This window comes from Hoplias malabaricus, chromosome 18, assembly GCF_029633855.1.
Source record: "Hoplias malabaricus isolate fHopMal1 chromosome 18, fHopMal1.hap1, whole genome shotgun sequence".
NCBI lineage: Eukaryota > Metazoa > Chordata > Actinopteri > Characiformes > Erythrinidae > Hoplias > Hoplias malabaricus.
This window is the reverse complement of record NC_089817.1, coordinates 32167896-32312074: the sequence shown is the minus strand read 5'-3', so window position 1 is coordinate 32312074 and position 144179 is coordinate 32167896. Positions and strand designations below refer to the sequence as shown.

The 144179-nt window shown below is 38.2% G+C and overlaps 12 protein-coding genes and 1 long non-coding RNA gene across 13 annotated transcripts; all 13 read right to left on the bottom strand.

Moving 5' to 3' along the window:
- Positions 1-196: 196 nt before the first annotated feature.
- Positions 197-1219, bottom strand: LOC136674265 (trace amine-associated receptor 13c-like). Its single transcript, XM_066650170.1, has one exon. It carries the CDS (start codon positions 1217-1219, stop codon positions 197-199), a length of 1023 nt encoding a protein of 340 aa, XP_066506267.1.
- Positions 1220-4445: 3226 nt separating this feature from the next.
- LOC136674276 (trace amine-associated receptor 13c-like) lies at positions 4446-5462 on the bottom strand. Its single transcript, XM_066650192.1, has one exon. It carries the CDS (start codon positions 5460-5462, stop codon positions 4446-4448), a length of 1017 nt encoding a protein of 338 aa, XP_066506289.1.
- Positions 5463-25426: 19964 nt separating this feature from the next.
- Positions 25427-26437, bottom strand: LOC136675203 (trace amine-associated receptor 13c-like). The gene has a single exon (XM_066651637.1). It carries the CDS (start codon positions 26435-26437, stop codon positions 25427-25429), a length of 1011 nt encoding a protein of 336 aa, XP_066507734.1.
- A 3449-nt stretch (positions 26438-29886) lies between these two features.
- Positions 29887-30909, bottom strand: LOC136674273 (trace amine-associated receptor 13c-like). The gene has a single exon (XM_066650188.1). It carries the CDS (start codon positions 30907-30909, stop codon positions 29887-29889), a length of 1023 nt encoding a protein of 340 aa, XP_066506285.1.
- Positions 30910-33152: 2243 nt separating this feature from the next.
- Positions 33153-34175, bottom strand: LOC136674466 (trace amine-associated receptor 13c-like). Its single transcript, XM_066650473.1, has one exon. It carries the CDS (start codon positions 34173-34175, stop codon positions 33153-33155), a length of 1023 nt encoding a protein of 340 aa, XP_066506570.1.
- An 11748-nt stretch (positions 34176-45923) lies between these two features.
- Positions 45924-46943, bottom strand: LOC136674311 (trace amine-associated receptor 13c-like). Its single transcript, XM_066650232.1, has one exon. It carries the CDS (start codon positions 46941-46943, stop codon positions 45924-45926), a length of 1020 nt encoding a protein of 339 aa, XP_066506329.1.
- Positions 46944-69650: 22707 nt separating this feature from the next.
- On the bottom strand, positions 69651-80487 carry LOC136674465 (trace amine-associated receptor 13c-like). Its single transcript, XM_066650472.1, has 4 exons — positions 80347-80487; positions 79354-79596; positions 75559-75696; positions 69651-70670 (listed from the first exon to the last, which is right to left on the bottom strand). Exons 1-4 carry the CDS (start codon positions 80485-80487, stop codon positions 69651-69653), a joined length of 1542 nt encoding a protein of 513 aa, XP_066506569.1.
- Positions 80488-83301: 2814 nt separating this feature from the next.
- On the bottom strand, positions 83302-84321 carry LOC136674464 (trace amine-associated receptor 6-like). Its single transcript, XM_066650471.1, has one exon. The coding sequence runs from the start codon at positions 84319-84321 to the stop codon at positions 83302-83304; it is 1020 nt and encodes a 339-aa protein (XP_066506568.1).
- Positions 84322-89398: 5077 nt separating this feature from the next.
- On the bottom strand, positions 89399-90400 carry LOC136674463 (trace amine-associated receptor 13c-like). The gene has a single exon (XM_066650470.1). It carries the CDS (start codon positions 90398-90400, stop codon positions 89399-89401), a length of 1002 nt encoding a protein of 333 aa, XP_066506567.1.
- A 7014-nt stretch (positions 90401-97414) lies between these two features.
- On the bottom strand, positions 97415-98434 carry LOC136674337 (trace amine-associated receptor 13c-like). Its single transcript, XM_066650297.1, has one exon. It carries the CDS (start codon positions 98432-98434, stop codon positions 97415-97417), a length of 1020 nt encoding a protein of 339 aa, XP_066506394.1.
- Positions 98435-100044: 1610 nt separating this feature from the next.
- Positions 100045-101070, bottom strand: LOC136674462 (trace amine-associated receptor 6-like). Its single transcript, XM_066650468.1, has one exon. The coding sequence runs from the start codon at positions 101068-101070 to the stop codon at positions 100045-100047; it is 1026 nt and encodes a 341-aa protein (XP_066506565.1).
- A 1147-nt stretch (positions 101071-102217) lies between these two features.
- LOC136674461 (trace amine-associated receptor 13c-like) lies at positions 102218-110014 on the bottom strand. The gene is made up of 4 exons (XM_066650467.1): positions 109994-110014; positions 102803-103196; positions 102312-102619; positions 102218-102223 (listed from the first exon to the last, which is right to left on the bottom strand). The coding sequence occupies exons 1-4, from the start codon at positions 110012-110014 to the stop codon at positions 102218-102220; spliced, it is 729 nt and encodes a 242-aa protein (XP_066506564.1).
- An 11901-nt stretch (positions 110015-121915) lies between these two features.
- LOC136674300 (uncharacterized) lies at positions 121916-125164 on the bottom strand. The gene is made up of 3 exons (XR_010796035.1): positions 125097-125164; positions 123699-123831; positions 121916-122451 (listed from the first exon to the last, which is right to left on the bottom strand). It is a non-coding gene; the product is annotated as an uncharacterized lncRNA (long non-coding RNA).
- Between the last annotated feature and the right edge of the window lie 19015 nt (positions 125165-144179).

The following is a 144179-nucleotide window of genomic DNA, read 5'->3' as shown; positions in this document are numbered from 1 at the left end:
ATGTTAGTGACTGAGTTGTATTCAGAAATGAGTAAGGAATAATAAACCTGTGTTCGAACAACGGTATATTTTAATGAAATTATTACACCAAAAGACATCAAATGACTTAAAAAAAACAACAAAAAAAAACAACAACTATTTAACCTTGTTTTTCACAGGCCATAAATTTGTGAACATGGGAAATATCTGTTTATGTTTAAAAATTGTCTGGTAATAATTTAGTCCAAGAAGACGAAGATTCTAATATTCTACAGGTTAAGATATACTTAACTGATGCTCTGAACCATGAATAACAAATGGCATAAATGAGGGGGTTCATAGTGGAGTTCATAAGCGTTAACCAGCCAAACACAGTCCACACCATTGACACAGATGTGAGACTTTCTGGTGATACTGAACATAAATAAAATAGTATCCAGCAAGTCATGTACACAAAAATGACAATGCCCAATTTTTTTGCTGCTTTATTTTGAGATGAGTTTGAAACATTTGCTCCATGTTTCTGTGAGGCAGTATTCTTCACAGCCTTGACAGCTCTGGCTTGACGTGTTGCCACCTTAAATATTAGTGAATACAACACAAGTATTATAGAACAAGGGGTTATAAATGAAATTACCAGATCAACAATTTGTAAGGATTGTTTGAAAACTACTACACACTCTCCATAGCAACTAGGGGAGATCTGAGATTGAAGGAGATGGTCATTGAAGTATAAATAAACAGTGACATAAAACAGACATACAGACCAGCCTATAATTATGAACACAGAGGTTTTACAAATTGTGACTCTAGTGGAGTAAAGCAGAGGGTCAGACACAGCAATGTACTGATCAATGGAGATGAAAACCAGGCTACAGAGAGATGCAGACATTGAGAAAAAAGCAACCAGTGGATAAAGGGAACACATAATTTTTCCAAGATACCAGCATGAGTCTAATAGTTCCATTATTTTCACAGGCATAACAATCAGTCCCACGAGAAGATCAGCCACAGCCAGAGAGAGGATGAGCAGGTTGGTTGGAGTGTGGAGCTGCTTGAAGTGAGAGATGGAGATGATCACCAGCAAGTTCAGAAACACAGTGCAGACAGATATACATGAGAGAACAATGAAAATAAATAAATAAGCAGGGTCTGTTCGGACCTCCTTTCTGCAAGATGAGTTGTTGTCAGGAAAGCAATATTGAATTGACATTTTCTGCCAGTGATCAGTGTTATTCATCTGAATTAAATGGTCCAGTGTTTTTCAGAAATGACACACTGACTGGGTGGTCTCTTTGCTGTGTTTATTTATAATAATGTCTGAATCCTCCCACTCTCCTCTGAGTGACTTGATTTTTCTCTGACATCAGTTTCTCATCCAATAATCAAACAAGGCTCATGAATAGTAAATGTAACATCTCTGTGATTTTGCATTAATTGCTTAAAGAACTAAAAATATATATTAAAACAATATGGTTCACTGTTATTAAAATCAAATGTATTGTCTGATATTTAACTGATAGAGGTGATATAAGGTTTATAATGTTATACCAGTGGTCCAATTTACATTTAATTCAGTGATGTTTAAAATCTGTGTGTGTCATTCTACACTGGCATGAAGTAACATAATTATAAAAGTATGCCTGCATTTCTTAATAAGGTCTTAGCATGTCCTTAGCACAGACATGTTTCTCAGTCAGAATCAGTTCCAAAATAAAACTGTAATTTTTCATTTATTCATTCATTCATTATCTGTAACCTATCCAATTCAGGGTTGTGGTGGGTCCAGAGCCTACCTGGAATCATTGGGCACAAGGCAGGAACACACCTGGAGGGGGTGGCAGTCCTTCACAGGGCAACACAGACACACACATTCACACCTATGGACACTTTTGAGTCGCCAATCCATCTACCAAGGTGTGTTTTTGGACTGTGGGAGGAAACCGGAGCACCCGGATGAAACCCACGCGGACACGGGGAGAACACACCACACTCCTCACAGACAGTCGCCTGGAGTGGGAATCGAACCCACAACCTCCAGGCCCCTGGAGCTGCCGCCGTGCCACCCACTGTAATTTTTCTCTCACCCAAATTACAAAATTACATACCGTATTTTCCGCACTATAAGGCGCACCTTCATTGAATGACCTATTTTAAAACTTTGTCCATATATAAGGCGCACCGGATTATAAGGCGCATACAATAGACGCTACAGTAGAGGCTCGGGGTTACGTTATGCATCAATTAGATGGAGATGCGCTAAAGGGAATGTCAACAAAACAGTCAGATAGGTCAGTTCAACTTTATTAATAGATTACAACCCAGTGTAGTTTAAGGTAAAACATGTAGTGCAATCTTAATATACCCCACATAGTGGGGGGGGGGGACTTTTCCTCGATTCAATAATAATAACAATCACAGTATAGTAACACTCGAAATAGTGCAAAGCGATAACAATATATCAATAACTCAATGTTGCTCAAACGTTAAAATCACACAACACACAAAATAAACACGTAAAGCTCACTTTACTAAGTTATTCCTCTATTCCCGTGTTCTTCTGCGTGACTGATCGCCTTGAGTTTAAACTCTGCGTCATATGCGTGTCTCTTAATAGGAGCCATTTTGGGGTCTTTACATAAAAAACAAATGGAAATGAAATATATATACCGGTATATATCCAGCATGCACCGCGCGCGGAAGAAAATGAAGTAGGCGGCTGCTTACCGTAGTTGCGAGACCTGTTGTGGCTCAATATTGGTCCAGATATAAGGCACACCGGTTTATAAGGCGCACTGTCGGCTTTTGAGATAATTTGAGTTTTTTAGGTGCGCCTTATAGTGCGGAAAATACGGTAAACTGGACATGTAATATCCAAAATTCCAAGTACAATTGGCCCTGGCCTACTTTGTCCAAATACTATGCCATTACATAGTCAATAGACCATACACAGGATAAAACACACTATAAATGCCTTACCCAATTAACAAACACCATTTCAAGAAAAGTTAAACTTTTTGTACTCTACATTTACAGTAAGAATTCAGGGTATTTAACTGAATATTTTCTTTTTCTCAACATTTGCACTGCCAAACTCAGTTTATTTTTTCTAAATATGTATACATATGAAACCTGCAAGATATCAATAACTAGGGACAGAATATTTAAATATGCTGCCCTATTAATTACACCTTTTTGAGCAGTGGAAAACAACAAGTATTAACAGTTGTTGTTTAGCAGATGCAATTACTTCCATTTTTGCTGATACAAGTGATCAGTTACTCAACATGATTCCTTGCACGCAGGACAAATGCATATAATAATTGTTGATGATGTCCTGGTTTTGTAGAATGTGCAGAATGGGGACAAACTGCTTAAATAAAGTCCTGCTTAAATAACCATGGACTTCTCAAGAAAAAGCACTGCCTTGATGGCAGCTTGGCTCTCTAAAACCCAAGCATATGCAGTGCATGTCTATGAGTGGGGTGGAGAAATTGTTTGCAACTGAGGAGAGGTATCTGCATATTCAATGAAAAGACAAAATTGGATGCTAAATATGCATTTCCAAATGTTCTCAAAGGTTGTTGCAGGCTTTAAATTATAAATAAGCTTATATTTGCAAAGACAAATCAATTTAATAAGTGAGAACACTGGAAATGTTGTCTTTGATTTTTTTGTCTTTTTAATAAAGAGGTTCAAAAGAACGAATAAATCACCTATTTTTGATTTTATATATATATATATCACACACACACACACAGGTAGCAAAAATTGCTCTAAAATGTATTTTCAGTTATTATAGTGTATAATATGTCATGGAACATGTTTTTTTTTTTTTTTTTTGGGAGATGTGACTGGATAGGATGTCAGTAGTACACTATTGTAAAAATCAATCACACAATATATAAATAAAAATTATAATCTTATGTAACATTTTAATATTGACATTTATAATAAAAAATAAGCAAGTAAAGCATAAATTGATGTGCTTATGCATGACTAAGAGATTAGTGGGTTTTTTCTTCAGAGGACAAATGATCCTTAAAACATTTTGCAAGTCAAATTTCTGTTTATAAATCACTGCTACAGAGCAGATTTAACAAAACATATTTCAGAAAGAACATGACATTTAATGTCCATTGACTGTATCCCATAAGATATAATGCAGAAGTGTTTCTATTCAGTCCTGAGTGACAACTTTCTTTAGTTTAAAAGCTGACAACTGCATATACCCTCACCTGGTCATAAAATGAAGGCACATAGATGTAGCACAGAAATCTTATAAAAACTTTCTCACTACACAAGCACAGGTGAGTGTATTTCTCTTACTCTCTCTTGGCTAACCCCCCACCCACACACACACACACACACACACCATCACCTCATTAATATGCATAAAATAAAACAAGGGTCACATTGGAAATTGTCTTAGTGTGGTGGGCTGAATCAAGTAAACAAGTCTGAAATTAAAAATGTTTTGGAAACAAATACATCTTTGAAGATGATGGAAGATAAATCCTACAAGTTACAATATACCTAATAGATTTCCTAAACCATGGATAAAAGATGGCATATATCAATGGGTTCACAGAGGAACTAAAAAGAACTAACCATTGAAACAACATCAGAACCACAGATAAAGTAACTGTAACTGTCAGAGAACCTAAATAATAAGGTATCCAGCAAGCCAGATAAATGAAAATGATTGTGCTAAGTTTCTTTGCTGCTTTTGTTTCAGACGAGCCTGAAACTTTGGCTCCTTGTTTGTTTGAGGAGCCCTTCTTTGTAGCTCTGACAGCTTTAGACTGACGTCTAGCTACATTAAATATAACTGAATACAAGATCAGAATAACACAACAAGGGGCTAGAAGGGATATCACAATGTCAGTGATAACCCAGGAGTATTTCACAGTCATTACACACTCTCCATAGCATCTAGAGGATACTTGAGTTGGAAGGAAATGATCATTAAAATAACTACATGAGATGATATAAAATACAACAAAAGACCAACACAGAAGTATCACCAAAGAGGTGTTACATATTGTGACTCTAACTGGGTAAAGCAGAGGGTAACACACTGCCAGGTATTGATCCACTGCAATCAAAACAAGACTACAGAGGGAAGCAGACATTAAGATGGAATCAGTCACTAGAAAGAAACAGCATGCTAGCTCTCCAAGATACCAACAAGAATCCATCATTTGCAGTATGGTCACAGGCATAACAATCAGTCCCACGAGAAGATCAGCCACAGCCAGAGAGAGGATGATCAGGTTGGTTGGAGTGTGGAGCTGCTTGAAGTGAGAGATGGAGATGATCACCAGCAGGTTCAGAAACACAGTGCACATAGATATACTTGACAGAAAAATGTACATAATTATATAAGCAGGGCCTTTTCGAACCTCCTTTGTGCAAGATGTGTTCTTTTCAGGAAAGCAGTATAGGGCTGACATGTTTTGCTGGTGATCTATGTTATTCATCTGAATAAGAAGGTAAAAAAGCTTCAGTGTTGTTCAGAAATGATGAGCTCCTCACATTGTCTCTTAGCTGTGCCTGTTTATAATAAGACATGTAGCCTCCCACTTTCTTATGATTGGCTTGTTTAGTCCCTGAAATTATTTACTTGTTTAACATTAAAAAAAAGGCTCATGAATGTTAAAAATTCCCAAGTCAAGGTCTGGGTGTTTATAATAAAAAAAATAAAATAAATAATAATAAAAAAAAAATAAATAAATAAATAAATAATAATAATAATAATAATAATAATAATAATAATAATAATAATAATAGGCGGCACGGTGGAGCAGCAGGTAGGTGCCGCAGTCACACAGCTCCAGGGACCTGGAGGTTGTGGGTTCGATTCCCGCTCCAGGTGGCTGTCTGTGAGGAGTGTAGTGTGTTCTCCATGTGTCTGCGTGGGTTTCCTCCGGGTGCTCCGGTTTCCTCCAACAGTCAAAAAACACACATTGGTAGGTTGATTGGTGACTCAAACGTGACCGTAGGTGTGAGTGAATGTGTGAGTGTGTGTATTGCCCTGTGAAGGACTGGAGTCCCCTCCAGGGTGTATTCCCGCCATGCGCCCAATGATTCCAGGTAGGCTCTGGACCCACCGTGACCCTGAATTGGATAAGCGGTTACAGATAATGGATGGATGGATAATAATAATAATAATAATAATAATAATAATAATAAACATCTCTGTGATTTTCACCAAATTACAAGGTTCAGTGCTTGAATATAATTTAATTAACACACATTCATTTTTTTGCTATGAAAACAAAGTTGGTTCTAAAACAATTGAGCCTTTTTTCACTTTCATTCATAGCTGATATTACTGATTTTATTCATACAAGTCCTGTATAGAACAGAGTGGTCTATTACCTGTAACATGGCATACAAGATGTGCTTGGCCTTGCTCCATTACCAGATGATTGTGTCTCATATATCAGAAGGAGAATAAGCTTTATGACAACTATTTCTTCCCATTTATCATGTAATGCTATAATTTGATTTAATCACATTTGACCACATTTATACAAAGAATGAAAAAGGTTTTTTATCAGTTGTCAGGTTTAATAGTTAAGGCTATTTAACTATTGAAACACTCCCTTCATAAGGAAGAAGTGCAGAAACTACTGCCACTCCAATGTTTATGGAGAACAGAATGAATATTTTTTTTCTGGATCAGTTGCTTCACTATTGTGTCCTTCCACTGAATTCTGCAAAGTAAAAATAGAATTGACATTGTAAAGACAAATAAATTGTTGCATATGCTGGTTCATTCATTTATTATCTGTAACCACTTATCTAGTTCAGGGTCACGGTGGGTCCTGAGCCTACTTGGAATCATTGGGTGCACGGCAGGAATACAGCCTGGAGGGGGCGCCAGTCCTTCACAATGCAACACACATACACACTTTTGAGTCGCCAATCCACCTACCAACATGTGTTTTCAGACAGTGGGAGGAAACCGGAGCACCCGGAGGAAACCCACACGGACACAGGGAGGAAACACCACACTCCTCACAGACAGTCATCCAGAGCAGGACTTGAACCTACAACCTCCAGATCCCTGGAGCTGTGTGACTGCAACAATGCCTGCTGTGCCACTGTGCCACATGTTGTACTAAAATAATTCTGTATTTTTTAATCTTCATCCATAGCTGATATTACTGACTATATATTTTTTTCTTGTGGTCTTATAATTGTGGTTTGACCACATTTATATGAATAAAGAAAAAAATACACTTTTGTCAATTACCAGTCAAGTTTAAGCACACTGACAGTGGAAAACGTGACATATTCGGCTATGGTTTGAACTGTATTTGGATGGCTCATTCTCATTAAGAAGAATTGTATGCATTCATATCTCCCTCTCTTAAGGCAATTTGTTTTTCTATTTGCAGAAATGTTTCATGTCTCTGCTGGAACTTGATTATCACTGGCAAGAATTGTGATTGACCTTTCAGGGATACATATGTTCTCCATATAACTGGTATTTGAAGCTTTGTTGGGGCTGGGGTTACCTTGGCATAAATATAATCATATTATGATTGGATATACCTAGTGGGACCTTTGCAACATTATGGAAGGAATTATGCAGTAACATGAATCATTTTATCATACCTTCTGACAAAACGTGTCTGCTGTGTAAATCATCTTAGATTAATAAAATGCATAAAATCCCAGAGAACAATTATTACTGAGTCAGAACAAGCTGATTTCCTTGTTGCACTTTTGGCTTTCGCTGGAAATTATTGTCAGCCATTGGCCCAAGGAGCATATAAAACACCTTGAGGTAAAGTTATGAGCTGCTGATAACAATAAATGTGAAATCTGATTTTATAAATGTGAAGGAGATTTTACAAGCAACATATGCGCTCAATTTGAATGAGCTCTGCATTTCTTGGTGATTACAATGGACATAGAGAGTGCTAATGGTTTAAAACTTTATATGATAAATGGTCAAATTTTGTTGCATAGGGACGGACCCTGTGTATAGACACAGGTCTCTTGATATCTGGCGTATTGATTTGTAATGCAACATATTTTCAAATGTTTGAGCAAATGAGACAAATGGCATGAGATACACAAAACAATTTTATGAAAATGTGCCAAATCCTGATCACAAACATATTAGTATCTGTTACTCTGACATCACCAGAAGGAGGGAACCAGAAACAGGGGCACTTTGGTTTTCTGGGATTTTATTATCACTCAACATCACCAACTTAAATACCAAACACTTCAGTCCTATTTCATTCTCTCTCTCCTCAGCTCTTCCTCAGAATGTATCTTTGCCAATTGATTTTCAACTAGCTAGTTGGTGCACAATCAGAAAATAAAGTATGGTTAACATGCATTATTGGTCACTAAAGTTACAAACAGTGTAATGCACCTTTAAAGGTACCTCAGTGGTGTTAAAGTCCAGTGGTGTTCCCTAAAGGTGCATAACATTCTCTTCTCCAGAAGGAGAGGGGATATTTGTAATATTTTATTATAGAACTGTGTTAAATAATACGACATTTTATGTGTGCTGGAGATGAAATGGGGCATATGAAATCAACAAAATATTAACATCAACCATTGTAATAGTATAAGGTACAATTATGTTCCCTAATTAAACATAATGAAATGAAGCCTTAGGAGTACCACCACAGAGACTGACTGCGTTTTTAGGGAGGAAACTGCAGGTGGCCTTTGTCTATAATGCTCAGTATATGTTTCTGACCTGTGCCTCCTGGGTCAAAACTCTGGCTTCTTCCATTTTTCTCAACCTTGCTGGGGAAGTGGATCATGGTCAGCAATGAGGCTTAATCATCACTCCATTTAGTCTACATTAACTCAGCCCACAGTTTAATTATTACAGCTGGTCGCATGAAATTGCTTAGCCTTTACAAGAATAGCCTAGTAAAATATAATTTATAGTATTAATATAGTTTCATATTTTTATATTTAAATTATGTTGCATCAGTGAAAGACCACCGAGTTCGTTTTAACAGGGTTTAGAGATTTGTGCACACATTTACATAAAAAAATATATGTAAGAGCAGTACAATATGAAGTGACTCCTGGTCTGTCAGATGAAATCAGTCTGAGGTTAATGTTCAGGAAACAAATTCAGTCTTGAAGATGATGATATAAATATTCTACATGTTACAATATACTTTGCAGATGTTCTGAACCATGAATAGAAAATGGCATACATCAGTGGGTTCATAAAGGAGTTCATGTCTAATATCCAGATCAAAACATTCCACACAGTTGGAGCGGTGTAAACTGACACAGGCATGATATAATTTGGTATCCAGCAAACAAGGTAAACAAAAGTTACTGTCCCTAATTTCTTGGCTGCTTTTATTTCAGAACCAATCAATGTTTTAGCTCCATGGTTGTTTGAGGCACCATTTTTCACAGCTCTGATAGCTTTAGCTTGATGTATTGCCACTTTAAAAATAACTGAGTACAAGATTAATATTAAACTGCATGGGGCTAGAAATGCAGCTACAAATTCAATGAAGGACCAATATGTATATTCATACACAATACATTCACCATAACATAGGGAGTAGGCATTAGGATCGGTATAAGCATCATTAAAGTATAAAAGCACAATAACATAACACAGCCAAAAACACCAGCCAAGGATTATAGAAAGCAAGGTTTTATGAAGCGTGATTTGACTGGAATACTGCAGAGGGTTAGTGATAGCAATGTACCTATCAGCTGCTATGAGCATCATGCTGTGCAGAGATCCATACTTTGAGAAACAACTAATTGTTTGATAAATGTAGCATGCTGATGGACCAAGATACCAACATGAGTCCATCTGGGCACTTAGAATCACAGGCATATTAACCAGTCCCACAAGAAGATCAGCCGCAGCCAGAGAGAGGATGATCAGGTTAGTTGGAGTGTGGAGCTGCTTGAAGTGAGAGATGGAGATAATCACCAGCAGGTTCAGAAACACAGTGCACACAACTATACATGAGAGAATGAAGCACAGTAAAAAATATCCAGGGCCATATACGAACTGTCTTATACAAGACTGATTATTGTCAGGAATGCAATATTGAACTGTGATGTTGCCCCTGTAGTGTTGGTCGTCCATCTAAAATAGAGACACAGCTGAAGAATCTGAAATGATCCAGAAGGTTAACTTCTCTGTTTTATACATGAGCATGAATCCTCCCACTAGTGGATAGTGTAACCCTAACATCATCATGACGTACAGTGTTGGGTCAGCTGACACTAGTTCAGAGTGTTAGAACTGTGAAAGAGTTTTATAATGTCATACTTACAAATTTTACCCAGGGAGCAAAACAGTATTGTGTACAGTGTTATTGTGTACATAAGAGAATGCCATAGGTTCAGTTTTGTTCTGTGCCCTCATAGAATAGAACCGTTTTATGGTGTGTTCCCAATGTATGGAAATTTAACAAGAAATTGAAAATATATGAACAGTCTGAAAAGTTGGAATATATAGATGAATAAATATAAATCCTCTTCTGGAATGCAGTTGATTTCACCATATTTTCAACTGAAAACAGCATAAAGAAAATACTTATGATGAAACCATGACATTTTACACTATTTGGAAACATAAAATGTGTCCAGCCATGTGAAAAACTGGTGCACCCTCCAGGGTGTGTTCCTGCCTTGTGCACAATGATTCCTGGTAGGCTCTGGACCCACCATGACCCTGAACTGGATAAGCAGTTACATACAATGAATGAATGAAAGAATGAAAAACTTTTATCATGCAGACAGTAGCTTCAGATTTTAAGTTTGTAGCAGTGTGATCACAGGAGTTTGAGCATTAAAAATATCCAAATCTGTACACTAGTGCACGGATTTGTAGACCGTAGAGCAGTGGTATGCTATCATTGAGAGATTAACTGGGCTTTGAAGTGGGCCCTCAAAAATACAGAATAAGACTTCATTCTCTCTTTATTGCCTCAACCCCAGTGTCTAGGCTGACTCTAAATCCACCAACAAGGCATACCAACCAAGCTACTGGAGCTCGCTAATGTTCTTCAATATCCTGAAACATCGTAGATATGCTCATTTCACAACCAGTATTGTGGACAAAGGAGACATGTGGAGGATGGAGGCGAGGGAGCCAAAACAAGAATGGCCAGCACCTCATGATGAAGACAGCCATGAGACATCAAAAAAGAGATTTAAAACATGTCATGTCAATCAGTGAGAATGGGAAAATCCAGGGTCTGTCAAGAAACTAACCATTGTCTTTGTGTATTTCAGACCCACAATCACAGGTATGACTGGACATATCAATAAGACATGCCCCTCACGCCCCCTGCTATCACATGTTCTACTCTTCTTGGTAGGCTCTACTCTGGACTTGAGCATTTATGTACAAATTTATTAGCATTCACCAACATAACTACTGAGGATTCTGTAGAGCAAACCCTTGTCCAAGTCGTCTTACTGGTATTGGATGAAGCTCGGTAACCCAAAGTTGGGAGGCTTTATACATTTACAGGCCTTTTTATTGGCACTGAGTATGGTGGCTATGGAGTCATGTAAAACTACTTCAGAGCAATTAATTTAATTATCTCATTACTTGTTTTTCTCTGGAGATTAACCAAACTGTGTGTGTCAAACTGGAATGCTGAAAAGTGGCACTTTAATTACAGTGATCACAGAGTAAAGGGCACAAGTACTTTTGGTTGAAATCTTCATGATGAATTGTAAATGTTTGTTGCTTAGGGACAGGCACGGTGTATAGACACAGGTTTTTGTGTTTGTCTTATTGATTTGTAACGTTGGGGATCATCAAATTGTAGTGTACATTTTGAGCAAATAAGATAAAGGGCATGAGATACACAAAACAATTGAAAATAGACAAAATACTGATCACATGTATCATATTAGTATCTGTTACTCTGATTGAACTCACCAGGAGGAGGGAACCAGAAACAGGAGCAGTTTGGCTTTCTGATATTTTATTATCACTAACCATCACCACATTAAATTACTTGGTTGGTTGGTTGGTTGGAGTGTGGAGCTGTTTGAAGTGAGAGATTGAGATGATCACCAGCAGGTTCAGAAACACAGTGCACAAAGATATACATGCGAGAATGAAGCACAGAAAAAAATATCCAGTGTCATGTGTGGCCTGTCTTATACAAGACTGATTATTGTCAGGAAGGCAATATTGAACTGTGATATTTTGGCTGTGGTGTTGGACGTCCATCTGAATAAAAAATACAGTGCTGAAGAATATGAAATGATTCAGATGATAAACTTCTCTGTTTTATACATGATCATGAATCCTCCCACTAGTGGATAGTGTAACCCTAACATCATCATGACATGCAGTGTTGGGTCAGCTGAGACCAGTTCAGAGTGGGAGAACTGTGAAAGAATTTTAAAATAATGTCATAATTACAGATTTTACACAGGGAGCAAAGCAGTAGGGAAGGCCAGCATTTGTCATGTGCATTAGAGACTGCCATGGGTTCAGATGATATTACTGGATTTTTATGCCTTGGATCCAGTGGCGGATGCTGGTCTTTCAATGAGGGGAAGCTCAATTTCGGCCTACATCATAAAATGTGTCAGTTAATTTATACGTAAATTCACGTCTCCAAACACAAGCAGCTACAAAATACTCACTAGAAATAGAAGATTGATTTGTCGCTAGTCGTTTTTAAAAAAAGAAAATGCCGCTAAGAGGATTAAGATAGTTCAACGCAGAACAGAATGAAAATGTAATGCTCCCTCGGATCTTTACACCAAAGGGTCGCTGATTCGCTAATTTCGCTGTCAATCAAAAAGGGATTCAGCCTCAGACAGATCATCCAATCATCATGCAGAAGCTGAGCGTCCGGGCCAGCCGAGGCCAGCCCACTGCCCCATAGACCCCCAGAGATGCTGAGCGTCCGATGGGCGGGACAAAGCCCAGCATTTATCCAATCACTCGTCTTGTTTCACTGCACTTCGCTGCTTCTCCATTGAACTCTGTGGACGCTCAGCGTCCTCACTGTTTATAGCACTGTGAATCTGCGCAAATGATTGAGAGGAAAGCCGCGTCTTTACCAGTGATAAGAAGCTGATTCTGAACAAAAGTTGAGCGCGTTGTAGTGCATATTTATTCAATGACATGTACACACAACAGAATAGAATTGATCACTTATTTTTTGACATTTTAGGGGAAGCTGAGCTTCCCTTGCAGTCTTAGAGCAATCGCCACTGCTTGTATCATACTAAATGAACCCAGAAGATGTGTGATGCTTTCATGACACTCATAGAAATATATAAACAACCTAAGAATTTTCAACACTGGGCCACAAAAAAATAATTAAAAAGTCTTAGCAGCCAATAAGTGACATCACTGGGTTTAAAAAGTGCACGTCAGAGAGCTTTTCAAAATTAAAAGTGGAGGGTTCCATAATATGCACTGGAATTTAATGCAACAATTCACGGAAAATGATTTAATTTCAGTCTTGCATAGCTGATATTAAAGTAGAACAGACAATTCTAATAGGCTGGTAAATTAAGCCAAGATTAGACTAATTACTATTTGACCTGAAAAGAAGCAATTACATTTATGGTGGAAAGATAAAAAATATGAATTTTTGGTTATGGCAGCTAGGCATAGTTAAAACCACACATTATATCTTTGATCCTGCAATAGTCTAAGTTAAAAGCAATATTAATTATATAATTATATTAATAGTTTAATTACATGAGCAGACTGAAATCTTTAATATCTGTATTTTCTTGTAATTTATGTTAGGTCATGGCTTTTCAAATAAACAATTTGCTATTACAGACCACGCTCGTAAAAGCTGAAATGGGGAGGTGAACTCAGAAATGTTGGAGAGGAGTTCAGGGTGGCTTATGAATACGTTTGAAGTTATACTCCAAAAATGACAGGAATACTAGTCATTAATACTACAGATTGGGAAGGCTGAGGCATAAATCTAAAAAAGTAGTGTATTTCAACTCATAGCTTCATAAATAATACAAGACATAAGAATTATTTATTAATTCATCCATTTTAAACTCTGAAGTACATTGCAGTAGTGGCCTCATTTACAATATAGCCATGCCATAATAAATATATTTATTTATTTGTTTAATGTTAATCTTATATAGCGCCTTTCTCTGTTTGAGATTAGCCCAGTGATACACATATTATTACTCCAAGCTTAACTCATGCATCTATTTGTTGAAGCGTGTATTTATTTTGTTACTTATTTCATAACCATATTTATTAATTTGAACAACTCTAACAACAACAGAGCTTAGCATTATTAAAGCTCAATGTTTTCTCATTCTGTATCTGGATAGTGCCTGCCTGTAGCACCAACAGGCTGCACCAGAGACTGAAGATATAAAGAGCTGAAATAGCTCCACACATGACTCCGTTTAAGCTCTGCCATTGTGTCTCTCTTCAGACTGAGTGACTGACTATCGCTGCCTTTATGCCTTATGCACTTACACAGGTGGAAGAAACAGTAGTTCCTACCAACCATGTATCACTTAGACAAGATCTCAATAGTTTAGTTACTTCCACTGTATTCATGTTAATTATATACATTACCTCAAATGACTGAAGTATCAAAATATCAGTATTTTGATTTGAGAATCGATTTTACAACAAAAAGATCTGGTATTGGAGGTATTAATATTTCAGTATTAATCCACATCACTGTGAAAGGAGAACAGAGTGTGCAGGAAAAGGTGAGTTTAAAAGCCTTTAGCAGTGGGAAGAGTAGGGAAGCTGACATGACAATGGCTGATCACGTCCCCTGAATAAAAGGCAGTCCTATAGATTAGGGTTAACAGACGTCCACTTTTCCCCAAACAATCCTCTTTTTGGGAAAGTGTGCAATAATTATTAAAAAAAAAAATTAGACAGGTACATGAATTTGAGCACCCTTGTCGTTTTATTAATTTGAATAACTTTACCACTAATTATAGGAACACAATTTGTTTTGTAACCTCATTGACTTTTGACCTACATACACAGGTGAATCCAATTATGAGAAAGGGTTAAGGAGATCAATAGCAAGTTTTTCTCCTCTTTGCATCCTCTCTGAAGAGTGGCAACTTGGGAGCCTCAAAACAACTCTCAAATGACCTGAAAACCAAGATTGTCCAGCATGGGTTAGGGAAAGGATACAAAAAAACTACATCAGAGATTTCAGCTGTCAGTTTCCGCTGTGAGGAACTTAGTGAGGAAGTGGAAGACCACAGGCATAGTTCTAGTTAAGGCCTGAAGTGAAAGGCAAAGAAAAATCTCAGATAAGCCGAGGGGAAGGATGGTGAGAACAGTCATAGTCAACCCACAGACCAGCTCCAAAACCTACAACATCATCTTGCTGCAGATGGTGTCACTGTATATCGATTCAAGCATACCAAGACAAACACTAGCTACCCACAATGAAATTTGGTGGCAGTTCCATCATGCTATGTGGCCAAAACAGGTATTGGGAATCTTGTTAAAGTTGAGGGTTGCATGGATTCCAATCAATATCAGCAGATTCTTGAGAACAATGTTCAATAATCAGTGACAAATTTTAAGTTGCACCAGGGCTGGATACTTCAAGAAAGCGGCCCTTAAACACGGCTCAATCTATTAAGGCATTCATGCAGAGTAATAGTTTTGTAAAGAAGAATGGTCCAAACTCTCATTGGAAGCTATAAGACGTGTTTAGACGTGTTTGTTATATCTGCGAAAGGAGGATCTACGTAATAATGATGTCATTTTTCTGCAGGGGTGCCCAGATTTATGCACCTTCCTAATTTTGTTTAACCATTGTCTGTGTGTATTTCAGACCCCCAATCACAGGTATGACTGGACATATCAATAGGACATGCCCCTCACCCCCAATGCTATCACAGGTTCTACTCTTCTAGGTAGGCTCTACTCTAGACTTGAGCATTTATATACAGATTTATTGGCACCAACATAATTACTGAGGTCTATTCCTGATGTGGGATTATTAGTTCTGGAGAGCAAACCCTTTTCCAATTAGTCTTACTGGTATTGAATGTCACAGTCACACAGCTCCAGGCCCCCTGAGGTTGTGGGTTTGATTCCCGCTCCGGATGACTGTCTGTGAGGAGTTGGTGTGTTCTCCCTGTGTCCACGTGGGTTTCCTCCGGGTGCTCCGGTTTCCTCCCACAGTCCAAAAACACACATTGGTAGGTGGATTGGTGACTCAAAAGTGAGTGTGTGTGTCGACCACAGGGTGTATTCCTGCCTCGCGCCCAATTATTCCAGGTAGGCTCTGGACCCACTGTGACCCTGAACTTGATAAGCGGTTACAGATAATGAACTAATGAATGGGTATGGTGACTATGGAGTCATGTAAAACTGCTTCAGAGCAATTGATTTAATTATCTAATTACTTCTTTTTTCTCTGGAGATGAACTGAACTGTGTGTCAAACTGCAATGTTGAAAAGTGGCGCCTTAAGTTAATTACAAAGATCACAGAGTAAAGGGCACAAGTACTTTTGGTTGAAATCTTCATGATGAATTGTAAATGTTTGTTGCTTAGGGACAGGCACGGTGAATAGACACAGGTCACTTTGTGTTTGTCTTATTGATTTGTAACATTGGGGATTATCAAAGTTTTGTGTACATTTTGAGCAAATAAGATAAAGGGCATGAGATATACAAAACAATTGAAAATAGACAAAATACTGATCACATGTATCATATTAGTATCTGTTACTCTGATTGACCTCACCAGGAGGGAACCAGAGACAGGAGCAGTTTGGCTTACTGATATTTTATTATCACTAACCATCACCACATTAAATTACTTAGCTTTAACAAATATAGTTTATTCAATTAGAATTTATAATATTTATATAGCTTAGTTTTTTATATTTACATTATGATGCATCAGTGATCACCATGTTCTTTTTAAAAATGTTTATGGATTTGTGCACACATTTGTGGGAAAAAAAAAAAAAAAAAAAAAAAAAAAAAAAAAATATATATATATATATATATATATATATATATATATATATTAAAGCAGTACAGTATGAAGTGTTTTCTGTCAGATGAAATCAGTCTGAGGTTAATGTTCAGGAAACAAATTCTGTCTTGAAGATGATGATTTAAATATTCTACATGTTACAATATACTCTGAAGATGCTCTGAACCATGGATAAAAAATGGCATACATCAGTGGATTCACAAAGGAGTTAATATCTATTAACCAGATCAAAACATTCCACACTGTCAAAGGCACATCAACTGACACAGAATTGATAAAATATGGTATCCAGCAAACAAGGTAAACAAATATCACTGTCCCTAATTTCTTGGCTGCTTTGATTTCAGAAGCCCTTGGTGTTTTAGCTCCATGGTTGTTTGAGGCACCATTTTTCACAGCTTCGATAGCTTTAGCTTGATGTATTGCCACTTTAAAAATAACTGAGTACAAGAGTAATATTAAACTGCATGGGGCTAGAAATGCAGCTACAAATTCAATGAAGGCCCAATATATATATAGATACACAACACACTCTCCATAACATTGGGAAAAAGCATTAGGATCTGTATAACCATCATTAAAGTATAAAAACATCATGACATAACACAGACAAATCAACCAGCCAAGAATTAAGGCCAGCAAGGTTTTATGAAGTGTGATTTGACTGGAATACTCCAGAGGGTTAGTGATAGCAATATACCTATCAACTGCTATGAGTATCACACTGTACAGAGAGCCATACTTTGAGACCAAACAAATTGTTTGAGAAATGTAGCATGTTGTTGGTCCAAAATACCAACAGGAATCCATAAAGTCGTATATATCCAAAGGCATATTAAACAGCCCCACAAGAAAATCTGCCACAGCCAGAGAGAGGATGATCAGGTTGGTTGGAGTGTGGAGCTGCTTGAAGTGAGAGATGGAAATAATCACCAGCAGGTTCAGAACCACAGTGCACAAAGATATACATGACAGAATGAAGCACAGAAAAAAATATCCATTGCCATGCATGGCCTGTCTTATACAAGACTCATTATTGTCAGGAAGGCAGTATTGAACTGTGATATTTTGGCTGTGGTGTTGGACGTCCATCTGAAATAGAGACAGTGCTGAACAATATGAAATGATTCAGAAGGTAAACTTCTCTGTTTTATACATGAGCATGAATCCTCCCACAGGTGGATAGTGTAACCCTAACATCATCATGACGTACAGTGTTGGGTCAGCTGAGACTAGTTCAGAGTGGGAGAACTGTGAAAGAATTTTACGATAATATCATAATTACCAATTTTACACAGAGAGCAAAGCAGTAGGGAAGGCCAGCATTTATTGTGTACATTAGAGACTGCCATGGGTTCAGATGATATAACTGTATCTACTAAATGAAGCCAGAATCTGTGTGATGCTCTTATGACACTAATAGAAATATATAAACAACCTGAGTATTTGCAACACTGGGCCATTAAAAAATAAATAAATAAATAAAAAATCTTAGCAGCCAATAGGTGACATCACTGGGTTTAATAAGTGCACATCAGAGAGCTGTTCAAAATTAAAAATGTGGAGGGATACACAGGCATTTAATGCAACAATTCAAGAAAAATAACTCAGTCTCATCTTGCATAGCTGATTTTAAAGTTGAATAGACAATTCCAATAGGCTGGTAAATTAAGCCAATATTACCCTCATAAACAGACCTGTTTAAGGTGGAAATTATGGGACTCAGAAAATTATGAATAAGAAGCAAATTACATTTAAGGTGGAAAGATAAAAGATTTTTTTTTGGTATGGCATCTAGGCATAGTTAAAACCACACATGATATCTTCGATCCTGAAATTGTCTAAGTTAAAAGCAATATTAATTATATTAATAGTTTAATTACATGGTCTTTAATATCTGTATTTTATAGTAATTTGTGTTAGGCTGTGGTGTTTTAAATAAACAATTTGCTAGTACAGACCATGCTCATAATGGCTGAATGGGGAGGTAGCAGCCTCATTTACAATATAGTCGTGCCATAATAACTATATTTATTTATTTGTTTAATGTTACACTTATAGCACCTTTCTCTGTTTGAGATTATCCCCAGTCATACACATTTTACTCCAAGCTGAACTCATGCAGCTATTTTTTGAAGCATGTATTTATTTTGTTACTTATTTCATTCTGTACCAGGATAGTGCCTACCTGCAGCACCAAAAGACTCGACCAGAGATTGAAGAGAGATAGAGCTGAAATAGCTCCACACATGACTTTACACTCTGCCATTGTGTCTGTCTTCAGACTGAGTGATTGACTGTCACTGCCCTTATGCCTTATGCACTTACACAGGTGGAAGTAACAGTATTTTTGACCAACCGCGTTTCACTTAGACAAAATCTCAATAGTTTAGTTATTTTCCGCTGCATTCATGTTAATGACATACATTACCTCAAATGACTGAAGTATTGAAATATAGATATTTTGATTTGAGAATCAATTATACAGCATAAAGGTCTGGTATTGAAGGTATTAATATTTCGGTATCAATCCATATCACTGTGAAAGGAGAACGGTGAGAGCTGTAGGGAAGCCGGCATGGCAATGGCTTATTACATCCCCAGAACACAAGGCAGTCCTATAGATTAGGGTTAACAGAAATCCACTTTTCCCCAAACAATCCTCTTTTTGGGACCTAAAAATGCATCCAGCCATTTTGAAATCATCAAATATGCAGACACCCATATTAATATGTTGAACAGGATGGGGCTAGATATTAATCTGGCTCTTTCCAAATCCCAGTACCTGGGCTATCCTATAGGACAAGGATTGATTAAACCAGAGGAAAGGAGGTGAGGGCAAGCACATCTACACACGCAAGAACTGACACAGGAGCACTGAAACAAAGGGACTATATATACAGAGAGCATTGACAAGGAATACCTGGGACTGATAACAAGAGGGCAGGACTACAAAGGAGACACAGACGAGAGGGTAGAACTGAGGCGGGACTACACCGGAGACAGGAAGGACAGAGCCATGTGCTAAATGAGCACATGGTGAGGATAACAAACACAGGACGTGACAGATGCCCACTCCAAAACGCACAACTCCCATGGTGTGTAAACCTAGAACACACAGGAGCTGGCGCAGGAGAGGAGCAAGGAAAACAAGTCAAGAAACCAACAGGAGACAGGACTCAGGACAAGACAAGAACAGACACAGGAAATGGAGCTGGGGACTTGACAGGACCACAAACAAGAGACTGGATTCTAGACAGAACAGGAGACTGACAAAGGGGAGCATTAAGAGACAAAACTTGACAGGGGAATAGACAAGAAACAAGACACGCAACTAGAACAGAGACTGGACTCAGGACAGGACAGGAGCAGAAAAAGGAGACACCATAATGGAACAAGGACAGGAAGGGAGATTGAACTGAGGACAAGAGACTAGACGGAGATGGGACAAGACAGAGGACAGAAACATAGACTGGACTGGAGACTGAAACAGAGACAAGACAGAACTAGAGACAGGTGACAAAGCACTGGACTGAAGAGGGGAACGAACAAGACTAGAAACAAGAGGCACATGTGACTGGGCGGAGGACAAAACAGGGTGCTGGACATTGGACGGAACACTGGACGGAAATGGAGACAGGACAGGAGCAGAGACATGTGACGAGACAGGGGACAAGACACTGGACTGGAGAAGAACTGAAACATTAAACTGGACTTGGGATAAGGTAGGAGACATGAGAATGGACAGGGGACTTGGCTTGAGACAAAACAAGAGACTGGACTGGACTTGGCAGGGACACTGGGACCAGGACACTCACAGGGACAGACACAAACACAGTGACAGGGACTGGGACAGAGACAAAAGCAGACAAAGGCACAGGGATGTGAACAGAGACAGGGACTACAATTGGGACAGAGAGGAACCACCATTACAGGGAAGTGCCCAGGACTGGCTAAAGTCTGATCTAATGTCTGAGAGGCCAGCCTGGGCACGGTTCTAGGGATATGCCTTGAAGTCCTTGGGGCCACAGATGCAGAAGCGGCTGGGGCCACAGTCACAGGTATTGAAGCGGATGGGGCCACAGTCACAGGTGCTGAAGCGGCTGGGGCCACAGTCACAGGTGCTGAAGCGGCTGGGGCCACAGTCACAGGAGCAGGAAGAGGAGCGGCTGAGGAGGCTGCCATCATAGAAACAGGAGTGGCGGTTGCTGCCAACATGGGGACAGGTGCGGCTGAAGAAGCGGCCATCGCAGGAACAGGTGTGACTGAGGAAGCCGCCATTGCAGGAACAGGTGCGGCTGAGGAAGACGCCATCGCAGCAACAGGTGCGGCGGTTTCCGTCAACACAGGGACCGGAGCGGCTGTTGAAGCTGCCTTCCCAGGAACAGGAGTGGCTGAGGAAGCCGCCTGCACAGGAGCAGAAGCGACAGGGGGACACCGCTGGCACGGGAACAGAGGCAGTGGGTGCCGCCTTCACGAGGACAGGAGCAGCCTGGTTGGCCACCTTCATGGGGGGAAGAGCGGCCTGGTTGGCCGCCTTCATGGGAATAGGAGTGGCCTGGTTGGCTGCCTTCACAGGGAGAGGAGCGGCTGTGGAAGCCGCCTTCTCGGCGACAGGAGCGGCTGTGGAAGCCACCTACTTGGGGACAGGAGCAGCGGTGGAAGCTGCCTTCACTGGATCAGAAGTGGCTGGAGGCGCCGCTGACACTGGAGCAGCAGCAGTAAGCAGTCCTGCAATGACGTCCACGGAGGCAGGGGTTTGGGCTTCTCAAAGGGCACATACTGCTCAAGGGGCAGGTGCTGGAGTTGTTGAGGGTTTGAAAGGTCCAATGGGCGCATTCATGAGGAAGTCAATGAAATCCTTTGACCAAGGATCCTCATGAAATACACCCCTGTTAGCCTCACCTCTTCTGCCCTGAGGTTCAATGCTAACAGCACCAACCCTCAATGCCCCCCCAAAATCTTCCCCAGATTTGAAGGGGCAGTCCTCCGGCAAGGGGGAAACTCCAGCACGCTGTTTACGGGGTGTGGGGGACTCCTTAGCCTCCACAACATAACCGGCTCAGCACTGCCAACAGCAGCAGGGTGTCATGCTTTTACACTGTCTTGTGTGTTCCTGCCCTGTCTGTGTCTCCCTTGCTTGCCATGAGCTAGTAGCCCATGGCTCTGTTTTTGTTTTGTTCCTGTCTCCTTCCTTGTCTCTGCCTTGGCCCTAGCTTAGTTATCAGTGACTCCGCATTGTGGCCCTGCCTTGTCATTATCCTTCACAGGTGTTTCTTGTCTGTGTTCTTGTTTATTTCTTCCCTGTCTTGTTTGTTTGTTAAATTGTGTTTCTTTGCGTTTGGTGAGTCTTCCTACCATCCACCCACTGTTACACATGGACAGTTATTTTACAAAGTCAGAAAAATTGTCACTGGTACTTTTGTTTTGGAGAAAATAATTGTACATTCTACATTAATTGTGTTCATGTACAGGACTTTTTATTAATATGTTCTTGTTCTGTTATATGCTATTTTATACTTCTACAGTGGTATGAAAATGTTTGGGCACCCCTGAAAATGATGGTTTTTTTTTTATAAATCACTGGTGGTTCAGATCAGCAATTTCAGTTAAATATATCATATAATTGACGAACACAGTGATATTTGAGAAGACAAACACTTGGTGGTTTCATCATGCTCTAGGGCTGTGTGCCCAAAGCAGTTACTGGGAATCGTGTTAATGTTGAGGGTGATGTGGATTCCAGTCAATATCAGCAGATTCTTGAGAACAATGTTCAAGAATCAGTGACAAAGTTGAAGTTGCACCAGAGCTGGATACTTCAACACTTTACCTTCAACACACCATTAAACGCTGCTCAATCTACTTAGGCATGCAGATGAATAGTTTTGTGGAGAAGAATGGTTCAAAAATCCATCAGTCTCATTGGAAGCTATAGGAACCATTTAGAGGCTGTTATGTCTGTGAAAGGATGATCTACAATATATTGATATAATTTTTCTGTTGGGGTGCCCAAATTTATGCACCTTCCTAATTTTGTTTAAATAATTATTGCACACTTTCTGTAAATCCTATAAACTTCATTTCACTTCTCAAATATTGCTGTGCTTGTCTGCTATACAATATATTTAACTGAAATTGCTGATTTATAAAGAAAATCTTGATAATTATCAGGGGTGCCCAAACTTTTTCATACTACTGTACATTCTCTTCTCCAGGAGGTGAGGGGATATTTGTAACATTTGATTATAAAACAATGCTAAATAAAAGTATGTAATTCCTGGGGGTGAAATGGGGCATATGAAATCAACACAATTTTAATTGTAAAACTATAGGTGCTGGTCATAAAATTAAAATATCATGAAAAAGATTATTTATTTCAATAATTCCATTCAAAAAGTGAAACTTGTATATTATACTCATTCATTACACACAGACTGATTTATTTTAAGTCTTTATTTCTTTTAATTTGATGATTATAACTGACAGCTAATGGAAACCCCAAATTCAGTTCATTCATTATCTGTAACCGCTTATCCAATTCAGGGTCGCGGTGGGTCCAGAGCCTACCTGGAATCATTGGGCGCAAGGCAGGAACACACCCTGAAGGGAGCGCCAGTCCTTCACAGGGCAACACAGACACACACACACATTCACCTACAGACACTTTTGAGTCACCAATCCACCTTCCAACGTGTGTTTTTGACTGTGGGAGGAAACCGGAGCACCCGGAGGAAACCCACGCGGACACGGGGAGAACACACCAACTCCTCACAGACAGTCACCCGGAGCAGGAATCGAAACCACAACCTCCAGGCCCCTGGAGCTGTGTGACTGCGACACTACCTGCTGCGCCACTGTGCCGCCCTCCAAATTCAGTATCTCAAAAAATTTAAATATTACTTAAGACCAAGAAAAAAAAAAGGATTTTTAGAAATGCTGGACAACTGAAAAGTAAGAACATGAAAAGTATGAGCATGTACAGCACTCAATGCTTAGTTGGGGCTCCTTTTGCCTGAATTACAAAAGCAATGTGGTGTGGCATAGAGTCGATCAGTCTGTGGCACTGCTGAGAGCCCAGGTTGCTCTGATAGTGGCATATTGCATCTTCCTCTTCACAAAACCCCAACAATTTTCACACATGGCCATGTAGGTTTGGAATATTCTCCCTTAATAATAAAAACCTTCATTTAAAAACTGCATTTTGTGTTTACTTTTGTTGTCTTTGACTAATTGTTACGTGCAGGTATAGCACATGTTTTTTTTTTTTTTTTTCTTTGTCTCTCTCTCTCTGCTACCATCCTTCACTATACGTGCTGGCTGTACCAATCAGGAGGTGCCATAATCTGCACTACACCAATCCGGAGTGACTGCTGTGTATGAGGAGGCGGGTCTTGGAGCATAAAAAGGCCAATTGGGAAGGAGCTCGGTGTGGAGGAGCACTATAGTTTGATCGAGACTTTGTATGCCGGTTGTGATTAATTGGAACTGTGTTTTCATATGTTTTTTTTTTTCCTGTGATGTTTTCTCGGTGTGCTCCCCACCAATGCCTGCCTGCATGCCTAAACCTAAACCAAAACTAAACCTAACATAAATACACAGGTGGCACCCACCCCTTACCTATTGAACCTAAACATTATATACGTATATAAATATATCCCCAGAGCTTGCCTGTCCACTTTTCACATGGCTGTGTAAATACCTGTGTATTTATGTTAGGTTTAGTTTTGGGCCAGGTAGATTACTTGTTTTGTTATTTTCTTTTCTTTGGCACCATCCAATGTCCACCTTTGCTGTTAAAGTTTTTCAACAACTGTGTTTACCAATATAAGCTGTTCACACATATATCCAATGCTATTATCTTGTTTTGTCTTTTATTTCTCTCTATATGTTTTTGGATCATACTTCTATCTTCCTGTAACTAAGTAAACTGGTGTTTTCTTTATACTCATTTATTGCTGCGGTGTTTTTCCTCGCGCTCGCCATACACGGGTTGCAATATAAGTGTTGCCTCCTCAATATCCCTAGTTATTTCACATTGAGGAGCGTAACACTAATATTTAAATTTATTTGATGATCTGAAATTGTAAGAAACTTGCAAAAAAATTATAAATCATGAATGAAACACTTTTTCAAACGAATTTATGTTAAACATGTGATATTAAATTTAGCTTCCAGGACTAATGGGGAACCCTCACTAGTATTATTATTTATTTTTCTGATATTATGACAGAAGCAAATTTTAAATGACCTTAAAAAATCCTTTGAAATCAACACAAATTTAAAATCTACAGTTATAATAGAATAAGATACAGTTCTGTTCCCAAATTAAAGGAACCAAATACATACCTTTTGATGGTAACATGCTGACATATATTACATTGTCCATTCATTGAGCAAATACAGATATAGACAATATGATTTTTTTTTGCATAGGATATATCTGGCTTTATGATTAAAAACTGTCTGGTAATAATTTAGCCCAAGAAGATGATGATTCAAATATTCTACAAGTTAAAATATACTTTGCTGATGCCCTGAACCATGAATAGAAAATGGCATATATGAGTGGATTCACAGTGGAGTTCATAAGCGTTAGCCAGCCAAACACAGTCCACACCACTGACACAGATGTGAGACTTTCGGGTGATAATGAGCATAAAAAAAATGGTATCCAGCAAGCAAGGAAAACACAAACTACAATGCCTATTTTTTTGGCTGCTTTGGTTTGAGAAGAGTTTAAAACCTTTGCTTCATGTTTGTGTGAGTCACCATTCTTCACAGCCCTGACAGCTTTGGCCTGATGTCTTGCCACGATAAAAATGAGTGAGTACAAAACAATTATAATACAACAAGGGGTTATAAATGAAATTACCAGATCAACAATTTGCAAGGATTGTTTGAAAAATACTACACATTCTCCATAGCAACTAGGGGAGATCTGAGATTGAAGGAGATGGTCATTGAAGTATAAATAAACACTGATGTAAAACAGACATAACGACCAGCCTAGAATTAAGAACACAGAGGTTTTACAAACCGTGACTCTAGTGGAGTAAAGCAGAGGGTCAGACACAGCAATGTACTGATCAATGGAGATAAAAACCAGGCTACAAAGAGATGCAGCCATTGAGGAAAAAGCAATCAGTGGATAAAGAGAACACATAACTTTTCCAAAATACCAACATGAGTCTATCAGTTGTATTATATTCATAGGCATAACAAACATCCCCACGAGAAGATCAGCCACAGCCAGAGAGAGGATGATCAGGTTGGTTGGAGTGTGGAGCTGCTTGAAGTGAGAGATGGAGATGATCACCAGCAGGTTCAGAAACACAGTGCACACAGATATACATGAGAGAACAATGAAGAGAAGTATATATGAAGAGCCTGTTCGGACCTCCTTTCTGCAGGATGAGTTGTTGTCAGGAAAGCAGTACTGAACCACTATATCTGTGTTATTCATTGATGTAAGATATTGATTGACTATTTGAAATAACCTACTGTTGTTCTGGAATAATAGACTGAGCACTCCATCCCTTAACTGTGCCTATTTATAATATTCTGTAAATCCTCCTACTCTCCTATGAGTGGCTGTTTAATACCAGACATCAGTCACTCATCTAATATTCAAATTAATATGAATGATGACATTTCCAAGTGCGTGGTGAGAATGTGTGTGTGTACATACATATTTTGAATAATGACCCAGTATTTGCTGTGTGCTGTTTTTCATGAGGGTGACAAGTGGTGTACTAGGTAGTGTCATAGTCACACAGCTCTAGGGACCTGGACATTGTGGGTTCAAGTCCCAATCTGGGTGACTTTCTGGGAGAACACGTGTCCATGTGGGTTTCCTCCAGGTGCTCCGGTTTCCTCCCACGGTCCAAAAACACACATTGGTAGGTGGATTGGTGACTCAAGGTGTGTGTGTGTGTGTGTGTGCGCATGTTTGTGTACGTGTGTCTGTGTGTGTCACCCTGTGAGGGACTGGACCTCCAGGGTGTGTTCCTGCTTTGTGACCAGTGTTTCCAGGTAGGCTCCGGACCCACTGCGACCCTGAACTGGAAAAGCTGTTACAGATAATGAATGAATGAATGAATATATGCTTCAGTTTAATGCACTTTTTGGATGTTTTTTCATTTACACTGCATATTATTATTGCTTCAGTTTGTACATTTTTTAGTGCTATCAAGTAAACAGCTGGCCTTCCAAAAGGCTAAAAATAGGTTGACTTGCTTAAACATAATTAAAATATATGAATTATTAAAATATATGAAATATAATGCATTTCCATGTTCCAGGGCTTGTTCCAGTAGGTTCTCTAGGGCAGTGCCATTTGAAGCCGTCTTTTTTGGACAGTCGTAATTGATCTTCATTTACAGTGGAATTATTGATTACAACTGCAGGTTATTTTGTGTAAAGATGCTTGTGGTTCAATGCTCATGGACATATTGTGAAATCCTCAGTAGAGAAAACTGATATCTTGAAACAAACAATCAAATAACTTTTCCAAAATACCAACCTGAGTCTATAAGTTGCATTATATTCAGAGGCATAACAATCAGTCCGACAATAAGACCAGCCACAGCCAGAGAGAGGATGAACAGGTTGGTTGGAGTGTGGAGCTGCTTGAAGTGAGAGACTGAGGTAAGCACCAACAGGTCCAGAAACACAGTGTACACAGATAAACATGAGAGAACAATGAAGAGAATCATATAAGCAAAAGCTGTCTGGACCTTTTTTGTGCAAGATGAGCTTTGGTCAGGAAAGCAATACTGAACTGCCATGTCTTGCCTATGATCCGTGTTATTCATCTGCATAGGATTTTGACCTGATAGTTGAAATAAATCTAGTGTTGTTCAGAAATTATTAACTGAGCATCACTTAGATGTGCCTGTTTAAAATATGATGTGAATTGTCCAAATCTCATATGAGTGGCTCATTTCATCCCTGATGTCAGTCACACATTTTATTTTTAAACAATTCTTATGAATGCTGAAATTTCCAAGGTGGGTGCTGAGAGTGTATACATTTGACCTACGAGTAAAGACTCAGTGAGTTTTTTGCAAAAGCAATATTAATAATAATATAATTTAACCAGTTTTGATATGCATTTTGCTAGTACAGACCACACCCATAGAGGCTGAAATGAGGGGTGAGACTCAACCCCACGGGGTGGAGGTGTGAGCAAGTTTTTTAAAACAGGAGGCTCAGTGGATTTAATAATGGCCGAACACAGCTCTGAATATGGGGATCAGCAGGAATGACCCAGTGCAGAGGAGCGAGCCGATGTAGTAAAGCAGTTGAATCGAGATCCGTCTCCTGAACTAAATGAAGCAAGTTTGTCTGATGCGGAAATTACGTGAATTTATGGGATATATATAGGGCTGAGAGGAGGAGTTTGGGCGTGGTCCTACTCCCAAAATTGTGTTATTACATATCTTCAATATGTGAAAAATGATGAAAGATCCACTTAATATTGCTGAAATACACAGCACAGGAGTTTTGGCTTACTCCTACATGTGTTGGGGTTATGCTAGTCTTCAAAAAAATAACACTGATCCTGAGCAAGAAACATGGAAATGTGTTTATGGTGAGGGTTGATTCAAAGGCTCAGAGTTTTCAGATTTGCATGCTGACCCAAATGGGATTTGAAAACAAATATAGCTAAGCAAATGAAAACATTAAAAGGGATCATTTTTAATGTTTGGCTGGTACCAAATAATGTAAAATATTGAAATACCTCCCCCTTATTTTACCAATGATGCTAAAATTGGCTAGAGATTAGCAAAAATACTAGCCAGCAGGTTTAAAATTTTTTGGCAAAACTAGCTGGGACATTCCCCTCAGTTGGTCATGAATTAGTGATGGGGCTGGTGGGGTGAATTTAAAAGCTAAATTCTAAATTATAGTATTTCTTTATTAAGTGACCTGACAATTTAAAATGAGTCCTGTAGTGTCCAGAAATAACAAGCTGTGTCTGTCTTTCTTGTGTTTACTTATAAGAACATCTGGTTCCTCACACTCTGATATGAGTGGCTTGATTAATTGCTAACATCAGTTTCTTATCTAACTTACTAACTGTGTTTATTCATGTAAAAAAAAAACCTTACAATTTGTGGTGGTAATAGGGCGTGCAATATTTTAATAAATAACCCAACATTTCTGAATAAAGCTGTAATCCTAAAATGACTGTGTCATATGTTTCAGCCCAATCTTTGGCTGATATAGCTGCTTTTTTTCATGTATCACATTTAAGAGATTTGGTATTAATGTATGAATATTCTTTCATCAATAGCATGATGGCCCTTGCCTTGTGCTTGCAATTTTTAATTTTTCCAGTGAATACCTGAAATAAAATGCAGTTACTATTCCAATGTGAGTATAAATCTGCATTTACAAGACTTTATGACTTTGCGAAGTCCAAAGGGAACTCTTTCAATAACACACTACCTTCCAGCACCTGATACAATATGCTCAGTTGAACTGTGTTATTGAATCCATGCTCACTAATTCATGTGTTTTGTGAATCATCATTGGTAACCGGTGTCCATTTAACAACAGGATAGTCAATTATGGGTCCCAGATATTTTGTTTAAAGATGCTTATGATGTTACGATTTACTGCTTATGGACTAATTCTAAAACCCTCAACATGGGCAAATTGATCATGAAACTAAGCCACACAAATTGAAAGCAAATCAAAATGAACTTATGAGATAGTGGTGAATCTGCATAGTTCGCTTAGCATCTACAAGCATAATAATTAAAGATAGTGGACAAAGAAAAAAATCTGGCGCATCACAGTATAATTATCAGATAGAAAACAGAAAATGCAAATCAAGAACATGTAAACTGAAAAGTGTCCACTTATTTGTTTTGACATAATCCTATCCTTCAATGTCAGCTTTGCTTAAAAATGTTCTGGTAATAATTTAACCCATGAAGAGGAGTTTTGAAATATTCTACATGTCACAATATACTTAGACGATGCTCTGAACCATGAGTAGAAAATGGCATAAATGAGTGGATTCACAGAAGAGTTAACAAGTGTTATCCAGCCAAACACAATCCACAACATTGACATGGTGGTTACGCTTTCAAGCGATAATGAAGTTAAATAAAATGGTATCCAGCAAGAGAGATAAACAAAAATGACAAAGCTTAATTTTTTAGCTGCTTTAGTTTGAGAGGAATTGAAAATTTTGGATCTTGGTTTATGTGGGGCACCATCTTTAACGGCTCGGACGGCTTTGGCTTGTCGTGTTGCCACCTGAAAAATTAATGAATACAGCACTAGTATAACAGAACAAGGGGTTATAAATGATAATACCATGTCAACAATCATCCACAGTTTTTGTAAAACCACTACACACTCTCCATAGCAGGTAGTGGAAATCTGAGATTGAAAGAGATGGTCATTAAAATATAAATAAATGGTGATATATAACAGACATAAAGACCAGCCTAGAATTATGAACACTGAGGTTTTACAAACTGTGACTCTAGTGGAATAAAGCAGAGGGTCACACACAGCAATGTACTGATCAATGGAGATGAAAACCAGGCTACAGAGAGAAGCTGATGCTGAGACAAATTCAATCAGAGAATAAATAGAACACATAAGTTTTCCAAGATACCAACAGGAGTCTATCAGTTTCATTATATTCAGAGGCATGACAATCAGTCCCACAAGAAAATCAGCCACAGCTAGAGAGAGGATGATCAGGTTGGTTGGAGTGTGGAGTTGCTTGAAGTGAGAGATGGAGATGATCACCAGGAGATTCAGAAACACAGTGCACACAGATATACATGAGAGAACAATGAACAGAAATATATAAGCAGGGCCTGTTCGGACCTCCTTTCTGCAAGAGGCGGTGTTGTCAGGAAAGCAGTACTGAATTGTGCTGTTTTGTGTAAAGTCTCTGTTATCCATCTGAAATAAATGTTAATTTCCAAACTAAAACTGATTCAGGAGATGTTTAAGCATGTCTCTTTATACCAAAGAGTAAATGCTCTCACAGGCATGTGTAGAGTTTACCTGTACCACAAAGTCATTTAATATTTAAAAGTTCATCATTAGTTGATGTGTCAGTGGACAGTGGAGATTGGCCCAGCATTGTTCAGAAATGATGAACTGACAAGTCAGTCTTTATGCTGTATTCATTTATAATAACTTATGAAACCTCCCACTCTCATATGAATGGCTTGTTTAATCCCTGACATCACTCACACATCTAACATTCAAACTGCTTATTAAATGATAAATGTTTTCAAATTGAGTTGATAAGTGTTGACAATAATACTACACATATTATCTCAATAATATTCTATTAATATTTTATTAACAATGGTACATGGCTTCCAGAAAGAATTAAACATGGTTATTTGTAAATGAAATAATTGTTATTATTATCATTTAGCTGATTTTCTTTAAAATATCACAAACAATTCCTTTAATATGGTTTAAGAATAATTCATCTACAGTCCTCATTTTCACACATGTTGGGAGACTGTGCAAAATGCAAACATAAACAGAATGCAATGATGTGAAAACAAGTATTATTAGACAAGATTTCCAATTTTGAAAATGAATTTTTATTTTTTTTTGAAAACCACATGCCTGTTTTGAATTTGATGCCAGCAAAATATTTGGCCAAGCAAGCACTGACCTGGAGACCCCAAGGCACAAGAAACAGAAGATGGCCCAGAAACTCATAGCTCAGAAAGATGGAAAAAAAAAGATGGAAACCAGCTGGGGGACAAGCCCAGGATCAGGATGCCTGGAGATCTGTTGTTGGTGGCCTATGAAGGTTAAAAAGAGGCTTTGATTATGAACATAGGTGGGGCAGCAGCATTTTTTCCAGTGTGCTGCATTACCTCTTCTTTCAGCAACACTGTTTAATATTTGGGGACAGAGGAGACCAGTGGGTGTATAATACACACAAATGCCAAATAGTTTTAAAGGATCTGAACTAGTTTAGCATTTCTCTTTCACTCTGGGGCAGCTGAATAATTTTGGGATTCTGTTTATATATGGTTTCTTCTTTGAATGATAGAATTTTAATATGCATTTGTGGATGCAGTGACAACCTGTGCTCACAAAGAAAGTCTGAACCCATGATTTTTACTACAGAATCATGTCTGTTTTTAATGTAAAGCTACTTAAGGGACTGTGGATCAACACTAGCCAGTAGTGTTTTTTGTTATTTTCCCTTGCAGTAGCAGTTTCTAAGGATTCTCTGTAAAGGATTAATGGTATATTTCATGTATATGCAGAAATCCCCAGGTCCTTGGCTCTTTAACATTAAAAGTTTGATTATTGAATTGTTTCACAATTTGCCCATGTAGTCTTTCACAGAAGTGGACCACACCCTATCTTCTATCTAATTCTGAAATCTCCAACTCTCTGAGATCTGAGATGTTTTTTTTTTAAACCCAAACATAACCGACCTGTTGATTAGTAACTAATATTATTCTTTTGCAGCATTACACAAATTTACCAGTCAGGTTTCCCCCTATCCTCAATTTTTTTTGTCAGCTTTTATGGTTTTAAATATAGTGTTTAAATGATTCGCATATTACTGAATTCTGTTTTTATTTCAATTTTCTAGAGCGTCCCAGGAAAATCCTGTTTGTAATGGAATCCTGGGTTTGAATGTAATAGCAAACATGATGTGAATGTGCATTGCTTAGCACAGTGCTTTTCAAGGTGGGGGAAACAACAAAAGCAAACGAATGAGGCCAATCAGTCAAAATGAACTCTCCGTCTGTGAATTAGTCCCCACAGACATAGTCTCCTTCCTAGATGCTCTGCATTACTAAGAGACTGAGGTAGAGTGTAAGACACACAAAATGCTTGATGTACTTCTATGATTATATTTAATACACATTATTGAGAACAGGTATTCAGTTAACAGTATAGTTCTGGCATATGGATGTAAGTGGTATTCTGTATAATGCATGTGGTATAGTCATTTTGGGCTTAAATAAAATAAAATCCACACTACAGATAATGTCAATATAAAACAACCATATATTCCCTATATCCTCTATTCTATCCCCAGGAAAAAAACTGCTTTATTAAAAAGAATTTAATAACAACACATCCTCCATCTATAAAGCATTTATAGTGACTGACACTAAGATTGAATGAACATGGGAAAACGCTGTTTCAGCTTAACAATTCTCTGGTAATATTTTAGCCCATGAAGAGGAGGTTTCAAATATTCTACATGTCAAAATATACTTAGAAGATGCCCTGAACCATGAATAGAAAATGGCATAAATCAGTGGGTTCACAGAAGAGTTTAAAAATGTTAGCCAACCAAGCACAGTCCACACCATTGACACAGATGTTAGGTTTTCAAGTGATAAAGAACTTAAATAAAATGGTATCCAGCAAGCTAGATAAACAAAAATGATGAAGCCTAATTTTTTGGCTGCTTTGGTTTGAGAGGAGCTTGTAAATATGACCCGTTTTTTGTGTAACACATTGTTCTTTACAGCTCTGACAGCTTTGGCTTGTCGCCTTGCCACCTGGAAAATGATTGAATACAACACTAATATAATAGAGCAAGGGGTTATAAATGAAAATACTAGGTCAACTATTATCCAAGGTTTTTTTAAAACCACTAAACACTCTCCATAGCATGTAGTGGAGATCTGCGATTGAAGGAGATGGTCGTTAAAGTAGAAATAAATTATGACATATAACAGACATAAAGACCAGCCTAGAATTATGAGCACAGAGGTTCTACAAACTGTGACTCTGGTAGAATAAAGCAAAGGGTCACACACAGCGATGTACTGATCAATGGCAATTGAAATCATGCTACAGAGAGATGCAGACATCAACACAAATTCAATCAAAGGATAAAGAGAACACATAAGTTTTCCAAGATACCAACATGAGTCAACCAGTTGCATTATATTCCCAGGCATGATAACCAATCCTACGAGAAGATCAGCCACAGCCAGAGAGAGGATGAGCAGGTTTGTTGGAGTGTGGAGCTGCTTGAAGTGAGAGATGGAGATGATCACCAGCAGGTTCAGAAACACAGTGCACACAGATATACAAGAGAGAACAATGAACAGAAATATATAAGCAGGTCCTGTTCGGACCTCCTTTCTGCAGGATGAGTTGCTGTCAGGAAAGCAGTATTGGACTGTAAAATTTAGTCTATCATCTGGGTTATCCATTTGAAATAGAGGTTAATCTTAAAACTGAAAATTATCCAGATTTGCCCACTTTATACTACAGTATAAATCCTCACCCTGATATGAGTGGTTAGTTTACCTCTGACATCACTAATATATTGAATATTCAAGATTTATTCATTACTTACATTGCAGGCCAGCTAAAAATAACTTACTGGTGACAAACAGAGATTTCATCCATGATGGAGTCAAGGGAAATGTAAAGCTCATAATTGGTCAGAAATTTAAAAACTAGCTCAAACGCTTTAATGATGCATTGGTGTTTCCTAAAGCATTGGGCAGCACAAGATCATGCACAGTCTGCTGCAGCACTAAATTACCACATATGTGAATAAATGAGCATGCAGATATTAGCAGTATTTTTACATTATGGTTCACAGGCAGTTTAAAATCACTAACTTCTTGGCCACTGTTGGTGCGGTTTTGCCAAGTCAGTGCAAATCTGTTTCTCTGTTGAGGGAAGAAAAAAACAAACAGTGCTGTAATCTGTTGTGGGAGAAGATGCAATCCTACTGCTTCATCCTTTAGGCTGTGGGTTTGGGTGAGGGTTATAGTTAGTGTTAGGGTTTGTGGCACCATTGATCCATGCAGAGTTGATTTGTTACACTGAGATCAAAGGCAAGGTGAAAGGGTGGCACTGCAAGTAGTGACACTCTCACACATGTCCATAGTCCTGGGGTTGTGGATTTGAGCCTCACTCTGTGTGACTGTCTATGAAGTGTTTGGTGTGTTCTTCCCATGTGCATGTGGGTTTTCCTCTGGGTGCTCCATTTTCGTCCTTTGGATCAAAAACACACATTGGTAGGATGATTGGCTACTCAAAATAGTCCATAGGTGTGTGTGTGAGAGTGAATGTGTAAAGCTGTGTCACCCTGTGAAAAACTGGTGCTTTCTCCAGGGTGTGTTCAAGACAATCTGAGTTTTACAACTTTGCTATCTGCAGGGGTCCGGAGGACCATAAAGGCAGTATAGGGTAAGTGCATGACTTCAAGTTATGGGGAACCACTTGTGAATGATGAATAATCGATTTGATGGAGAAAACAGACCACTACCTACAAATATGACATATGAAACAAGACTCTGAGAAACTATGTATGCTGGAAAGTGACATTTACATAGTGAGAGTAAGCCGATGTGCATTTGCAGCTCTCCCACTGATGAGATCTGCAGAAAAAAGGTCTATTCTCATTCCTAAGGCCATTGATTTCTGGTGATGGTCATATTTGATTTTTTTATTTTGGTAACCAACTTAATACAGCACCACTACAGAAATATAATTAGGTTGGCCATCATACAGCAAAATGTGAGTCAATTTGTTCAGCTGTGCTTTTTATATAAATATATGAACAGTTGGTCCCACCTGTAGCTCTAAAACGACCAACATGCTTGTGTGTCTGCAGTGGAAACCTCTCTTGTGGTTACAACTGGTATAACACACAATTGTTTAGCTCCTACCTCCTCTGAACAAATTTTCCCTTGTTCCCGTCAGGATAAATAAAAAACTAAAATGATAAATCTGCTGCTCCCTGCTGGTCAAAATTTTTGTAAAAGGTGTTAGCCAAGTATTGTTTTTGTATATGTTACCTTTCTTGCTTAACTCATTAGTAGACAAAATAAACAGGTAAATAAATAAACAGTTTTAATGTGTTATAATAGCACAACATATATACTTATATTAGAAATGAATTAATAATGATAATAATGAACTAAATGTGATAAAATAGAAATAAAATAGTGTTTTAACAAAAATTGGTTTTAAGATTTGTTAACATGCATGTTCAAGTGGCTTTCAAAAGCAAGTCAGGATGGCAGCAAATAATAAGGTGGACACAAGCAGCTGTTTTTCAAAGAGTAATGAGTAAGTCATTTAAAGTCAAGTTCACTAATTAAATGAGTCCATCATTTGCACTATGGCTGAAGTAAACTGTTAAAGTCAAAAGTTTTTTTATTTTGTGATTCATTAACTTAACATTAATTTAGCATTATATTTCATGAATTAAATAATGGATTGTTATTCAGAATAGTTTAAAAGCATGTAGAAAAGCATATATAGTATATCAGTCCTTAATAGTTTTGTCATGGAGCAGTGAGAAACAAAAAATAGACAAATTGGTGTGGGGTGGGGGTCAATGTCAAGAGCAAATCTATGCCCTTGCTCTTATAACAGTCCTTCTGAAGAGTATTAATAGGAAGATTCTGCCACCATTCCCCACACCCTTTGCTGCAGTAACAGCTTGAACTCATCTGGGAATGCACTGATTTGCAGTTTCTCTGAACAGAATTTCTGAAATTCACCAATATAATCTAGCTGGATTTACTCATTACAAAGTTCATACATTAAAGTATAGAATGAATTTAAAATTTTCTTGGTGAATTGAACAGGTTTATTGCTTAGGGACATTCATTGTATACACAGGTCTCTTAAAACAGCACTACATTGGATTAGGTGTTTTTACTCCTAGGTCCCCCTAAAGTTACAAAATGTAATTCATTTTTACAGCACTGTCCTGAAATCAGGATAAAGTGGGTTGGAGTGGTTTCCTACCCTCCTCCCAAAGACACACAGCGCAGTTTCTACTCTGGTGACCTAAGAGTAACAAAAACAGGGGCCATATTATCCCTATTAGAGCTCAGTGAAGCATCACAATGATTACAAACCTGTAATTTTAGGGTAAATATATTTCCTTGTGTTGCTTTAATACTGTACATTTTATGCAATCTTGTAGATTTTCAACATTTTAATGTCAATTTTGAATAAATAAACATGATTAGCTACATAAAACAATACTGAATGAACTAAATGACGATCACATGAGACAGAAAAGTTTAGTCCGTCTGTAGTCTATTTAAAACACTCCTATAAAAGGACAATGAAAGCAGTAGCAGTTTGACTTTCAGGCAGTTTATTAAGAACCAATGTAAGCATCTGTTGCACCAAACAAATAGTCTCTCATTCCTCATGTTCTCCTTAGCTTTCTCTTAGCCACTTATATGTATATGCAACTTTGCTGGTGTTTCTCATTGAGCTCACACCAGTAAATAAGTGTGAGAAGAGAGCAAGGAAAATTATGTGGCCTCAGTACGCACTGCTCAGGGCATGGTTCTGAAGACTGTATCTCTGGTTGAAACAATGGCATCTTCAGTGGCTTGTTATCTTGCTGAAGAAGTGGTGCATAATAATTTGGCAGGTTTCCTTTAGTCCCTCTCTGGGAACTCGGGCCACATTTTAAATTTTAAAAATGGATTACATGAGAAATAAGTATTATTTACTAAAATATGTGTTTTAACTGCAGCATGGTAAATGCTGTACTGTTAAGATTTAGCTGTGTAATGTCACCAAATTTTATGTTAACAGATAATTAAATGAAATTAAATTAAATCAGCGTGTGGTCACTCATCTGTCTGATGAAATCATTCTGAGGCTAGTGTTCAAGAAATAAATTAATCCTTGAAGATGAGGTTTCAAATATCTTGCATGTCACGATATACTTTACAGATGCTCTGAACCATGAATAGAAAATGGCATAAATCAGTGGGTTCACGGAGGAGTTACAGTTTAGTAGCCAATAAAACACTGTCCACACCATGGAAGAAGATGTCAAGTTATCAACTGACACAGAGCTTAAATAAAATGGTATCCAACAAGCGAGGTAAAAAAAAACTAGAGTACCTAACTTTTTGGCTGCTTTGATTTCAGAAGACCTTAGCATTTTAGCTCTCTGAATGTTTGAATTATTGTTATTTACAGCTCTTACAGCTTTGGCATGATGTCTTACAACTTTAAAAATGATTGAATACAAAACTAATATGACACAGCAAGGGGCTATAAATGCAACTACAAGATCAATGATGGCCCAATAATATTTTACAACCACAACACACTCACCATAACAGTGCGTTGTGATCTGAGATTGTAAGAAATAGTCATTAAAGTATAAATACATGATGGTATAGCAAAGAGAAATACACCAGCCAAAAATTAAAGACAGCAACGTTTTACAAACTGTGATCCGACTAGAATACTTCAGGGGGTCAGTTATAGCAATGTACCTATCCACTGCTATAAGTGTCAGGCTGTAAAGAGATCCATACACTGCAACAAAACTGATTATTGGAGAAATGTAGCATGCTATTGTCCCCAGATACCAACAGGAGTCCATCAGTTGCATTATACTAACAGGCATATAAAACATTCCCACGAGAAAATCAGCCACAGCCAGAGAGAGGATGATCAGGTTGGTTGGAGTGTGGAGCTGCTTGAAGTGAGAGATGGAGATGATCACCAGCAGGTTCAGAAACACAGTGCACACAGATATACATGAGAGAATGAAGCAGAGAAAAATATATCCCAGACCTTCTTTAACCTCTTTTATACAAGATGCATTATTGTCAGGAAAGCAATATTGAATTGTGATGTTGTTCCTGTAATGTTGGTCGTCCATCTGAAATAAAGACAGAGTTGAAGTAGCTGAAATGATTCAGAGAGTTAACTTCTCTGTTTTATACATGAGCCCAAATCCTCCCACTAGTGGATAGTGTAACCCTAACATCATCATGACGTACAGTGGTTGGTCAGCTGAGATTATTTCAGAGTGGTAGAAGTGTATACACAATATTCAGCAGCTAATTCAATTTTAATTTTACAAAGTAAGCAAAACACCAGTAAATTCAGGATGTCATGTGAAATTTAGGGGTGGCCATAAATGACATAAAGGTTAACAGGATTACTATGACTTTTTATTTTTTATTTTTATTTTTTTAAGAATAAATAGGGATCAGACTGAACTCCATTGCATTGGATTATTTATTTTAAGGCCAGATGATTTGTGAGCCACACTAATATAATAGGGTATTGTTACCTTTGCTCAATTTTACAGCCTTCAAATTAGATTATATAAATGGAGAAGCGAAAAAGAAAATGTAGGTATGTATGTAATTGTGCAACTATGACAGTTACCTGCAAATACATATCGATGACTGATACTGGGACACAGACAAAATATCCAGACATCAATATAGCAACAAGCAGAGTGAACCACTATAATCTCTGGTATGTTGTATATAGTGCAGTATAATAGGGCTGAACTGCGATAAGAAAGGGTAGCTTATAGTCCACTTATAAACTGCAAGGAGGAGGGTTTAGTCCCCAGCTTCTGAAAATTTCAGCCTTTCTAGTGTTTTTTTTTTCTCTTTTGTTTAGGGGAGACTCATGGTGGGCTGATTCATGACAGCTAATGCCCTGTGGATGAAACAATCTCTTACATCTATATATACACTATGTATAACTAACTAACTAAATATAAACTTGCTTTTTGGAGAACATATGCTTACAATAATGTTTATTATAATGTATATTTTTTTATGTACATCCCATTTATATGTATTGTATAGTTACATTTGTATATTCTACAACTTGTGAGATTTGTTCCCCCTGCCCTTTTAAACATTTAAAACTTTGTCATTAGCAGACCCTATCATTTCCACAAGAATGCTATATTCTAGTTAGACTATTTTACACATTGAAAAACCCTTATGAATCCTGAAAGCAAATATAATAAAACATCAAACATCAACATTGTTCACTGGGCATAAGGTGGTAAGAGTGTACATCACCCAATACACAATTCATTAATCTCTGAAAAGTGGCAGGTGCATTTTGGAGTCCAAAGGCCATGACTGTGTATTGCATAAAAGTATCTGGAGTGACGAAGGCAGAGATCTCTGAAGCACGAGAGGTAAGTGGCACTTGCCAATAACCTTTTAGTAAATCAAGTTTTCTTACAAACTTTGCAGAATCAACTTGATCAACACAATCCTCCATGCGGGGCAGAGGAAAAGAATCAGGCTTAGTGACTGCACTAACCTTTCTGAAGTCAGTACAGAAACAGTAAGTACCATCTGGCTTAGGTACCAACAAACAAGGGGAGGACCAAGGGCTAGAGCTAGGTATGGCAAGACCATTTTTAAGCAGATACTGTGTTTCTTGTTTTAAGATAGCACGCTTAGCTGGATTCACACGATAGGGGTGTTGTTTACTGGGACCATGATCGCCAATATCAATGTCATGTTCAATTACAGAGGTACATGAGGAACATCAGAAAACAAAGAAGGATATTTGTAAATAAGGGCCTTAAGATCTGCCTGGATATCAGAAGGTAAATGAGCTAATTTATCATCTAACTGTAGAAGTGCTTCTGAATTGGGCAAACAGGCACATGGGAGACTATAGCGGCCTGTGTAGTTCATCAGATTTGGGAGAATACTCAGTGGGAGACATTTGCCACAGAGGCAACTACGGAGGAAGAAGACAGATGAGGAGCACGAGAGAGGTAAGGCTTTAAAAGGTTAATGTGGCAAACACAAGTTTTCCTGTTTCTATCCGGAGTCATAATTACATAATTTGTGTCACTTAATTTTTCTTTCACTTCATAGAGACCAGCAAAACGAGTGTGTAGGGAGGAGCCTACCACAGGCAGCAAAACTAAAACCTGGTCACCCACCTGAAAAGAACGCTGCACTGCATCTCTGTCATTGCACTCTTTCATTTTATTTTGGGAGGACTCTAAAGCACATCTGGCAACATCATGAGCTAACCTCATGCGCTCTCTAAGGGAACGAACATACTCTAGAACAGGCTTGGAATGTGTATGCGAACTGGGGGACAACCACTGCTCTTGCAAGGCCTTTAATGGACCTTTTATCACATGGTCAAACACTAGTTCAGCAGGACTAAACCCAGTTGACTCCTGCACAGCGTCTCTAAATGCATATAAAAGGAGTGGAACCCCCTCATCCCAATCCTTACCTACCTCAAGACAGAAAGTCCTTAACATGTTTTTAAGAGTTTGGTGGAAACGTTCAAGTGCGCCCTGTGACTCTGTGTGATATGCACTAGACACCTGATGTTTAATGTTAAGCTCTTTCATTACCTGAGAAAATAGCTGAGACATAAAATTGGAACCCTGGTCAGACTGTATCACCTTAGGTAAACCAAACGTAGTACAAAACTTAATCAAAGCCTTAACAATAACTTTTGAATGTAAAGTTCAGATGGGAACAGCCTCTGGAAATTTAGTAACAGCACACATTAAAGTAAGTAAATAACTGTTCCCTGAGCGAGATTTTGGCAAAGGGCCCACACAGTCAATCAGCAGACGTTCGAACGGTTCACACGTTATCTGTATGGGCTGAAGTGGGGCAGGCTGAATAATCTGGTTAGGTTTCCCCATGAGCTGACATGTATGGCAAGTGCGACAGAACTGAGTAACATCAGACTTAACTGTGGGCCAAAAGAAATACCTAAGACCACGCTGATACGTTTTACGAATGCCGAGATGTCCAGAACAGGGATGGTCATGAGCTAGAGACTAAACTTGAGATCTAAAGGGCTGGGGAACAACTATTTGACACACATCAGCACAACCATCCAACGAAGAAGGGGGAGACCATTTTCTCATTAAGACATCATTGTCAACATAATAGGGACTAAAGGGTTTATCAGGACAAACATCAAGGGCAGAATCAAAACAGCGTTTAATTGTGGGACCTGACTTCTGAAGAGCAGCAAGCTCCGTACGTGTAATTCGCGTATCTGTGTAATTAATGTTACAAATATCTGTCCCTTTATCACCACTAGCAGGAACAGAAGCATCACAAAATGGGTCACCTTTACTTAAAAATGAGTCTGATTACCCTACTACATCCCCAAACTTTCTCTTTTGAGCCCGAGTTCTCTACAGCAGAGAGGGGTTCAGAAACCACCTCAGGTAGTGTAAACAATGTATCACCAGCTAGGTCATTACCTAAAATAAACGATACTCCATTTACTGGAAGTTGTGAACGAACTGCAACTTTAACTACACCTGAAAACTCAGGCGTTACCAGATAAAATCTATGGAGCGGCACACGGACAACTCCTAACTCAATCCCTTGGATTAAAATGTCACTACCACAATAACTAGAGCCAGAAAACGGTAAAACGCTGTCTAAAATAAGAGACTGTGCAGCACCAGTGTCTCTTAAAATCTGAATAGACTGTTTATCTCCCGTATTACCAAGAGAAACAAACCCAGAAAAAGTAAACGGTTTAAACAGTGCTTCTACCGATGGTTGTTCAAACGAACTGTCACTATCAGGGGTCTAATGCAACGAACCAACAGCGTTAACTTTCTTTGGAGCTAAAGTGCGGGCTTCTTTACGTTTTAAAACGGGACAAGCAGCAATTAAATGACCAACAGCATGGCAATAGAAACATTCTCTATTTTCAGAAACATTAGACTGAGAGGAACTAACGGCAGGTTGTGAAGTGGGGGTGCGGCGAGACATGTCACGCTGAGAACTCGGGACAAAGTTTGTTTTATGTGTGAGAATGAATTCATCAGATGAAGTAGCTGCAACAGACAGATTGGTGACTTTTTGTTCATTGAGGTAAATTACAATTCTATCCGGAAGATTGTTTTTAAAATCCTCCAGGAGCACCAACTCCTTCAGCTGCTCGAATGTCGTGACATTACTAGCCGCACACCATCGATCAAACAACAGAGACTTTTCTCTGGCAAATTCTACATAGGTCTGGTTGGGGGTTTTGTAAGATGTCTGAAATTCTGCCGATAGGCTTCTGGAACTAACTCATACGCCCGAAGAATTGTACTATTCACGACGTCATAATCCAAGCTCTGCTCCAGCGACAGAGACGAACAAACCTCCTGAGCCTTGCCCACTAACTTACACTGGAGCAGCAGAGACACAGGCCTTTAGGCCAACTAAGAGTGGTAATGATCCGCTCAAAAATCGGAAAATAAGCGTCCACCTCATTTTCCCTGAAAGCAGGAACCAGACCGATCTGCCGACTCACATCAAAATCCCGCGCTGTATTTACGGCCAGCGAGCGAGCTGGAGAGCGGGGCTTGGGAACCGGTGGCGTGGCCGGTGCCTGAACGTTATCAGGAGCAGGAGAGTGCGCCGTGAGAGAGGCCGCACTGCGAGGGAGAGGGACAGGCTTATAATCCCCCAGACTCATTCGTTTTAATGCAAGCTCCTGCTCAGCTTCAACTTGCACTGCCTTAAACCGGAGTAACTCTGCCTCACGCTCCTGAATCTTTATTTCCAGCTCTAGCTGTTTAAATCGAATGGCCAAGCGCGGATCTAACCCAGGAGAGAGGGAAACACCGGGATCTATGCGCGGCAGAAACCCAGAGACGTCCACGGCCTCCGCCGCATCCGTACTCCGAGCTGGACTTAAAGCAACACCCGCAGAACCCCTCTTCTCAGGCAAATATTCCCCTACTAACTAACTGGGCCTCCAAGGCCTCCTTAATCTCCTGTTTTGGAGCAGAGCGAGGGACACTAACAGAAAAGAAATCCGCTATCAAAAGCAGATCGACAACACGACACGAATCAAACACCTCCAAAGTGGGGCAAAGAGCAAACGCGGACAAATCAAAACTAGCCATCTCTACCAAAATCTTACCATACTCCCTGTCTATACACAAAAACACACACAAAACCCACTCCCAAAACAAACGGCAGCCAACCCTACTCTGGGGAAATATATATATATATATATACAGTGTTTACAATACTTTACAAAAGATCTAACGTCAGTAATAAAAAAAAGGGCAAAAACAAACTCGTAGTCGGAGTGGGACTGTAACAAAGTCAAAACCAGGCAAACAAAATTCAATTTACACAACACAAATCACAGAGCACAAAACAAGGCTACGTAAAAAAGCAGCGTACACACGGACGTATTAATGATTCCCGCCGAGATGACGTAGACGAAACGGTGACAGACAACACATGGACTGGATGATGGACCGGACTCAGGACGACGAACAAATACACGAACTGGAATCTGGAATGAACTCTAGACGGGTGAACAAACATGGACTGGAACAGATTGCAGAACCTATACATTTACATAGATAGTGTGAGAGAGAGAAAACACACACATACACAGCGCACCGTAACACTAACCCTGGATGGGGTGCAGGCTCAGAAACACAGTGCACACAGATATACATGGGTCATGGGAGATCAATGAACAGAAATATATAAGCAGGGCGTCCTCAGTCCACCATTCTGCAGGATGTGTTGTTGTCAGGAAATTAGTAATGGGCGGTAATGTAATATATATTCTTGGTTATCGCATTTGAAATAAAGGTTGATATTAAAACTGTAATCTATACAGGAGATTTGCTCACTTTATACAAAAGTTTAAATCATCCATTGATATGAGTGGTTAGTTTACCTCTAACATTACTAAAGCATCGAATATTCAAGATTATTTATTACTGGCCACTGGTGGTGCTTTGTGGAATCAGTGCAAATAAACTTTGAAAGTAGGAAAATCCCTAAGAAAATCAAATCAAGCATCTATTGTGAGAGAACGCTATACAGGAAACCCCTCACACTGCATCATCCTTTTGGAGCATAGATTTAGGCTGTGGATTAAGGTGAGGGTTATAATTAGTGTAAGGAATTGTGGCACCCTTGATTCATATATGGTGATCAATGCCATCATGAGAATAGTGTTTTAGGGTAGACTTTTTTTCAATTTGTCTCACCTGTGGCTGTCAAATGGCCAACATGCTTGTGTTTCTTTAGTGGCAGTTACATAATTGCACTGCTCCCTTTTGGTCACAGCTGGTACAGCACACAACAAACATTTCCCTTGCTCCCCTGTAGCCTGGAAGCTGTAATACTATAATAATAATAATAATAATAATAATAATAAATATAATAATAATAAATATAATAACAATCAATACATTAAAAATCTGCTCAGGTACTTGTGTAGGATAATTAGTTCTGGATCTCAAACACTGTTCCAACTCATTTTAGGCATTGGATACAGATACATGACTTCAGTTTACACAGTCTCCTTTCTGCTCAGACAAATGTTGGGATGCTTTGCAAGTGTCCAATTCATACCTGACATTGGTGACATTAGACTTTAGAATCATTCTTAAGTGTAAGTCATTTTTATAAGTGCTTAAGTGTAAGGGGCATGGTGAGACGTTAAAGTCTATAATACATTTTGGTTTAACCCTTCATGATCAGTTGCACAGGTTTGTTGCTTAAGAACAGTCACAGTTTACAGATAGCTGGCTTATTTTATGTAATTATGTAGATTTTAAACTGTTTATTAAGTTTAAATTTTGAATTTAGAAAGGACATGAACAAAGCAGAACATTTTGGCCTTCAGTTTATTAAGAAGCACCATCACCATCTTAAACACTAAACAAAAACAGTCTCTCATTTATCATGCTCTCCTCAGATTTCTCTCAGCTACTCATATTTATAAGCAGATTTGCCTGTTGTTTCTAATTGATCTCACACCAGTAGGTACTCTAGAGTTACAATAGAGTGATGAAAGTTATGAGGCCTCAGTCTGTACAGCTCAGGGCTTGGCTCTGATATTGGCGTCCTTGGTTGAAGCACTTTTGTTGAAACAATGGCCTGTGAAAAGTATTTAGCAGACAGCTTTTATTCAGTCTCTGGGAACTCATTTTAAATAATTAAAAAAATGAATGTGTTTCATTGAAATTTCTGTTTTTATCACAGAATGGTAAACTCTGTAAACGTATGATTCATCTGTGTAAGAGCACAATGTTTTAATTATGACTGAACTGAAGAGATTTATGCAAACAGGTTATTACATGAAATTAAATTACAACAGCATAAAAGATCAGCTGACTTCTTGATCTGTCGGATGAAATCAGTCCGATTTCAGTTTTCAGGAAACAAATTAATCCTTGAAGATGAGGTTTCAAATATCCTACATGTTAATATATACTTTACAGATGCTCTAAACCATGAATAGAAAATGGCATAAATCAGTGGATTCATGGAGGAGTTACAGTTTAGTAGCCAATAAAACACTGTCCACACCATGGAAGAAGATGTCAAGTTATCAACTGACACAGAACTTAAATAAAACGGTATCCAACAAGCGAGGTAAACAAAAATCACAGTGCCTAACTTTTTGGCTGCTTTGATTTCAGAAGACCTTAATATTTTAGCTCTCTGATTGTTTGTATTACTGTTATTCACAGCTATGACAGCTTTGGCTTGATGCCTTACAACATTAAAAATGATTGAATATAAAACTAATATGACAGAGCAGGGGGCTACAAATCCAAGTATAAGATCAATGATGGCCCAATAATATTTTACGACCACAACACACTCACCATAACAGTGGGTTGAGGTCTGAGATTGAAAGAAGTAGTCATTAATGTATAAGTACATTATGGAATAACAAAGACAAATACACCAGCCAAAAATTATAAATAGCAACGTTTTACAAACTGTGATTCTGCTAGAATACTTCAGTGGGTCAGAAATAGCAATGTACCTATCCACTGCTATAAGCGTCAGGCTGTAGACAGATCCATTTACTGCGACAAAACCTATTATTGGAGAAAGGTAGCATGCTATTGTCCCAAGATACCAACAGGAGTCCATCAGTTGCATTATACTAACAGGCATATTAAACAGTCCCACAAGAAGATCAGCCACAGCCAGAGAGAGGATGAGCAGGTTGGTTGGAGTGTGGAGCTGCTTGAAGTGAGAGATGGAGATGATCACCAACAGGTTCAGAAACACAGTACAGACAGATATACATGAGAGAACAATGAACAGAAATATATAAGCAGGGCCTTCTTTGACCTCTTTTATACAAGATGCATTATTGTCAGGAAAACAATATTGAAGTGTGATGTTTTGCCTGTAGTGTTGGTTGTCCATCTGAAACAGAGAGGGCTGAACAATCTAAAATGATTCAGAAGGTTAACATCTCTGTTTTATACATGAGCATGAATCCTCCCACTAGTGGGTAGTGTAACTGACTAATTATAATGACGTACAGTGGTTGGTCAGCTGAGATTATTTCAGAGTGGCAGAAGTGTATACAAAAAATTCAGCAGATAATTCCATATTGAAGGACTGGCGCCCCTTTCAGGGTGTGTTCTCACCTTGCACCCAGTGATTCTGGGTGGGCTTCAGACCCACCATGACCTTGAACTGGATAAGCAGTTTCAGACAATGTATGAATGAATGAATAATTTCATATTCAAATTTTACAAAGTAAGCAAAACACCAGCAAAACCAGGATTTCATGTGAACTTTACAGATGGCCATAAATGTCATAAAGGTTAACAGGATTAATATGACATCCCACAGATATTGGGATACAAACAAAATATCCAGACAGTAAAATAGAAAAAAGCAGAGTAAACACTTACGCCGCTTCTTAGCTGTTGTGTGCTATAGTGCAGTAATGTGTGCATGTGAAAACTTATTTATGGCAGACAATATCCTGGTGGTCAGTTTAAGGGGTGACACATTGTGGGAGGTTTCATAGCATTTAATTCCTTGTGGATGAGCCAATCTCTTACCAGATTAACAAATCATTCAATCCACAAAGCAATAATTGCTTTGAATCAGACCGCCACAATTCATAAATCTGTAAACTAAATAAATATCTATATTGTTTGTTAGTTAGTTTAGGGATTACATCTACTCTCTTGCCGAATATATGTGTAATATATCCAAAATTCAGCTGCATGGCTTGTCTGTCAGAACAGTGGATTCTCTTATGGTCTTTAAACGCAGACTGAAGACCTATCTCTTTGTAACCCACTTCAGTGATCACTAATCTAAGTGCTCAACATAACACTGTTTTTTTCACTTATACTATGCTGAAGCCCTTTCTTTCCAGGTATAAGTATTGAATAGTTTTCCTTTCTAGGTTTGAGCAGTGACTAGATGCTGTGGATTGCACTTACTATGTTTTGTTCTTTCTAGGTATCAGCACTGGGCCTTGTCCTGGCAAGTGTCTGAGCTCAAAGGGGATATGGACTCTAACCTATTTGTACTAGCTAGGATACACATTCTGTCTGAACACTAAGCACTTTTTGGGTTGCTCTGGATAAGAGTATCTGCTAAATGATATAAATATAAATGCAATATATAAATATGTGTTGTTGTTTTTTTTTTCTTGAGGAGGTAGGCATTCTGTACCAACCCAATAGACTACCACTGCAGAGACATGAGTAAGTTAGACATGATACAGCAAAAATGTGAGACAACTTGTTCATCTGTAGTTTTTTATTCCTTTTTTCCCCAATTTGCCTCATCTGTGGCTGTTTAATGGCCAACATGCTTTTTCTCTCTGCAATGGCAGTTAACTGAGTTGGAACCCTTCAAGTCTTCCTTAAAATGTGATTAGAAATTTAATAAATGAATAAATAATTAACTATATATGATCACAAGACATGTGATAATAGCTTAGTTTGTAAGGTTTATTAAGTTGTTTGAACCTGCTCTTATTACAGTCCTTCTGAACTGAAGAGTATGAGTAGGAAGATTCACCCACCCTTCTCTACTCCCTTTGCTGCAGTAACAGCCTGAACTCTAATCGGAAGGAGCTACACAAGGCTGTGCAGCATTTCTGAACAGAATTTATGGAATCCAACAAAATCTTTAGTGTGCTCAAGTACAGGTGTGTTAGAATTAGTTCTGGATCTCAAATACTGTTCCAAATCATTGGCATTGGGTGAAGATACATGACAGTTTACACAGTCTCACTGCTGCCTGGCCAAATGTAGGAAAGCTTTATAAGTGTCCAGCTCATACCTGACATTGGAGGTATTAGGCTTTATAAACATGCTCAAGTGTATATCATTTCATTTCATTGCATGTTTTCCTGGAGAAGTGTGTGTACCCGAATGCTGAATGGTGGTGCATTAAAGTAGCTGGATTTACTCATTACAATGCTTATGTTTTAAAGTGTAGAATTCATTTTGGTTTAACTCTTCATGATAAATTATAAATATGTTTTGCTTAGAAACAGTCACAGTTTACAGATACAGGTCTCTCAATACCTGGCTTATTTTATACAATTATGTATCTTTTCAATTGTTTATTTAGTGCCAGTTTTGAAAAAAAACAAAAAAAAAACAAATTAGCTTCACAAAACATTACTGAATTAACTAAATACTGACCCCATGAGACAGATACATTTAATCTGTTTAACACTCCTATAAAAAGGACACTGAAATCAGTTTGGCCGTCAGACAGTTTATTAAGAAACACCGCCACCATTTTAAACACTAAACTAAAACAGTCACTCATTCTAAATGTTTTCCTCAGCTTTCTCTCAGCCACTTATATGTATAAGCAAACTTTGCCTGGTGTTTCTCATTGAGCTCACATCTGCAGGTACTCTATAGTGACAATGGAGCGAGGAAAGCCCTGGTCTTATTTTGACTTGTTATCTTGTTGAAGTGGTGGTGCATGGACAGTGAAATGGATTTAACAAGTTTCTTTTATTCAGTCTCTGGGTACTCTGACTGCATATCAGATTTTGATAACTGGATAAGTGTTTTTACTGAAATATTTGTTCTTTGTCACATAATGGTACAGTTTGTAAAAATATGATGCATCTGTGTAAAAAATAAGTGATGTATGCAAACAGGCAATTACATAAAATGAAATTACAGCAGCATAATACATCAGGTGGCATCTGCTGTGTCAGATATAATTAGTCTGAAGTCAGTGTTCAGGATGCAAATTAATCCTTGAAGATGATGTTTCAAACATCTTACATGTTAATATATACTTTACAGATGCTCTGAACCATGAATAGAAACTGGCATAAATCAGTGGGTTCATGGTGGAGTTACAGTTTAGTAGCCAATAAAACACTGTCCACACCATGGAAGAAGTTGTCAAGTTATCAACTGACACAGAGCTTAAATAAAATGGTATCCAACAAGCGAAGTAGACAAAAACCACAGTGCCTAACTTTTTGGCTGCTTTGATTTCAGAAGACCTTACCATTCTAGCTCTCTGATTGTTTGAATTGTCGTTATGTACAGCTCTTACAGCTTTGGCTTGATGTCTTACAACATTGAAAATGATTGAATACAAAACTAATATGACACAGAAAGGGATGATAAACGCAACTACAAGATCAATGATGGCCCAATGATATTTTACGACCACAACACACTCACCATAGCAGTGGGTTGTGTTCTGAGATTGATTGAAAAAGTCATTAAAGTATAAATACATGATGACATACCAAACACAAACACACCAGCCAAAAATTAAAGACAGCAACGTTTTACAAATTGTGATTCGACAAGTATAATTCAGAGGGTCAGTTATAGCAATGTACCTATCCACTGCTATAAGTATCAGGCTATAAAGAGATCCATACATTGGGACAAAACTGATTATTGGAGAAAGGTAGCATGCTATTGTCCCAAGATACCAACAAGAGTCCATCAGTTGCATTATACTAACAGGCATATAATACAGTCCCACGAGAAAATCAGCCACAGCCAGAGAGAGGATGATCAGGTTTGTTGGAGTGTGGAGCTGCTTGAAGTGAGAGATGGAAATAATCACCAGCAGGTTCATAAACACGGTGAACACAGTTATACATGAGAGAAAGAAGCATAGAAATATATATCCAGGTCCTTCTTTGACCTCTTTTATACAAGATGCATTATTGTCAGGAAAGCAATATTGAAGTGTAATATTTTGCCTGTAGTGTTGGTTGTCCATCTGAAATAGAGACAGGACTGAAATATGTGAAATGATTCAGAAGGATAAACTCTGTTTTATACACGAGAAATGAATCCTCCCACTAGTGGGTAGTCTATCTCTAACATCATCATGACGTACAGTGGTTGGTCAGCTGAGATTATTTCAGAGTGGCAGAAGTGTATACAAATAATTCAGCAGCTAATTCCATATTCAAATTTTACAAAGTAAGCAAAACACCAACAAAGCCAGGATTTCATGGGATGTTTACAGATGGCCATAAATGACATAAAGGTAAACAGGATTAATATGGCTATTAGGATATATAGTAGGCGGCACGGTGGCGCAGCAGGTAGTGTCGCAGTCACACAGCTCCAGGGGCCTGGAGGTTGTGGGTTCGATTCCTGCTCCGGGTGACTGTGTGTGAGGAGTTGGTGTGTTCTCCCCGTGTCCGCGTGGGTTTCCTCCGGGTGCTCCGGTTTCCTCCCACAGTCCAAAAACACACGTTGCAGGTGGATTGGTGACTCGAAAGTGTCCGTAGGTGTGAATGTGTGTGTGTCTGTGTTGCCCTGTGAAGGACTGGCGTCCCCTCCAGGGTGTATTCCCGCCTTGCGCCCAATGATTCCAGGTAGGCTCTGGATCCCCCGCGACCCTAAATTGGATAAGCGGTTACAGATAATGGATGGATGGATGGATGGATATATAGTGATCTAACTGACCTCAATTGAATTGGATCATACATTTTGAGATCAGATGATTTGTAGGTCACAATCATAGAACAAAGCAGAGTGAACACCTATGCAAACTCTTAGTTGTTATGTGCTATAGTGCAGTAGTGTGTGCATGTGAAAAACCTAATTTATGGCAGAAAATATCATGGTGGTCAGTTTAAGGGGCATGTGGATGAATCAATCTCTTACTCCTAAAGACTAACAAATCATTTAATCCACAGAGCAAAAACTGATTTGAATCCAACTGCCAGAATTCATAAATTCAAAAATAGTATTTTTTTTCATTTGAATAACTAAAGGGCAGGGCATAGAACCTCACACAAGACCAACTTGCTAATGGAAGGCTGTGTTAAAATTGAAGTTATGTAAAAATAAAATTTGAGCGTAGGACCTTGCCCGATCTCTTCACCCCTGCACTATAAAACCTGCAAAGTCACTTCATTTCCATGTCGGACAAACTCGTGTCCACCTCCACCCTGTCAATGAGGGGTTTGGCTTTTCACACATTCTGAAGCCGACCTGATCTTTAGACCAAAATTTATATCTGAGTTTGCCTCCCCATTTCAGCTTTCATGGGTGTGGTCTGTACTAGCAAACTCACAAATAAAAGCAGATATTTCAATCAAAATTAGGAATAAAAAAAAATTGTTAACCTGCCAAACACATTCTGCACCAGTGACCCAGACATAACTGTAAGAATACAGTCCAGGATGTCAGATAAACTAGAATTTAAAAGCTTAATAATTTGATGCTTTGGTTTGGTAGGATCCCAGGATGTTTTTGTGTTTATGGCTGTTTTTAATTTGTTCTGGATCAGAAACACCATTCTAAAGGCACTAGATAAAACAGCATCACCCCAGGTAACACATATTCACTGCTTTATGGTCATATGTTGGGATATATTTTCTTAATACTATTCCAGGCCACACCTAACATAATTGGCATTAGGCTTTTGAAAAACTGCTTCAGAACAATTGCCATAGACAGAGAGAGGATGAGCAGGTTGGTTGGAGTTGGGAGTTGCTTGAAGTAAGTGATGGAGAGGATCACCAGCATGCTCAGAAACATATTGCACACAGATTTACGTGAGAGAACAATGAACAGAAATATATAAGCAGGGCATGCTCAGATCTTCTTTCTGTATGATGAGTTGTCAAGGAAGCAGCAATGGACTCTAAAATGTATTCAATCATCTGGGCTATACTTTTGAAATTGAGGTTAATATTAGAACTGGAATCTGCCCAGGGGGTTTGCACACTTTATACAAAAGATTAAATCCTCCCCCTGATATAGATAATTAGTTCACTTCTAACATCATTAAGGTATTGAATATCTAAGATCTATTAATTCATTTCATTGCAGACTGGCTACAAAATGTACTGGTGACAAAAAAAGGGTTTAATCCATAGTGCAGTCAGAGAAAATGTAATGCTCATGATTGGTCAGGGTTTTAAACCTGGAGAAAGGCAGTTATTTAATTATCAGAGCTTTACTGATGCACTGGTGCTCATTAAAGGACTGGGCAGAGCAACAAGATCAGGGTCTGTTGCAACAGTACAGATTAGATATGTGTAAAATATATGTATACATATATGTGTAAAAAAAAAAAAAAAATAAAAAAAAAAAAAAAACAAGCCTGCAGATATTAGCAATATTGTATGTTATGCAATCGGCACGGTGGTGCTGCAGGTAGTGTCGCAGTTACACAGCTCAAGGGACCTGGAGGTTATGGGTCCAGGTGACTGTCTGTGAGGAGTTTGGTGTGTTCTCCCCATGTCCGCATGGGTTTCCTCGGGGTGATCTGGTTTCCTCACGTGCTCCAAAAACACATTTAGGTGGTAGGTGGACTGGTGACTCAAAAGTGTCTGTAGGTGTGAGTTGTGAGCTGTGAGGAGTGTGTTGCCCTGCAAAGGATTGGCGCCCCCAAAAAAAAAGGTTTTTTTTGCCTTGCGCCCAGTGATTCTGGGTAGGGTCTGGACCCACTGCGACCCTCAATTGGACAAACGGTTACAGATAATGAATGAATGTATATTATGGTCCACTCGCCGTTTGCAGCCACTAACTTCTTGCCAACTGGTGGTGCTGTCAGTATAGCTCAGTACAGATAATCTGTTGAGGAAAGAAAAAACAAACCATGCTGTAATCTGTTGTGAGAGAATGGTATAGAGGGCACACTCCTGTTGCTTCAACCATTAGAAGCATAGAGTTGTGTAGTGAGTTTGGGTGGGGGTTATATTGTTAGCAACTGTATCATCATTGATTCATGCACAGTTGATTTGTCAGTCACTAAAGAAGCTATCATGAGAATATCGTTTTGGGGCAGGCATGGTGTACTACATGATGAGCACAACTCTGTGACTGGTTTTATTTTTGCAGATAACATTTTTACTTTCATACTGCTCTGAGAGCTGCGTTCCTGGATGAAGCCCTGGCATCTTCAGTGGCTTGTTATCTTGCTGGAGACGTGGTGCATGGCCAGTGTCAATGATTGATTTAATTGAGAAGTGGTTAAAATTGATTACATGAGAAATACATATAATTTACTAATATATCTGTGTTTACCACAGAATGGTGAACTTTGTAAAAATTTATGTTTTACTTGTGACTGAACTAAGAAATTTATGCAAACAGGTATTTAAGTAAAATTAAATTAAAGCCGCAAAATGATCAGTTAGCCTCTGCTCTGTCAGATGAAATCATTCTGTGGCTAGTGTTCAGGAAACAAATTAATCCTTGAAGAAGAGGTTTCAAATATCTTGCATGTTAATATATACTTTACAGATGCTCTGAACCATGAATAGAAAATAGCATAAATCAGTGGGTTCACGGAGGAGTTACAGTTTAGTAGCCAATAAAATACTTCCAACACCATGGAAGTAGATGTCAGGTTATCAACTGACACAAAGCTTAAATAAAATGGTATCCAACAAACGAGGTAAAAAAAAACTACAGTGCCTAACTTTTTGGCTGCTTTGATTTCAGAAGTCCTTAAAATTTTAGCTCTCTGATTGTTTGAATTATCATTATTCACAGCCCTCACAGCTTTGGCATGATGTCTTGCAACTTTAAAAATTATTGAATACAGAAATAATATGACACAGCAAGGGATTATAAATGCAACTACAAGATCAATAATGGCCCAATAATATTTTATGACCAAAACACACTCACCATAGCAGTGGGTTGTGGTCTGAGATTGAAAAAAATGGTCATTAAAGTATAAATACATGATGGTATAGCAAAGACAAATACACCAGCCAAAAATTATAGACAGCAAAGTTTTATAAACTGTAATTCGACTAAAATAGTTCAGTGGGTCAGTTATAGCAATGTACCTATCCACAGCTATGAGTATCAAGCTATAGAGAGATCCATACATTGCTACAATACTAATTATTGGAGAAATGTAGCATGCTATTGTCCCAAGATACCAACAGGAATCCATCAGTTGCATTATACTAACAGGCATATAAAACATTCCCACAAGAAAATCAGCCACAGCCAGAGAGAGGATGATCAGGTTTGTTGGAGTGTGGAGCTGCTTGAAGTGAGAGATGGAGATAATCACCAGCAGGTTCAGAAACACAGTGCACACAGGTATACATGAGAGAAAGAGGCACAGAAAAATATATCCAAGGCCTTCTTTGACCTCTTTTATACAAGACACATTATTGTCAGGAAAGCAATATTGGACTATAACGTTTTGCCTGTAGTGTTGGTCGTCCATCTGAAACACAGACAGGGCTGAAGTAGCTGAAATGACTCAGAAGGTTGCCTTCTCTGTTTTATACATGAGCACAAATCCTCCCACTAGTGGATAGTGTAACACTAACATCATCATGACGTACTATGGTTGGTCAGCTGAGATTATTTCAGAGTGGTAGAAGTGTATACAAAACACTCAACAGCTAAAACAAATCAAATCAAATGTATTTATATAGCAATTTTCACAACTGATGTCACAAAGCAGCTTCACAGAATTCCAATAAGACAAAGATTTGACATGAAATGTAAAAAAAAAATTAAAAACCCTCAAATGAGCAAGCCAGGGGCGACAGTGGCAAGGAAAAACTCCCCCAGCTGAGGACGAAACCTTGGGAGGAACCAAGGCTCACAAGGGGTGACCCATCCTCCTCTGGTCAATCATGGTAAAAAAATGGTAAATCATTTTTAGAATTTACAAAATTTGCAAAACCCCAGGGAAGCAAGCATTAAATGTTAATATTAACAAGATAATCGTTTGCAGGATTAATATGGCTTTTTAGGATAGATATTGATATATCAGGCCTATGCTGCATTAGGTCATACATTTTAATGCCAGATTATTTGTCAGCCACACTCATTGGATAGTATATTGTTGACACTGTACAAGTTTGCAGCCTTGATTACATAATTGTGGAACTATGACAGTCAGCTGCAAAATGTTGATAACCAATATTGAGATGCAAATAAAATATCCAAATAGCAATATAAAAAGAATGTGATCTCCTTGCAAAGTCTTATGTAGTATATTCAATCTTTTTTGGAAACTATATTTTTATAAAAATAATGTCTGTTTTTATGTACATTTCATAATATCTATTCATAGTACATTGTATATTCAGCACTGAAATTTGGGCAAATCTGGGGACTCAGAGAGGAGGTCCTGGCCTCCCCCTGTTTGATGTTTTGGGAGTTTATATCATTAGTTTGTATTATGAGGGTGGAGGATGTTTTTTGCATGTTTGTGTGTGTGTGTGTGTGTTTGTATGCCTCACCTGTGATGATGATATGGGCAGAGCTGTATAAAATTTCTTCGAGACTGCCACTCATTATCACAGGTACTGCCTTTTCCACATGTTCCCTATTTCCTTAGACAGGCAAAAATATCACTTACTGGAAGAATATTCTTATTCCAGTATATGTCTCATTGTGTATGATGATGAGTAACAGAGCCTTATCTACCAGTCTCCCAGAGGGTGCATAATGCTTAGTGTTAGGGATTGTGGCAGTTTTATTTGTCAGTGATCAAAGCCGTTATATGAATATTGCCTTAGGGCAGGCCTGGGGTACAGTATGAGCACAACTTTGTTACTTGTTTTATGTTTGCAGATGACATTGCCATTTTTGTTGACATGGGTGGGGGACAAGAAAATATGATTTTCTTTCTTAGGAGGTAAGTGTTTTATACCAGCTGTGACCAAATGGGATAAGTCCAACTCAATGGACTACCACTGCAGACACATGAACATTTTGGCCATCATGTAGCAAAATGTGAGACAAATAATTAAGCTTTGCTTTTTTATATAAATATATGAACAATTTTCTCACCTATGGCTGTATAATAGCTAACATGCTTGTGTCTCTGCAATGGCAGTTTACTAAGATGGAGTGCTCTGTGGTCACAGCCAGTAGAACACAATTTTTTAGCACTACCTCCTCAAGCAAGATTACACTTGTTCTCACTGAAGCCTGTAAAATAGGTCAAATAAACAAATAAATAAAAATCCCCTCTACCCTACTGGTCAAACCTGGTGTAAAATGTTAAGTTTTAGCCCATTATTCTTTTTTTTTTTGCATATCTTTATAACTTTCTACCTTCCTGGCTAACCTCATTAGTCAAAAAATAAATAAATAAATAAATAAATAAATAAAAATTATATATATATATATATATATATATATATATATATATATATATATTTTTTTTTTTTTTTTTTTTTTTTTTTTCTAATCTTAGCCTTCAGGTTTTTTAAGATGAGATTAGCTATGAAAACTATTTATAAATAAATAATGAACTAAATGTGACCCCTACATGTGATTATAGCTTAGTAAAACTGTTCTCTAACTAAAAAATTTGTAAGCTTTGTTAAGTTATTTGCACCTGCTCTTATTACAGTCCTTTGGAAATGACGAGTATTACTAAGAAGATTCTTGCACCCTTCCCCACTCCCTTTTATGCAGTAACAGCCTCAATTCTTTTCAGAAGGATCTACACAAGGCACATTCTACCCATATATGAACAGAACTTATAGAATCCATCAAAATATTCTTTACTGCAGTCAGGTACTGGTGTAAGATAATTAATTGTAGATTTCAAACTCAGTTCCAACTCATTCTAAAGGCATTGGACAAAGATACATGACTTCAGTTTACACAGTCTCACTGCTGCTCAGCCAAATGAAGGGAAGTTTTATAAGTGTCCAGTCCATACCTGACCTTAGGCTTTATAAACCTACTTATTTGTAAGTCATTTGATTTCATTGCATGTTTACCTGGAGAGGTCATATGTGTGAACCTTAATGTTTAGCAGTGCTGCATTAAAGTAGCTGGATTTACTCATTACCAACTTACACTTCAAAGTGTAGAATTAATCTTGGTTACATGTTTCTTAATACATGGCTTATTTTATGTAATTATGCAGATTTTCAGCAGTTAATTCAGTGTAAATTTTAAATAAATAAATATTAGCTACACAAAACAATTCTGAATTAACTGAATACTGATCATATGAGACAGATAAGTTTATATGGTAGTCTGTTTAACATTTCTATAAGGATGATATTGAAATCAGGAGCAGTTTGGCCTTCAGGCAGTTTATTAAGAAATACCATCACAATCTTAAACACCGAACAAAAACAGTCTTTCATTCCACATGTTCTCCTCAGATTTCCCTCAGCCACTTATATGTATTAACATATTTTGCATGACTTTTCTCATTGAGTTCACACCAGTAGATACTCAACAGTTACAACATATCGAGGAAAGCTATATGGCCTCAGTTTGTACTGCTTAGGGCTTGGATCTGAGATTTGCATCCTTTGTTGAAGCCCTGTCTTCTTTGTTGTGCTTGTTGTCTTGCTGAAGAAATGGTGCATGGCTAATGGCAATGACATAGCAGGCTGCCTGTATTCATTTCCTGGGCATTCTGGCCACTTTTAAACAAAAAAATGGACTATAATGAGAAATTAGTATAATTTATTAAAATATCTGTTTTAACCACAGCATGGTAAAATTGGTAAAATTATGATTAATTTGTGTAAATTTGTTATGTTTTACTTATAAATGAACTTGAAGAGATTTATGCAAACAGGTAATTTAATAAAATATAATTGCAGCTGTAAAAAATATATATAATGTGGCCTCTACTCTGTCTGATAAATTAATTCTGAGGCTAGTGTTCAGGAAACAAATTAATCCTTGAAGATGAGGTTTCAAATATCTTGCATGTCACTATATACTTTACAGATGCTCTGAACCACGAATAGAAAATGGCATAAATCAGTGGGTTCATGGAGGAGTTACTGTTTATTAGCCAACAAAACACTGTCCACACCATGGAAGAAGATGTCAAGTTATCAACTGACACAGAGCTTAAATAATATGGTATGTAGAGAACAAGGTAAACAAAAATCACAGTGCCTAACTTTTTGGCTGCTTTGATTTCAGAAGAACTTAATATTTTAGCCCTATGGTTGTTTAAATTACTGTTATTCACAGCTCTCACAGCATTGGCTTGATGTCTTACAACTTTAAAAATTATTGAATACAGAAATAATATGACACAGCAAGGGGCTATAAATGCAACTACAAGATCAATAATGGCCCAATAATATTTTACGACCACAACACACTCACCATAGCAGTGGGTTGAGGTCTGATATTGAAAAAAATAGTCATTAAAGTATAAATACATGATGGCATAGCAAAGACAAATACACCAGCCAAAAATTATTGACAGCAACGTTTTACAAACTGTGATCCGACTAGAATACTTCAAAGGGTCTGTTATAGCAATGTACCTATCCACTGCTATGAGTATCAGGTTATAGAGAGATGCATACACTGCAACATAACTAATTATTGGAGAAAGGTAACATGCTATTGTTCCAAGATACCAACAGGTGTCCATCAGTTGCATTATACTAACAGGCATATAAAACAGTCCCACGAGAAAATCAGCCACAGCCAGAGAGAGGATGAGCAGGTTGGTTGGAGTGTGGAGCTGGTTGAAGTGAGAGATAGAGATAATCACCAGCAGGTTCAAAACCACAGTGCACACAGATAAACATGTGAGAATGATGCACAAAAAAATGTATCCCAGGCCTTCTTTGACCTCTTTTATACAAGATGCATTATTGTCAGGAAAGCAGTATTGAACTGTGATGTTTTGCCTGTAGTCTTGGTCGTCCATTTGTAATAGAGGCATAGCTGAAATAGCTGAAATGATTCAGAAAGTTAACATGTCTGTTTTATACACGATCATGAATCCTCCCACTAGTGGATAGTGTAACACTAACATCATCATGACGTACAGTGGTTGGTCAGCTGAGATTATTTGTTTTGTAGAAGTGTATACTACAAAATACTCAGCAGCTAATTTCATTTTCAGATTTTACAAAGCAAGAAAAATATTAGGGAACCCTTACAAGTGACCATAAATGACCAAGAGGCAAACAAGATTAATTAGTTTTTTGCAGAATCAAAGTGATCTAACTGATCATTTACTGAGTAAGATCATACTCTTTAAGGCCACATGATTTGTTGATCACACATAAAAGAGAATATCATTGTCACTGAATTTTACAGCCTCAAACTAGATTATTGTACAACTATAAAAAAAAAGCACATTGAACACCTTTTCAACCTCTGCTTTTATTCGGTATAGTGCAGTAATGTGTGCATCTGAAAAAGTCAGAATTGTGGTGTTCGGTTCATTGTGGGCTGATTCACAGCAGTAATTGTGTTTATTTCAATAAACTGTGAAATGTAGATAACCTCCAAGACTGCAAGCTGTATCCCAGTGTATTTTATGAGCTGTAGACCATGCCCTGAAGAGTTTTCCAAAGGAGATGAAGTATGCTAAAGTGTTCTGTTGGGTTAGTTCAGCTTTCTTCAGTGTAAGGAAATATAACCATTGCTATGCTTTCTTCTGTGTTGAGTTCACCCAATAATGTGAAACTGGACAGGGTTTAGAGGTGAGCTTACTGACAATGAAATTATTGCATTGAAGCTGAAGTCTATGAATAGCATTCTCATGTATGTGCCATGTCTTTTTGTGAATCATGACAGTGTGTCATGACAGAGTCAGTGAGATGGCATCCACTGTTGAGCTATTATTTCCAAAGGCATTTTTTATGAGTCCAGAAAGCCAGAGATGGTAGCTTTAATGTGGTGAAAGCTGAATTCTGCATCCTGAGTTGAAGCTCTTGGTTCCTCTGCAGTTTGTTACCTTGCTGGGTTGGTAGTGAACATCCAGCGGAGAGACTTTCGCAAGATTCCTCCTTGCAGTCTCTTTGTGCTCAAGCCACTAATACTAAGAAAATATTGGTAAAATTTGGGAATTTATGATGCATTTGTCAAAAAATTAGCAGATTTTCCCTAAAAGTAAACTTAATTCAGATAGGCAGTTAAATAAAATAAAATAAGAGTAATGATCAAGATCATTGTTGCTCTTGTATGTGATATGATCAAATCATTGTTATGATGATAAAAATGTGATGATAAAATGTTCAGAAAAATATATTCAGCATAGATATTCTACACATTACAATATAATAAACAGATGCTCTGAAAGAGAAAATTGCATAAATGCCTGGGTTCATGGCCAAACTCTGGATATTTGCCAGCCAGACCCAATCCAAAATTAGACCTGTTTGTCCCTTTGAATTAGACAATGGACAGAACTATCTGAAAATATTCTGAGGGTAAGTTCCTATTTTTTTATGCCTGAACCAGGCCAAACACTAAATGTTATTCATGATGTTAGGGCTATCCCAGTAAACAATTAGCCGTTGATTCAACGTTGAAATAACGTAATGACTGCCGTCTAATCAACGTTCTCTTAAGGTTGAAAATGAAAGTTGAAAAGACGTCCAAACACAGACATTGAAAAGACGACTATTAGACGTATTTTGAATGTCCACTGACGTTATTAATTGGTCCCGAAACAAATTACTTGTATAAAACGCATTTTGGACATCCACTGACGTTATCGATTGGTCACCACTTAACTAACTTACTAAGATGGATTTTGGACGTCCATTGACGTTTAAAATATGTCCTTGAGGGACAGACTACTTTTAGACCTATTTTGAACGTACAGGGACGTTCCTTGTTTACTGGGTATACTATCTATTGTTAAAATAATGTTTTTTTGTTTTGTTTGTTTTTTTTTTGTTTTGTTTTTTTTTTAAGATTACAAACATTATGAAAGCATTCTATAAACTTTAGACTAAAATGTTTTTGTGAACCTTCATTAGAAATTTGGTGTAACATTAGCCAAAATTGTGATGTCATTCCTTGCTAGTTGGGGAGCCTTTGAGATTCATACAGACATGAGTAAAGTTCACATAGCCCTTTCATCCTTTCATAATTAAATAATACTAAATTAATACCTTTGTTCTAAAAGAAAAATAATTCTAAGGCAGTCTCTTTGGTCTATCCAATATCTACAAGCATAGAAACTAAGGGTTGTGAACTTGAGATTATTCTCACTTAACAGAATGTAGAAAGAAGGTTAGAAAAGCTTCAGGGCCTGATTCAGTCACGACATCCACCTGCTACATTCATTCATGGCCCAAACTGCAACATTCATTCATTCATTCATTCATTCATTCGTTCGTTCGTTCGTTCATTCATTGTCTATAACTGCTTATCCAGTTAAGGGTTGCTGTGGGTCCAAAGCATACCTGGAATCACTAGGTGCAAGGTGGGAACACAACCTGGAGGGGGTGCAAGTCCTTTGCAGGGTGACACACACTCACACATTCACTCACACACTCAGAACTATTGACACTTGAGAAGCCAATCTAATGTGTGTTTTTGACCATGGGAGGAAACCTGAGCACCCAGAGGAAACCTACACAGACACAGGAAGGACACACCAAACTCCTCACAGACAGTCACCCAAATCAGGGTTTAAACGTACAACCCCAGGACACTGGAGCTGTGTGACAACTACCTGTCGTGCCCAACCTGTTCCAGTTTTCACCAAAAAAATCTTTAACAAATCACTGAAGCTTTGCTGTTTTCCCACATTTCTAAACATCTGCCTTTGTTCCCCAAAACAAATCAAACAATAATGGACAAAATGATTAAAGACCATTAGCCCTTACCTCTTTAGTCATGAAGGACTTCAAACATCTGATCCTTGCACATATAAAGACCATCAAAATCCCTCTGATGAATCGCCTGATGTTCACAAACAGAGTGCTAAACCTCATGCTGCAATTTACTCTACAGCATCTCAGCAGCCCTGGGACACATGCTAGACCTCAGTCAGTGGACTTCAGCTCTGCTTTCAACATCATATTATCAGAGCTATGGCAGGACACACTGTACCAAATATCTGGGTCTGATCCCACCTGCCTTTGGATCACACATTTCCTGACAACAGGGGACAGCAGATGTGTCTAGGAAAACACGTCTGATCAGACATGCCAACAGCTTTTTCCCCAGAGCTCTAATATTAACAGTGCACACCTTGCACTTTAAACTTTAAATTTTAACCTATGAGCCTACAAATAAAAACCTCCTTACAGTATTTTAATAACTAACATAATGCATAGTTGCACAAACGTACAACATTAAAATTTTATACTTGTTCTATAATATATAATTCTTTAAAATCTTACAAAAATCATCTAAATAGTTAAACATAGTTATAAAAATAATATAATAGTTTACATAGCACAATTTATTTGCAAATTGCACAGACTGACATGTACATATTTATCTGTATATGTGCTAATATCACTCATCCACTCATTTTAGCTCATTTGCACTTTTTTGCTCATTATTTGTTATCCATTTTGTGTATATATGACATACAGTTTAAATTATTTTATACTTGTCTCTATGCTTGTTTGGTCTGTTTACTATGCATGTAAACATTTATATATTTTTTGAACAAGAACTTAGGGCAGTGTATGAAACATCATTAATGAAGAACTTAGCTAATGGAGATTTGTGCTAAATTGAAGTTGTAATAATGTAATAATAACATTTTGGGAGTAGGACCACACCAGTATATATTTCCTCAGCCTTCCAGCTTGGTGGTGGTGGGAGGTGCTTTGGCTTTATACACATTCTGAAGCCGCCCTGAAATCCTGCCCAATATATATATATATATATATATATATATATATATATATATATATATCCGAGTTTACCACCTGGTTTTAGCTTTCATGGGCATAGTCTATGCTAGAAAAATGACAAATAATCAGACATTTTAATTGAAATTTGATATTTTTTAATTTGACATATTCCTGTAAAGTCAGTATTAAAATGTTCTGGTAATATATTAACCCCTGAAGAATTGCAAAATATATGGATGCTCAGGACCATGAATAAAAATTGTGAAATCCAGTGGGTTCACTGAGTATATAAATGTTAACCAGCCAAACAGAGTATACACCTTTGACACAGATGTGACTAAGAATTACAATCCAAAATGTGAGAAAAACAAGAATTATAACGGCTATTTTTTTGCCTTGTTTTTGATAGGAGTTTGGAACTCTGGTTCTCTCGGTGTTTATGACTGTTGATAATTACTTCTGGATCCCAAACACATTCTAAAGACCCTGTATGAAGCTATATCAATCTAGCTAAAACACATACACTGCTGTATGGCCAATTGTTGGGATGTGTTATAACAGTCCAGGACAAACCTAATAGTGGTGACCTTGTATTTGTTAAACTGCTTCATGCTTTCCCGGAGAAGCAGTGTGTGAAAATGTGGTGAATGGTGGTGATTTAAAGTAGCTGTTTTAACTCAGGCCAATCAGTAAAATATAAAATGAGTTTTGATTTAACTCTTGAGGATGAAATTAAAAGGTTTGTTTTCATTTTGGGAGAGACCCTGCTTATAGTCTCTTAATACCTGGTTTTATCTTGTCATTCTGAAGTCCTTCAATGGTTTATTTTGTGTTCATTTTAAGCAAATGAAAAAAAAAAACACTTTATGAATATTACGAATAATGTATCAAATACTGATAACATTAGACAGATGAATGTATATGGTATTCTGTGTAACATCCCTGTAAGGAAACACAAAAAGCAGGTGTAGTTTTACCTGTAGTTAGTTTATTAACACACACTATCACCATCTTAAACACTAAACAATAACAGTCTCTAATTCCTCTGGATTTTCTCAGCTGTCCACAGCCATTTAGCAACTTTGAATGATGTTTCACATTGAAACCACACCGATAGTGAGAAGACAGTTATATGGCCTCTGTCTGTACTGCTCAGGGCTTGCTCAGAGATCTGCATTCCTGGTCTAAGCTGTAGCTTAAATGTCTCACTATGTTACTGGTAAATTAGTTCATTGCCAGGTACAATGATTTAGCAGGTCAACTCATTCAAGTCTGTGGGAACTTTGGCCACAGTTTAACTTTTAAGATTAAACTTTATTTTAGTTTAATTTAACAAAATATTCTTTTTACAGAAAAAAATATGCATTTCTAAAATAGTTACTAATTTTTCTTATGATTGAAAAAAATAATTATGAAAACAGGTACTTAAATTTAACTAGAGCAATATAAAATATAAAATGGTCTCTGTCAGATGAAATCAATCTAAGGTTAATGTTCAGGAAACAAATTCAACCTTGAAGATGAAGATTCAAATATTCTACATGTTACAATATACTTTAAAGATGTTCTGAACCATGAATACAAAATGGCATAAATCAGTGGGTTTACAGAAGAGTTAACATTTATTAGCCAGACAAAGACTGTCCACACCATTGAATAAGATGTCAAGCTGTCTACTGACACAGAGCTTAAATAAAATGGTATGTAGCAAGTGAGGTAAACTAGAATCACAGTGCCTAATTTTTTGGCTGCTTTGATTTCAGAAGACCTCAAAGTTTTAGCTCCATTTATGCTTGAGGCACCATTTTTGATAGCTCTGACAGCTTTGGCCTGATGTCTTGCTACTTTAAAAATGGATGAATACAGAAATATTATTAAACAGCAAGGGGCTATAAATGCAACAGCAAGGTCAATGATGGCCCAAGAATATTGTATGATCAGAAGACACTCTCCATAACAGTGGGTGGAATTTTGCTTTTGAAAAAAATAGTCATTAAAGTATAAATACATGATTGTATAACAAAGCCAAACACACCAGCCAAGAATTATGGACATCACAGTTTTAGAAACTGTGATTTGTCTGGAATACTGCAGAGGGTAATTTATAGCAATGTATCTATCTACTGCTATGAGTATCAGACTATAGAGAGATCCATAAACTGCAACAAAACTGATTATTGGAGAAAGATAGCATGCTGTTGTTCCAAGATACCAGCAGGAGTCGACTATTTTCAATAAATTCACAGGCATATTAAACAGTCCCACGAGAAAATCAGCCACAGCCAGAGAGAGGATGAGCAGATTGGTTGGAGTGTGGAGCTGCTTAAAGTGACAGATGGAGAAGATCAGCAGCAGGTTTAGCAAAACAGTGCACACAGATATACACGAGAGAATGACACGGAGGAGAGTGTATCCAGGGCCATCTTTACCATGTCTTATACAAGATGCATTATTGTCAGGAAAGCAGTATTGTACCGTGATGTTTTGCCTGTGGGCTTGGTCATCCATTTCAAACAGAGACAAGTCTGAAAAACAAATAACTCAGAAGATTACTTTCCATGTGTTTTTAAACACTAGCACTAGCATCCTTCTATTGGATAGTGTAAACCAACATCATCATGACGTATAGTTTTGTGTCAGCTGAGACTAGTTTGGAGTTGTGGAAGTGGTAGAAAAAAAAAAGTGTTAAAAATAAAAGACACGTGTGTGTGTGTGTGTGTGTGTGTGTGTGTTATGGTAAAATCGTTTCTGAGTAATTAGTTTAATTTCATTTTATACTTACATCATGCTGCTTTAATGCAGCAGGATATACACATTAACATGCAATAAAATGTATAGTAATTTTTATAAGGAATTGTAAATGTTTGTTGATTAGGGACAGTCCAAGTTCATAAACGCAAGTCTGTTAATACATGGCTTAACTGTGTAGATCTTCATCTGTTTATGCAGTGTCCATTTTGAGCAAATAAAACAAATGTGATTAGCTACACAAAGCAATCCTTTGAATAATGGACCAATCACAGATCACAAAAGACAGATAAATTTTATTGTCACACACCATCACCATCCTGAACACCGAATAAAATCAGTCTCTGTTTCTTTGCCCTCTCTTCAGCCAAGCCGTTTATGTATATAGGCCTATTAGCCTGTTGTTTCTCATTGAGCTCACACCAGTATGTACTCACGGCTGGAGCAGAGCATGGAGAGTTATGGCCTCAGTAAATTCTTCTCAGGTGTTGGCTCTGAAATCTTCTTTTGTGGTCAAAGCACATTGCTTGGGAGGTGGTACATTCCCATCAACAAAGAATTAGTAGGCTGTATACAGTCTTGGATCTCGGGCTGGTTTTAAACAATATTATATTAATTACATGAGATATATGTGTACAATTAATTTTTTTTTACTAAAGTACTGTGAAGTTGGTAACATTTTGATGCATCTGTATAAAATCTGATTTTTTTTTTTTTTTCTGATTAACTAAGAGTTTTGTTTAAACATGAAGTAAAATGATATTACAGAAGCATACATTTTCAAGTGGTCTCTTCTCCTTCAGATGAAATAAATCTAAGGTTAATGTTCAGGAAACAAATTCAACCTTGAAGATGAAGATTCAAATATTCTACATGTTACAATATACTTTACAGATGCTCTGAACCAAGAGTACAAAATAGCATATATCAGCGGGTTCACAGAGGAGTTAAGAAAAACTAACCAACAGAACACTGTCCACACCATTGAATAAGATGTCAAGCTATCCACTGACACAGAGCTTAAATAAAATGGTATGTAAGAAGCTAAGTATACCAGTATAACAGTACCTAATTTCTTGGCTGCTTTGATTTCAGAAGACTTTAACATTTTTGCTCCATTATTGCCTGAGGCACCGTTATTCACAGCTCTGACAGCTTTGGCTTGACGTCTGGCCACTTTAAAAATGGTTGAATACAAAAATAATATTAAACAACAAGGTGCTATAAATGCAACTACAAGGTTGATGATTGCCCAAGAATATTTTACAAACAAAACACACACACCAAAACAGTGGGTGGATATCTGGGGTGGAATGAAATAGTCATTGAAGTATAAAAACATGATGGTATAACAAAGCCAAACACACCAGCCAAGAATTATGGTCAACAAGGTTTTACGAACTGTGATTTGTCTGGGATACTGCAGAGGGTCAGTTATAGCAATGTACCTATCTACTGCTATGAGTATCAAGCTATAGAGTGATCCATACACTGCAATAAAACTGATTACTGGAAAAAGGTAGCATGCTATTGTTCCAAGATACCAGCAGGAGTCCATTATTTTCATTATATTCACAGGCATATTACAAAGTCCCACGAGAATATCAGCCACAGCCAGAGAGACAATGAGCAGGTTGGTTGGAGTGTGGAGCTGCTTGAAGTGAGTGATGGAGATGATCACCAGTAGGTTCAGAAACACAGTGCACACAGATATACATGAGAGGATGAAGCACAGAAGAATATATCCTGGGCCTTCTTTGATATGTCTTATACAAGACACATTATTCTCAGGAAAACAGTATTGCACTGTGATGTTTTGCCTGTGGACTTGACCATCCATCTGAAATAGAGACAGAACTGAAGAAACAAAATATTCTGAAGATTACCTTCTCTGTCTTTTTATACATGAGCATGAGTCCCACTAGTGTATCGTGTAACCCCTAGCATCACCCTGCCATGCAGTGTTTGGTCAGCAGAGACTATTCCAGAGAGGTACGAATATATATATATATATATATATATATATATATATATATATATATATATATAATAAATGATAATGATAATAATAATAATAAACAGCTACAAGCGCAGAGTTTACAAAGACAGTAAAACAACATAGGACATAGCAGTACTACACTGTGTTTTATTGTGCTTTAGTAGGTTAAATGATCTGTGAGCCACTCTCACAGAATAGAATATAGACTAGAATAAAGTATCTTTATTGTGATTGCACAATTTTGCAATCTCCATGCTAGATTAAATAAACAAGTAATGAACAGACGTATAAACAATAGTATAATGCAGTGGTCTGTGTTTTTTTGTGAAAAATTAATTATGTAATTGCAATGTCATTATTGCATTTTGTTCAGACTTCCACATTACATTTTGTGTCAATACATTTCTATTTAAGTTGGCCCCACAAGTCCTAAAACAACAGTGCCACCCAGCCTGTCATTTTCCCCTGCTGGCCACATTTGTGGATCAGGCTGCATTTGTATTCAGATCGGGTGAAAACATTAACATTTACGCATTTGTAAAGTATTTTAAGACTAATCTCTTTCCATACAAATGCTGCTCTGCTGAATTTTGGTGGGAGTGAGATTTAACAAAACAAAAAAAGGGGTGTGCCATATTCTATATGGAAGAAAAAATGTTTGAGCCTGCAGGTGCAAATGTAGATGGTATATCATTTGCTAAATAGAAAGAGTTCAAAGAGACACTGGCATTGAATTGTGGAGATCCTACATATGCTGATGCCTTTCCTGTGGAAACTTTAGGAGATCAGGCCAATCACAATTGTGTCACCTGCAAATGAAAGAACAATCTCTTGTGACATTGGTGACCATAGGCTATTGTGAAACACCTTTAAAATGATCAGTTTCATTACATTTCATATCTGGAGCAGATGTGTGTGCAAAATTAAATGTAAAATTGTGGTGTTTAATGTGGCTGGATCTACTCGTTACAAGGGTCATAGAGTAAAATGTACAGGGAGTACTGATTTCACATCTTGACAATAAAGTGTAAAAGTTTGTAACTAAGGGACATCCCAGTATATAGACACAGATATCTTAATACCTGGCTTATTGTATGTAATTATATTGATGTTTAATTATTTATGTAGAGTCAATTTTGAGCAGATATATCAAACGTGATTAGCTACACAAATCAATACTGTGCCAAAACTATAATTGGCCAAACACTGATCACATGAGACAGATGCATTTATATGATAGTCTCTTTGACATCCCTGTAAAGAAGACACTGAAGGCAATTTATACAAACATGAAGTAAAATAGAATTAGAGCAACATGAAATATGAAGTGGTCAGATTAAGATTAATGTTCAGGAAACAAAGTAAACCTTGAAGATGAAGATTCAAATATTCTACAGGTTACAATGTACTTCACAGATGCTCTGAACCAAGAGTAAAAAATGGCATAAATCAGTGGGTTTATAGAGGAGTTAATAAAAATTAACCAGCAAAATACTGTCCACACCATTGAATACGTTGTCAAGCTGTCCACTGACACAGAGCTCAAATAAAATGGTATGTAAGATGCGAGGTAAACAAAAATCACAGTACCTAATTTCTTGGCTGCTTTGATTTCAGAAGACCTTAATGTTATAGCTCCATTATTGCCTGAGTCACCATTATTCACAGCTCTGACAGCTTTGGCTTGACGCCTGGCCACTTTAAAAATGGTTGAATACAAAAATAATATTAAAGAGCAAGGGGCTATAAATGCAACTACAAGGTCTACAATGGCCCAAGAAAATTGTACAACTAGAACACACATTCCATAACAGTGTTTGGAGACCTGAGGTGGAATGAAATATTCATTAAAGTATAAAAATATGATGGTATAAAAAAGCCAAATACACCAGCCAAGAACTATGGACATCAGAGTTTTACGAACTGTCATATGTCCGGAATACTGCAGAGGGTCAGTTATAGCAATGTACCTATCTACTGCTATGAGTATCAGGCTGTAGAGTGATGCATACACTGCGATAAATGTGATCACTGGAAAAATGTAGCATGCTGTTGTTCCAAGATACCAGCAGGAGTCCATTATTTTCATTATATTCACAGGCATATTAAAAAGTCCCACAAGAAGATCAGCCACAGCCAGAGAGAGGATGATCAGGTTGGTTGGAGTGTGTAGCTGCTTGAAGTGAGAGATGGAGATGATCACCAGCAGGTTCAGAAACACAGTGCACGCAGATAAACATGAGAGAAAGAAGTAGAGTAGAATATATCCAGGTCCTTCTTTGACATGTTTTATACAAGACAAATTATTCTCAGTATAGCAGTATTGAATTGTGATGTTTTGCCTGGAGTCTTGGTCATCCATCTGAAATAGAGACAGAGCTGACAGAGCTGAAAAACAAAATATTCTGAAGATTACCTTCTCTGCCTTTTTATACATGAGCATGAATCCTCCCACAAACCTAACATTATCATGACGTACAATGTTTGGTCAGCAGAGATGAGTCCGGAGAGGTACAAGTATAAGAAAAAAACAAAAAAAAAACAGCTAATGCCATTGTCACAGAGTTTACAAAGACAGCAAAATAATAAACAGTAGGTATCATTAGGCTTTAATATGAATTATTCAGTGTGTCATTCCAGACCAGGTGTTGATATTGTTTATTAAGTTTTTTTCAGGATCATACTGACATAGCAGGACTACACTGTGTTTGATTGTGCTTTAGTAGGTTAAATAATCCGTGGCCCACTCTCAGAGAATAGAATATAGACTAGAATAAAATATCTTTATTGTGATTGCACAATTTTGCAATTTCCATTCTATATTAAATTAAAAAATGTAATGAACAGAAGTATAAACAGAATAGTATAATGCCATGTTCTGTGTTTGTTTGTGAAAAAATACTTATGTCAGAACATTTTGGCTAAGACTAAGTTTTTAGGGGACTCTTGGTAGGATGATTAATAACACTTTTATTTGTTTATTTATTTATTTTTTTATTTTTTGGTGGAAGTTAACCAATACAATGACCACAGGAGAAGGACAACATATACATGTAGAAAAATCTAAATAATCAATAAGAAAGTAATTATTAAGTAAGTAATATTCTAAATACTTTTGTAGCAAGCAATTGTGTGAACACCACATGAACAATGTGTTATTGTGCTGCAGAAATAGCAGTGCCAGTAAACAGTAATTAGGCCCCATGTGTGTGTGTGTGTGTGTGTGTGTGTGTGTGTGTGTGTGTCTGTGTGTGCGTGTGTGTGTGTCCATGCTCCCATTATTGGGTAGTGCAAACCTATCATCATGACATACAGTGTTTGGTCAGCTGAGTCTGGTTCAGAGTGGTTAAACTGTAAAATAAAACAAAAAAACAAATAAAAAGCTAATACTGTAGACACAGAGTTTACAAATTCCAAACACTAGGGAACACTAGGTTAAATAAGAATTTTTCAGTGTGCCATTACAGACCAGTTGTTGATTTTGTTTTCAGTGTCGAAGTGAGATAGCACTACACTGCCTTACATCGTGCTTTATAAGACCAAATGATCTGTGGGCCACCATTGCTGAATAGAATACAGAATAGAATAAAATATCTTTATTGTTATCGCACAAGTTTACAATCACCCTGCTATATAAAATAATAATAATAAAAAAGTAATGAACAGAATATAGTTGTCTGTGTGTGGTTGTGAAAAATGAAATGTGTCAGAACATTTTGGGTAAGACTTGGTAGGTTGATTACTTATTTATTTATTTATTTATTTTGGTGGAAGTTAACTAATCCAGTGATCACAGGAGCAGGGCAATATATAGACATGTAGAAAATCATGACAATTAATAAAAACAGTAATTGCCATGCAAAATCATAATAGTAGGAATGATCTAAATTATCAATGAGAAAGTAATGAATTCTTTCTATATATTTTACAGCCAACCAATTGTGCGAACACCACATGAATTCTGTGTTATTGTGCTGCAGAAATAGCAGAGCCTGTAGATGATAAGTAGGCCTCTTGTGTGTGTGTGTGTGTGTGTGTGTGTGTGTGTTTGTGTGTGGTAGAATGTGTCCATGCTCATATACCCACATATTTGTGTAACATCTAAAAATGTATGCTAAGTCTGTGGACCTTTTTTTCTCATTTTCCAAACGGGAGCTGTACTCTATTATTTCAGAAGAGGATGCTTTTTGTAAAGTATGGGGGACTGTGGCAGGAATGGGTCTTAACATCTACACTGCAGTTGGGAACGGTACAAATGTTATGGTGTATCATGCTGAATGGAAGCACATTTGTATATGCACATTGGACTGGTGTTTCTCATAGTTATATTGTCATATTGCTTACATGGACATATGTGTACAGTTTAGCAAAATATCTTTATTTAACAAATAAATGCAAAGTTTGTAAAAATGATCATACATTTGTTTAATATCATCATTCTTGCTTATGCCTAAACTAAAATATTTATGCTAACATGAAGTAAAATGAAATTAGAGCAGCATCAAATAATCAAGTGGCTTCTGTTCTATCAGAGTTTGACATTAAGGTTCAGGAAACAAATTTAACCTTGAAGATGAAGATTCAAATATTCTACATGTTACAATATACTTTAGAGATGTCCTGAACCATGAGTACAAAATAGCATATATCAGTGGGTTCACAGAGGAGTTTAAAGTAATTAGCCAGCAGAGCACTGTCCACACCATTGAATAAGATGTCAAGCTATCCACTGACACCGAGCTTAAATAAAATGGTATGTAGGAAGCAAGGTATACCAGTATAACAGTGCCTAATTTTTTGGCTGCTTTGATTTCAGAAGACTTTATCATTTTAGTTCCATTATTGTTTGAGGCACCGTTATTCACAGTTCTGACAGCTTTGGCTTGACGTCTTGCTACTTTAAATATGGTTGAATACAAAAATAATATTAAACAGCAAGGTGCTATGAATGCAACTACAAGGTCGATGATGGCCCAATAATATTTTACCACAAAAACACACTCTCCATAACAGTGGGTGGTGACCTGAGGTGGAACGAAAGCATCATTAAAGTATAAATACATGATTGTATAACAAAGCCAAACACACCAGCCAAGAATTATAGACATCAAGGTTTTACGAAGTGTGATTTGTCTGGAATACTGCAGAGGGTAATTTATAGCAATGTACCTATCCACTGCTATGAGTATCAGACTATAGAGAGATCCATACACTGCGATAAAACTGATTATAGGAGAAAGGTAGCATGCTATTGTTCCAAGATGCCAACAGGAGTCCATTACTTTCATTATATTCACAGGCATATTACAAAATCCCACAAGAAAATCAGCCACAGCCAGAGACACGATGAGCAGGTTGGTTGGAGTGTGGAGCTGCTTGAAGTGAGAGATTGAGATGATCACCAGCAGGTTCAGAAACACAGTGCACACAGATACACATGAGAGAATAAAGTACAGCAGAATATATCCTGGGCCTTCTTTAACATGTTTAATACATGATTCATTATTCTCAGGAAAGCAGTATTTAACAGTGATGTTTTGCCTGTGGACTTGCTCATCCATGTAAATAAAGAGACAAGAGCTAAGAAACAAAACATTCTGTAGTTTAGGTTCTCTCTCTTTTTATACATGAGCATGAATCCTCCCATTAGTGCATTGTGTATATCTAACACCATCATGACATCCAGAGTTTGGCCAGCTGAGAGTAGTTCAGAGTGGTAAAAGTGTATAATCAATAATAAATATTAAAATTTTAATATTAAATAATAACATTTTTTAATGTCACATAGTCACAGAGTTTACAATGTGAGCAATCCACTAGGGAAGGGCAGGCTTTAATATGAATCTATCTCTGTGTCAGTGCAACCCAGGAAAGGTTTTTGAGCTTTTTTTTTCTTGATTAAGTGTTTTTTTTTTCTTTATAGCAGCCATACCTTGTCGTATATCATGCTCTTTAAGACCAAATAATCTGATATGTCACTATTTATTGTCTTTATTGCGATTGCAGAATTTTGCAATCTTCATGTTAATAGTAATAAACACTAATTATCTGAAATGTGAAAAGAATAGTTTACTAATATAATAGTGTGTGTGTGTGTGTGAAGATTTATTCGCATCAAACTATTTTTGGGAAGACTGTTGAGTTGAGTGAATGTTTATAGGCTTATTCATAACAGTTTTTTTTTTTTTTTTTTTTTTTTTGAAGAAAAAAATGTCTGCAGATTCACAGTTCCTATCACAATATCTTGTGGCACAGGACTAAATTTCTGTGTTCTGCACGGGGGCAAGCAGTTAACCAATCCAGTGAATGTGGGAGCAGGACGACATAAACATGTAGAAAAATCAAGGAAATTAATAAATATCTAATAATCAACAATCTACGTAGAATAGTGTTAATTAATTAAAATTCATTAAGGTCCAGTTAGAGAAAATTTTGGTCCGGAACCTGCATGTGATCAGTGCCATATCCTGCATATTGAAGTAGCCTTGTAGTTATAGCAACATTTTTTGTAGTTAGCAATGGAATTTCAAATCAAATTACCCTTTCAATTACATTTCAACATATTTTAAGATGCATAAAAATTATAAATAATAAATTCTCTAAATAGACTCAAAAGTGTCCGTAGGTGTGAGTTTCTGATATAATGTGTGTGTGTGTCGTCCTGTGAAGGACTGGTGCCCTCTCCAGGGTGTGTTCCCACCTTGCGCCTAGTGATTCCGGGTGGCTCCGACTCACCGTGACCCTGAATTGGATAAACGGTTTCATACAATGCATGAATGAATGAATGAATGTTACAGGCTGCCAGACCAGAAGTGAATATCACTAATATAGTGTTTAATTGGGTTATAAAAGTGTATCACGCTCATTCAGACCTCTGTCCCGGTTTCCCTACACAGTTCTCTTAAAACCTGGCTTATTTTATGTCATTATTTACATGTCCAATTGTTTTTTCAGTGCCCATTTTGAGCAAATAAGACAAACGTGATTAGCTATACAAGATAATATATATATATATATATATATATATATATATATATATATATATATATATATATATATATATATAGCTATGCAAGAGAATAATGAACTAAACACTGAACATGAGACAACTAAACTTAAATAATATTGCTGTTTTTTATCATCCCTATTTGGAGGACATTAAGACAACAGCAGTTTGGCCTTAAGGCAGTATATTATCATACACCATCATCATCTTAAACACAAAACAAAATCAGGATCTCATTCTTTACACTCTCCAACATTCCCTCTATAAACATATTTGCCTCGTGTTCCTCATTGAGCTCACTGCAGTAAGTACTCAGGGCTGGATCGAAGTGAAGAGATTTATGTGGCCTCAGTCCATACAGCTTAGGGCTTGGCTCCGAGACCTGCAGAAATTGTAAAGCTTGTATAATTATGATGCATCTGTGTAAGATCATCACGTTTTGCTTATGACTGAAGAAAGAGGTGTATGTATAAATCTGAACAAGTTAAGTAAAATGGAATCAAAGGGAAAATTAAAAATAAGAAAATTATCTCTACTCGGTCAGATGAAATCAGAATATGAAGTTAATGTTCAGGAAACAAATTCAGCCTTGAAGATGAAGACTCAAATATTCTACACGTTATGATATATTTTACAGATGCTCTGAACCACGAATACAAGATGGCATAAATTAGAGGATTCACTGAGGAATTAATATATATGAGCCCACAAAACACTGTCCACACCATTGAATAAGATGTCAAGTTAACAACTGTTACAGAGCTTAGATAAAATGGTATGTAGCAAGCGAGGTAAACCAAAATCACAGTTCCTAATTTCTTGGCTGCTTTGATTTCAGAAGACTTTATCATTTTAGCTCCGCTTATGTTTGAGGCACCATTATTCACAGTTCTGACAGCTTTGGCTTGACGTCTTGCCACTTTAAATATAGTTGAATAAAAAAATAATATTAAACAGCAAGGAATAATGAATGCAACAGCAAGGTCAATGATGGTCCAAGAATTTTTTACATTCAGAACACACTCTCCATAACAGTGAGTGGAATTTTGATATTGAAAGAAATAGTCATTAAAGTATAAATACATGATTGTATAACAAAGCCAAACACACCAGCCAAGAATTATGGACATTACAGTTTTAGGAACTGTGATTTGTCTGGAATAGTGCAGAGGGTAATTTATAGCAATGTACCTATCTACTGCTATGAGGATCAGACTATAGAGAGATCCATAAACTGCAACAAAAACGATTATTGGAGAAAGGTAGCATGCTATTGTTCCAAGATACCAACAGGACTCCACCACTTTCATTAAATTCACAGGCATATTAACCAGTCCCACAATAAAATCAGCCACAGCCAGAGAGAGGATGAGTAGGTTGGTTGGAGTGTGGAGCTGCTTGAAGTGAGTGATTGAGATCATCAACAGCAAGTTCATAAAAACAGTGCACACAGATATACACAAGACAACGATGCGAAGAAGTGTAAATCCAGGACCTATTTTGACATGTCTTATACAAGATGCATTATTTTCTGGAAAGCAGTACTGAACTGTGGTGTTTTGCCCGTAGACTTGTTCATCCATTTGAAACAGAGACAGGGCTAAAAAAAATGATTCAGAACGTTACTGTCTCTCTTTTTATACACAAGCATGAATCCTCCCACTAGTGGATTGTGTAATCCTAACATAACCATTCAGGTAAAACTTCATGTCAGCTGAAACTAATTCAGAGGTCCAGAGGAAAAACAGAAAAAAAAGAAAAATCCATAGTTTTATATTGAGCATAAGAGTAGGGAACACCAGGCTTTAATTTGAATCTTTCAATGTGACCAAGAGGTGAGTATGAATGTTTCAGGATCATAGTGATAGAACAGCCCTCCATTGATTTAGATCATACACTGTATGGCCAGATGATCAATGTGTCACCATCATAAAATAGAATATAGAATAAAAAAGCCTATTTTTATTGTCATTGCAATGGTTGGAGGCCTCAATAATACAGGCAATAAAAATAATAAATTGAAATGCAAAAATGAACAGAATTTGGTAAAAATGCATCCATGTGTAATGATCAAGTGCAAAACTATGTAGATTTTCTATCTACTGATAGATGTTACTGTCCTAATATATCTGTTGTCGAAATCATGCGTTTATGCATTTTAGCACAAAAAGACCCATGGGTCTTTTATCCAGATTTTTAATTTCATGATGCAACAAATGTTTCTATTGGTTAAATGTTTGGACTGCAGATGGCTAGTTCTGCACCTGGACTTTTTTCTACAAAGCAATGCTGTTGAAATGGATGAACTATGTGGTTTAGAACATATGTGGTCTTTCTATATATATATATATATACTTCAGAAAATAAATATTTCCTTGCATATTTCAGAAAGACCACATATATACCAAATATATATTGCTCTGTCTGACATGATTTGTGTTCAGTCCCAAAATTCAAAAAGAACATGTGACTGCAGAATGAGTAAATGACACATTACAGTGCCTCCTGTTAGGAATGGTGGTTTTGCAAAGTCATTCCCTACATTCCAGGGGAGCCCCTATAATGGAAAATCCAAACTGTACAAAAGACAAAACAACCTGTAGAGCCTAGCCAAATTGAGTAGTATTTTATCTACCTAACAGGCCCAAATCAGCATTACTCCAAACCTCCCTACAACAAATTTGCTCAACAGTGGCAGCCCTGTAGTCTGTTTTCCATTTCTGTAAGGAGGACACAGAAGCCAGGTGCAATTTGGCCTTCAGGCAGTTTATTAACACACACCATTACTATCTTAAACACTAAACAAAAACAGTCTCTCAGTTCCCACCCTCTCCTCAGCTTTCCCTCAGACATTTATACCGATAAGCCCCTATGTCTGGCGTTTCTCACTGAGCTTGCACCAGTAAGTAGTCATTGCCAGAACAGAGTGTGAGCTCAGCCCTTATTGCTCAAGCCTTGGCTGTGAGATCTGTGTCCCGGGTGGAAGCTCTGGCTTCTTCCTTTGTCTGCTGCCTGGGCAAGATTAGGCAGGCTGCCTTTATCCTGTCTCAGTTTATATTTTTTTAATTTATTACATCAAGCACATAAATATAGTTTACTAAATTTCATATTGTAAGATTATTCTGCATCTATGTAAAAGCACTATGTTTTGCTTATGACTGAACTAAGAAACCTATGCCAACATGTAATTAATTAAAAGTAAGTTAGAACAGTTTAAAATATTGAGCAACCTCTGCGTTGTCAGATTAAAATGAGTCTGAAGTTAATGCTCAGGAAGCACAATAAACCTTGAAGATGAAGGATCAAATAATCTACATGTTACAATATATTTTACTGAAATTCTAAACCATGAGTATAAAATGGCATATATCAGTGGATTCACAGAGGAGTTAATAGTAATTAGCCAGCAAAACACTGTCCACACCATGGAAGAAGAAGTCAAGCTATCAACTGACACAGAGCTTAAATAATATGGTATGTAGCAAGCTAAGTAAACCAAAATTACAGTGCCTAATTTCTTGGCTGCTTTGATTTCATAAGACCTTAACATTTTACCTCCATTTTTGCTTGAGGCACCGTTATTCACAGCTCTGACAGCTTTGGTTTGACGTCTTGCCACTTTAAAAATAGTTGAATAAAAAAATAATATTAAAAAACAAGGTGTTATAAATGCAACAACAAGGTCAATGATGACCCAATAATATTTTACAACCAGAACACACTCTCCATAACAGTGGGTGGAGACCTGCGGTGGAATGAAATAGTCATTAAAGTACAAATACATGATGGTATAACAAAAACAAATACACCAGGCAAGAATTATGGACAGCAAAGTTTTGTGAACAGTGATTCTATTGGAATAAAGCAGAGGGTCAGTGATAGCAATATACCTGTCCATTGCTATGAGAATGAGACTAAAGAGTGAACTATACACTGAGACAAAATTGATTATTGGAGAAATATAGCATGCAATTGTCCCAAGATACCAACAAGAGTCCATCACTTGCATTATACTAACAGGCATAATAAACAGTCCCACAAGAAAATCAGCCACAGCCAGAGAGAGGATGAGCAGGTTGGTTGGAGTGTGGAGCTGCTTGAAGTGAGAGATGGAGATGATCACCAGCAGGTTCAGAACCACAGTGGACACAGATATACATGAGAGAATAATGCACAGAACAATATATCCAGGGCCTTCTTTGACCTCCTTCCTACAAGACGCATTATTGTCAGGAAAGCAATATTGAATTGTGATGTTTTGCCTGTAGTTTTCGTCATCCATCTGAAATAGAGACAGGGCTGGAACAAATGTTTCAGAACATAACCTTTTCTGTCTCCTTATACATGAGCACGAATCCTCTCCCTAGTGGATAGTGTAACCTAATATTATCATGAGATACAGAGCTTGGTCAGCTGATACTAGTTCAAAGTGGTGTATTAAATAAATTATTAAATGTGAGCAAAACACTAGGGAACACCATGCTTTAACATGAATCTTGCAGTGTTCCATTCCAGACCAAGAAGTGAGTTTGTGTCTTTTTATTTATTGATTTATTTTTAACCAGGCTTGCATTGCATTAGATCATACACTATAATGCCAGATGGTTCATTGGTCACAATTAGAGAATAGAATATAAAATAGAAAAATATATATATTTATACATTGTAGAAATTTGAGGCCTGAATATTTGAAGCAAGAAAAAAGTAAATATTACTTTAATATGTAATAATAATGTAAAAAAAAAGAAATCAAATTGAATGTATTACATACGTGTACAGCTATAACATTCATTCATTCATTCATTCATTCATTCATTGTCTGAAACTGCTTATCCAGTTCAGGGTCGCAGTGGGTCCGGATATATATATATTCTTTTTTTTTTTGGCATTCCTGTAAGGAGGGCACAGAAGACCGTTTTGAATTCAGGCAGTTTATTAATACACATCAAAACCATGTTAAATAGCTCACCTTTGCCCCCCAGCCACCATATATATAAGCACATTTTCTCATTGTTTCTCATGCTTCTCACACCAGTAGGTGTTTAGGTTTGGACCAGAGTGCAGAGAGTTCTGTGGCCTCAGTCTGTACTGCTTTGAGCTTGGCTCTGAGACCTATATTCCTGGTTGAAACTCCAGCATATTCCATGGCTCTGTATCTTGCAGGGGAGGTCATCCACTCTTTCTAACAGTTTAGCATTTTTACACAAAATTAAATGATACATGTGCAACTTAGTACAATATTTATATGTTTTTGAAAGTTGATAAATAATGATGCATATGTGTACGATCACCATATTTTGGTTATGAAGGAACTAATAGATTTATGCAATTAGAGCAGTTCAAAATATCTCTATGCTCTCAGGTGAAATCGTCCTATATTTAATGCTCAGAAAGCAAATTCAACCTTGAAGGTTCAAATATTCTACATGTTACAATATATTTTATAGATGCTCTGAACCATGAATAGAAAATGGCATAAATCAGTGGATTCACAGAAGAGTTAATTTGAATAAGCCAGCAAAACACTTTCCAGACAATGGAAGAAGATGTCAAGCTGTCAAATGACACAGAGCTTAAATAAAATGGTATGTAGCAAGCAAGATAAACAAAAATAACTGTGCCCAATTTCTTGGCAGCTTTGAGTTCAGAAGACCTTATCATTTTAGCTCCAGTTTTGCTTGAGGCACCATTATTAACAGTTCTGACAGCTTTGGCTTGACGTCTTGCCACTTTAAAAATGGTCAAATACAAAAATATTACTAAAGAGCAAGGGGCTATAAATGCAACAACAAGATCAATGATAGCCCAAGAATATTGTATGACCAGAACACATTCTCCATAACAGTGGGTGGACATCTGAGGTGGAAGGAAATAGTCATTAAAGTATAAATACATGATAGTATAACAAAGCCAAATACACCAGCCTAGAATTATGGACAGCAAAGTTTTGCAAACTGTAATTTGACTTGAATACTGTAGAGGTTCAGTGATAGCAATGTACCTATCCACTGCTATAAGTATCAGGCTATAGATAGATCCATATACTGAGCCACAACTGATTATTGGAAATATGTAGCATGCTATTGTTCCAAGATACCAACAGGAGTCCATCAGTTTCATTATAGAAACAGGCATAACACATATTCCCACGAGAAAATCAGCCACAGCCAGAGAGAGGATGAGCAGGTTGGTTGGAGTGTGGAGCTGCTTGAAGTGAGAGATGGAGATGATCACCAGCAGGTTCAGAAACACAGTGCACACAGATATACATGAGAGAAAGAAGCACAGAAATATATATCCAGGGCCTTCTTTGATATGTCTTACACAAGATGCATTATTGTCAGGAAAGCAATATTGAACCGTGATGTTTTGCCTGTGGACTTGGTCATCCATCTGAAATAGAGACAGGGCTAAAAAAAACAAATGATTCAGAAGATTACTTTCTCTGTCTTTTTATGCATGAGCATGAATCCTCCCACTAGTGGATTGGGTAACCCTAACATCATCATGACATAGAGTGCTGGGTCAGTTGAGAATAGTTCTGAGTGGTATGTGATGTGGTGAGTACATGACATCAATTATGTACATCATTATAAGATGATCTGTTTTTTCTATATTTGCTTACGTCCTGCATCTGTGCTTTTCTGACATTATAGAATCTCCCAATATAGCAGACACATAAGGGCCAAATCTGTCTCATTTTTGACATGGCTCAGTAAAAGCCCTTGTAAAGGTCATGTGGGCTGTTTGTGGGGCAAAAATATATTTTTGGCTCAGATTTGTTCACATGCCACCTGACACCTGGCCTATAAAAGGTGGACTTCTGGCTGAGTTGAAACACCCAGTGTAACCCTGAGGCAATGCCGTCCAGAAAATGTGGGTCATAGGAGAAGTGCAGATGTGCCGCATTTGGGCAAAACATTTATTGCTATTTGGAACCGAGGTGAATTGTAGGGTCATGCTCATTCAACTGTCCTCTAGTATTTTATATCATACTTTATAAGGTCAGAAGATTTCTGTGCCCTTGCTCATAGAGGAAAAAAGAACAGTATAATTCGTTACATTCCCATCCATCTTTTCTAAAAACCAGTAGCTAGTAGTTTCTGTGTAGGCTCTACACTAGACTTTGGAGCATTACTTTTACAAATTGGTGATATTCATACAATTGATTAATTGTATACATTTGTTGCTTATGGATAGTCCTTGAGTATAGGCACAGGTCCCTTTGCACCTGGCTTATTTCTTATTATTATGCAGATCATCAACATTTTATGTCCATTATGAACATATAAGGCAAATGTGGCCACACCCTGAAATGGATTAAGCGGCAAAGATGATGATTAAGGCAAATGTGTGATTATCTACCTAATAATTCATTTGAAATACTGGTCACAAGATACATTTTACTATATATAGTAATCTTTTTGATATCCCCAGAAAAAGGGCATCCGAGGCAGGGGCAGTTTGGGCCTCTGACATTTGGTTAAAACTCATTATCACCATCAAAATCATTAGGCTCTCATTCATCTTGTTCTGTTAATCCTTTTATAACTTTGCTAGATGGCATTGAGCCCACACCTGTAGGTACTCAAAGCTGGAAGAGAGAGAGAGGAGAGTAATATGGCCTCAGTCTATATTACTCAGGGCTTGGCTCTGAGAACTGCCTCTTGGGTCAAAGCTCTAAATTCTCCCACCATTCTCTAACTTGCTGGGGATGTGGTGCCTGAGGCAGTGTTGAAGTTTTACACTTCTCTGGGGATCCAGGCCATAGCATATTAAATATTATCAAATAAGACTTAAAAGTATAGATTCATAACAAAAATACATTTACTACAAAAAATTGTAAAATTATTACACACCTGTCAGATCAATGTGCTTTGCACAAGACTGAACATAGACAATTATACAGACCAGTTGGTAAATAATAAAAAAATTAGAGCAATAAAATATTGTGACATTTGCTTTGTCAAATGAAATCTGTCTGAAGTTAATTGTCAGAGAACAGATTAAACTTTGAAGATGATGATTCAAATATCCTACATGTTACAATACATTTTACAGATGCTCTGAACCAGGTATAGAAAATTGCATAAATCAGTGGATTCACAGAGGAGTTAATATCTATTAGCCAGCAAAACACAGTCCACACCATCGAAGTAGATGTCAAGCTATTAACGGACACAGAGCTTAAGTAAAATGGTATGTAGCAAGTGAGGTAAACAAAAATCACAGTGCCTAATTTCTTGGCTGCTTTAATTTCAGACGAGCCTAACATTTTACCTCCATTTTTGCTTGAGGCACCGTTATTCACAGCTCTGATAGCTTTGGCTTGACGTCTTGCTACTTTAAATATGGTTGAATACAAAAATAATATTAAACAGCATGGGACTATAAAAGCAACAACAAGGTCAATTATAGCCCAGGAATATTTTACAACAAGAACACACTCTCCATAGCAGTGAGTGGAGAGCTCAGGTTGAATGAAATAGTCATTAAAATATAAATACATGATGACATAACACAGATAAAAAGACCAACCAAGAATAATAAATAGCACGGTTTTACAAGCTGTGATACGAGTTGAATACTGCAGAGGGTCAGTGATAGCAATGAACCTATCAACTGCTATGAGTATCAGGCTATAGAGTGATCCATACATTGCAAGAAAACTGATTATTGGAGAAATGTAGCATGCTATGGTTCCAAAATACCAACAGGAGTCCATCAGCTGCATTATATTCACAGGCATGACAAACAGTCCCACAAGAAAATCAGCCACAGCCAGAGAGAGGATGATCAGGTTGGTTGGAGTGTGGAGCTGCTTGAAGTGAGAGATGGAGATGATCACCAGCAGGTTCAGAAACACAGTGCACACAGATATACATGAGAGAACAAAGCATAGGAGAAAATATCCAATGCCATCTTTGATCTCTTTTCTACAAGATGCATTACTGTCAGGAAAGCAGTATTGAACTGTGATATTTTCCCTGTAGTGTTGGTCATCCATCTGAAATAGAGACAGAACTGAAGAATCTGAAATGATTCAGAAGGTTTACTTCTCTGTTTTATACATGAGCATGAATCCTCCCACTAATGAATAGTGTAACCCTAACATCACCATGATGCAGTGTTAAGTCAGCTGAGATTAGAGTGGTAGAAATGTTTATGGGGGAAAGGCCAACCTCTAATGTGAAACTGTTTTTTTGGGGGCGATAGTGATCTAACTGAGTTCCAACATTTTGTATCATACTCTCATAACTGAAAACTGCATGTGTCCTTTGAATGCAAATGTCGCCAATGAATACAAGCTTTATAAACAGTGTCAGGCAAAATATTTGTACAAAACAGAATGAAAACAAGGCGGCACTGTGGCGCAGGGGGTAGTGCCGCAGTCACACACCTCCAGGGACCTGGAGCTTGTGGGTTTGATTCCCGCTCCAGGGGAGAGTGATGTGTTCTCCCCGTGTCCGCATGGGTTTCCTCCGGGTGCTCCGGTTTCCTCACACAGTCCAAAAACACATGTTGGTAGGTGGATTGGTGACTCAAAAGTGTCTGTAGGTGTGAGTGTGTGAGTGAATGTGTGAGTGTGTGTGTTTCCCTGTGAAGGACTGTCACTCCCTCCAGGGTGTATTCCCGCCTTGCACCCAATGATTCCATGTAGGCTCTGCACCCACCGCGAACCTGAACTGGATAAGTGGTTACAGATAATGAACGAATTAATGAATGAATGAGAATCAAAACAAGTAGATTAGATGAATAACAATCACATTATATAACACAACTAAATGAATGTCTTAATAGTTAAAACTGAATATGAGATCATTTAAAATGCACAGTATAGTAGACAATATTTCTGATCACTTTGTAGATAAAGATATTGAAACATATACACAATATCCATATAGTAATACAGAATGAGAGTGCTATATAGTTTCTATATTGCTGTTTTGTATTGTAGTGCAGTTGTGTGTGTGTGGGTGTTTGACAGAGAGAAAATGTGGTCAGCAATGGCAAACAATTTCAGGGTGTCAGTTTGTGCCTATGGTAGTTTGCATTATATCAATTATGTCTTTGTGGAAGACACTAATTATCGATCAGAAGTACATGGTGTTTTATTTTCTATCATGTGGATGGAGTTCAAACTGATTATTCCATAGACGTGTGGGGTCCCCACAGAGATTGGTCAATTTCCTGATGCTGCATGAAATGTAGTTGATCTTAAGACCAGAGTTGTATTTCAATGTCTACTGTATGCTGGCGATGACCAGATTAAATGGTTTCCACTCGGCTTTGTAACTGTCCTCAAAAAACAGGAAATTCTTCTGAAATAGCAGTAACAGTTTTTTACTGTTTGGGGTAGACATGTCCTTAAGGCTAGAGAAGTGAGCTTAAGACTGGAGGGTCACCAGTTCAATTCCCAGGATTCGCAGGATAATTATTCATCCACAGATGAAGTGCTCTTGAGCAAGGCACCTAACACCCAAACTGCTCCCTGGGTACCAAATAGGTTGGCAGACAGCTGCTTGGTGCATTTGTGTGTTCACAGTGAAACATTGCTCATTATTGTGTGTTTGTTCACTACCTCGTATGGGTTAAATGGAGAGAAGCAGTTTCCCTAAGGGGATTATTAAAGGTGATTATTATACTCTTCTGGAAAGGACACAATCTGTACACAACTAATGGCTTTCATACGTTAAACTGTACAAAGTGTTCTGGGTTAACTATTGATGATAAATTGTAAAGTTCTGGTGCTTAAAGAAAGTCCATGTATATAAACACTCTTTATACTTGGTTTTTTATTTATTATTTTTTCTTTTTTTGTGTGATCACATAGGTATTTAAGTTTATTTAGTGTCCATTCTATGCAAGTGACAAATGTGTATTTAGTTAAGAATTAATACATGCATAAACAAATTGAATAATAAATAATTTAAATAATATGTCAAATGCTGATAACATAAGACAGAAACATATACATCAGTGATCTCCTTGCCATTGCCAGAGGGCATCAGATGCAATAGTAGTTTTGCCTAATGGAAAACAAATTGGACTCTCATTACTGTTGCTCTCTTCCAGCCTCCCCCCAGCCATTTTATACCTTTGCCACTTGTTTCTCATTGAGTTCAAACCTGTAGGCATTCAGGTCTGGAAAAGAGTCAGGAAAGCAACGTGGCCTCAATCTGCATTGCTCCGGGCTTGGTCCTGAAATCTATCACCTTCGGCCACAGCTCTCTGCTTGCCAGGAATGTAGTGTCTGGCCAGCAGTGAAGATTTAGTAGGCTCCCACCATCATGTGTTTAAAGGCATTAGCCACAATATGACATACTGACACTGATCATGTGAGACATGTAAACCTAGCTTAGGGACATTTAATTTTCCTAAAAATAAATAAATACATTTTGTTGAAAATAAGGATGATACATGTTTTGTTCTTATGAAACATAGACAAATGTGCAGACAGGTAGTTAAATAAAATGAAATCAAAGTGATATATAATGTGACAGCTGCATTGTCAGATGAAATCAGACTGAGTTTAATTTTCAGTAAATGAATGAAACTTAGAAGGTGAAGATTCAAATATTCTACAAGTTACAATATACTTTGCAGATGTTCTGAACCATGAATAGAAAATATTATATATCAGCGGGTTCACAGAAGAATTAATATCTATTAGTCAGCTAAACACAGTCCACTCAACTGAAGAAGATGTCAAACTATCAACTAACACAGAAGTTAAATAATATGGTATGTAACATGCGAGAAACATAAATCACAGTGCCTAATTTCTTGGCTGCTTTGATTTCAGAAGAACCTAATATTTTAGCTCCATTTATGAGTCACCATTATTCACAACTCTGATAGCTTTGGCCTGGTGTCTTGCAACATTAAAAATGTTTACATACAAAAATGTTATTAAACAGCAAGGGGCCATAAATGCAAATACAAAGTCAATGATGGCCCAGTAATATTTTACAACAAGAACACATTCTCCATAACTGTGGGTGGAGAGCTGAGTTTGAAAGAAGTAATCATTAAAGTATAAATACATGAAAACATAACACAGATAAAAAGGCAAGCCAAGAATTATGTACAGCAATGTTTTTATGAACTGTAACTGGACTGGAATAAAGCAGAGGGTCAGTCATAGCAATGTACCTATCAACTGCCATGAGAATCAGGATATAGAGAGAGCCATCCATTCCGAGAAAGCTTATTATTGGAAAAATGTAGCATACTATTGTTCCATTATACCAACAGGTGTCCATCAGCTGCATTATATTCACAGGCATAACAACTAATCCCACAAAAAAATCAGCTACACCCAGAGAGAGGAGGATCAAGTTGGTTGGAGTGTGGAGCTGCTCGAAGTGAGAGATGGAGATGATCACCAGCAGGTTCAGAAACACAGTGCACACATATATATATATATATGCATAAGAGAATTAAGCACAGAAACATATATCCAGGGCCACCTTTGACTTCCTTTATACAAGATGCATTATTTTCAGGACAGCAATATTGAACTGTGATGTTGTGCCTGTAGTCTTGGTCGTCCATCTGAAATAGAGACAGAGCTGAATAATCTGAAGTGATTTCGAAGGCTACTTTCTCTGTCTTTTTATACATGAACATGAATCCTCCCACTACTGCAAGCCTTTCATTATCATCATGTCATTTTACACACATTACTACAGTATTGTGTCAGCTGAGATACTGTAAACATAACACATTCCTAACATCTCACTTAATACTTGATAAAATGTTCATGTTCAAATATGTGCTTAAAAATGCTTTACATTGGGTGGCATGGCAGTTCAACAGTGTGACAGTGTCGCTGTCACACAGCTCCAGGGTCCTGGGGTTGTGCTTTCAAACCTTGCTCTGGGTGACTGCCCATGAAGAGCTTGGTGTGTTTTTCCCGTGTTTGCATGGGGTTCCTACAGGTGCTCTGGTTTCCCCCATGATCCAACAACACACATTTGTAGGTGGATTGGTGACTTGAAGGTGTCCATATGTGTGACTGTGTGTGAGAGTGTGTTCCCACCCTGCGTACCAGGTAGGCTCTGGACCCACTGTGACCCTGAAATGGATAAACTGTGAATAAATAAATTAGTAATAAATCTATTCACTCCAGTGCTTACATTAGTTTAAGCCTTGAATGATCATTCTACTATTTGTAGAACCTAGGAACTTAGGGGTTTTAAAGTGGAGTAGTACAAACAGCTATAAAAAGAACCTAAAACAGCATCTGTGAAAAGGGGCTAATTCTTATGAATTGATGATAAATGAATGTTAGTTTTATTGCCATGACTACAATTCTGTACAGATACAGATCTATTGGTGCCTTTTTATTTTCTAATAATATAGATCAGCTGTTTATATAATGTCCACACTGAACAAATAAGCAAACAAGATTGGATACACATAACAATACATTGCTTAAAGAACCAAGTGCTGATCATGGGACTCTTATGTATATACAGTAATTGTTTGCCATTACCAGAAGAAGGGCACCAGAGGCAGGAGTAGTTTGGCATTCAGACCATTTATTAACACACACCATGATTTTACACACCAAACAGTAAAAATATCTCTTTCCTCACACTCGCCTCCGTTCATCCCCAGCCATTTATATATTTAAGCACCTTTGCCAGAAGTTTCTCACTGAGCTCCCACCTGAAGGAAGTCAGGAATGGTACTGAGCGAGAAGATTCATCTGGCCTCATTCTGTGCTGCTCAGGGCTTGGCTCCGAGATCTGCATCAAGGAGCAAAGCTCTGGCAACTTCCAAGACCTGTTACTTTGCTGTGGAGGTGGAAGTGCATGGACAGCACAGAGGCCTTAGCAGCTTTCTCCACACAGTCTCCAGGGGCTTGGGCCATGGTTTAAAGGATTAACATTGGTCACATAAGAGATATGAGTATATCCTAGTAAAACACCACATTTGCTAAAAACTTTGCAGGTTTGTAAAGATATAATGCATCTTTTAAAAATCACCAGGTATGGCTTGTGATTAAGTAATAAAACTAGAGGGATCTAAAATATGAAGTGGCCTCTGCTCTGTCAGATGAACTCATTCTGAGGTTAGTGTTCAAGAAACAAACTAAACCTTGAAGATGAGGTTTCAAATGTTCTACATGTTACAATATACTTTGCAGTGGCTCTGAACCATGAATAGAAAATGGCATATATCAGTGGGTTCACAGAGGAGTTGATATTTATTAGCCAGCCAAACACAGTCCACACCATTGAAGAAGATGACAATCTGTCAACTGAAACAGAGCTTAAACAATATGGTATCCAGCAAGCAAGATAAACAAAAATAACAGTGGCTAATTTTTTTGCTGCTTTGATTTCAGAAGACTTTATGGTTTTAGCCCCATGTTTGACAGCACTGATAGCTTTGGCTTGATGTATTGCCACTTTAAAAATGACTGAATACAAAAACAATATAACACAGCAAGGGGCTAGAAATGAAACCACAAGGTCAATGATGGCCCAAGAATATTTTATGACAAGAACACACTCTCCATAACAGTGGGTGGAGATCTGAGATTGAAAGAAATAGTCATTAAAATATAAAAGCATGATAATGTAACACATATATGAAAACCAGCCAAGAATTATGGACAGCAAGGTTTTACGAATTGTGATTCGAGTTGAATACTGCAGAGGGTCAGTGATAGCGATGTACCTATCGAATGCTATAAGTATCAAGCTACACAGAGATCCTAACATTGAGACAAAATTGATTACTGGGGAAATGTAACATGCTATTGTTCCAAGATACCAACAGGAGTCCATCAGTTGCATAATATTCACAGGCATGACAAACAGTCCCACGAAAAAATCAGCAACAGCCAGAGAGAGGATGAGCAGGTTGGTTGGAGTGTGAAGCTGCTTGAAGTGAGAGATGGAGATGATCACCAGCAGGTTCAGAAACACAGTGCACACAGATAAACATGAGAGAATGAAACACAGAAACATATATCCAGGGCCTTCTTTGACCTCCTTTCTACAAGATGCATTATTGTCAGGAAAGCAGTATTGAACTGTGATGTTCTGTCTGTAGTCTTGTTTGTCCATTTGAACAGGGCTGAAAAATCAGACAAGGATTAAAGAACTGAAATTTTTCAGAAAGCTGGTTTCTCTCTCTTTTTATACATGAGCATGAATCCTCCCACTGCTGGATAATGCAACCCTAACATCATCATGACATATAGTGTCAGGTCAGGTGAGACTAGTTCAGAGTGGTAGAGGTGCTTACTAAAGGGTGTACTACAGCTATTGTCATAGTTACAGATTTTGTACAGTGAGAAGCACTAGAGAAACAAGACTTGAATTATAAATAACTAAATTTGAATAATAAGGCATTTTGAGGTCATGTGGATTTAACTGGCCAGACGTTTGATAGTCTTCTTTGTAGATGATACAAGTACACAAAGCCATGTATCCTTGTAACTCTCAACTAAGAAACAGTTTCTTCCACAGATCAATAGCTGCTCTGCCTGGCATATCAAAACTATGGCTATAACCTGATGTTTTTTTTTTATAAGGAATGTCCTTGACTGGTATTTTTGAACACATTTGTTTAATATAATGAACAGAAAGACAACAAATTTTCCCATGTCACATAATATTGACTTGTTTTTGCTGTTTTGGGTTAATTAGGTAGGTGTTGCCTTTAAAAGGTCAGCTATTAATGCCTGAAGTTAACTTTTAAAAAAACAGTTTCATTGCTCATATATGAACATAACACATTCCTAACATCTCACTTAATACTTGATAAAATGTTCATGTTGAAATATGTGCCTACAAATGCTTTACATTGGGTGGCATGGCAGTTCAACATGTAGTGTCGCTGTCACACAGCTCCAGGATCCTGGGGTTGTGCTTTCAAACCTCGCTCTGGGTGACTGCCCATGAAGAGCTTGGTGTGTTTCTACCGTGTTTGCATGGGCTTCCTACTGGTGCTCTGCTTTCCCCCATGGTCCAACAACACACATTTGTAGGTGGATTGATGACTTGAAGGTGTCCATATGTGTGACTGTGTGTGAGAGTGTGTTCCCACCCTGCGTACCAGTTAGGTTCTGGACCCACTGTGACCCTGAAATGGATAAACTGTGAATAAATGCACTTGGGAAACCCGTCTGATCTGGCAACCCGTTTGGCTGTTCCTGTACCCGTTTAGAAGAAGTTGTTTTGATCGCTCGGGTTTTCCTGTTTACTCGTTTCTATTGTTATTTCTGTATTTATATCTGTTTTTATAACCTACTAAACATCCATAGATCTATCTTTTAGATTGTCTCCGCAGGAATATTTATTAAAGAGGCACTAAAACTGCCACCGGACCCTGGAGTAACGTTCTTGGTGTAAGTTACTAAAATCAACTAAAGGCGGTAAGTACCTGCAATTCCATGGCTACTACTGGCTGTTTTGCCTGCTCAGAGTGTGGCATGTTTAGTTTAACCCCCTTTTCCACCTCTAGCGACAAAGATAGTGGTTGTGTTTGTATTAAGTGTCAGCTAGTTAGCTCTCTGGTGGATAAAGTGGACCAGCTAGAAGTGCGCATCCGGAGCTTATTATTGTCAAGGGATAAACAGCAAGATTCAGTGTTAGCAACTCCGGGTGCCTTAGGGAGAGTTAGCACCCCCACGACTCCGGCGTTAGAGCCCTCACAGCGGGGTGAATGGGTGACGTCTCTGCGTCATAGCTGGAAAGCTAAGGCTGATGCTAATGCTGAGGCCAAAGCTAGCCCACCGGGACACCATGCTCCTCCGATTTGCGTGTCAAACAGGTTTGCCCCGCTCAGCGAAGCACCCGCTGAGGAGCCTGTTAAGAGTGCTCTGGTTATAGGAGACTCTATTGTTCGACACGTGAAATGAGCTACTCCTTTAGGGGCACTGGCAGTAACAGTTAGCTGTTTATCGGGAGCCAGAGCACCGGATATTAGTGGCAACCTTAGACTGTTAGCTAATAGGAGATATTCGAGGGTAGTCATTCATGTAGGGGCCAATGACATTCGTCTGCGGCAGTCTGAGGTAACTAAGGGTAATATTACAGAGGTGATTAAACTGGCCCAGACGATGTCCGATGCCGTAATCTGCTCTGGTCCCATACCAATGCGGCGTGGCGATGAAGCTTACAGCAGACTTTGGGCGTTAAACTGCTGGATGTCCAAGTGGTGTTCCTAAAATCAAGTGGGCTTTATAGACAATTGGTTACGTTTCGAGGGCAAGCCTGGTCTTATAGGTTGGGATGGTATCCACCCCATGCGGGAGGGTGCTGCCTTACTTTCTTGCAGCATAGCACATAGTCTTTTAGTTAGTCAGCAGAGCAGTGTAGACAGCTGCTGACAATCCAGAGCCGGGGCCAGGCCACAGACAGACAGGCTAAACCGATCATCTGCGAACTGTCTTGAGGCATCACCCAGGTTCAACTGTATTGAGACTGTGTCTTTCCCCCGAACTAAATGTAAAAGTAGAAAAACAAAATCAGCCTGTTTCAGCAACCTAATCAATATTAAATCATACACAACACCTAGCAGCAACACCTCAGAACTAAAATTTGGGTTACTCAACATAAGATCACTAAACTCAAAAGCACTCATCGTAAATTATATTATAAGTGATCATAAATTCAATGTTTTCTGTCTCACGGAAATGTGGGTTAGACCAAATGAATATTCAGCACTAAATGAAGCCACCCCCCTAGGCTATAATTATGTACATAGCCCAAGAATATCAGACAAAGGAGGTGGAGTATGTGTAATTTACCAAAATACCCTAGAAATTAGTCTTAAACAATGTGACACCTTCTCTTCTTTTGAGGTTCTCTCCACTATTATTACAAATCCGGTCACAAAAAAGGACACATTTTTATTATGCAACATTTACAGACCACCAGGGCCTTACTTAGAATTTCTGAAAGAATTCAGCGATTTTGCTACAAACCTAGTGGTGTGCAATCATAAAGTTATAATTGTAGGAGATTTCAATATCCATTTTGAGAAGGAAAGTGACCCACTAAAAAGGCATTTACCTCAATCTTAGACTCTATTGGTATTACTCAAAATGTAACAGGGCCTACACACTACTGCAGTCACACTTTAGACTTAGTTCTGACACTAGGTCTTAACATTGACAAAATTAATATCTTACCGCAATCCTCAGCAATCTCCGACCATTACTTAATTTCATATGAGCTACGTCTTAGCCACAATATATGTAAGAACCCTCGTTATTCTACAAGGCGTATAATAAAACCATCTACCACCCTACAATTTATAGAAAACCTCCCAGAACTATCAACCCCAGTTCCAACTCCATCAGACCCAATGGACCTAGATGTACTAACTGATTACCTAGAAAATACCTGTCGATCTACTTTAGAAAAGGTAGCACCACTTAAACATAAAAGTATAAGACAGAAAAAGCTCGCACCATGGTATAATGATAAGACCCGTACTTTAAAACAAACATTACGAAAACTAGAGCGGAAATGGCGATCAACCAAGCTTGAAGTGTTCCATTTTGCCTGGAAGGACAGCCTTATAGAGTATAGAAATGCCCTCACTAAAGCTCGCTCAGCATATCTGGCCTCGCTGATCTCCAATAATAAAAATAATCCGAGAGCACTGTTTAGTGTGTTGTCTAGAATTACAAAAAATCAAGCAGGTTCTGAACAACTAATTCCAGCAACTCTCACCAGTAAATATTTTATGGACTTTTTTAATAATAAAATTGAGAATATTAGACAACAAACTCAAGCCACAGGATTAAATCCATCCTGGCTGCCACCCGATGTAAATTATATAAAATATAATGTAACTGTAAAAGAAAGACTTGAAACCTTTTACCCACTCCCACAATTAGAACTAGAGAAGATTATCACTTCCGCAAACTGTACAACTTGCACACTTGATGCAATTCCCACAAAATTGCTCAAAGAAGTACTACCAGCTATTATCGATCCTTTTTTAACTATAGTAAACTCATCCCTTACCCTGGGCCATGTACCCAAAGCTTTTAAACTAGCAGTTGTTAAACCTATGATCAAGAAACCAAATATTGATGCTAGTACACTGTCTAATTACAGGCCTATTTCAAATTTGCCATTTCTGTCCAAGATCTTAGAAAAAGCCGTGGGCCAACAACTTAGTTCATATCTACATAAGAATCATATATATGAAAAATTCCAATCTGGATTCAGGCAACATCATAGTACAGAGACAGCTCTAGTCAAGATAACAAATGATCTTCTTCTTGCCTCTGATCAAGGCCACGTATCCCTGTTGGTGCTTCTTGACCTAAGCGCAGCCTTTGATACAATAGACCACAATATTCTCCTAGAAAGGTTAGAAAACATGGTTGGAATCACAGGGACAGCCCTATTATGGTTCAAATCTTACTTAACAGAACGTTACCAATTCGTAAAAGTAAACAATCTAAATTCAAATTATTCTAAAGTAAGATTTGGAATTCCACAAGGCTCTATTTTAGGACCATTGTTGTTTACATTATACATGTTACGGCTAGGCACAGTTATAAGAAACCATGACATTAAGTTTCACTGTTATGCAGACGACACGCAATTGTATATTTCAGCCAAGCCCGATGACAAACACAGATTAAAGAAAATAGAGGACTGTGTAAAAGATGTGAAAGGCTGGATGTTGCGTAACTTCCTCCTTCTAAACAGCAACAAACCAGAGGTCCTGCTTTTGGGTCCAAAAGTGGCAAGAAATAAATTATCAGATTTAATTTTAAATCTCGCTGACTTTCCAGTTAAACCTGGTTCAGCAGCAAAAAATCTTGGTGTCATAATTGACCCGGATTTATCATTTGATCAACAAATAGGCAGTATCACTAGGACAGCTTTTTTACATCTTCACAATATTGCTAAGATTAGAAATGTCTTATCCCTTCAGGATGCAGAAACATTAGTACATGCCTTTATTACTTCAAGGCTTGACTACTGTAACGCACTACTGTCAGGATGCACCAGCAGCAACTGAAGAAAACTTCAACTAGTTCAAAATGCTGCAGCCAGGGTCCTCACTAAAACTAGAAAATTTGAACATATTAGCCCAGTTCTATCATCTCTTCATTGGCTGCATGTAAAATTCCGCATTGACTACAAAATTTTGTTATTAACATATAAAGCTCTACATAGGCTCACTCCTGAATACCTTCAAGATACAATTTCCTATTATGAGCCTCCATGTTTACTCAGATCACAGACTACTGGATTTTTAATTGTTCCCAGAATTCAGAAGGCCTCAGCTGGGGGAAGAGCCTTTTCTTATAAAGCCCCCAAACTCTGGAATGATCTTCCAGAAAATGTTCGGGACTCAGTCACAGTCTGTTGTTTGGGACACAGTCGCAATCTTCAAATGTAGGCTAAAAACTAATTTGTTTAGTTTATCATTTGGTAGCTAATGCTCCCCCATAGATAAAGGCGGCAGATCCGGGGGGTGCATGGACAATATTATAGTAAACTGAGACGCTGGTGCTGTCGTCCCGCCGCTTCTTGCGATCACTCAGGTTTGTTGACGGTGGAGCGGAGGGATGCCAGTGTTTCAGGATGCTCCCGTGTCTGTGTGTCCTTCTGGTTCTCTTCTTTTAGTTAAAGCTGTCATAGTCAGATCTGCCGGAGTCATTAGCCACACTCTGGAAATGTTCATATTTTCTACTTTACAAACACAAAACAGTTCAAAACTAATTCCATCCCTTTACATCTTTCCGAGTAAACGACTGCCCACCTGTCTGTCTGGACACTGATGGATGACTGTCGAGATCCTCCTCCATGCTTCAGATCAGCTGCCCACGCTCCAGCAACCACCAAGTGCCTTGAAGCTGTCCCTACACTGAAGTTTTCACGGACTACTAACTATTATCACCAGTAGATTGACCACTGAAGGATGGGTCACCCCTTGTGAGCCTTGGTTCCTCCCAAGGTTTCTTCCTCAGCTGGGGGAGTTTTTCCTTGCCACTGTCGCCCCTGGCTTGCTCACTTGAGGGTTTTACATTTTGTTTTTACATTTCATGTCAAATCTTGTCTTACTGGAATTCTGTGAAGCCGCTTTGTGACAACATCAGTTGTGAAAAGCACTATATAAATAAATTTGATTTGATTTGATTTGGCTCCAGTGCTTACATTAGTTTAAGCCTTGAATGATCATTCTACTATTTGTAGAACCTAGGAACTTAGGAGTTTTAAAGTGGAGTAGTACAAACTGCTATAAAAAGAACCTAAAACAGCATCTGTGAAAAGGGGTTAATTCTTATGAATTGATGATAAATGAATGTTAGTTTTATTGCCATGACTACAAGTCTGTACAGATACAGATCTATTGGTGCCTTTTTATTTTCTAATAATATAGATCAGCTGTTTATATAATGTCCACACTGAACAAATAAGCAAACAAGATTAGATACACATAACAATACATTGCTTAAAGAACCAAGTGCTGATCATCGGACTCTTATGTATATACAGTAATTGCTTGCCTTTGTCAGAAGAAGGGCACCAGAGGCAGGAGTAGTTTGGCATTCAGACCATTTATTAACACACACCATGATTTTACACCCCAAACAGTAAAAAGCTCTCTTTCCTCACACTCGCCTCCGTTCATCCCCAGCCATTTATATATTTAAGCACCTTTGCCAGGTGTTTCTCACTGAGCTCACACCTGAAGGGAGTCAGGAATGGTACTGAGCAAGAAGATTCATCTGGCCTCATTCTGTGCTGCTCAGGGCTTGGCTCCGAGATCTGCATCAAGGAGCAAAGCTCTGGCAACTTCCAAGACCTGTTACTTTGCTGTGAAGGTGGAAGTGCATGGACAGCACAGAGGCCTTAGCAGCTTTCTCCACACGGTCTCCAGGGGCTTGGGCCATGGTTTAAAGGATTAACATTGGTCACATAAGAGATATGAGTATATCCTAGTAAAACACCACAATTGCTAAAAACTTTACAGGTTTGTAAAGATATAATGCATCTTTTAAAAATCACCGGGTATGGCTTGTGATTAAGTAATAAAACTAGAGGGATCTAAAATATGAAGTGGCCTCTGCTCTGTCAGATGAACTCATTCTGAGGTTAGTGTTCAAGAAACAAACTAAACCTTGACGATGAGGTTTCAAATATTCTACATGTTACAATGTACTTTACAGAGGCTCTGAACCATGAATAGAAAATGGCATATATCAGTGGGTTTACAGAGGAGTTGATATTTATTAGCCAGCCAAACACAGTCCACACCATTGAAGAAGAAGACAAACTGTCAACTGAAACAGAGCTTAAATAATATGGTATCCAGCAAGCAAGATAAACAAAAATAACAGTGGCTAATTTTTTTGCTGCTTTGATTTCAGAAGACTTTATGGTTTTAGCCCCATGTTTGTTTGAGGCACCATTTTTGACAGCACTGATAGCTTTGGCTTGATGTATTGCCACTTTAAAAATGACTGAATACAAAAACAATATAACACAGCAAGGGGCTAGAAATGAAACCACAAGGTCAATGATGGCCCAAGAATATTTTATGACAAGAACACACTCTCCATAACAGTGGGTGGAGATCTGAGATTGAAAGAAATAGTCATTAAAATATAAAAGCATGATAATGTAACACATATATGAAAACCAGCCAAGAATTATGGACAGCAAGGTTTTACGAATTGTGATTCGAGTTGAATACTGCAGAGGGTCAGTGATAGCGATGTACCTATCGAATGCTATAAGTATCAAGCTACACAGAGATCCTAACATTGAGACAAAATTGATTACTGGGGAAATGTAACATGCTATTGTTCCAAGATACCAACAGGAGTCCATCAGTTGCATAATATTCACAGGCATGACAAACAGTCCAACGAGAAAATCAGCAACAGCCAGAGAGAGGATGAGCAGGTTGGTTGGAGTGTGAAGCTGCTTGAAGTGAGAGATGGAGATGATCACCAGCAGGTTCAGAAACACAGTGCACACAGATAAACATGAGAGAATGAAACACAGAAACATATATCCAGGGCCTTCTTTGACCTCCTTTCTACAAGATGCATTATTGTCAGGAAAGCAGTATTGAACTGTGATGTTCTGTCTGTAGTCTTGTTTGTCCATTTGAACAGAGCTGAAAAATCAGACAAGGATTAAAGAACTGAAATTTTTCAGAAAGCTGACTCTCTCTCTTTTTATACATGAGCATGAATCCTCCCACTGCTGGATAATGCAACCCTAACATCATCATGACGTATAGTGTCAGGTGAGGTGAGACTAATACAGAGTGGTAGAGGTGTTTACTAAAGAGTGTACAGCTATTGCCATAGTTACAGATTTTGTACAGTGAGAAGCACTAGAGAAACAAGACTTGAATTATAAATAACTAAATTTGAATAATAAGGCATTTTGAGGTCATGTGGATTTAACTGGCCAGAAGTTTTATAGTCTTCTTTGTAGATGATACAATTACACAAAGCCATGTATCCTTGTAACTCTCAACTAAGAAACAGTTTCTTCCACAGATCAATAGCTGCTCTGCCTGGCATATCAAAACTATGGCTATGACCTGATGTTGTTTATAAAGAATGTTCTTGACTGGTATTTTTGAGCACATTTTTAATTTAATGAATAGAAATACAAAAAATGTTCCCAAGTTGCATAATATTGACTTGTTTTTGCTGTTTTGGGTTAATTAGGTAGGTGTTGCCTTTAAAAAGTCAGTTATTAATGGCTGAAGTTAACTTTTAAAAACACAGTTTCATTGCTCAATTTCATTGCTTTTGTTTTTTTTATAGACAACAACAGACTTTACACCTTTAAAACCACTGTAATTTCTCACTATCCTCATATAAACCACAAATACTGCCTTTTATGCATCACCATCTTCTTATATAGCAGACACTACACTTACTTTGGTCTTTTAATACTACCATTTATTCCTCAATTTCTTGTACAAACTACATGGACATTACACCTTTAATACCATTGTTATTCCACTCTACCTAATAGAAATCACACAAAACACAGTGGCTTTAATACACATGCAAATCTTAACTTTACCAAGCTACTGGAAATTTGAACACAAAGGAGGATTAAACAAACTGTTGAAAAGGGCTGTGGTGTATTAAGGTGAATATTTACTGTCTATTTTAAGCAAATTGGAAAAATTGTATTGCTACACAGAAAAATCAAATAAACTTCTTACAACACATAATGATACACTGATATATGAGATTAAATGAGATATATAAATATCTATTGAAATCTGACACCCTGGGAAGGAGGACTCCAGTGGCAGGAGAAATATGACATTTGCAAACTACATCTTAAACAAAAACAAATCAGTCTCTCAGTCCTCTTTTTCTCCTCAGCTCTCACAAAGCCATTTATATCATTGCCTCATTTTACTTTGAAAGTATGGCAGTATGTACTATAGGCTGGAACCAAGTGAGGAGAGTTATGTGGCCTTGGCTTGGCTCCAAGATCAGTATCAGATTAGTGCATGGTCAGTGGTTACACTGTAGGAAACTTATTCTGATATTTGTCACATGAGGAACATATTAAAACAATCACTTATCCAGAAAAAAAAAATAATGCATGTAAAATAAAGATACATTTGTTGAAAATCACCAGGCTTTTATTCTGACTAATCTTAAAGGCTTATGCAGACTGGTAATTAACCAAACAAACAAACAAACAGGTGTCTTCATTTCTGTCAGATTAAATTAATTTCAATTTAAATGATCAGGAAATGTATTCAGCCGTGATGTTGAGAATTCAAATATTCTACAGGTTAAAATATACTTTGCAGATGCTCTGAACCATGAATAGAAAATGGCATATATCAGTGGGTTCACAGAAGAGTTAATGTTTATTAGCCAGCCAAACACTGTCCACACCATTGAAGAAGATGCCAAGTTATTAACTGACATAGAGCTTAAATAATATGGTATATAGCAAGCAAGATAAACAAAAATGACAGTACCTAATTTTTTGGCTGCTTTGATTTCAGAAGAGCCTATTCTTTTAACTCCATGCTTGTTTGAGGCATCACTCTTCACTGCTCTTATAGCTTTGGCTTGATGTCTTGCTACTTTAAATATGACTGAATACAAGATTAATGTAATAGAGCAAGGGGCTAAAAATGATATTACAAGGTCAATGATGACCCAAGTATATTTTACAACCAGAACACACTCTCCATAGCAACGGGTGGAGAGCTGAGATTGAAAGAAATAGTCATTAAAGTACAAAAATATGATCAAGTAACAAAGATATGAACACCAGCCAAGAATTATGGCCAGCACGGTTTTATGAACAGTGATTCGAGTGGAATACAGCAGAGGGTCAGTGATAGCAATGTACCTATCAACTGCTATGAGAATGAGACTACACAAAGATCCTAACATTGAAACAAAACTAATTATTGAAATAATTATGCATGCTATTGTCCCAAGATACCAACAGGAGTCCATCAGTTGCATTATGTTCACAGGCATAACAAGCAGTCCCACAAAAAAATCAGCCACAGACAGAGAGAGGATGAGCAGGTTGGTTGGAGTGTGGAGCTGCCTTAAGTGAGAGATGGAGATGATCACCAGCAGGTTCAGAAACACAGTGCACACAGATATACATGAGAGAACAAAGCACAGAAACATATATCCAGGTCCTTCTTTGACCTCTTTTCTACAAGATGCATTGTGGTCAGGAAAGCAATACTGAATTGTGATGTTTTGCCTGTAGTCTGATTCCTCCATTTGAAGTAAAGAGAGGGATAAACAATCTGAAATGATTCAGAAGGCTACCTTCGCTGCCTTTTTATACATGAACATGAATCCTCCCACTAGTGGATAGTGTTACCCTAACATCATCATAACATACAATGCTGGGTCAGCTGGGTCACCAGAGTGGTAGGAGTGTTTACAATATATTTTTTATTTTTTCTATCAAGTTACCAATTTTGTACAGTGAGCAAAGCCCTAGGGATGAGCAGCTGTTAATGTTTACCCTACAACCTTCTATACCAGACCATAGATGAGTTGGAATAATAGAGTTTACTTGGGGTCAGTATTATTTAACTGGCATCTAATGCCATGGACCCTACTCTAAAATGCCTAAAGATTTGTGGAATAGATCTGTGGAATCTTTATTGCAACTGCAGCAGCACAATGTGGTTTTGCTTCTATCTTACTATAAAAACACCAATGATTTGGAATTGAGTACATATATGTATTTTAAGCAGTGCCTAGCAGTAGCATCCAGGCAAAGTAGAAAAAAGGCCAGTACCCCTAATATCCCCCTTGTAGAACCTTTTAGGGAACTTTCTAAAGGCAGGTCTGAATGCACCAAAATTGTTTAACCAGGCAGTTTTTTCCAGCAGTTCTTATGAGAAAAAAATATATAATTAGGAAAGACTGCAACCCCTGCATTTGCTTGAGTAAATGATTCTGCTATCTGAGCAGGACTGGCACTAGACATTGGACCATTTGTGGGTTTGGCTGCATTCATTCACATTGCCATCAATGAGGTCAGTTATTATTTGTTGACAAAATATGTAATTTTTTAAATCAAACACCATTCCATCATATTCCCAATGATGAAGATAAATAATTCCAGAAAACATAATGTCACTGCTCTACAGTCAAAAGCTGCAGGGGTTTATACTCCTCCAGGCCATGCTTTGCACAAGGCATTCTTTTTTAATGATGTACCTTTTAAGTTGTGTGTGTAGGGTCTCTAGGATCATTAACGCTATTGAGATATTATGCATGATAAGCAATGCAAATATATGATGCATCAATCAATCTCCAGGTTTTCTTTATAAGTGAACATTGATACTGATGTAGACAGGTTGGTCAATAAAAAAAAAAAAAAAAAAAAAACAGTATTCAATGTGAGGTAGTCTCAGTTCTGTTCAGTGAAATTAAGTGTGATATTAAACATTTTCAGGAAACAAAATAAACCTTGAAGATGATGATTCAAATATTCTACATGTTACAATATATTTTGCAGATGCTCTGAACCATGAATAAAAAATGCCATATATCAGTGGGTTCACAGAGGAGTTAATATCTATTAGCCACCCAAAAACTGTCCACACCATTGAAGCAGATGTCAAGCTGTCAACTGACACAGAGCTTAAATAGTATGGTATCCAGCAAGCAAGATAAATAAACACAACTGTGCCTAATTTCTTGGCTGCTTTGATTTCAGAGGACCTTGACATTTTAGCTCCAGTGTTGGTTGAGGTCCCATTTTTCACAGCTCTGATAGCATTGGCTTGATGAACTGCCACTTTAAAAATAACTGAATACAACACAAATATAAAACAGCAAGGAGCCAGAAAGGCAATTGCAAGGTCAATAATGGCCCACGAATATTTTACAATGAGAACACACTCTCCATAACAGTGGGTGGAGAGCTGATGTTGAAAGAAATAGTCATTAAAGTATAAATACATAATAACATAACTCAGACAAAAACACCAGCCAAGCGTTATGGACAGCAATGTTTTATGAAGTGTGATGTGACTGGAATACTGCAGAGGGTTAGTGATAGCAATGTACCTATCAACTGCTATGAGAATGAGACTATAGAGAGATCCATACAATGAGACAAAGCTAATTATTGGAGAAATGTAGCATGCTATTGTACCAAGATGCCAACATGAGTCCATCAGTTGCATTATATCCATGGGCATTACAAACAGTCCCACGAGAAAATCAGCCACAGCCAGAGAGAGGATGATCAGGTTGGTTGGAGTGTGGAGCTGCTTGAAGTGAGATATGGAGATGATCACCAGCAGGTTCAGAAACACAGTGCACACAGATATACATGACAGAAGAAAGCACAGAACAAAATGACCAGAGCCTTCTTTGACCTCCTTTATACAAGACACATTATTATCGGGAAAGCAATATTGAACTGTGGTGTTGTGCCTGTAGTGTTGGTCATCCATCTGAAATAGAGAGAGCGCCAAAGAATCTGAAATGATTTAGAAGGTTAACATCTATGTTGTTTTATACATGAGCATAAGTCACTAGTGGATAGTGTAACTCTAACATCATCATGACGTACAGTATTGGGTCAGCTGAGATTAGCGCAGAGCGGTTGAAGTGTTAAAAAAAAAATATCTGCGGCTAATTCCATAGTTACTGATTTTACACACAGCAAAGCACTAGGGAATATCAGTTGTTAATATGAACCTGACATCCAAGCTTACAGGATATTTCCATTTCTGCACCACTGTGGCAGAACAAGGACATTTGTGAACGAGGGAGGTGGGAAAACCTAAATATGTTCAGTCATGAGATGTCAATGAAGTGGCACTGGTGCACTGGAGGACCTGGGGAATACCAATAATGGACCTAACATTGCTAACTGTGCAGGTTTCCAAACATTGTACAGTTAAAACTAGGCTGGACCGCCTAAAAGAAACAACTCCAAACACTCCTACACCTAAACACCTAGAATTACACACAAAGGTACAACCACAAAACATCAAGGAAAATACATGATTTCATAAACTACAAGTTAAATATATAAGAGTAAAATCAAAGGGAAAAAAGAGATAATTTTAGGGAGTTGAGCAGCTGACAGGAGGAATGCCACATACACGGCACATTTTGCTCAAATAATTAAATGGACAGATGTGAAACAATCCAGGTATAAACATTTAGGCAGACAAATGATGAAAGAAAGGCAATGGACATCGAAGCTCCTCCTTGTAAATAAAGGAACGTTAAATCTGACTAGGTCAGTTTCCTGAATGACATCTCGAAATAGCCAATAACAAATACTGAAGCATGGTAATGGAGTAAAAGCAATATTATTATTATTATTATTATTATTATTAATTAATAATAATAATAATAATAATAATAATATATTATTATTATTATTGTTGCTGTTGTTTTGTTGTTTGTGTTAATAAAGAAATATCTGTAATTTGTCATTTTTGGAGAATTTTATATTTCATGTTTTTTTTTTCAAATCATGCCATTTAAAAGGCATCAGTGAGATTTATTTTCATGTATCATTCATCACAGACCTCAAGGGATCTGGAGGTTGTGGGTTCGAGTCCCGCTCTGGGTGACTGTCTGTGAGGAGTTTGATGTGTTTTCCCCGTGTCTGCGTGGGTTTTCGTTGGGTGCTTCGGTTTCCCCCCACAGTCCAAAAACACACGTTGGTAGGTGGACTGGAGACTCAAAAGTGTTCATAGGTGTGAGTGTGTGAGTGAATGGGTGTGTGTTGCCCTATGAAGGACTGGCGACCCTTCAAGTGTGTATTCCCTCCTTGAGCCCAATGATTCCAAGTAGGCTCTGGACCCACCGCAACCCTGAACTGGATAACTGGAACTGGACATATCCTTTTTTTTTTTTTTTTAAATCTCAGGTATCTGGGAGAATGCTATACAAACTCATTTATCCATTATTTATAACTTATAAAAATAATTTCATTGTTTTCCCCCTGGAGTACATAAGATATTAGTTATGCCAACAATGAAATAATATTAATGCAAATAAAACGTATAGACTGTAAATGCTAAGCTATCATTCACTGCCAGTTTTACCCTGTGATTTTCCACATTACCATCTGGTTAAAATACAGACTTATACATTTTGTATGGATTTGTACATTACCTTTGTTGTTCAAATAAAATGAACTAACAAAAATTATAAATGAAGAAATAAATAAATAAATAAAACATATATTAACCATCAAGAGTAACCTTCACCAGCTTGCCCAAAGTCAAATTGGTGGTGGTTGTGGGGGGTTTATCATAAGTGACTCAGCACCTTGATATAATTTTAGCCATATTTATGAAGACTCTGGGTATTTGTGACCCTCATTTGCATATATCCATGTTTGTGGATTTTTAGGTTACTAAATAATTTGAACACAGTAGTTGTTCTTCACATTTTATCCTTGTTTTGAAAAGAAACCTTTTAATATTAACTTGAACTGGACTTAAGGATGTTTTCTTCTTTACATAGTTGATACATGTTTTTCATTGGACAGCAACAATATGTTACTCTCTTTTATACCCAGAAGAAGGGAACCAGAGGCAGAAGTTTGTTTTTCTGGCACTTTATTAACACTCATCATCACCATCTTGAAAAACAAACAAATCAGTCGCTTATTCTCCTTGTCTCCTCAGCTCTTCCACAGAATTTTCTGTAATTTCCATGTGCTTTTCATTGAGCATGTGCCAGGAGGTATTTGGGGAGATAATAGAATAATGCCATTCATGTCATTCAAAATATCATAATTTACATATACAAACATGATGGAAATACACACACAAAAAGACCAGCCAAGAATTATGCACAGCAAGGTAAGTAGATAAGTATATTGTCCATCAACTGTATATTGTCCATAATAAACAGCAGTCTCATTAATGGTATTGTGCCTTCTTGTTTTAAACATGCAGTTGTTCAGCCTCTTTTAAAAAAGCCTGGCCTAGATCCATCAGTCCTCAATAATTTTAGACCAATCTCTAAGCTACCTTTCTTGTCAAAAGTCTTGGAGAAGGTTGTTTTTCATCAATTTTCTTCTTTTTTAGACAAACATAATATCTTAGACACATTTCAGTTAGGTTTTAGAGCACACCACAGTACTGAGTCTGCCCTTCTTAAAGTATTAAATGACATACTCCTAGCAGTTGATTCAGGAAAGTGTGTTGTTTTAATTCTCCTGGACCTAAGTGCAGCCTTTGACACAGTTGACCACACCATCCTGTTAGATCGCTTGTTGTCTGACGTTGGCATCCAGGATCTTGCGTTGAAGTGGTTTGCTTCCTACTTAGAAAATCGAACTTTTTCTGTTAATATAGGACAGTCTTCCTCTTCCTCTCCTGCATCTCTTACTTGTGGTGTACCTCAGGGCTCTATCTTGGGACCCATCCTCTTTTCTCTGTACATGCTCCCTCTGGGGTCAATCTTTCAAAAATATAATGTTTCAATCATTGTTATGCCGATGACACACAGCTTTATCTTCCGCTGAAATCAGGAGAGAATTGTTCACTAAAACTCATGTTGGATTGTTTGAGGGACGTGGAGTGCTGGATGTCTAAAAACTTTCTTAAACTGAACCAAGACAAGACAGATGTGATCATTTTCGGAAATTCCCACTTGACCCCCACCATGGCCAATGAACTGGGGCGTCTGTCATCTAATGTACACAGCCAAGTAAAAAACCTTGGTTTCATCATAGACACCGATCTTACATTTGAAAAGCAAATAAGCACTGTTGTGAGAGGTAGTTTCTTTCAACTCCGTCATATAGCTAAACTTAAGAGAATACTGTCTTTTAAAGACCTGGAAACAGTTATACATGCTTTTATCTCCTCCCGTATCGATTATTGTAATTCTCTGTACCTGGGTATATCTCAATCCAGCCTGTCACGATTGCAACTGGTCCAAAATGCAGCTGCAAGGCTTTTGACCGGTACCAAGAAAAGGGAGAGAATTACCCCTGTGTTGAAATCGTTGCACTGGCTACCAGTGAAATACCGAGTTGAATTTAAAATCTTACTGTTTGTTTTCAAAGCTCTCCATGGCCTGGCTCCAAAATATATTTCGGATCTTCTTTGCTTTCGATCTACCTCACGTGCCCTACGTTCCTCTGACAAATTGCTTTTAGACACCCCTCGCTCTCGGTTGAAGTTCAAAGGAGATCGGGCTTTTGCTGCAGCCGCTCCAAGACTTTGGAACAGTCTCCCACACTTTATAAAACAATCCCCTACAGTAGTAACTTTTAAGTCTAATTTAAAAACATATTTATTTTCTCTGGCCTTTGGGTCCTTTTAAATTACTTTAGCCATTTGTCTCTGCCTTGGTTTATGTTGTCTTGTTATCTGTATTTTTCTCCACAACGTTTCATTGTTGGATTCTTTTATTTGTTTTATTTCTTTTACATGTATGTTTTATAATTTTATCTGGTTTGTTTTGTTAGTTGATTTTTAATGTGCAGCACTTTGGCTGACATTCACTGTCTTTTTAAATGTGCTATATAAATAAACTTGACTTGACTTGACTTGACTTGATTTGATTGGAATACTGCAGAGGGTTAGTGATAGCAATGTACCTATCAACTGCTATGAGTATCACACTGTACAGAGAGGCATATATTGAGATTAAACTGACTATTTGACGAATGTAGCAGGCTATTGATCCAAGATACCAACAGGAATTCATCAGGTCATTTAGATCCAAAGGCATATTAAACAGTCCCACAAGAAAATCAGCCACAGCCAGAGAGAGGATGATCAGGTTGGTTGGAGTGTGGAGCTGCTTGAAGTGAGAGATGGAGATGATCACCAGCAGGTTCAGAAACACAGTGCACACAGATATACATGAAAGAATGATGCACAGAAATATATATTCAGGGCCTTCTTTGACCTCTTTTCTACAAGATGCATTATTGTCAGAAAAGCAGTATTGAACTGTGATGTTTTCCCTGTAGTCTTGGTCATCCATCTGAAATAGAGACAGAGCTGTAGAATCTGAAATGATTCAAAAGGTTAATGTCTATGCTGTTTTATACATCAAAATGAATCCTCCCACTAATGCATAGTATAACCCTAACATCATCATGTTGGGTCAGCTGAGACTAGCTCAGAGCATTTGTGTTCATGAAAAAAATAAATAAAATTTATAATGCTAAGGAGCTTTGCCACTTTGATTGAATCTCTGGCTTCTTCCTTTTCTCTCAACCTAGCTGGGGAAGCAGTTCATGGTCAGCATTGAGTCAAGTCAAAGTCAAAGTGAACTTTATTGTCATTTAGACAACACACAGCAGTGCACAGCTAAACTAGTCTCCGTTTCTCTAAACTCCAATGTGCTATGCAAAATAAGGCAATACATAATTTAAATAGACATACTCACAATCAACTATAGACAATACAACTACACAGAATAAGGCACTATATTTACGAAATTAAATAATAGCAGCAAGGAATGGCAGTGTGTATAATAAATAGGTATACGCATGGAATTTCATATACATATATAGCAGAAAAATATTGCACATGAATATTGCACATCTGCATTATTGTAGTCTACATAGTATACATGGATTTATATCAAGATAAGGGTGATGAGTTTTTTTATTTTAATTGGCAGCGTGCATTGTGTGAGCTTTTACAGTTCAAAGGTTTGATGGCCTGAGGGATGAAGCTCTTGCAGAGTCTGGTAGTCTTACCCATCCGTCCATTTAGTCTCTATAAATCTGGGCTACAGGTAAACTTTATAGTGAAAGTGATAATTTAATAAGTTACACTTTTAAAATCAAAATAATATAATGTGATCAATTTTCAATAATTTCAATTTTCAGTAATTTTCCAAAACAAAGGTTATGATTCATATGTGAAAGATCACCCACTTCTCTTTATGAATGGGTTTAGAGATTTCTGAACATATGAATATGGGAAAAAAATTATATATATATATATATATATATATATATATATATATATATATATATATATATAATGCAGCAGTACAATATCAAGATGTCTCTGTTCTGTCATATGACATCAGTTGGAGTTTAATGTTCAGGAAACAATTTCAGTTTTGAAGATGATGAATTAAATATTCTGCATGTCACAATATACTTTGCAGATGCTTTGAACCATGACTAGAAAATGGCATACATCAGTGGGTTCACAAAAGAGTTCAAATCTATTAACCAGGCAAAAACAATCCACACAATCAAAGATGTGCGAACGGACACAGAACTTAAATAATATGATATCCAGCAAGCAAGGTAAACAAAAATGACTGTTCCTAATTTCTTGGCTGCTTTAATTTCAGACTTCGACATTTTAGCTCGAAGTTTGTTTGAGGCACAATTTTTCACAGCTCTGATAGCTTTGGCTTGATGTATTGCCACTTTAAAAATAACTGAATACAAGACAAATATAAAACAGCAAGGGGCTATAAATGCAAATACAAGGTCAATGATGGCCCAGGAATGCTTTACGTCCACAACACACTCTCCATAACATTGGGTGGAGATCTGAGATAAAAGATTGATATTAAAATACAAATACATGAGAACATAACACAGACAAAAACACCAGCCAAAAATTATGGACAGTAAGGTTTTATGATGCGTGATTTGACTGGAATATTGCAGAGGGTCAGTGATAGCAATGTACCTATCAACTGCTATGAGTATAACACTGTACAGAGAGCCATACATTGAGACCAAACATATTATTTCAGAAATGTAGCATGCTGTTGTTCCAAAATACCAACAGGAGTCAATCAGTTCCTTTAGATCTACAGGCATATTAACCAGTCCCACGAGAAAATCAGCCACAGCCAGAGAGAGGATGATCAGGTTGGTTGGAGTGTGGAGCTGCTTGAAGTGAGAGATGGAGATAATCACCAGCAGGTTCAGAACCACAGTGCACACAGATATACATGAGAGAACAAAGCACAGTAAAAAATATCCAGGGCCTTCATTGACTTCTTTTATACAAGACACATTATTGTCAGGAAAGCAATACTGAATTGTGATGTTGTTCCTGTAGTGTTGGTCGTCCATCTGAAATAGAGACAGGGCTGATGAAACTGAAATGATTCAGAAGGTTAACTTCTCTACTTCTCTACTGTTTTATACATTATCCCTCTCGCTAGTGGATAGTGTAACCCTAACATCATCATGACGTACAGTGTCGTACGTGACGTACATGATCGACTTTGTGGTCGTGTCTTCTGACCTGAGGCCATATGTTTTGGACACTCAGGTAAAGAGAGGGGCTGAGCTGTCAACCGATCCTCATCTGGTGGTGAGTTGGATCCGATGGCAGGGGAAGCTGCTGGACAGACCTGGTAAGTCCAAATGTATAGTGAGGGTGTGCTGTGAAACTCTGAACTCGACTGAGCGTAATGTTGGCCATTGGAAGGAGGAATTTGAGGAACTCCTTAACCCGAGAGACATGCCTCCTGTGCAGGAGGTAGGGCCAGAAATGTCTGGGGTGTCGGATTCCACCTCCTTGTCTGAAGTGCAGTGGCAAAGCTCCAGGAGTGGACGAAATTTGCCCAGAGTTACTGAAGCCACTCGATACTGTTGGGCTGTCTTGGATGACATGCCTATTCAATATTGCATGGACCTCGAAATGGTGCCTTTGGATTGGCAAACAGGGGTAGTTCGTATTTTTTTTAAAAAGGGGACCACAGAAAGTGTGGCAATTATCATGGCATCACACTTCTCAGCCTCCCTGGGAAAGTCTATGCCAAGGTGCTGAAAAGGAGAATCCATCCAATAGTCGAACCTAGGATTTTGGAGGATTTCGTCCTGGCTGTGAAACTATGGACCAACTCTTTACTTTTTCACAGATGATTAAGGGGGCTTTGTGGATTTGGAGAAGGCATATGACCTTGTTCTCTGAGAGATTCTGTGGGAGGTGCTCTGGGAGTATGGGGTGCCAGGGTCAATCTGGCGAGCTGTAAGGTACTTGTACCTTGCAAACCTTCCCCCTCTTCTCTCTTTCGGGAGAGTCACGTGAGCCTCGGACTTGACCCAATCAAAGAAAGGACACCTCTCAATAGGGCGTGACCGCGCTGGCTTTGAAAAGAAGTTCAGCTCGGCACATCAGTGCAGTTCGCCCATGCAGTGCAGCTCAGCAGTTCAGCGGTTCAGCTCAAGAAACACCACAGCAGCTCAGAAGATCGGAAGCTCAACTCAGCTCTTTCTCTCTGACTCTTAACTTCGTTTCCGCTCTGAACGCCTGCACACGTTCTCTTTGTTTCATCTCTTAAAAGCACCAAACTCTCCAAGCGAGACGTTTTCTCCTCTTCAGGCCGACGAACGAAGACTCACTAAGCTCCCAGGAGACGTCTTGAGTTAGCTAGTGTGAGAGAAATTTACGAATACGTCGAGTGATTTGAATATCTTCTTTTCTTTTAATTGTGTTTTTGATTTATCGCCCATCGAAGTTTGATCTCACGAGTAATCAAAGCAGGTGAAACTTATTCGTGGCCAGAATAAGATATCACCCTTTTAGATTAGTTGAAAGCGGATATATATTAGCGTTATAAACCGACTTCTAAGGGCATTCCTTCTGGAGAACCGAGCAGCGAGGCGACTACTCTGAAGAAGCCACTCCACTCCGGGGAGAACCAGCCACGCCTGCAAACAGCAGGAAGCGACGGCTCGGTGAAACGGCAAACGAGTAAGCAAGCTGAACTCTCACGTTCTCCATGAGCTGATGCCTAATTAAGTCCCTTTATAAATTTACACTTAATCAAACTTCAGTTAGCCACATTTTAATCACAAGCCATAGTGCCTAGCTTATCTTTAAAGTCGAAGTATAAGAGTTTGAATAAGGTCAACACTATAAACACAATATACAAATATATATATTAAATATATACTCACATAGGTATCATGGTGTATGAAAAAAAAAAAAAAAACAACATACACTACATATCCATTTAAAACAAACAAACCAATTGTATTATTCAGCCAATTATTCACAATTTTTGTATTCAAGCATTTAGTTCCACCTTAAATGGGTCTGTGTAAGAATCTTATTTGCGTTTTGTCCAGCTTCTTATTGAATATTCCTTTCCACCTTAAACAGTTGTGCAGTTTTTCAGAAATTATTTGCTGTTACCTGTTCACAAGAAAATTTGTCAGCTCTTGCTCTGTTCTGTAGTGTTTCTGCTTATCTGCCTCCACTTTTCCAACATAGGGCCAATATTTTACTCTGTCTCTAGTCATGGAGATTTTTAGGACAGTTGGGCTTTTTGCTTCTGGTAAAATAAAACATTAATAATGTTCAATTGGTCATTTTAATAGCTGCAAGATACTGTTGGTAGACCTGGCCACACAATGGACTAAAAAAAGGTTGGAGAGAGGGCAGGACGACAGGCAGGACCTCGGAGGGTGGGATCTATGAGCTCCACTCTAGACTGGCCACTTCTCAAGGAGAATATACTGCTGTGAGAGTGATAGTTTCCTTAAACTATGATCATACACCCTGGACATTGTACAGTAAATATCATATATATTGCTTCTTTAAACTCATTAAAATGGTCATACAGTAAATTGACAAACAAACTGGGATTAACTCTTTATAATAGTTTGTAAATGTTTGTTGATTAAGGACAGGCCCAGTGTAGAGACAGGTCTCTTGATACCTCGTTTATTTATTCGTAATGTGGACTTTATAATATATATTTAGTGTACATTTTCATCATACAAACCAGATTCCAAAAAAGTTGAGACACTACACAAATTGTGAATAAAAACTGAGTCACAAAAACTGCAATGATGTGGAGGTGCCAACATCTAATATTTTATTCAGAATAGAACACAAATCACAGATCAAAAGTTTAAACTGAGAGAATGTTATTTTAAGGGAAAAATATGTTGTTTCAAAATTTCATGGCGTCAACAAATCCCAAAAAAGTAGGGACAAGGCCACTTTTTACCACTTTGTAGCATCTCCCCTTCTTCTTACAACACTCAGATGTCTGGGGACAGAGGAGACCAGTTTCTCAAGTTTAGAAACAGGAATGCTCTCCCATTCATGTCTAATACAGGCCTCTAACTGTTCAATCGTCTTGGGCCTTCTTTGTCGCACCTTCCTCTTTATGATGCACCAAATGTTCTCTATAGGTGAAAGATCAGGACTGCAGGCTGGCCATTTCAGTCCCCGGATCCTTCTCCTACGTAGCCATGATGTTGTGATTTCTGCAGAATGTCTGGCATTATCTTGTTGAAAAATGCAGGGTCTTCCCTGAAAGAGATGACGTCTAGACGGGAGCATATGTTGTTCTAGAACCTGAACATAGTTCTCTGCATTAATGATGCCTTTCCAGACATGCAAGCTGCCCATGCCACAAGCACTCATGCAACCCCATACCATCAGTGATGCAGGCTTCTGAACGGAGCGTTGATAACAACTTGGGTTATCCTTGTCCTCTCTGGTCCGGATGACATGGCGTCCCAGTGTTCCATAAAGAACTTCAAATTGTGACTCATCTGACCACAGAACAGTCTTCCATTTTGCCACACTCCATTTTAAAAGACCCTTGGCCCAGTGCAAACGTCTGAGCTTGTGGAGCTTAGAAATGGCTTCCTCTTTGCACTGTAGAATTTCAGCTGGTAACGGCGGATGGCACAGTGGATTGTGTTAACTGACAATGCTTTCTGGAAGTATTCCTGAGCCCATTCTGTTATTTCCTTGACAGTGGCATTCCTGTTTGAGGTGCAGTGACGTTTAAGGGCCCGGAGATCACGAGCATCCAGTAGAGTTTTACGGCCTTGACCCTTACGCACAGCAATTGTTCCAGATTCTCTGAATCTTTTGATGATCTTATGAACGGTTGATGATGATAACTTAAAAGTCTTTGTTATTTTATGCTGGGTAACACCATTCTGGTATTGTTGCACTATCTTTCTGTGCAACAATGGTGGAATTGGTGATCATCTTACCATCTTGGCTTCAGAGAGACACTGACACTCTGAGAAGCTCTATTTATACCCAATCAATTGTCAGTTGACCTAATTAGTGTTAATTGGTCTTCCAGCTGTTCGTTATATGTTCAATTTTCATTTTTCCAGCCACTTATTGCTACTTGTCCCAACTTTTTTGGGATTTGTTGACACTGTTAAATTTTGAATCAACATATTTTTTCTTTAAAATGTTACATTTACTCAGATTAAAATTTTGATCTGTCATCTATGTTCTATTACAAATAAAATTTTGACATTTGCCATGTCCACATTGTTGCATTCAGTTTTTATTCACAATTTGTTTAGTGTCCCAACTTTTTTGGAATCCGGTTTGTATAAGGAAAATATGATTAGCTACGCAAAACAATATTATGAAAATTAACCAACTACTTTTAACATGAAGCATATTAGTATTAATCTGTTTGATATTCCGAGAAGGAGGGAACCAGAGGCAGAAGCAGTTTAGCTGTCTGGCACTTTATTAACACTCACTTTCTCCATCTTAATCACCCAAATCCTCAGATTTTTATCCATCTCAATACCTTCAATCCTTCCTCAGACTTAAATAATTTTGCTAAGAAATCTACATTGAGCTTGTGCCAGGGGTGGGAGAAATATAAAAATATATATATATATATATATATATATATGTGGCCTTAGTCTGTAATGCTCAGGACTTGGTTCTGACCTATTCCAAATCTCTTTATTTCAATCTTCCTGAGGAAGCAGTGTATTTTCAACACTGAGGTTTAAGCAAACATCCAACAAGTCTCTGTTAAGTTAATTCATTCATTCATTGTCTGTAACCACTTATCCATTTCAGGGTTATGGTGCGCCCAGAGATTAGCCGGAATGACTGGGTGCCAGGCAGGAACACACCCAGGACGGGGTGCCAGTCCTTCACTTCTCACAGACAGTCACCTGGAGTGGGACTTGAACCCACAACCTCAGGACCCTGGAGCTGCGTGACTGTGACACTACGTGCTGTGCCACATATTGCTTATTAAAACACAAACCATCCTGAATAAATTATTAAAGTATAAATTATGACATCTGTGAAATGTCTCCATGTTTTCCTTATAAATTAATTTAAATATATGTGTGAAAATGTACAATAAACAATAAACTAGAGCAGTGAAATATCAAATAGACTCTGCTGTATTTAATAAAATCTGACTGAGGTTAATGTTCAGGAAACACATTCAGCTTTGAAGATGATGATTCACATATTCTTCCTGTTAAAATATACTTGGTTGATGTTCTGAACCATGTATATAAAATGGCATACATCAGTGGGTTCACAAAAGAGTTCATATCTATTAACCAGATAAAAATAGTCCACACAGTCAAAGATGTGTGGATTGACACAGAGCTTAGATAAAGTGGTACCCAGCAAGCAAGGTAAACAAAAACCACTGTGCCTAATTTTTTGGCTGCTTTGTTTTCAGAAGTCCTTGCCTTTTTAGCTCCATGGTTGTTTGAGGCACCGTTTTTCACAGTTCTGACAGCTTTGGCTTGATGTATTGCCACTTTGAAAATAACTGAATACAAGACTAATATAAAAGAGCAAGGGGCTATAAATGCAACTACAAGGTCTAAAATGGCCCAATAATGTTTTACATCCAACACACACTCTCCATAACATTGGGTGGACATCTGATATGGTATAAAATTGTCATTCATGTATAAATACATGATGACATAACACAGACAAACTGACCAGCCTAGAATTATGGACAGTAAGGTTTTATGATGTGTGATTTGACTGGAATACTGCAGAGGGTTAGTGATAGCAATGAACCTATCAACTGCTATGAGTACCACACTGTACAGAGAGCCATACATTGAGACAAAGCAAATTATTTGGCAAATGTAGCATGCTATTCTTCCAAAATACCAACAGGAATCTATCAGGCCATTTAGATCCACAGGCATATTAACCAGTCCCACGAGAAAATCAGCCACAGCCAGAGAGAGTATGATCATGTTGGTTGGAGTGTGGAGCTGCTTGAAGTGAGAGATGGAGATGATCACCATCAGGTTCAGTAACACAGTGCACAAAGATATACATGAGAGGATCAAGTATAGTAGAATATATCCAGGGCCTTTTTTCACCTCTTTAATGCAAGATGTGTTATTTTCCGGAATGCAATATTGAACTGTGATGTTGTGCCTGTAGTCTTGGTCGTCCATCTGAAATAAAGACAGTGCTGAAGAATCTGAAATGATTCAGAAATTTAACTCTGTTTTATACATGAGCATGAATCCTCCCACTAGTGGATAGTGTAACTCTAACATCATCATGACGTACCGTGTTGGGTCAGCTGAGACTAGTTCAGAGTGGTAGAAATGTTAAAAATAACTGTCTTAAGATGACATATTTACACAGTGAGCAAAACACTAGGGGAGGTCAGCACTCGAGACTGCCATGGGGTCATGGTGTTTCTAATTGGTTTCTATGCCCTAGATCTTGTCCAGAAAATGTGAGGTGCTTACTCATAGGATAGAATATATAATATGATTTTTGGTCAGTCTACAAACAAAGTAAGTTTTTGCAGGCTTCTAAATAAATGCTTTGCATTTTTTTAAGTGTGGGACTTCTTTACATTAAAATAATAATAAAACTGGAAAACTGCAACATTCATTCATTCAAGAATATAATTTGTCAGTTTAAAAACTGATATGTAATATAGTTTACAGTTTTAGAGAATTATGGTGTAATCTCTATATGCAACAAACAAGGCTCAAAAGCATTAGCTTGTAGTGATTTCAGACCCTGGGGTGGCATGGATTTAAAATGAAGCAGGTTTTCTTTTGGAAACCACTGCATTGTCTGTAAACACAATTTCACTGCTGCATACACAAAGGCAAGTTAAAATTACAAATGTTAAGAAGGAACCATATATAAACAGGATTAAGTAATGCCACCATTTTAAGGTCCAATTTCATTGAGAAAAAAGTGAAAATATGTCTTGTGTTTTAAAATAATCAATATTTGGTTAATTTAATGCGTCTGTCCTGTCCTCAGTCTTGTCTCCCGTTCCTAATCCAGTCCTGTCCTCAGTCTTGTCTCCCTCACCTACATCGGGTTTAGTTGTACGCGCCCTGGGAGGGGGGGGGGGTGCATCTGTCACGCCCTCGTCATGTCTGTTTTCCCTGCCATGTGTTCACTCAGCACATGGCTCTCTTTGTTATTGTCCATGTCTCCGCCCATGTCCCGCCTCCTTGTCCGTCCTCCTCGTTATCTGTTTCAGGTGTGTCTTGTCTGTGTTATGTATTTAAGTCCCCTTGTCTCACTTCCTCTTGTTGGTCATTCGTTCCAATTCCCAGTCTTGCTGTTTCCTTTCCAAAGTCTAGTTGTATTGTTTTGCTTCCTTTTCCGCTCTGTGATGTCGCAAGTCTGGTCTGCCTGTCTCTGTCGTTTCATGTTGTCGTATCGTTTCAACTCCCAGGTCATGTCGTTTCCTCTGTTCATTTTCCTAAGTCATGTTGTTATCCAGTCTGTTTGTCTCCGCGTTTCCACCTTAATTTGTACTCTCCAGTCTGTCTGTCTTGTGTCGCTCATTCCCTTGCCTTGTTCCTTTCGCTTCCCTTGTCTCAAGTTTGTTTGTATATTGATTCAGCCTAGCTCTCTTTGTATCTGTTCAGTTCTTAGTCTAGCTCTCTTTGTATCTGTTCAGTTCTCTGTTTAGCTCTCCTTGTTCAGTTCTCTATTTTGCTCTCCTTCTCCAGGTCCTTGTTTAACTCTTCCTGTACGATCTCTCTGTTCAAGTCTCTGTCTAGGTGTTTTAGCAAGTGCGTCCGCCTCCATAAGTCCGCCCTCCATGATTCCAGACAGTTGTTCTACCTGATCTGTGAATGACCAGAACTGGGATTTCCTTCTCCCCTACCTATATTTTGTGTTTTGTGAGATCTCACAACCTCTAACAGGTTCATGCAAATCAAACATGACAGCAACCACATGCTTTTGGTAGCAGTCCCATTTCTTTTATGGAGGTGAAGTGTTGAGTGCAAAAGCTAGGCAACTGGAAAAATCTATAATTATACCATGTCAACTTAATAAATATGGATTGAGCCTTAGATATTTTGTCATCATTCTCAGGTGACAAAGAACACACCATGCTGCACTCAAATTCTGCCCTGATCTTCCAAGAACTAGAAAAGCTTGTGGACTAGTACAAATAGATGTTACAAACTGGGCCTGGCTCCACCCATGTGGTGCAACACAATATTAAACAACCCACTGGAGTCATAAGTTGCAAGCAATATTGACCACATGAGATCTTCAAGAAAGTTGTAGAGGAGAATATACTTCAGATATACATGTCAGGTCACTAAAGATTCCAATAGAAAAACACAGGTCAGGTTACTGGCCTTACTGATCAACCTGAATTGATTTCCAACAACTTTCCAGGGTCTCAAGTAAATGGTGCTGAGCAGATGTTCTCTGCTGCCCATCTGTCATTACCCACTCAGAGACATGAGCTCAGCACTTGTTTCAAACTAGTTAATACCTTGAGGGGAGACTGAACTAGCCACCTATCTGTCCATTTGGCCCTTTCCAAATCCCAGTAGCTGAGTTACTCTGTAGGACAGATTGATCAAACCACAGGGAAAAAAAAGTTGAGGACAATGAGAGAGTCTCTTTGACCATCTAACAAGACCCAGGTGCATGCTTTTTTTGGGTTTGTTGGGGTACTTCAGGGATTGTGTACTACTCCTGGAGTGGCTCCATTATCTGACTTGTCCACAAATGTACAAGGTGGAGAAAATCCACTTTGTCAGTCACAGTGCAGTTTGCATTCTGCAAGCTGAAGCAGGACCTTTCCATTGGCAAGAGCTTCAGGGACATTTATTCCAGGAACCCATTATCATGGACACATGCTTTTAGATATTGAGCACAGTTTCGGACTGTGAAGTAGGCCCTCTACAAACTGAGTTTCTACTTAACAGTGAGGCCCTTCAACCAGTGACCAACTACCTGTCCATTGTATTGCATGAACAAATGGTTCTCTCTAACATGCCTCTTACTCTCTTGGCAGGAAATACATTTCTAGCTAGAGGACTGCCCCTATTTAGCACTACTTAATGCATATACCTCAACCCCAACATCTTGGCAAAGTCCAATTCCACCAACAATGTAAATAAACTGAGCTATTACAGAGTTTGCTACACAGCAAATTCACCAATATCAAATCAACACTATTCGTGTTAAATTAACACTGAGAGTGTTGAACAGCTTACATTTTTAAACTAATGCTGTTGATTTAACACTGGTGAATTTGTTGTGTACTGCTCACCAATAGCCTGAAACAACCAGGATATGCTTATTTCAGAACCACTGTTTTGGAAAAAACGGAGAGATGTGGAGGGGTGAAGCAAGGCAGCCAAAACAAGCATGACAGTCACCACATGATGAGGCCTGACATGAGACATTAAGGAAGAGAATTAAAAACATTTCATGTCAGCTAGTGAGAGAGGTGAGCTCCAGGGTGTATCAAGCACCTAACCAACCTCTTTCTGTATTTTCTGAACCCACTGACAGGTATTACTGTATCTATTTCTGTACATATTTGGTGTCAACAGCAAGAATAGTCATCAGTAGTGGTTTTTAGTTCTGGAGGGCGGACCCTATTTCAACAGATCCTAAAAGCATTGGACAAGGCAAAATTACTCCAGGGACCACAGCTTCAATGCTCTGCTCCACAAATTCAAGAGGTACTATACACACCCAGGGATTTTTGGGCACTGGACATGTAGACATCAGGGTCATGTAAAACAAAGCAGTTTATTTCAGTTAACCCCATTATATTCCATTATTTAATCTCATTTGGTATCTTTACTATAGACTCTAAATGTCTGTTGTTTTGGGACAAGCTCAGTGTAAAAACACAGGTTTCTTTATACATGGCTTTTTAATTTGTAATACTGTGAATTTCTCAAAGTTTATGTAGTGGAAAATGCATGTCACTAAGACAAATGTGATTAGATACACACAGACACACAGTATTGTGTAAAGAATCACATTTTACTTATTTGCTGAAAATGTACATTAAATAAATATATACACAGTATTACTTATAAATAGACCAGGTGTCTATAACATTTAAAATGTACTGTTGATATTAAGAATTTAACCTTGTATTCTTCTCTTACACATTTTAATTTATGACCATATAAATGAGTTGAAAGTGCCACCTTTTGACATCGCAGTTTGTGTATACATCATTCCTGGTTATGCATACTTCCAAGTACCTATCAAGGGTGGCATCATGCTGATTCTGACCAGAGGTTTTGTCAGAAACATTGCCCTTTAGTGACAAGAGTTGTACTGGGTTTACAGGCCAAGGAGCAAGTCCCAATCTGGCTCTACACCCTAGTAAATGTAAGTAAAGGTGCTGTTGCTGGCCTCGTCCAGGATGCTGATGTCTTTTCATATCTTGGCACACCACTTGGTGTGTAAAAAGAACCAGACCTACTGTCTGTGTGGCCTCTGCTCCAATTAATGTTTAGAAGACAAACTCAGCCTTAAAGATGATGATTTAAATATTCTACATGTGACAATATACTTTGAAGATTTTCTGAACCACGAATAGAAAATTGCATAAATCAGTGGGTTCAGAAAAGAGTTCAAATCAATTAGCCAGGCTAAAACATACCACACAGTAAAAGAGGTGTTAATTGAAAAAGAGTACATAAAATATGGTATCCAGCAAGCAAGATAAATAAAAACCACTGTGCCTAATTTCTTGGCTGCATTGATTTCAGAAGACCTTGACAGTTTAGCTCCATGGTTGTTTGAGGCACTGATTTTCTCGGCTCTGATAGCTTTGGCTTGATGAATTGCCACTTTAAAAATAACAAAATACAAGACTAAAATATTGCAGAGGGTTAGTGATAGCAATGTATCTATCCACTGCTATGAGTACAACACTGTATAGAGAGCCATACTTTGAGACTAAACAGATTATCTGAAAAATGTAGCATGCCATTTTTCCAAGATACCAACAGGAGTCCATCAGGCTGCTTAGATCCACAGGCAAAGTAAACACTCCCATGAGAAAATCAGCCATGGCCAGAGAGAGTATGATCAGGTTAGTTGGAGTGTGGAGCTGTTTGAAGTGAGAGATGGAGATGATCACCAGCAGGTTCAGAACCACAGTGCACACAGATATACATGAGAGAATGAAGCACAGAAAAAAATATCCAGGGCCTTCTATGGCATCTCTTTTACAAGATGCATTATTGTCAGGAAAGCAATACTGAATTGTGATGTTTTCCCTGTAGTGTTGGTTGTCCATCTGAAATAGAAACAGAGCCGTACAATCTGAAATGATTCAGAATGGTTACTTGTCTGCTGTTTTATACATGAGAATGAATCCTCCCACTAGTGGATAGTGTAAACCTAACATCACCATGACATACTGTGTTCAGTCAGCTGAGATTGGTTCAAACTGGTAGGAATGTTAAGAAACAGCCTAAGACTAATGCCATGGTTACATATTTTACACTGGGAGCAAATCACAAGGGGAGGCCAGTGTTCACTTCAATAAGGTCATGGTGATATATATAGTGATACTTTTTAGAGTGATACTCTTTATATCCTCATTTCCAGAGGATTTGTTCTTTGGGAATAGAATAGAACGTTTTGGGTTAGTCCCGGAACACAGTATGCGAGGTGTGCATTTAACATGTACATGGGGTCATGAAGGATCTCAAAAATGCTTTTGAACTTTAAGCTGTGGTCTTTACTTTGAGTTTGTGCACCTGTCCATCCTGGCTTGGAAAGGTTAATGTGACCAGTGCAACGGGCCACTCAATTTTCTCAGCTTCATGTTCGGGGTGGTGGAGGAGGAGCAAAGCAAAGCTGAGGGGTTTACGTATATAAAAAAAAATAAAAATAAAAATAAAAATAAAAAACTACAAAACCCAAAGTGACTAATGCATCCTCCCCAACTTAGCCCCCTTTCAGCTTTACCTAAAAAGCTTGTTCGGTCAAGGGAAAACAGAATTTGCCCAGCAACTCATAGACCAATATAAATTTCAGTCATAAAATTGTTTATTCCAAAAACCATAAAAACAATGAATTTCACACAATAAAAGAATAAAACTGTTCTTCAACTCGACACCAGTCCAGGGGAAGAAGAGCAAAGGAGGAAACAAAAAGATGGAACTGGTGGGCCCCAACAGGTAGTGCTTTAAGCAACAAGGTCCCAGTCTCATGAGCACCCTTCAGTCACGTCCACTCCAGTACTCGTTCCTAGGCTGATCATAACCAGCCCGAGTCTGCAGCATCTCACATTTGATGTGGACGTCCACGTGCTCCCCGTCTCGTATCCCCAGCATCACCAGTTCCACTCTCCTTGGTCAGGCAGCTACTTCGATGGCCCTCTCAGGATCACTCGCGGTGGCTTTATTTCTCAACTCACTACGACGCTACGCCACGTCAAGCTCCTTCCCTCAGTTTCCTATAACCAAGCACTAGTCGTCACACTATGCAAGGTCCCACCGTTTTTTTAGCCTCTACGTGACGTCTTGCCATCCCTTGCTCCTTTTCTTTTTCCCCCTCTTCCGGTCTCCTTCAGTTCCTTAAAAACAAAAGTCTCTTCCTCCCAAAGTTACGTCAGTTCATTTCCCCTCAGAAATGATTGTCCTTATTGGTCCTGTCAGCAATTAGAGGTGGCAAGCAGCATATAAAAGTAATTAATTCAACAAATAAATAAATCCACAACCCACCACAAATACCAAACACACAATATTTGCTTGTCCCCAACATCTCCCACACTGAAATATTAGCAGACCCTGCTATCTTGTATTCACTGATGAGTGGAATGATGTAATGGTTCTCCTTCCCTAGGTCTTGTCAGCACACCTCCCAAAGTCACCCAAGTACTATTGGGCAAGGGGTCCCCTTGCCCTCCCCCTGCACCAGACTCTGGATTTGATACTTGGGGAGGAGTCTCCACTAAAGCCTCCCAAGGTTTCAGGGCATTTGCACTTTCTTAATATTTCCTTGTTCGGAACGTACCTCATACACCAACCCCGTCTCTCCCACTAGTTTCACTATTACATAGAGACTGGGATTCCACCACCTACAAAGTTTTCCCTTCCCTTGCCTGTGTCTCTCTCTAATCAGGACCCTTTGACCAGGTAATAGTGGACTAGTTAGAGCCAACCTATTGTATATCTGAGCCATCTGTTCTGTGACCTCATCCATTCTCTGTTTTGCCAGTGCATAAGCCCATATCAATTTCTGGTGGGGATCTTGCAGCCACCCGTGCCAATCCCATTTAGGCTGGACCTCAGCTACTCCAAACCCTACATCTACTGGGGTTCTCATTACCCTCCCAAACATCAAAAAAGAAGGGCAATACCCTGTGGCACAATGACAATAAAGGTTTCATCATTGTACTGTATTAGTATAGGCCCGCATCAGTTCTGAAAAAAACTCGGGCCAGCGACCTTGCTTTCCCTTCCCCAGTCCGCATAACAGACACTGTCTGGTTCATCCTCTCTACTCTACCATTTCCAGCAGGATGGTAGGGGGTTGTTCTGCTCCTAGTAACTACATACAAGTCATGAAGATGCCTAAAAAGGTCTGCTTCAAATAGGGACCCTGGTCAAAATGGAAATTTAACGGACAACCAAAAACCTGAATCACCTGAGACCATAAAGCACGGACAGTAGTGAGAGCAGTCTGATCCCTAGTGGGGATTGCCCAAGCATACTGGGTAAACATATCTATCGCTACCAAAATGTTGGGGTAAGTGTCAGTGGACCTGCCCAAGGAAAGGAAATCCAGTGCATTCATTTCTAAAGGGAAAGACACAGGAATAGGCTTCAAAAGGAGCTTTAGTCTCTCCCCTACTCTTCTTTAGGCCACAGTGGACACACCCAGAGTGGAACTTACACACTTCTTCCTCCATTTGGGGCCAATAAAAATGGCATCGAAGATGAAGAACCATCTTGTCCACCCCAGGATGACCAGCGGCTTCATGATAGCACCTCCAAACCCATTCGTTGTGTAGAGCTGGACACATGATCTGAAAGTGCAACTCATTCATTTGTGGGTCAGTGATTACTCTATATAAAACACCATCTTTACGCTGTAACTTGGGCCTCTGCTGGAGCAACTGCTGGACAGTCTCTGTCAACTCACTTCCCTGACTGTGGCTTCGGTCACTTCTGTTCCTGTTTTGGCCCTTATCTCTGTCCCTGTTCATGTCACCTTGTTTGTTTCTGTTCCAGTTAATGTTCTGGTCCCTGTTCCCCTGCCTAGTCCAGTCTAGTCTTGAGTCCAATCGCATGTTTACTCTAGTGTCTTGTCATGTCCTGTCTTGTTTTGTCTTTTGCATGCCTCGGTGAGGCATGCTTTTGGGGGGAGTTATGTAACGTGCTTAGTTTTGTGTTCTGTTCTGTTTTTGTTACTTGTTTGTGCTCCCCTTGTCATGTGACTATTTCCCCCTGTCTTGTGTGTGCTTCCTGCTTGTTCCCTGGTCATGTGATACCCTTCCCATGTGTTTCTAGTGTCATGTGTCTTAATTAGTGTACCCAGGTGTTTCTTGTTGGTGTTGTCTTTATATATTCTTTGTCAGTGTTTCTTGTTTGTGGGTCATTGTACGTATTTTTGGTCATTTGTTTCCAGTTGTTGTTTCATTTAAGTTATTATTATTAAATATCCTGCACTTACCTCCCTCCCTCGCTCCTTGACCACCCCTACACACACCCAATATTACACCACAAGGGCAAATAATCAAAATAAAAGAAACAACAAGATAAAACAATATAAAAATGGTTCAACCCCGCAACGTATCCACAAAGGCAAAACAGCAGAAGACTAGGAGAGGCTCTGCTCCACACCACCTGGGCCACCTCCAACGGTGACACCACTGAGCACCAAATAAAATGAAACATTTTAATAATAAAATATAAAACCATCATATAATAGGTGGAATAAAGAGCTAGCCACATGCTACTAAGCACACATACCCTCAGTGCTTTAAGCCCTTAAACCCATCTATAACTAAACATACACCAGATGCCTAACTAAAAGAATGGAATCCATATCTTGATGCAGCTTGCCAAACCCACTTGTTCTCAGGCATGCCAAAATACACCTACATACAAAATTTGCAGTTAATCTCTCTTCTATTTAGTTGACCAAATTCATTAAAATTGGTGGCGGTAGCTCCTAATGCCTACCATCCAAACAATAGTATTTACCAACAAACTACTTTATATGCACTGTCCCAAATTAAAGCTGCCGCTAATGGCTAGCAACATGGTGAATCGGCGGAGAAAATGATACCAGTTTTTTCCGGTAAAACGTCCTCAAAAGACCCTCAGCAGAAAGTACCATGGTAATGCGACCCAAACGATGAGAAGTGTGAGCTTAGCCCAACACATACTAACTGTGTATATATACACTGGAGCAAATGAGCAACAGCATGACCTGGGGGAGAGGGGGGGAAACTGCTCCTCAACTACGGTGGCTGCCCAAGCCCAAACATAACTGACGGCCCAGTGACAGCTCTGCCTGTTACACAAGCACTAGTCACCACGCTATGCAAGGTTCCGCCATTTCTTTAGCCTCTCCGTGACCTCTTGCCTTCCCTTGTTCCTTTTCCACTCTCTTCTTTTTCCCCTCTTCCGGTCTCCTTCAGTTCCTTAAAAACAAGATTCTCCTCCTCCCAAATTTATGTCAGTTCATTTCTCCTCAGCAACGATCGTCCTTATTTGTCCTGTCAGCATTTAGAGGTAGCGGCAGGTGGCAAGCAACATATAAAAATAAATAATTAAACAAATAAATAAATCCACAACCCACCACAAATAATATGCACACATTGAAACAACAAAGCTCAATTTAAACACCACAAATCACACAAGGTTCACCACAAAGAAAAAAAAAAAACTTTCTGTAAGTCGCAGTGAGCCTCAGCCCATTTTCATCATCTCTGCAATGTTGAAAGGTACTCTAGCTTCCATTGGGTGCAGAGTGAATTGACAAGTGCTTGTACCCTTTTCCACTGATTTCTGAAAATTCCACAGGTGGAGGAGGAGTACCTACATTTTGGTTAAGCAGCATTACAGATATCAATACGAAAGCGGCATCTGGATCATTACAAATTGGAATGAGGGGTTTAGAATTGGTGATAGCAGAATCTTTGGACATGAGTGTGTAAAGAACCTCATGGGAGGATCTAATATAATTTTGTAGCAGTATGATTTCAAGTACTCTTCGAACTATTCCAATCATTTGCTCCCAAGAACCACCCGTGTATGAGGAGTGAGGAGGGTTGAACTCCCAGGAACAGCCCAGCTCACGAAGTTATCTGTCAATATCAGATGCAGTTAGAGGTATCCATAGACTCAGTTACCTCAATATGCACTACTCTAATTCTCATACAGGTAAACAATATTGCCCACCATTTGCTCTCAGCAACTACTCTGTGTCGTGGCTTTCCAATGTCCAAAGACATCAAGGCCCACATAGGTGAATGAGGGAGATGTGCTGAGCCATTCAGGTGGCAAGTCTGCCATGGTCAATGCCCTTGCTCTGCTCTTCAGTACACTCTCCAGCATGTTCGGCAGGCATGAGTAGCTCAGAACACTGTATTGCTACCACGCTCGTATTGCTACCATGCTTAGTTGCCCCAAGAACCTATGGTCTTTGTTGTTACGGTGTAAATGAGTGGGGAAGGCCAGAGTTTGTATTGACCCATAAGACATTATGGTTTTCACTTCATCATCTAAACATAATGTGTTTTCTAGTCAAATTGTCCCAAGGACACCTGTTAATGCCACTATATCCACCGCCTCTGTCCCTGCTGATACTTGTGAGTGTTTTTATTGTCATGAACAAGGCCATCTTATTGCTGCATGCCCAGTGCTCCAATGTAAAGGTTCTTGCTCTGGTTTGCAACCAGGATAGACAGCCTATAAAACTTCTGAGAGACACTGGAGCAGCTCAGTTATTTATTTTGGACAGGGTCCGACATTTACTAGTGAGTCCTATTGTGGCAGTGATGTTTTGGTGCAAGGAATTGAACTTGGGTTCCTTTGTATTCATTTCTTTTGAGTGCCAATATTACACTATAAGTTAATATTTTCCTTATTTCATTTTACGTTGTGGTCTGACCTACGCCAGGTCTTAACATAGTCATGTTAAATTTTCATAGGACTGAGTACATTCCTCCATCCATATACTGTATCTGTTCTTTGTAACTACTTCTCCAGTTCAGGGTCATGTTAGGTCTAGAGCCTACATGAAATTCCTACATGAAGTCTTGAACAAACCCTGGATGCGGCAGCAGTCCATCAGACAGCACTATCCATTCATACATGTACATATCAACCGCTATGAGAATCAGGTTGTATAAAATGCCACATTTTCAGAAAAAATTACTTATTGGACAAAATTAACAGGCTATTGTTCCAAAAAACAACAGAAATCCATCTGTTGAATTATATAAAATGACCCCTCACTAATCAGACAACTCAGGTTCAGAGAAGGTCCAGATCTCACTAGCCATCGAAAGCCATGCCCATGGGGCTGAAGCCCAATCCTCCATAATGTAATGACATTATGGTGCAGCTACCAAAATCTACCAGAGTGGGTTCACCCTGATAGTGTATGCCATGCACTAAACTGAAGGCCTGATTATATGGAAACCAATGCAAAATGCGTCACGTGAGAGCAGGTCCTCCTATAGAGACATGTGGGAACCCTAAAGGAAATACTAACTGACTAAGCACTCTGTTTCTTAATAAATACCTGTTTACTACCCACATACTGATAGGCTGGTAGATTTATTCAGTGAGTCTCTGAAGCAGATGATCTGCGACCTTGTCATTGAAAATGGTAAAAACTGGGATCTAGATTTCCATATATTTTGCAATTAAAGTAGCACTGGATATTTTATTCTATGCTTCATTCTCATGTATATTTGTGTGGATTGTGGTTCTGCAGCCTTATTGACACTTGTTGGTATCTTAGAGCATTAGTATTGTTACATTTGTAAATATGTTACATTTTTCAAGCTACAAGTTCTCTGTGTACCATGATGCTTATAGAAGTTGATATGTACATTGACCCTCTGCAGTATTCCAGTCAAACCGTCTTCATAAAACATTGCATGGTATTTGGTCCATAATCCTTGGCTTGTCTAGGGGCAGTCTTGGCCAGTCTAGGAGGCATTCATGGCCAGTCTAGTGGGAGGTCTTGGCCTAATGGTTAGAGGACTGGGCTTGGTACCAGATGGTTGCCAGTTTGAACCCCATGTCCGGCAGGAATATCCATGTCTGGCACTTAACCCTCAAACTCCCTGGGCTCCACAGCCCCGAGTTTGTGTGTGTGGTCACTGCTACAGATGCCTCAGACCACCAACACCAACATGCAAAATTGTAAGGGACCGCCTGCACTGTGATCATCCCACCTCCAGAGGGAGACCACGCTCCAGGATTCCTAGTAATCAGCCCAAGTGAGAACAGCTGGTGCTAACACTTCATAAGACCTGGGTTGAATCAACTCACAGGCCTCTTTTTCCTCCAGCAGTCTGGAGAGAGCTTTCCTGCTGGGACTTCTCACTCTCTTGTTTTCTTCTTTGACATTAAAAAAAATATATTTTTTTAATGACAAAGAAGAAAGCAAGACAGTGAGAAGTCCCAGCAGGAAAGCTCTCTCCAGACTGCTGGAGAAACGAGAGAAAAAGAGGCCTGTGAGTTGATTCAACACAGGTCTTATGAAGTGTTAGCGCCAGCTGTGTGTGTATATATATATATATATAATTATTATTATTTTTTTTTTCACCTTTTATTGGGCTCTCTTCTTCCCCTCACTACTTTTCATCTTTTGTTATCCCAATTTGTTCCCTTTGATTTTTGTTCCCAAATCAAATTTTGTATATTATTTTTGGAGTTGGTCTCCTCTCTAGATTTAAAACTTACTGTCACAGTCAATACTACCTCCTACAAAGTACAGTTGTACACTCACTGCCCTTGCACCCAAATGGCCCTGGTTCGATTTCCACCTTATGCAAATCACTTTTATCTGCACTTGAATCTTTCCTCTTCGTAAACTTTGCGGACTACTATCACAGAGCCATCCCATTACACAAAATAAGCTGTTTGGCATTTTGGCAGTGATGATTTGGCAAATTTTTCATGGGCACAACCCACATACTTGGCTCTAATGCTCATCCCACAAATGCATGTTCCTTACAAATGTGGAACCATTTAAATGGGAAATTATTGCCATTTATTGCCAAGAAGAATTGTTATAACAAAGAAATACTCTACCAAACACACATGTCCTTAATTTTTGGGCACAAAAAATAACAAAATATAATATTCATAATTACATAAAACAAAGAAATATTTTCTATTTTTAACAGCTCAGCTCCTTCAGTAACTACACATGTTTGGACAGCATGCAGAAGATTTGCATCATTGGCAGGTGTAAGACAAGATTGAAGTTAGTGAGAATGTCACAACGTATGGGGTTCAAGGAATGTTGAGAAGAGATGGAGGCAAGTGCAGGAGATTTTATTGTACAGAGAGAACAACAGAGACAATCATAGAGTAAATCTGGGAAATTAAAACCGAGTAATTTTATTTATTAGTTATAATTATTAGATTATTAGTTCTGAATAGTTAATTATTTAATTTAATTTAATTTATTTAAGTGTTTTACTCTGGAGAATTGATAAGCTGTGTGTGTAAACTAGAATGGTAAACAGTGGTGCTTTATTAAAATGATCATACATGAACATATAAATAATAAATAGTTTAATTCTTCACATTAGATTGCAAATTTTATAGACATGGGTCTCTAGATAACTGGCTTATTTATATGTAATATTGTGATATATTTATTTAGTGTACATTTGTGATTAGCTACAGAATGCAGTAGTATGAAATGGACCAAATACTGATTATATGTTATGCCCTGGCCCTGTCCTGTCTGTAGTTCCCACCATGTGCTTACTTAGCACGAGGCTCTTTTTATTATTGTTCATTTCTCTTCCCTAGTCTCACCTTAGCTCCACCCCCCCCCCCCCCCATCAGTGTCTCCTCTTGTGATTGTTGTTCCCAGGTGTTTTGTATTGTCCTCTAGGTTATAAGCCCTGTTTTGAGTTTTAGTGTTTGTCGACCATTTGCATTCCAGGTATCCCTCTGTGTCTTGGTATCTCTGTCATGTCAGGTCACTAAAGATTCCAGTAGACAAACACATGTCAGGTCACTGGCCTTACTGATCAACCTGAATTGATTTCCAACAACTTTTGAGGGTCTCAAGGAAATGGTGCTGAGCAGATGTTCTCTGCTGCCCATCTGGAAGATGTTATATTCCACTCAGAGACATGAATTCAGCACTTGTTCCAAACAAGTTAATGCCTTGAGGGGAGACTGAACTAGCCACCTATCTGTCCATCTGGCCATTTCAAAACCCTAGTAGCTGAGTTACTCTGTAGAACACAGATTGATGAAACCACAGAAAAAAAAAAGTTGAGTACATCAGAGAGAGTCTCTTTGACCATCCAACAAGACCCAGGTGCATGCTTTTCTGGGTTTATTGGGGTACTTCAGGAATTGTGCACTACTCCTGGAGTGGCTCCATTATCTGACTTGTCCAAAAATGTACAAGGTGGAGAAAATCCACTTGTCAGTCACAGTGCAGATTGCATTCTGCAAGCTGAAGGGGGGCCTTTCCATTGGCAAGAGCTTCAGGGACACTTGTTTCAGGAATCCATTATCATGGAGACATGCTTTTAGATATTGAGCATGGAGCAGTGTTCTCACAGGTGTTTCAGCACTAGGAACACCCAATTCTATAGATGAGTATTAAATTGTAACCTGTAGAGCAATGGTATATCACCACTGAGAGATAGAATTTCAGACTGTGAAGTAGGCCCTCTACAAACTGAGGTTCTACTTAACAGGAAGGCCCTTCAACCTGTGACCAACTACTTGTCCAATGGATTGCATGAACAAATGGTTCTCTCTAACATGCCTCTTACTCTCTTGGCATGAAATACATTTCTATCTACAGGACTGCCCCTATTTAGCACTACTTAATGCATATACCTCAACCCCAGCGTCTCGGCCAAGTCCAATTCCACCAACAATGTAAATAAACTGAGCTACTACAGAGTTTGCTACACAGCAAATTCACCAGTGTCAAATCAACACTATTAGTGTTAAATTAACACTGAGAGTGTTGAACAGTTTTAATGCTAATGATGTTGATTTAACACTGGTGAATTTGCTGTGTACTACTCTCCAATAGCCTGAAACAACAAGGACATGCTTATTTCAGAACCACTGTTTTGGAAAAAAGGAGAGATGAGGAGGGATGAGGTGAGGCAGCCAAAACAGACATGAAAGTCACCACATGATGAGGCCTGACATGAGACATTAAGGAAGAGATTTATGTCAGCTAGTGAGAGGTGAGCTCCAGGGTGTATCAGGGACCTAACCAACCTCTTTCTGTCTTTTCTGAACCCACTGGCAGGTATTACTGGATCTATTTTTGTACATATTTGGTGTCTACAACAAGAATAGTCATCAATAGTGGTTTTTAGTTCTGGAGGGCGGACTCTATTTCAACTGATCCTAAAAGCATTGAACAAGGCTAAATAACTCTAGGGACCACAGCTTCATTGCTCTGCTCCCCAGATTCAAGAGGTATTATACATTCCCAGGCATTTTTGGGCACTGGACATGTAGACATCAGGGTCATGTTAAACAAAGCAGTTTATTTCAGTTAACCCCATTATATTCCATTATTTAATCTCATTTGGTTTCTTTACTATAGACTGTAAATGTCTGTTGTTTTGGGACAAGCTCAGTGTAAAAACACAGGTTTCTTTATGCATGCCTTTTTAATTTGTAATACTGTGAATTTGTAATTTAGTGCAAAATACATGTCACTAAGACAAATGTGATTAGATATCAAAAAAATGGACTATAAAATGCTATGAAAATGGACTAAATATGATCACATGAGACTTTAGTATATTTTTTACTCTGTTTGCCATCCCCAGAAAGAAGGAACCAGAGGCATGACCAGATTAGCTTTCTGGCACTTTATTAATATTCACCATCTTAAAAAACACCAAAAAAATAAATCACCTTAACTGTTGTGGCCTTAGTTAATCTGTGAAGGATCACCAGTAATCCATATAACATGATTTAGAAATATGTGAACAAATGTACTTAATTAATTACAGTGTGTGCAGAATTATTAGGCAAATGAGTATTTTGATTACATCACCCTTTTTATACGTTGTCCATTTCCAAGCTTTATAGGCTTGAAAGCCAACTACCAATTAAGTAAATCAGATGATGTGCATCTTTGTAATGAAAAGGGGTGTGGTCTAATGACATCAATCAACACCCTATAAAATGTGTGCTTAATTGTAAGGCAACTTCCATTCCTTTGGCAAAATGGGTCAGAAGAGAGATTTGATGGACTCTGAAAAGTCAAAAATTGTGAAATGTCTTGCAGAGGGATGCAGCAGTCTTGAAATAGCCAAACTTTTGAAGCGTGATCACCAAACAATCAAGCATTTCATGGCAAATAGCCAACAGGGTCACAAGAAGCATGTTGGAAAGAAAAAAAAGGCGCAAAAACTGCCCATGAATTGAGGAAAATCAAGCGGGAAGATGCCATTTGCCACCAGTTTTGCCATATTGGAGTACTGGAGTATCAAGAAGCACAAGGTGTGCAATACTCAGGGACATGGCCAAGGTAAGGAAGGCTGAAAAATGACCACCTTTGAACAGGAAACATAAGATAAAACGTCAAGACTGGGCCAAGAAATATCTTAAGACTAATTTTTCTAAGGTATTGTGGACTGATGAAATGAGTGACTCTTGATGGGCCAGATGGACGGGTGAGAGGCTGGATCAGTAAAGGGCACAGAGCTCCACTCCAACTCAGATGCCAGCAAGGTGGATGTCGGGTACTGGTATGGGCTGGTATCATCAAAGATGGACTTGTGGCACCTTTTCAGGTTGAGGATGGAGTGGAGCTCAATTCCCAGGCCTACTGCCAGTTTCTGGAAGACACCTTCTTCAAGCAGTGGTACAGGAAGAAGTCGATATCGTTCAAGAAAAAACGTGATTTTCATGCAGGACAATGCTCCATCACATGCATCCAAATACTCCACAGAGTAGCTGGCCAGTAAAAGTCTAAAAGAAGAAAAAATAATGACATGGCCCCCTTGTTCACCTGATCTGAACCCCATAGAGAACCTGTGGTCCCTCAAAAAATGTGAGATCTACAGGGAGGGAAAACAGTACACCTCTCTAAACAGTGTCTGGGAGGCTGTGGTGGCTACTGCACACAATGTTGATCGTATACAGAAAAAGCAAATGACAGAATCTATGGATGGAAGGCTTTTGAGTGTCATTGTAAAGAAAGGTGGCTATATTGGTCACTGATTTGTTTTTGGTTTTGTTTTTGAATGTTAGAAATGTTTATTTCTAAATTTTGTGTTATATTGGTTTACCTGGTGAAAATAAACAAGTGAGATGGGTATAAATTTGGTTTTTATTAAGTTGCCTAATAATTCTGCAAAGTAGTAGTTACCTGCACAAACAGATATCCTAAGATAGCGAAATCTAAAAAAACCCACTCCAACTTCCAAAAATATTAAGCTTTGATATTTGAGGTTTGATTAAGAACAAAGTTGTTGTTCAATGATTACAGAATCCTCTCAAATACAACTTGCCTAATAATTCTGCACACACTGTAGAGCACTGCAATATCAAGTGACCTCTTCAGTCAAAGGATATCTGTCTGTGGGTAATGTTCAGGAAACAGATTCAGCCTTGAAGATGATGATGATTTAAATATTCTACATGTTACAATATATTTTGCAGATGCTCTAAACCATGAAATGGCATACATCAGTGGATTCACAAAGGAGTTCCTGTCTAATAACCAGGTAAAAACATTACACAGTCAAAGATGTATAAATTGATACAGAGCTTAAATAAAGTGGTATCCAGCAAGCAAGGTAAACAAAAACTACTGTGCCTAATTTCTTGGCCACTTTGATTTCAGAAGACCTTGACATTTTAGCTCCATGTTTGTTCGAGGCACCATTTTTCACAATTCTGATAGCTTTGGCTTGATGTATTGCCACTTTAAAAATAACTGAATACAAGACAAATATAAAAGAGCAAGGGGCTATAAATGAAACTACATGGTCAATCATGGCCCAGTAATATTTAAAAAAAAAGAACACACTCTTCATAAAAGTTGGTGGAGATTGGAGATGTAAAAAACTGTCATTAAAGTATAAATACATGAGAACATAACACAGACAAAAAGACCAACTAAAAAATATGGACAGCAAAGTCTTATGAAGTGTGATTTTACTGGAATACAGCAGAGGGTCAGTGATGGCAATGTACCTATCAACTGCTATGAGTATCACACTGTACAGAGAGGCATACTTTGAGACAAATGTAATGATTTGGGAAATGTAGCATGCAATTCTTCCAAAGTACCAACAGGAGTCCATCAGGTCTTTTAGATCCACAGGCATATTAAACAGTCCCACGAGAAAATCAGCCACAGCTGGAGAGAGGATGAGCAGGTTGGTTGGAGTGTGGAGCTGCTTGAAGTGAGAGATGGAGATGATCACCAGCAGGTTCAGAAACACAGTGCACACTGATATACATGAGAGAATTAAGCACAGAAGAAAATATCCAGGGCCTTCATTGACCTCTTTTATGCAAGACTCATTATTGTCAGGAAAGCAGTATTGAACCGTGATGTTGTGCCTGTGGTCTTGGTCGTCCATCTGAAATAGAGACAGAGCTGAAGAATCTGAAATTATTCAGAAGGTTAACTTCTGTTTTATACAGGAACATGAATCCTCCCACTAGTGGATAGTGTAACCGTAACAACATCAAAATGTACAGTGTAGGGTCAGCTGAGACTAGTCCAGAGTCTTAGAAATTTTGAATATTTATATATGACATTTATTTCATAACTTTTATGTTATGATGTGCCTGTGAATGATCACCAGGTTTTCATGTAGCTAGAGATTTCTGCACAGATGTATATAAAAATAGATTTTAGAGCAGTAGAATATCAAGTGGCCTTTGCTCTGTCAAATGAAATCAGTCTGATGTTAATGTTCAGGAAACTATTCTACATGTTACAGTTTACGTTGCAGATGTTCTGAACCACAAATAGATAATGGCATAAATCACTGGGTTCAGAAAACAGTTCAAATCTGTTACCCAGACAAAAGCAGTACACAGTGATAATATGTTAACTGAGACAAACATAAATAATATTGCACCCAGCACACGAGGGGTGTTTTTTGTGTGTGTGTGTGTGTGTGTGTGTATGTTTTTAACAGCTTTGTGTATAACTGAATAGAAGAAAAATATGAAACATACAGAGGCTATAAATTAAACTACAAGTTTAATGATGGCCCAATAGTATTATGGACAGCAATGTTTTATGAAGCATGATTTTACTGGAATACTGCAGATGATCAGTGATAGCAATGTACTTATCAACTGCTATAAGTATCACACTGTACATAGAGCCATGTTTTAAACACAACTGATTATTTGTATAGCATCAGTCTGCTTCGATCCACAGGCATATTAACCAGTCCCATGAGAAAATCAACTGTAGAAATGTTAAGAAGAACAGTCTAAATATAATGCTATAACTTCATATTTTGTGTGAAGATATGATGATATAACTGGATTTTAATGACTGGGATTGCACTCAATAAGACCAGAAGATTAGTTATGCACACTCAGAGAATATATAATCCACTCAAAAAAAAAAAAAAAAAAAAAAAATGTTTCAAACTGTAGAGGTATATTTTTTTCTTCAATGTACCAGCAATTTACCAGTGTAAATGTACCTTTATAGGTACAATAATGTTTAAAAGTCCAGTTTTGTTTCTTAAAGGTACATTATATTCTCTTCTCTGGAAGGAAATATGTTTGTAATCTTTCATTATAGAACTGTCATATTGAAGAAAAAGAAAAACATAACAAAAGTGTTTGCCATTCCCAAAAGGAGGGAAGAGACGCTGGAGTAGTTTGCATTCTGGCACTTTATTATCACTTCCTGTCATAATCTTAAACATTAAACACCTCAGTCTCTATTCACTCTATTCACAGTCTTTTCACTCTCCTTGGCACTCCCTCAGATTTTATCATTTTGGCAATGGTTTAATTTAGCTTCTGCCAGTTGATACTCGTGGAGGGAACTGCATAAAGATACTTATTTGGCCTTAATCTAAAGAGAATAGCTTTTTAGTCAGACCACAAGCACAATGATTTTTTAATTTATTTTTCAGTCTTACGTTTTAATATAATCCTTCATTTCATTGAATATAGTACAAGGACAATATTTCAAAAGTTTTTTATATTTAATATTTTATATTATGACCTAATTTAAAACTCTTAAATAATACTGGATCATGTAAACCTACCTTGTATATACACTCATTATCCATGTTATCAGCTCCACTGAGAATACAGGTAGGTCTACAAATTAGACTGTATTTCCATCTATTTTTTCCTGCATTATTTCTTATCCACATTTCAGTCTGTTCTTCAATGGTCAGGACACCCACAGGACCACCACAGACCAGGAATGATTTGGGTTGTAGATCATTCTCTGTGCTGCAATGGCACTAATTTGTCAGTAATATTGTCCTGATATGAGTACATCAGACACAGCTTTGAAGCTAGACATTTTAAACAGTGTCCACTCAATGTTCACTCTGTTGACCATACCTTGTTGATTCACCCATCACTTGCTGGACTGTTTGTCACATACAACTGTTTTAGAGCCTATTGTTTCATTTAATGTCATTACATTTCATTAATTCATCTTATTTAATTGTTTTTTAATTTAATTTAATTTTCTTCTCTGGAGATTAAACAAGCTGAATGTGCAAACTAGCATATTATTTTTTTAAAAATCTAACAAAAGGGGGTTAAATGCTTACTATTCACAGTAGATTTTAGATATTTTATTAATGTTATAGCTACATGTCTTTTGTTATCTGGCTTATTTATTTGCATTTTTGTGGATTAAAAAGTATTATAATTTTTAATTATATAATTATTAAATTATTTAGTGTACATTTTTAGAAAATAAGACAAATTCACAATAATATTTCTATTAAAACGGACCAAATACTGATCACGTGTTTAAAATAGTAACAGGTACTATTTTATTAGTTGGTACATTGTTGTGGCATATGTTGCTCATGTGTAACTACACAATTTTTAGAGATACTTAATATAAAGTGGGACCAATTAAAATAAATTATAAAAAAAATTCTGTGAAGGACCAGCTGGATTTTAAAGTTTAAATGTGTCACAAGAAGGCGTAAGTCTTTTCAATACCACAAGCCTTTTAAACCACTTAGAGCAGCACTGGGCAAATCTCTGTTTCTGGATTGTAATGAGGTACTTCTTTAAACATTACAGCGCGGTTTTTGGGTAACAGGTTTATCACATCATCTGTAACATTGTGGTTGAAAGACTTCATTTTCTAAACTATAGAGAGTCTGTTAAGTTTGTGGATCAAATGACAAATTCTGTGCAGAAGAGAACCTGGGCCTCGTCGTAATCAGAAATCACACAGAGATACCTTTATTATTGTTTCAGGCACTTCAAAATGAATGGGTGTGAATTTAAAGCTACTCTCAAATGGTCTAATCATAGTGCTTCCACTTACATCCTGCGGCATTCTTTGGAAGGCAAATCCTGTGGTCCCATGGCCTTCTGTGTGTCTGGCCCCATGGTCTTCTATGTGACTGACCCCCTGATCCTATGTGTGACTGGCTCCTTGGTCCTCTGTGTAGCCCCCTGGTGTACTCTGCATGTTAAATAATATCCTGCACTTAACTTCATCCACATTCTCCACTCCTAGAAACCCACCCACACCCCCACATCATGACAGGTAGATTCTACTCTAGATTTTGGAGCATTTCTGTACAGATTTGGTGGCATTCAGCAACATAACCACTACTGAGGTTTATTACAAATATGGGAATTTTAGGTCTGAATAACAAACCCTTTTTCCACTCATCCTACAGGTATTGGATGAAGCTGCATTGCTCCAGGGAACACAGCTTCACTGCCCTGCAGTCCAGAGTCAGGAAGCATTACACTTTTGCCAGGCCTTACTTGGCACTGGACATGGTGAACATAAGGTCATATAAAATGGTTTTAGAGCCAATTACTTCATTTAACCCCTTGAACCCGAACCCCGCATTTTGCGGGGTAGAAACACACCTTATATAATCAGCTTTGTAAGTCTTGAATGTCTGAATGCTTCTGTGAGCTCCGTATACTGTTAGAAAGCGCAGATCCTACCGTTTCTAAAAATAGCGCTCTCATCGCGGTGCTGTGAAGCCTCTGGGAGTAATCCAGTGTGAAAAACCACCTAAAAATCAAGGCGCTCCTTCAAAATTTTGGTCTTATGTCCTTGTCATGAAAGACTAATGATAGGCGCTAAAATCATAAAAAAAAACGCTGAAAAAGGGACAAGAAAGACGCTGTTTACTTTCAGTTTCGTTTTGACTCACATAACGTCAACCCACGCTGTCTCTGGGCAGAAAAATATGAGTCATCAGCAAAAACATATTTCTATTATTGATTTATAGTTTTTCAAGGTTTTTTTTAGGTTTCACATCAAATAACACTGCATTAGATCAACAAATATAAACTAAAAAGCTTAAATAATTATTTGTGTGTTTTCTAAATAAACAAGTATTATTTCATCATTTTTTAAAAGGATTATAATAATAATAATAACTGTAAACATTATCAGCATCTGAGAAAACTGCCAAAGTACCAAAATGTTTTTTATTTGTTGGGATATTGTCCATATTTGCCCTGAACTAAATTCCTGAAAGTCTGGGCCTGCTGTGACTGTCAGAACTTTATCAGTCATACATCCCAGAGCTTAGAATATCAAGAAAAATATGTCCGTCTGATGCTAAAAATTTATTTTTTCACAGTAATATGACATGTAATAAATTAGCATCAAAAATGCTTATGTTTTCAACTAAAATACATCTCACACTAACAATCTGTGTCAAGATATCCACTGTGGGAATATTATTTCAAGGCTGTACATTGAGAAATATGAAAAAAAAAGCAGGCGCTAGGTAAAATTTTTGGTCAAAACATGACAAATTTATAGAAAAATTGATTTATCGGTCAGCATGAAAACCTCAAGTGATTACATATTTGAGTAGCTAAGGTTCTTTAGAAAATAAAACAACATATTCAATATGTCACATAATTACTGTTTAAATGCAACTGAAAGAGGCACTGACAAATAAACAAATAATATAAACAAAATAATACATTTTAAACAAACAAGACATATGTGATTAACTACACAACACAGTAGTATGACCAAATTGACCAAATACTGATTATATCAGCTATTATAATGTTAGAATTATATATGTTGCTCTTTTTGCCCTCCCCAGGAGGATGGAACCAGAGGCAGGAACAGTTTGGCTTTCTGGCCCTTTATTAAAACTCACCATCACCATCTTAAACATCAAACACACCTTTGTCTTATTTTACTCACTGTCCTCTGCACTTGCTCAGACATTTTTAACTTTGGCAAGCGTTTTTATTTTAGCTTGTGCCAGTTGGTACACAGGAAGGGAACTGCATAATGAGATTTATGTAGCCTTAGTGTATAATGCTCAGGAACTGGTTCTAAGCTGTGCCTTCTGGGTCAAAGCTCTGACTTTTTCTGTTTCTCTACACCTTGTTGTGGAAGCAGTGCATGTTCAGAACTGAGACTTAATCACCCCTCCATCTACTCTCTGTTAACTCACACTATAGTATAATTATTAAAATAAATCACATGAAATTGCTTTGCTTTTACAAATGTTGCTTATTAAATTATCACTTTTACAAATTGTTCAGTTTAATTTATAAAATTTATGTCATGATGCATCCATAAGATATCACCAAGTTTTCCTTATCAATGGGTTTAAAGATTTGTGCAAACATGTATATTAAATTAACCAAGTAATAACATATTATGAGAAATTCAGCCTTGAAGATGATGATTGAAAGATTCTACATGTTAAAATATACTTTGAAGATGTTCTGAACCATGAATAGGAAATGGAATATATCAGTGGGTTCAAAAATGAGTTCAAATTTATTAGCCAGGCTAACACAACCCACACAGTGAAAGATGTGTCTGTTGTCACAGAGCATATATAATATGGTATCCAGCAAGCAAGGTAAACAAAAACCAGTGTGCCTAATTTCTTGGCTGCATTGATTTCAGAAGCCCTTGACATTTTAACTCCATGGTTGTTGGAGGCACTGTTTTTCTCTGCTCTGATAGCTTTGGCTTGATGTAATGCCACTTTAAATATAACCACATACAAGAATAATATAAAAGAACAAGGGGCTACAAATGCAATTACAAGGTCTAAGAAGGCCCACGAATATTTTACATACAGAACACACTCTCCATAACAGCTGTTGGACATTGTAGCATCTAAAAAATTGTCATTAATATAAAGAAAAACAATATTATAAAACAGACAAAAAACCCAACCAAGAATTATGGCTAGCAAAGTTTTATGAACAGTGATTTGACTGGAATACTGCAGAGGGTCAGTGATAGCAATGTATCTATCAACTGCTATGAGTACCACACTATAAAGAGAGTCATACTTTGCAACAAAACCAATTATTTGAAAAATGTAACATGTCATTGTTCCAAGATACCAACAGGAGTTTAAAAGGAGGCTTAGATCCCCAGGCAGAGTAAGCATTCCCATGATAAAATCAGCCACAGCCAGAGAGAGGATGAGCAGGTTGGTTGGAGTGTGGAGCTGCTTGAAGTGAGAGATGGAGATGATCATCAGCAGGTTCAGAAACACAGTGCACACAGATATACATGAGAGAATGAAGCACAGAAGAAAATATCCAGGGCCATCTATGCCCTGACTTATGCAAGAGTCATTATAGTCAGGAAAGCAATATTGAATTGTGATGTTTTCCGTACGTTCTTCATCGTCCATCTGAAATAATGAGGGGGCTGAAGAATCCGAAATATTTCAGAAGGTTAACATCTCTGTTTTATACATGAGCCTGAATCCTCCCACTAGTGGATAGTGTAATCTGAACATCATCATGACAATGTTTGATCAACTGAGATTAGTTCAGGGTGGTAGACACGTGAAAAATATTGTAAAGCTAACATCATGGTTACAGTGAGCAAAACACTAGGGGAGGCCTGCATTTGTTATGTACATTAGAGACTGCCGTGGTATCATGCTGTTCTAACTGGCTTCTAATGCTTTGGATCATGTGTGTGTGTGAGTGTGTGTGTGTGTGTGTGTATGTTTGTGTTACGCCTATGTTTATTACACTATACGATCACTGTATTAGGAACACCTACCTTGTATCTACACATTTTATCAATTCTCTCAGTTGACCAGACACAAGCATACAATCAGAGTGTAGTCAATTTTCCTGCATAAATTCTTAAACATAATCTATTCAAATGTTACATATGTGTAATTACATGAGAGAAAAAGTGATGATACAACTTTGAAGATCCACATGTATAATTACAAAAGACAAAACAACTGTAGTTGATACACATGTCATTACATAAGCTTTACTACTTGAACTAATCTGTAACAGATACTCTTTCATTGGTTGGTACATTGTTGTTTCATATTTTGCCCATGTGTAACTACACAGTTATTAGAGACACTTAATACAAAGTGGAACCAATTAAAACAATACTATAAATAAATTCTGTGAAGGACCAGCTGGATTTTAAAGTTTAAATGTGTCACAAGAAGGCATAAGTCTTTTCATTGCCACAAGCCTTTCAAACCATTAAGAGCAGTGCTGGGCAAATATCTGTGCCTCTGGATTATACTGAGCTACTTCTTTAAACATTATAGCGCAATTTTTGGTTAACACGTTTATCACATTATATTTAGCATTATGGTTGAAAACCATGATTTTCTCCCTGGATCACCACCTTAATGTGGTGGAGGGGTTTGCGTGCCTGCGTGAGCCTAGGAGCTATGTTGTCAGGGGCAATAGCCCCTGGTAGGGTCTCCCAAGGCAAATTGGTCCTAGGTGATGGGACAGACAATCTGTGATCCATAAAGACTCAGATGAAGAAAGTAAAAACAGAGACACAGCTTCCCTTGCCTGGAGTAGGGTTGCCGTGGCCTCACTCTGGAGCCAGGCCTGAGCTGGTGCGCGAGGTTGAGAGGTACCAGCTAGATATAGTTGGGCTCACCTTGACACACAGTATGGGCTCTGGAACCAATGTCCTTGAGAGGGGCTGGATGCTCTCTCACTCTGGAGTTGCCCAGAGGCAGAAGTGGGCTTACTCATAGCCCGCCAGCTTAGTGCCTGTACGTTGGGGTTTACCTCAGTGGAAAAGAGAGTAATTTCCCTGCTCCTTCGGATTGGGGAAAGGGTTCTGATGGTTGTTTGTTCTTATGCACGGAACAGCAGTTCAGAGTACCAGGCCTTCTTGGGGACCCTAGAGGGGGTGCTGGAGAGTACTCATTCTGGGGACTCCATTGTTCTGCTGGGAGATTTCAACACTCACGTGTGTAATGACAGTGAGACCACATTCACTCACACATACAGACATTCATTCACATACACACTCATTCACTCATGCACCAGGACAGTTATTAGAGAAGCCAATTCACCTACACTCCATGTTTTTGGACTGTGGGAGGAAACCGAAGCCCCCGGAGGAAACCCACACAGACACGGGGAGAACATGGAAACTCCACCCAGATGGGACTTGAGCCCAAGATCCCAGCGCTGGGAGGCGAACGTGCTAACCACTGTGCCGCCGAGTGGGGTGTCAATTTAAAGCTACTCTCAAATCGTCTAATCGTAGTGCTTCCACTTACATCCTGTGGCAAGCTGAAGAAAGGGTCCTATCGAGCCTGGTTGGCTCGGGGGACTCCGTAGGCAGCTGAAACGTACCGAAGAGCCAAGCGGCTTGCAGCCTCAGCTATTGCTGAGGCAAAAACTTGGGTGTGGGAGGTGAGGACATGGAAAACGACTTTTGTTCAGCTCAGAGAAGATTCTGGCAAACCATCAGGTGATTCAGAGGAAAGCGGTTTTCCACCAACACTGTATATGGTGGGGGTGGGGAGTTGTTGACCTCGACTGGGAATGTCATTAGGCGGTGGAGGGAATAATTGTTCTCAATCCCACCAGCACGTCTTGCACAGAGGAAGTAGAGTTTGGGGATCCTGGGGACGGCTCGTCTATCACTGGGGTTGAGGTGGCAGAGGTGGTAGGAAAACTCCTTGGCGGTAGAGCCCCGGGGGTGGATAAGGTTTGCCCCGGGTTCCTCAAGACTCTAGATGTTGTGGGGCTGTCCTGGCTGATATGTAAATAAAGAAAATATTTGAAAAACTGAAGCTGTGTTCCACAGTTTAAGAAGGAAAAACACAGAACTAAGAAGCTAAACATGAAGCTAAGACTAACCACAGGGCTAAGAACACTAAACACACAGACCTAAGGGTGCTAAACCTTCATTCATTTATTCATTATCTGTAACCACTTATCCAGTTCAGGGTCGCGGTGGGTCCGGAGACTACATGGAATCAGTGGGCACATGGCAAGAACACACCATGGAGGGGGCACCAGTCCTTCACAGGGCAACACACACACATTCACTCACACACTCCCACCTACGGACAGCTTTTAAGTCACCAATCCACCTACCAACATGTGGTTTTGGATTGTGAGAGGAACTCCTCACAGACAGTCAACCAGAGCAGGACCCAGTAAGTTACTGGCAGCACAGACGCCAGTACAGTATTGCACATTTACAGTAGCTGATCTGTATTTTTTTAAACAGCATTTTACTGTGTTATATAGCATTAGTTTTCATACTGTATTTTTTACAGTAATATACTGGCATCACATACACTCATAATTAAATATGTAATTAAATACTGCTAAAGCATTGCATTGTGCTTAGTGTAATACCTTATTATAGTATAATTACTGCATTGACTAGTCATTTTACCAACTGGACATCATGGTAATTTGACATGATTTACAAATTTTTAGAGGCTGCTACTGTATACATATTTTAATGCAAATTAATGGCACCAATAAATTACATTACTCAAAAACTCCAACTTCACAGTTCCACTTTATTATATGTTATTATGTATCTGCAGTTATACTAGGATACTTTGAAGCTTTGGATCTGGAATAATAGAAAAAATCATGAAAACATTTGAGCTTTTTTCCATTTCTCTACACCTTGCTATGGAAGCAGTGCATGTTCAGAACTGAGAAACAGACAAAAGTACGGAGCCCCTAAAGG

Bases quoted from the DNA above. Each gene is read 5' to 3' on its own strand.
- LOC136674276 (XM_066650192.1), bottom strand. From the start codon at position 5,462: ATGAATAACATAGATCACCAGCAAAACATGTCAGCCCTATACTGCTTT.
- LOC136674461 (XM_066650467.1), bottom strand. From the start codon at position 110,014: ATGTACGTCACGTACGACACT. The intron at 103,197-109,993 runs GTACGTCATGAT...TCTTGTATAAAG, and splicing joins TGTACGTCACGTACGACACT to GAGGTCAAAGAAGGCTCTGG. The intron at 102,620-102,802 runs GCTGGTGTTTTT...TGTTGTATTCAG, and splicing joins ATTGCTGTCCATAACGCTTG to TTATTTTTAAAGTGGCAGTT.
- LOC136674337 (XM_066650297.1), bottom strand. From the start codon at position 98,434: ATGGACAAACAAGACTACAGACAGAACATCACAGTTCAATACTGCTTT.
- LOC136674465 (XM_066650472.1), bottom strand. From the start codon at position 80,487: ATGACCTCCCCTGCAAGATACAGAGCCATGGAATATGCTGGAGTTTCA. The intron at 79,597-80,346 runs GTGTGAGAAGCA...TCTCTATTTCAG, and splicing joins CCAAACCTAAACACCTACTG to ATGGATGACGAAAACTACAG. The intron at 70,671-75,558 runs GTAAAGAATGAG...TCTCTATTTCAG, and splicing joins TAGAGGGAATGTTGGAGAGT to ATGGATGACCAAGACTCCAG.
- LOC136674273 (XM_066650188.1), bottom strand. From the start codon at position 30,909: ATGGATAACAGAGACTTTACACAAAACAGCACAATTCAGTACTGCTTT.
- LOC136674464 (XM_066650471.1), bottom strand. From the start codon at position 84,321: ATGGATGACCAACACTACAGGGAAAATATCACAGTTCAATACTGCTTT.
- LOC136674462 (XM_066650468.1), bottom strand. From the start codon at position 101,070: ATGGAGGAATCAGACTACAGGCAAAACATCACAATTCAGTATTGCTTT.
- LOC136674463 (XM_066650470.1), bottom strand. From the start codon at position 90,400: ATGGACAAACAAGACTACAGACAGAACATCACAGTTCAATACTGCTTT.
- LOC136675203 (XM_066651637.1), bottom strand. From the start codon at position 26,437: ATGAATAACACAGATATAGTGGTTCAGTACTGCTTTCCTGACAACAAC.
- LOC136674311 (XM_066650232.1), bottom strand. From the start codon at position 46,943: ATGGACAACCAACACTACAGGCAAAACATCACACTTCAATATTGTTTT.
- LOC136674265 (XM_066650170.1), bottom strand. From the start codon at position 1,219: ATGAATAACACTGATCACTGGCAGAAAATGTCAATTCAATATTGCTTT.
- LOC136674466 (XM_066650473.1), bottom strand. From the start codon at position 34,175: ATGGATAACCCAGATGATAGACTAAATTTTACAGTCCAATACTGCTTT.